Source organism: Cibotium barometz, chromosome 3, assembly GCF_041138505.1.
Source record: "Cibotium barometz isolate CiBa-2024 chromosome 3, ASM4113850v1, whole genome shotgun sequence".
NCBI lineage: Eukaryota > Viridiplantae > Streptophyta > Polypodiopsida > Cyatheales > Cibotiaceae > Cibotium > Cibotium barometz.
Genome location: NC_141048.1, coordinates 59,985,593 through 60,117,387, shown reverse-complemented (window position 1 = coordinate 60,117,387; position 131,795 = coordinate 59,985,593). Strand labels below are relative to the sequence as shown.

The window sequence follows — 131,795 nt, the reverse complement described above, 5'->3', positions numbered from 1 at the left end:
AGCATGCTTTGTGTCATCCCCTGTGTACACACCCTGTGTACACATAAGATGCATGCTTCAGTAGTTACAATTTTGTAAACCATTCCCCATGTGGTGTCATATGATTCGATGCACCAGAATCGACTTACCACTCTTCTCCTGATGATGACTATACAGTGCTTGCCCATAACATGCTCCATAGCAAGTAAATCACCAACACGAGACTGATCATTTGCGGCATAATTACCCTGAGATATCTTGCGCCATTGAATATCTGCTTGCTTCTTGTGACATTCATAAGCATAATGTCCAGCAATGCCATAATAATTACATGAGCCAGGCTTCTAGCCTGCTCATGAACACCATGGCCTCGAGCACTCCCCCTACCTCTGGCATATCTTCCACGAAAGAACTCACGATGGGACTAATTTTGCTGCTGATTTTTAGCACCGGTTGTTGCCAATTTCCACGGCCTAGACCTCGTCCACGGCCTCTTCCACGATTATTGCTCGTGGCCATGGTGATGGTGGACATATAGTGAATCACCTGGTGGGTCTTCTTGATCCATGCTCTCATCATCATTGGATTAGTGAGACTGAGCATGTGGGCCTAACTTTCATGCCATCAACTATATCCCACAACTCTTTGCCGATGAGATAATTCTTTATGCGAAATTTCCACGCCGGGTAATTGTGCTTGCTCAATTTCTCTTCAGTGATAGTGGACACATTCAATTTCTCTCTAGTGATAGCAGACACATTCAATGAAGATTCACTTACCATGTCTCAAAGCACAATATCTGTACCCAAATAAGCAAAGTCTCCCCTCGAAAAATCAATGCAAACGTTGCTCAAAATCAACATACAAAAGATGCCCAAAGATCTCAAATAATCTACACAAATCCTCTATGCATTCAATGTATCATCAACATTTTTAATGGTGTCTGTGGATTTTCCAACACAAGAAAGAGATGCACTTTCCAAAGAGGACAATCACTGCTCAAGCTGCCCAACAAGGCATAAAATGTATAAACTACTTGTTTTTGACTAAGCTACAATCCTGCAAATCGACATCCAAATCTACGTTTTCTTGCTTTTCACTGCCTCTTAAGCATCCAAGGCATCACCTGCATGTCAATCCAGTGCTCTAGTGCCTCCTCAGAAGGCATATACCAAATGCATTCCAAGCATTCAATGATGTGAACAATGCACAATGCCTCTAGTTTTGTCAAGTGAAGTAACATCCACTTCCTCTTTTAGTCACGCTGCCAAAACGGGACATCCTCTTTCTTGCATAGAAATGGATGAGAGTGGTTTGTGGCATGAAGTAGATTTTTCCAGGGCCTCAAATATGCTGTCAGATTTGAAATTGGGCAAGTAATTGATTCAATTGAAGATAGCTCCTTCCACGAATATGAGGTTGTTCTTCCACAAAGGGCTTCCTTCTCGCCTCCTCCTTCGCTACTAGGAAGATCCGTGCGATGTATTCCTTGAAGCTGATCACACTGACTGAGCATGAAGAAAACCTATTTTTTGTCAGAACTCACACACCCACTTAGCCCCTAATGGGCTCTGATACCATGTCAAGATTTGTGACATGTACCATGTATGCATACACACCGACACAACAATGGAGAGGAATAGAGCTTCTTGAGATTTTATTTGATTATTCTTTGTGTGCTAGAACTAACTCTCTTACTTTATTACTACTAAAAATGACTAAGTGTGCCCCGCTTATGGCGGCACTAGCCCACACACACCACATTTGATGTGTAGCGGGGTAGCGATGTGCTACATATCTTGCCTATTCATCACTCTCACATGATCCGCCTATTCGTGCTGACCTGGCGGATCAAGTCTGGCATTCTGAGTGCCATCTATCTCAACATAAATGACTTGGTAAGTAGGCCTTGACCTCATGTCATTGTCATTTACAAAATTGTCCTTTGATAGCTTGTTCTCTTCATGTCCATTAGATGACTAGGAAAGGCTTTCGGTGACCCCTTTCCCAATAGAGAGAAGAGGGGGCTTGTGGCTCTAAGGACAGGCCAAGAGGCTTCCCCCTACTCTTTGTATGTCTTTTTAGGTGGCGTTAAATAAGGAAGAAGCACTTTCCCATAGCTCAGAGACTTCCTCCTTGAGCATACATTAGCATGACAAAGGTACGTGTACTACTAAGGCAAACATCGACGACGAGTATAATGAAGGGAGATGGGAATTGAACTTGCAAAGTTGCAACTTGCAAGCTTGTTGAGGTGTAGGGGAAAAGAAAACTCTAACTAGTGGTTGGTAAGTACTTTTTTTTTCTAACAAGCCCAGTGGTTAGCAAGTACCTTTCCCCCCCCCCCCTAACAAGCCCTTTTCAAGTTTTTTAAAGAGAAAGTAGCTTCCCCCCCCCCCCCCCCCTAACAAGCCTAGTGGTTAGCAAGTACCTTCCCCCCCCCCCTAACAAGCCCTTTTCAAGTTTTTTAAAGAGAAAGTAGCTTTCCCCCCCTCTAACAAGCCCCATTTTAAGTGTTTATTTGGTAAGTACCTTTTTAAAATGTTTTAATAAGCCCTTTTAGGGTAAGTATCTTTTTTTCCCCCCCTCTAAACAAGCCCCATTTTAAGGGTTTATTTGGTAAGTGCGTTTTTTAAATTTTCTAACAAGCCCTTTTAGGGTTTCTCTTTCTAACCCCCCCTCTCTCTAACTCTCTCTATCCCCCCTCTCTTCAACTCTCTCTTTCTCTCTCTAATACTCTCTCTCTCTCTCTCTCTCTCTCTCTCTCTCTCTCTCTCTCTCTCTCCCTAACTCTCTTTCTTTCTCTTTCTAACTCCCTCTCTCTCTAACCCTCTAATACTCTCTAGCTCTCTATCCCCCCTCTCTCTCTAACTCTCACTCTCTCTCTAACTCCCTTTAACTCTCTCTCTCTCTCTCTCTCTCTCTCTCTCTCTCTCTGACACTCATTGTTTCTCTCTAACTCTCTCTTTAACTCACTCTCTATTCCTCTCTCTAGTACATATTCTCTCTCCAACTCAATTTGGAGACAAAGGTAGCGACACACACACACACACACACGTACATGCACGTACATGCACGCACGCACGCACGCACACACATGCACACACATGCATCAAGCAAGTAGAGACAGAGAGAAGCATATAACTCAAAATAGATTGATGAGAATGAGTGAAGTACAAGTGAAGTGACATGATAAGGTCATCATTAACACACACTCATAAGCGTATACACACGCTCAGGGAAAAAAACCTCCTAAGGAGGGAAAAAGTACCCCAACCCATTATTAGCCTACGTCCACACATCACTACCATATACGTGGCTACAAATCCAAGCTTTGAGTAGGCAAAGATGGATCTAAGTGTAATGGAATCTCGTAGCAACCATCAAGGTAACAATTTAATCTCCCCAAAAAATTACCTCTTTAGGTTTAATAGCCTTTTCTTGTATTCCTCATGTTGGTTTTTGCCATGCGCTCTTACAGGTCATAAACAAGACAAGAAGCATGGCTGGGTAGGGTTCATAGATTTATAACAATTTATACATGTTTCTGAGCATTGAATGGCCCACACAAATCTAACTCCCTAGCCTGTTAAGCTATATATGGAGATGGTTCAAATAGGTGCAAACTTCAAGCTCTTTTGGTATCTTAATTGAGAACTCATTTTGCCTATGGCTCCATAACAAGACCCAAAGAGCAAGTTCTTAGATCAGAGAAAGCAAAATGTATGGAGAACTATCACACTATTGAGCATCATACTTAAGGGGAAAAGCAACACAATCCCCCACAACTATGCTCAAGCCTTGATGTATGTTAATGAATCACCCATTGCAAGCTTGTCTCTGAATTGGTGAATATTTTATTGTTACTTTCTTTGAGATTAGGGTAAATTTTTACATTATAATGATTTGTGTGGTATTGAATTTATGGGAGCTTGAGGATTATCATTATTATTATTTTGAGCATTGTCATGGGTTTAGTTCTTTGGAAAATGATAAATATTTAAACACAAATGGCTATCACAAGGGCTTGGAGAAGGGGTCACATAAACAAGTGGATGCTTAAGGCAAGGTAGAGATATGTGCGGTATTGAATTTATGGGAGCGTGAGGAATTTTTTAGCATTCTCATGTGTTTAGTTCTTTGGTAAATGGTAGAGGTATGTGGTACTGAATTTATGGGGTCTTGATGACTTTTTTGGAGCATTGTCATGTGTTTAGTTCTTTGGTAGATGATATAGATCTAAACATGAAATGGCTATCACAAGGGTAGGGAGAGGGGGTCACATAAACAAATGGATGCTCAAGACAAGGTAGAGGAGGAGAGGTAAGTGTGAAAGGGTCATCTTTCTATAATAATTTATTATAGTATTATTGTCCAAAAAGATGTGATACATAGGAGTGAGGCAAAAAATAGGTAGCTAAAGTTTGTGACTCGAGGGAGGCTTGTAAAATTTACTCACAATAGATATTTCAAGGAGAATCTAATTACATAAATCAAACTCATAAATCTATAGTACTATGTTCCTTGGGTCTTGTAAATTTTGGAGAGGAAGTGTGCAAAATCTCCACACACATGAGAGTGTAAATATATATATATATTTACATATACACACATATATTAAATATATATTTACAAGCACATGTGCCAACTCTCCATCCACATGAAAGTGTATGTGTGTGTGTGTGTGTGTGTGTGTACATAAATCAAACTCATAAATCTATAGTACTATGTTCCTTGGGTCTTGTAAATTTTGGAGAGGAAGTGTGCAAAATCTCCACACACATGAGAGTGTAAATATATATATATATTTACATATACACACATATATTAAATATATATTTACAAGCACATGTGCCAACTCTCCATCCACATGAAAGTGTGTGTGTGTGTGTGTGTGTGTGTGTGTGTGTGTGTATCTATTTGCCAAAAATTAAGGAGAAAAGGGATAGAAGTGGATTATTATGGCCAAAGGCTATTGTGAGCTCTCAAGCCTGATACATATATGTATATATATACATACATATATGTATATATATATACAGATATTTATACATATATACATACATACATATATATATATATATATCATACATCTATACACACACACACACACACACACACACACACACACACACACACATATATATATATACATACACACATATATACACACATATATACATATATATATACATATATACATATATATATACATATATGTATGTATGTATGTATACATACACACACACACACACACACACACACACACACACACAAATATACATATAAAAACATATATTAATCATATGTTCATATGCAAATGTGCCAACTCTCCATCCACATGAAAGTGTATGTACACATATACATGATATATTAATTGTGTGTTTACAAAGAAAATGTGTATGCACTTTTGTTACTCTTTAAATATTACAAAGCTCTAAAAGGAATTTAATGTACGGAAATAACACTAGCACATTATAAAGTTTGAGATTACACACAACTGAATTCGATGATTGTACATTTCTAGTTATTTTAATTTAATAAATTGACATGAAGAAAAGAATTGGAACTGCAAGGCTTGGAAGAGTGTGTAGGCATATGAATTGTTCATATGTTGTTGTACATACCGATGTAATTTTATTGATGGGTTGACCTTTATTCTTCCATAACGTAGTGAGTGGCTTTATGCTTGCAAGCTAATCTATGCATTGCTTCAATGTTCTCATACTTATGTGTCTTCTGAACTAGCTTCCACTGTATAGGCTTAGATATTAAAAAACCCGCTCTACCTCTACTCCCAATACTGTCATGGAGATTTTTTATCCAAGATTTTTTCTCTAAAGATAATCATCATGTGTGGACAACTCTTGATATCATGTCTCTTGTCCTCAATCTGTCACCTTAAAGCAATTCTCTTAATAGGTATTATACAGTCCTCTCTCTCACACACATATGGTAGCTACACAAGCATAAGGATAGACTAGAGAAGCAAGAGCAAGACCCAATTTTACAATGTGAGAGTGTGTTTGAATTATGAGAAAAATTGAATTATATTATACAAAGCCTTATGTGTTTACACCACATAAAGTGTGGTTGGTCGAGTGCCTATGGGGGCTCATAAGTGGCCTATTGCTTATACATTGCTATATAGGATACATCTATGAAGTACATCATTAGGAAATGCATCTCCTCTCTCTCACACCTATGGTAGCTACACAAGCATAAGGATAGAGTAGAGAAGCAAGAGTAAGACACAATTTTACACGGGACAGTGTTTGAATTATGAGAAAAGTTGACTTATATCATACAAAGCCTTATGTGTTCACACATAAAGTATGGTTGGTCGAGTGTCTATGGTGGCTCATAAGTGGCCTATTGCTTTTACAATGCTATATTCATATAATATATCTATGAAGTATATTATTAGGAAATTCATCTCCTCTCTTTCACACCTATGGTAGCTACACAAGCATAAGAATAGAGTAGAGAAGAAAGAGTAAGACATAATTTATAACAAGAGATTGTGTTTACATTATGAGAAAAGTTGACTTATATACAAGGTCTTATACATTTACACACACTTAAAGTGTGTGGTCGAGCACCTATGAGAAAGGTTGACTTATAAGGCCTTATGCATTAACACACTTGAATTGTACAATGTCAAGCACATATGGCTCATATGTGGCTTATTGCTTATACGATAATCTCATATAATACATCTATGAAGTACATCATTAGGGAATTTATCATAGCTTACTTCCACATAATTTTAGGGTAAGAATTGCCATAACTCTTTCATTGGACCATTACATGCATCCATCCAAGTTATAGATATAGACAATGTTGTTGATTCATAGCTTGGATCATACATCCTTTTGGTGTGCTTATCGTTTTTCTTTAGTGTAAAGAATATTAGTGGGCAACATTTGTTTAACCCTAAGAAAGGTTCAATATACCCTCTTCTAAATGCCGATTGTGTCCTCACATGATTGAGCGGAAGACTTTTTTGTGGGCATAATAGAGAAGTTGTGTTGTGATTGGTCAAAGACTGGGGGTGAATTCTCAATGTTCATGGCTCCTTTAGAAGGAAAGGGGAAGGGAGGTTAGTAAATGAGAAAATTAAGAATAGGCAGAATAACTAAACTAGGTGGAAAACCTCTGCAAGTGATTGCATTTTTCTTAATTTTTGTGAGCTCACTTAATTTTAGACAAGCATAAGCAAGGTTGCAATGAGGCTAACAATAATCCAAGGCTTGTAGGCAATGGAGGAGAAGAGATGGGGGGCAATCATAAAAATGAGAATGTGAATCTCGGTTCCTAATTTTGATACATCGAAGCAACACTTGAGTAATTTATGAGATTAACTTCTTATTGCATGTTTTCCTTACTGCAAGACTGTTGTCAAATGAGGAGGTGTATTCCATTATTCTTCTTCCTTCTTCTTCCCATGTATTTTATCTATTAAGTGCATTTAAGTGCTCTTTTAAGTAGTAGATGTAAAGTAAAGTGCATAAAAGTGAGTCATTCAAATTGTTGCTATAGCCATAACTATAGGAGAGGCATGGAAGAAATAAGTCGACTTGTGAGGCTAATAAAAAAAACTTCCACATCTTCTTGTGAGAGCAACATTGGCTCATTACATAAAGAGATTATTATTGAGGAGGTCCTATTTCTATCGAGGATGGGGTTGCCAAATATAATATAACTTAGTGGTATCATTAAGAATAGCCTATTGTGCTCACACATTTCAAAGGAATCCAAAGCGATGGGTCATCATACCATGGACAAGGCTACAATAACAGTTATAGAAGCTAGCCAGTTGAAAGAAGAATGACAAGCTAAATAGCTCACCCATTGTTAAGATTGCCTACTACTAGGTAATTGATCATTTAGGAGCTTGGTAGATTGTTGATGATCCCATGTAGAACTTGGTTATTGTCATCTCCTATGATGGACCTTGGTTATTGTCATCTCCTATGATGGGCTCATTGCTAGTTGTGTCTCTTAGGTCCAAATCATTTTGTTCAAGACCTTTACAATTTATATGCAAACTTAGCATAGCTCACAGATTTGGTTATGTTTAAATATAAATTTTATAGTGGCCGTCTCTTTCTTTGTGAAGCCGTCTGTTTCTTTATGTCCAAGTTTTCTAGTCGAAGAAGAAGAAGGTTCCATGGATTCTGTGTTGCATGTCCGATGGTTCTCTTGTTCCCTTTCTTCGTGCTACTTTTCTAATTTGTTTTGCCTTGCCTTGCTTTGCTAGCATCATAGGTTGCCCTCTGTGGTTGTTAATGTCTAAACATAAGAAACGCTTTTCATAGATGCAACTAATGTTTCTGGTTGTCTGTCATCCCTACTAGTATATACTTCACCCTTTTGACATAACTGTGACCAAGGTGGATTGTTCAGCCACCCAAAGAAACACATAATGTTACATGTAGAGGCCTAAACTCGTTTGATCGAGCATATGTTTATATGGACGATTATGTTATAACTCATTTTAGTGTTATTTAGATAAATTATTTGATACATGTATTCAGACAAATTATTTGATATGTATTAATTAAATGCCACTACAAATTATTTGATATGCATTAATTAAATGCCATTCACGTGGCATTTAATTAATACAACCTTAGAAGATGAGCCCCCCCAACCCCCCCTCTTATCCTTCTCTCTCTCCCTCCCTCTACTCGATGAGTGAGCCCTTTGAGGCTTTTTATAGAGAATTGTGGATCTTAAATACAAAGGATATGGGTGAATGCATGCAAATAAAAAGCATATGGGTGAATGTATGCAAATAGAATGATGACTTCTCTATTGCTTACTGTTAAAATTGCTTATAGACAAGCAGCTAGTGTTGACACTTAGCTGACACCACGACCTAAAAATAGTTCGTGACACTCTACTCCTAGAACAAGTATATACATGAAGGAAAAAGACTTCCCCTACTTCACAAAAAACTTGTGGAAAGTCAAGTACCGTGTTTTACAAAGTAAGCATGAATACAAAAATAATGGTCCAATGCCTTGCAAAAGTTAAAACTAGGTGACGCCATGTTAACTAGAGTGGTTAACACAACCCCCTTCCTAAAGGTGACTAAGTCCTCTCATCGCCACTTGGAAGTGTTGAAGATGAATCAGCCCACCCGTTTAGTGTGTGAATCTCTTCTAGAATCCCCTGTCATTGAACATAATAACTTGATGCCCATGAAAGCATTTGATGTGCTCATAGTACGACCACTACTCTCTCAAAATTAGGACCCTCGTTGAGGTTGAAGACAAGGCATTCCTTTTCTTATTGAGATCATGTCCATCTAGTAGCTCTTCTCGATCACTTAGATTGGCTCAATTGAGGCATTGCCCATTTTCGAGTATTTGCAAGGCCTTTTTCCCCAAATCTAAGCTTGTTTCTTCCCAAGACTCATTCCTTGCTCGAGTTCATCTCAATGCAGGCTTGTCTTTTAGTTGTTAAGCACTAAGTTTCCTCACAAAGTGAGCAAGGTTGATTAAATGGACCATGGATTCAGACTTGAACTTGATGGATTGGTCACGTAGTACACGGTGTGAATTCCTAGGTATGCATTAGATTTGATGAAGTCCACATACAAACATAATGACGAGGCCATGTTAACTAGAGTGTTTTTAACACAATCCCCTTCCTAAATGTGACTATGTCCTCGTTTTAACACAACTCGTGACTATGTCGTCGTGCAACCACTTGGATGTGTTGTGGAGAGGATGTCAATGTCATGGTAGAAGCAAATAAAAGGCCAATGGCCTGCTCGTCTCGTGACCAAGAAATCTCTTCCAAAATTTGATATCTTGATAAATTGATGCCCATGGAAGTATTTGATTCCCTCATAGTATAACCACTACTATCTAAAATTAGGACCATCATTAAGGTCAAAGACAAGGCTTGCCTTCTTGGCCCATGCTTCTTTGGGCACTATCTTGAGCATAAGTACTCTGAGCTGAGACGATATGCATGTTACTACTATGGCAGGATCCAAAGCCCTATGTACTAGAGGTCAATGAAGTTTTTTGAGCCGCATTAATTGGTGGCAACTCTTCAAATTAAGGGTACCTATAGGAAGCATTGACCTTCTTGCAATGGATTGGCATGTCCATTGGGTCAATAACTTCCCTTGGTGTGCCTAGATCTCCCAATGCTTGGGACCCTTGAGGTATAGTTTCCACTGTTCCAATTGCAAGCCATGTGGCGCATCCAAATATTCGCATATATATATTTAATTGTCCAACCGATTTGATGGATCATGTGTTCAAACTTGAACCCCATTGATTTGTGTCACACAGTGCGATGTTTTCCTACCCGTGCACATTGAAATTGATCGTATGACAAATTCACTCTTTGGTAGTACACTATACCTTTAAAATTTGTTTACTTCCCTCATAAGATTCTCTCCTTCAAAAAAATAATTTTTGATTACTCAAGTTTTGGCTCCCTTGATCTCAATTTTTCTTGAGAGGGATATCAATCTTTTATTATTATTATTATCAATTTGCAATAATTTCTTATGGAAACATATGTACTAACCAATAAATAAAATAAACCTAGCTTATTTTCAAGTGACATTTCAAATTCTCTAACACAATCACCTCTTCTCCAGAAAAGATCCCAAAGAGAGGGAGAGATAAGCTGTACCGTGAGTGATTTGCTAGGTTTAAGATGGAATGGACAAGTCATACAAAGGGGATGCATCACATGCCACTTGGATTATCCAATTGGAGTTGATGTTGATTCACAAGCTTTGTTGGCATGAATTTCTATAAGGATAAATGATATATTTGTGTATATAAAATCTTAGGATTGGCCTATGCATGTTCGGTTGAAAGTGGCACAATCCATTATGATTAGCATGATATCTTTTTTCTTGCCTTTATTGCCATGGACAGGCAAAGCTTTGCATCAGATACAACAGCCAACTTGAGTTATGCTATGGAAAAGAACAAGAAATAAGCCAAGGCATACGTGGATTTCTTGGGAACATATTACTACTCCGAAGAGGAGTGGAGAGATAGCCCTATTAGATGTCAGATTACATATGGTCACTATGAGATGGCCTTTATTGCAAGATATATGTGTTTCTCAAAAGCCATGGGTGGTAATGGCTAAGGTCCTCACAGAGGAGGTCGCACTTGTGCATGGTAATACCAAGATTGATGGTACACGGTGGGATATAGTGAATGGTTCCCAATAAGTTCGAGTGGTGGCTTCACCTCTCCTTTCTTATTCAATGATCTCATGGAAGGAGGTGTTGACACATACTAAATGGAAGCCTTCAAATCAATGGTTGTAGTTGAACTCTATGGCACGTGAGGTGTTGGCTACTTCACGACTTCTAGAGTGGCCTAACAAACTTGTCGAGCGGCTGAAATTCAAAAGAATGGCTTGATTGGGACTAATGAGAATTCTGGATGCTTTGTTGCTAGATAGAGACCGCTTATTGTCTTTTCAAAAAAACCATCAATATTTTCGAGTTCCATGTGGATATGTATAGTTATGGGAGAAGGTAAGGACAACACTTACACCGTTTGGTGATATTCCAGTTGGAGGATCAATAACCTTGGTTAGATTGGGCATTTAGAAAGCCTCAAGACATTGTCTAGCGTACAATAAATCAGTGATGTTCCTCAATTGGAGGATCAATAACCTTGGTTAGATTGGGCATTTAGAAAGCTCACGACATTGTCCAATGTACAACCAATCAAGTGAACCATATAATGGTGGAAGATAAGCGCTGGATCACTGAAAAGGCTAAGGCTAATAGAGTATGGAACATCAGGAAGAGTAGGATCTGGTGGAAGGAAGTAATCTTACAGGACTGCTCGTCAAAGATTCCATATCAAAGAAAAGTGTTCCTATGGTTCATGCTAGTTGGTAGGCCTACGATTGAGGCCTACCATTGCAAAAGTGACAGATTGCTTTCGATGATTGTGTTTTGTACTACATGGCTTGGAAACATGCTCGCATCTTTTCATTTTATGTCCGGTGATAAAGAAGGTGTGGGATTTTCTTTCTCGTGTTGTTTATGAAAGTTCCTTTGAAAAGTTATCATCCATGGAAGGAGAATTGTTTGTATTACAAAGGGGATGGCAAAATGGCACTTTGTTGAAGCATATGTAGAGACTGCACCTTATAAATAATTCTAGATCGTGTATTTGTCCCAAAAGCTTTACATTGTGATTTGAGATGCTCACCAAAGCATTTTACATTGTCACCTTTTCCCCTATGTTGGTGGCATCTTCCCCACCTTTCTATATGCATTTGAATCCCCAAACGCAAGATTTTTTGAGTTTTTGTTTTATGATGTATTCCATAGCCAGTGAATTCCCATCATGTGAGCTTGCATGTTTTCCCATTGCTAACCAATCCGGTTAACAGGGCCTCCCCTCGTCCTCACTTTTGTGTTGTTACTTTCATATTTGGAATTACTTCGTAAACACAAACCAAACAATATAAAATGGTCTAACCATGAGCTTAATGTAAAATAGGAGAAGCCTCTTTGACTTCATGTATATAGTAGCTTTAGGTTTGAATAGAGTGCCATGAACTATTTTTAAGTCATGGCTTGCCAAATGTGAACACTAGCCACTTGTATGTAAGCGATTTTAAAATTATGCAATACGTTGTGAGTAATCTTGCTCACATGTTAAGAGATCTAATTATGTACTGAGCAAATAGCAGTATCCACACCATGTACGTTTCTCTGTCAAAGTGCATCTTGGAATTTTCTTCCTCACCTTTTTTTTTTGGGTTGTTGTAGTCCTAGTTCTTTGTGCCGAATCTTGTTCTTTGCAATAAAAGAGCAATCAAGCCTAATTATTGCCTAATCAACAAGCATGGACCGTGGTGCGACCATGTGACCTGTTCAGACATGGTGCCCTTGAACCCCTCCCTTTATCAAATCCATCGTGAGTCTAGCTATTGAAGCTTGAGAGAATGTGTGTGTGTGAGGGGGAGAGTGTGTCACGTATCTTGAGAGGCTACAGCTTGCTTGGATCATGTCGTAGCTCAATTCATTAGGGTCCTAAGAGATCGAATCTACCATGAACTTTTTGCAGACCCATTAACTCGATCGAATCCTTAGTCGATTCTACCTCTTTTGCCTGGAAGTTTATTCCAACTCATTCGACCCTGTGTAATGAATTTTACCATCGGACTTGTCCCCCTGTTGATGCCTCACCTTTCCCTTCATGCGCCATCTGCCTTCATCCGTCTCCAGACAGTGTTCACACCCCCCAGGCCCTTGTGTGCCTTCCTCCTCCTCTACCCTTCCGCATCTTTTGTGTTTTTGTCCTCTTTGCTTTCTTCACCTTCCTAAATTATCAGTCAGCCCCGCCCCTGCCTTAGCCCTTCGTCGCCGAACCCTATCCTCTACTTTGGCAGGTGTCTTTAGATTTCGGGCTATTTTTTTTTTTCTCTTAGGCAAGTGTAGCATCTTTTGGTCATCACGCCTCCATGAGGACTCCAGTTGCTCCATCATCCTCGACCAAGGTTGCTGTCCTTTGCCTTTACGTCTCAGAAGCGGACCTCCAATTCCTTGCTTCGACAATTGTCTCCTCGAAAGCCTCTACCATGGTTTGCAAAATTGTGGGTAGCCACCCGGCGCTGGACAGCTCATGGATCTTTTCATGGATCTTTTGCAGGCAAGAGTTATCGCTTGGAAAGATCACTGATATTCATCCATTGGGGTGTGGATAGTGTCTCCGCTTTCCCATGGCGGTTTGCTTTCTTGGTCTCAAGAGGCAATAACTTCCACTCCTCTCAATGATAGGTGGTTTCCAATGGCAGTTTGCTTTCTTGGTCTCAAGAGGCAATAACTTCCACTCCTCTCAATGATAGGTGGGAGAATGATGGAATCCCCACCCATGCCGCTTTAGTTCTAGATCGGATGATTCCATCTCTTTGTATCTGCATAACCTCTCCTCATGTCATATCGCTTTTTTCCCCTAGGGAGCACTCCTATTCTGCAGACAGTTGAACACTCTAGCCTCCCAGGCCAATGTTTTATTTGTCGGCAGATAGGACACCTTGCTAGAGCTTGTCCTTGTTGTCAGTCCAGGAGGGCACCTCCAAAAGACACTTAAATAGCTGAAAGGAACGAGGTTCCACAGTCCACAACCCACAACCCACAACTTTAAGTTATGAAAATAAGCGGAAAGGAGATTTTTCTGCATAGTTCATGGGGGCTCGCTTCAAGAGGCTCAGTAAAGATCAAATTAACGTTCTATCATGGTTGCAGAAAACAATAGTAGTGTTTAATCTTGTCGATCTGCATTCTTTATGAGGCTGGAATGTCACAAACAGATGTCACATAACCACGTGGGACCTTGAGAAGAAGATTTTCCTTCAAAACCTGACAATTGGAAGGCCTGAAGAGCCTCTACCTCCGTACTTAACGCTGGAAAGCTAGCACCTCTCCCAATGCTGAAAAAAGTTGTTAGCCCTCCAGAAGAAGAGTCTGGAAAGAAGGTTTTGGGAGAAAAAACTACTGTAAAAAAATATTCATACTAATACATCATATATTAAATACAAAGGCCAAGAATATGCATACAAGTTTCATCTGCCTGGTAGAGCTAGTGAAAAGAAATGAATGATGCAATGGTGGGACACACACACACATGCATCCCCAACTCAGCGTCATGAGCTAGCTAGCTAGCTGACTCTTTGGATGTCCATCCTCAACTCCAGGAAGAAAGCTTTGCTTTACATGTATTCTTTCTCTGCCTCCTCTTTTCGTATCCTTTCCTCTTCTTGTCTGTTGAATATTGCATTCAACTGGCGTTCAAGCTATACACAACACAGTAAAAATCACAGTAAGATAAAAAGTAAAAATCACAGTATATTAAGCACAAACTTTGGATCTAAAATATATATGCACAAGTTTTATAAATTATTTCAGCTGATCTTTATATTCAACTTCACACCTGAATATTTCTAAACTTGATGGAAACTAGCTCCTTTGTAAGGCTTGTGACCCTGCACAAGCAAACCCACTTGTGTAACACTTCTAATATTCTCTACACAAAAACAATACTAGTCTTTAAACATGACCTCCTGTAGAATTAAGTGCTAAAACAATCCAACTATTCATACTTGCTTTGCAAATCACGAACTTGCTGGTGCTCAAGGTCTAAATCCAAATCCATTGAGAAACCGATCTGCATGACACATTCTCTCAGTCTATTGCATGTGACTAGATGTATGTGACTCACCTTGGTCGATCTGATGAGAAATAAACATCAGGCCCAATTAACAATTTAGGCACCAAAAACAGGAACATACTGCGTTATGTTCTCCTTCGCCGCTTGATTTGTTGTGGCCTAGGAACGGGGACACTGAGTATGCAAACGAGTAACTGGAATGAATATTTGCGAAATTTAAATATACAAAATGCAAGTTTCCATCACAACAAACAAAGTATCACTCAATAAGGTGTGGAATGCACATACCAAAGCTTGAGTGGTAAGGGGTGCAACAAAGTCTTTCAGTGCATCATTTATACTGTGATTCACTTGGACAAGAAGGGTGAGGAATGAAATGTTATATTAACATCTTCAAAAGGCCAAAGTGACCTATGAGACCAAAGTTACAACCATGTGACATCTGATACACTGTCTGGAAAAGAAAAGAAAGAACTGAAGGTAAGTATCTAGCCCTACAATACATCAGTAGGGAGCATCCGGAAGCAGCAACTAGGGAGAATGGGAAGCTAATGCTACTAGTCAAAATGGGGTACATGAGTACATGGATACATGAATACATGAATATGGGGGAGTACAAAAGTGACAGTGAGTACAACAGTATATGGCTAGAGTGGTAATCATCCTAGGAGCTCTAGCATGGGTCTCTGCCGGATGGCCTGGATATCTGCCATAGTGAGATGCCTGGTCGGAGAGAGAGAGAGTCTACTAAAGACCCAATAGGCCTGTGAGACCAAAGCGATACAATAATGTCCATGGCATATCTCATCGTGGTACAGAAAATAAAATAGACCTAAACAAGACTATCTCGCTGGAGTGATACAAAAATGTCCATGGAAATCTCATCAGGGAATAAAAGGAACATGAAACATGAAACATGAAACATGAAACATGAGATGAGCATCAACCCCCAATACATGGTATACCACTCTCTAGAGTCAAATATATCAAGTATGGGGCTAATGAGTATGGCCAACAGGTCTCCCTCAGCTACATCATGTGGAAAGGTAGCTCGATGGCGGTGGAGCATGTTTGGGCTCTGGAGTTGATGAGTGGATTGTGGCTGTTGTCCAAGGGGCCATGGCTGCCAGGCATGCTGGAGTGCGCATGCCTTGTCTGAGGTAACTCCTCTTGGGCAATGTGGGGTCCGCAATAACCCGAGGTGGGTCCATTGGATCCACTGTGTGGGTGTCCTCTTGGGTCCATATGAAGCTGGTAATGGTTGGCTGGCGAGGGAGGGGGTTGGGTGGTTGGGGCCTAAGCTCTCTCAAGAATGTGTCACTATGTCTGTGGAGCTTGACCAGGAAAATCCCTAGGCAGCACTAGTCCAAGAAGCCAATGATCCTAGAAAGTGGGCCGAACCCCTCTTGGAATAGATAGTGAAACCTACCACGGATCTCATAGTATACTGGGCAACGACATATATAATGCTCCTCTGTCTCAACCTCTGTGTGGCATAATCGGCAGACCCTCTCCTCCTTGGGTCTCTGTATGAGCTCCCTGGTTTTGAAGATGCGCTTAGCTCTCCCTATCTCCACTCTGAGGTGGTGGGATGAACTGGCCAATCGCAATCCGCATGGCATGGGACATGAATCCATCCTCAGTGAGCCTGAGGAAGTGATCTTTGTAGAAGTGCATCTTCGGTGGAAGCTCTGAAGGTGTGATCCATGTGTAGTGGGTGTAAAGGCTGAGAAGATCTAACCGGAAAACCTGGTTGGTGTACTCATGAGAGAGCTAGAGATAAGGGGAGTCCAAATTGTACTGAAGGGGTGTGAACCGGTCCATGTGGAGCCCATATCTTGAGAGCCAAGTGGAAACCTGGGCATACCATACTCTAGGGTGGCCCTCGAGTGCTAGCTGTTTCGAGGACTCCAGGGAAGGGTACCTGTGGGGATACATCTCACTGATGATGGAGGCATGTGACTGTTTGTTGGAAGAGTGCATCCACTACCATCGGGGCTGCAACAAACTCTGTGCCTGGGTAATCTCTTGTGGGACTCATGGTTTGCTGTGGATCAAACAGGAGAACATCATGACCGGGGCCTCTCGACTTGCTGCCAATCCTCATCAAATAAATCTAGCCCCCAAAAAGCTGCTCCATACATCAAGGCTGGTGTGACGAGTGTCAAAAAACCAACCCTTGATCCTGGGCTCTGTGAAATGTGCCTGGAAGCACTCCCGCTCAAGTAAGCTCAAGTTTGCATATCCCCGTGTCACTATAGCATATGACCATAGTGAAGCGTCGGCTGCTGAAAGTGACAACAAGGTACCCATAGGATGACACAAATCTACACAGGATCCCCTCTATATGCGAAGCTCGATCTGGATGTGAAGGGGTGGGAGGTATTGAAGACCAGTACCTTGGTTTTACCAAGGTTAACAATGAGTGCAAAAATTCTATAAGACATCCAAATGTCTCTGAAGCCCCTCCGCTGCATCTGAAAGGAAGACGATGTCATTTGCAAAGAGTAGTAGCGGGATCAGTATGCCTTCCAATGTGGAACCAGCCCTGCCTAATCTGTCAATGAAGCTCGAGATCTCATCGATGTAGAGGCCAAAAGAGTGGGTCATAGAGGGCATCCCTGTTTCACCCCAATAGTGCATACCACTTGCTCATGAGGACTTGGGAATCATACCACTCGGTCTTAATGGATCTTGAACGACGTGGCAGCAGGATCGCCAGTTAACTGCCAAGATTCCTAATTCCTTGATTTGAGATCTCTAGACCTGCACTTGAGTTAAGAAGATTTGGACACTACCTCCTTTCACCCTCATGCAGCTGCTGCAACCTCGGAGCTCAGCTTTCTTCAAAGACATGCTGGAGGCTTTCCAAGAGCAAGAGAGGAGACCGCCTCAGCCTTGCCTCCCTTCAACACTTACAAAGCAGAACCTGGATAGCACATGGGTAAGTGCGCACATGGAGGTTTCTTGCACTACTCTAGAGGCGATAAGACCCAAAAAGGAAAAGTAGCACGTCCTCATGGAATCTAGACCTAGATTTGGGACAACGTGACTGGAGATTTATTTGCCACATTTTGACCTCACCACTGCAGGGTGGGGTGCTAGAGTCAAGCCCCCCAACCCTCCAAGGATCACATTGTAGCCTTGCATTTCTACCATCAACTCCCTACGGTGGTTCCACCATTGTCGCGTCGTGATGAAGTGTGCCAGAGTGTCTCATGCCACATGAAGGTCGTTATGTGGCTGGCCCTATACAGTTTCTTGGATACTCACTTCAGTGACCAAGAAATTGAGCGGATGCTTCATGCCCTTTCTCATTGGAAGTGCCCGGGCTTTTGATCTGCCTTTTTCACCGGCATTGGAATCTCATGAACATTGGGCTTCAGGCGACCTTCAATGAGGTCATGGCGATAGGCTCTTTTAGCGAGTGATTAGGAGAGGCCTCATGTGATGGCCTTGTGGTTTGCCAATGGCACCCAATCACCCTTGGCACCACCTATTAAATCCTTTGCAAAGCAATTAGCCACACCTCCCCAACCTCATCCACAGCACACAGTTGGCTTTTGTCGAGGATAGGAGCATCCTGAATAATGTCTTCTCCTTTTTAGAAGCCACAAAAGTCGATTTGGCAGCTCTTCTTATCGATTTTGAAAAGTCGTATAACAAAGTTGACTAGTCCTTGGAGGACACCAATAGGCTTCTTGGCACCATGGACCTAGACTCTACTTGTCTTTTGTACACAACCTAGTTCTCATTAGGGGGCGAGGGGTGAGCAATTCCCCATACACCACTCGGTGTACGAGGGTAGAACACTAAAGCTGTCACCATTTGGTCCATCTCCATTTCTGGAAGCACTTCTATGGGACTGTCACTCCATAGAACGGCCAAATTTGTGCCATGTTCACATGGGGCTAGGCCAGTGTCCCATGTGAAAGGGTCAGTCTTTTGGTGTCACATGGACGGGAGCCAGATTAGTGCCACCCGTGTGTGATCAGTGCTGTGTCACATGGACGGGAACTAGTTTCATGCCACCCATGTGTGACCTGCGTCGTGTTGTATGGACGGGAGCCTATTGGTGCCACCCGTGTATGGCCAGGATGACGTCTTACCTATGGGACTGTCCCTTCATAGAAAGACGAGGATATATCTTTGTATTTTTGTCGCGCCAGTTTTGTGCCCGACAGGATATTCTTGTACAAGTTTCATGAAAGGGAGATTTCGTCCATTATATGTGCACATGCATTTGTGCCTGCATGCATAAATTTGTTTTTGCATGACTTGTTTGCGTGTATTTGCTTGTTATGCCGTGCCAGTACACTGGACGGGGACGACCCCAATTTACCGTGGAGTGCTATTTGCTGACTCGGTGGTGTGGCATGTGAACAGGTGGTAAGTATTTTCAATTTGGACCTTTTAAAAGGTAAAATCTATAAGCTATGGTAAACCTTAATATTTATAAGGTATTGTGTTCACACCCATTTTAAATAGGGGCTAGACATTTGCTTATGAGGGTGCCCAAAGTATTAAGTTGATTTAAGGTTTTATAACCTTTATAAAAAAAAAAGAAGCTTTGCATGGAACCTTTTTGGAAAATTACCCGTGTGTGAGGTTGGTGGTTTTTCTCTCTCTCCTTCATGCTTGGTACTGGCCGGCTGTACCCGCCTCCTAGCTGCTGCTGTAACCGCCTAAGGCTGCTGCTGTACCTGCCCCCTACCTGTCCGTACTGTACTCCCTTTGCAATCTTGCTGTACCCGCCCACCTGTATGTGTTGTACCTGCTCTACAATCGTGTTGTACCAACCACACAGCTCTACTGTACTCACCTACAGCAGCTGAGATGTACTTGCCTACAACTGTTGAGTTGTACCTGCCTTACTACTGCTGAATTGCACCTGCCTGCAAATATGGTACCAAATATGGTACTTGCCTACAGCTCCATGTCACATGTGAATGCTGCTGCTTGATCCCGTCTACTGTACATGATGGCTGCCCCACTTGGACCGGCTGGCTGCCCTGTTTACATCTGCTGATTGCACCCATTTGGAGTACAACAAAAAGGGAAATGATCCTCTTTGCTGCTGAGATTTGAATTAAAACCTATGCCAGGTATTTGTTTCTATATTTTATTTCAAATTCAAATAACAATTAAAGTTAAATGTTGTTATTTCAAGCTTTGTGTAGGTAAGTTTCATCTCCAGCTGCATATACCTTAGAAGGCCATTGGATAGTGGTTTTTCCCATGATTGCCCTGACCACGCTCTCACCTATAGAGGAGCCAATGAAGGTCATGTGGGTATGAGGAAAAACCAGGTACAAAGCTTATCTAGGAGAACCGGGATACGTTCCCTCCGCCGTGTATCACCGTTGCTTGCGTTAGTACGAGCGTGCTTGTTTGTGCATGGTCCCGGAAGACCAGTGAAAGGCAAGTGTACACCCAGTGAAGGTGGGAATGAGCCTGTGATTTGAGGCTATTCCGACCAACACCTCATCGACTTGAACCAGTTTTATTTGGTTGTTTTCACTCCCTGGTGGAGAAATCTGGCCTATCAGGCCTGTGACACTTGTACAAATACAAATACTCCAAGAAATACAAAAAGTATTGAGGGGAGGGGGGGGAGTAACCCTTTCCAGCCCTAGTGCTAGTGTCATTTGTATTTTCAGTATTTCTAGTATTTGTGTTGCTAATGTTGTTTCCATTGTTAAATATCAGTTAGAATTGAGTGTTCTAAATGTGTATATTGTCTTCCAATCTGTAGGCCTCCTGTAGGGAGCGGTCACATTGGTATCAGAGCCCGGTCGTCTCTATTTCTCAAGAGGAGACACGGAGTTTTGAGATCGGAAGCAAGTACGAACACTTGGCCACGACAACCCATTGGAAGTGCCGAATTCGAGGGGCCAATCAAGTGCTTCACGGGATTCCGATGCATTGCATGGAAGGCATAAGCCTCTTGAGAGAGTCTATGACAGTGCAATCATGGGACAGCCATCACGTGGTAAAGAACCCATGCATGAGGAAGAGCCCAATGCATTGAGGGCTAAGTTGGAGCACATGAAGAGGCTCTTGCAGGTAAAAGAGCAAGAGCTGAAATTCTTGCATGAGGACCCCCATGTTCAAAGTGACATAGAAATCAAGAAAGCTGATGCTATGGTGGACATGACTTTTGAGTTTATGGCTCGAGAAGTGGGCAAGAAGCCAAGGGAGTTGGCACTCTCTTATCTTATCCGAAAGGGTGACCTTAAAGAGGGAGAGGATGGACAGCTTATGTTCAAGAATCCACCCCGTTTGTAGCATGGAGACCTAGCCTCTCAAAGGTTGAGATCATATTTGCATAAAGAAGAAGTATCGGTCACCTCTCGCCATGCATCCAGTCCTCATGGCACATGAGAAAACAGATTCATGCATGCTGAAGGCCATTTGGATTCCAAGTATGTACATTATGGGGACAGTGGTCAGCATGCAAGCCAAAAGACCTTGCCTATTGAGTTGTCTTGTGGCGAGACGAGACATCTTTCAGCGAGGTCACATGCAGTGGGGCCACAAGAACCAAAGACCCATGTCACTTTGGCTAGTGAAACACCTAAGATTGCCCATGAAGCTCATGCAGAGAGAGCTTCCCCGTTGGACAAGGACAAGAGAAAGAGGCAAGAACTTGAGTCTCATGCCAAAAAGCTCAAGGAGTTCAAGGCAAGGGATAAGTCAGTGAAGTTTGATGCCTAACATGGGGAGTTTGATGCTTCTAAGGTGCTTGCTTTTGTGGCTCAGTTTGATATTGCATTTTGTGAAGAGGACTTCATTGAGAAGTCCAAGATCCGTCATGCAAGCATGTTTTTGAAGGGGACAGCTGCCCGTTGGTGGATCATTGAAAAGACCACCAAAGACCCCATTTGCACTTGGAAAGAGTTTAAGGATAGATTTTATGCCCAATTCTTGCCACCAAACGCAGAGTATACACTCACCTTAAAGTGGGATAGACTTGATCAAAAGGATAATGAGAGTGTGTAGCAGTATGTGAGCAAATTTTAGGAAGTTTTGCTCGAGGTTACTCCTTTCATGCAACTCTCCGAGGATGAAAAGAAAAGAAAGTTTCGTTCCGAGTTGCAACCAGCCTATCGTTCGGGCATCGAATTGCACTCGAAACACACCTTACAATAGCTTATTGCATCTGCTCTTGCTACGGAGCAATTGGTGCTCAAAATCAAGCAAGATCAAGGTGGTTCCAAGGGCAAAGAGACAAACCTGCAAAAAGATGGACAACCACCTAAAAAAAGAGCTTTCAGGAAGTCCAAAAGGGAGGTAAAGCTGAAAATACCACATCCAAGGATCATGAGCCAAAGAAGAACAAATTTGGCTTGACTCCCGAGCAAAGGAAGCAATATGCAAAGGAGGGGAAATGCTTTTCTTGTGGCAGTAAAGAGCATATGTTTAGACAATGCCCCAACCGCAAACAAAAGCATGAGGACAAGCAACCCAAGGCAAACGTGCATGCAGTTCCCAATGTGCAGGGAAAAACGCAGCATGATGGAAAAGAGAGGATGGTATGCAAAGCATGGGGCCAAATCAAGGATCAGCCCGCTTTATTTATGTTTGATGATTGTGCAATAGATAATTTCATCTCTACCCACATGGCAGCCGCCTTGGGCATTGAGGTTGAGGACATGGGGCCTCAAATTAAAGCAGAAGCTGGCTTTGTTGGTAAAGAGGTGCAGGTTACCCCACTTTTTGGGAAGTTGCGCATACATATTCAGGGTTATCTTGATCATGAGCATTTCTTGGTTGCCCCACTTAATGGATGTGATGTATTGCTTGGCAAGCCATGGCATTATAGGCTTGAGCCCTCCAAAGAGTACAAGACAAACAGAATTTCCTTTATGCATAGAGGCCGAGGAAGGGGATTCTATCCCAATTGTATCTCACATCCAGATTAATAAAGCAATGAAAAAGAGTCTTTCAGCGTACTTGGTTTTTGTTCGTGATAACATTGAACCATAGTTTTTCCATACGGCAAACGCATACGGGTATGGAAGTATGGAAAAAGTACAGTTCACACCCCCAAGAAATTCCATACGTTAGATACCATACGACACCCTAAATTTAAGGAAAAACATGCTACATATTACACAAAAAACCAAAGAAACTTGAAACTGCAAAGATTTTGGGCTTAGAAAAAACATAAATAATGTGTGAGGAAAAACAAAACATAAGTAGAGAGTGGAAGAATAGTAAGTAACCCTACGGCTTAAGCCTCATCAAAGCTCCCCTCATCCTCAGCATGATCAATGGGCTCCTCATCCTCATCTACAAACTCCTCCTCCTCCTCCTCCTCCTCCTCCTCCTCGTCACCATCATCATCAAACTCATAAGCCTCGGTAGCAACTGAGCATGATGCCATGATGTCCCAACATGGCTAGAGGATGGCTGGCCATCTATAGAGGGTGGAGCAATCGAAAGAGGCATCGTCCCCTGCAATAGCCTCTTGCAAATCTTGCAAGGCAATCAAGCGCTCCTCATCTTTTTCTTTGTTAAGCATATCCAATGTGATCTCCATTCTCTCATAGCCTCTTTCTTTGATCTTGGAGATGAGCCTCAAGTTTGTGTGTATGAAAACAAGCTTCTCCGTATGAGAAGGAAGAAGTCTATTTCTTCTCTTAGTATGAATGAGAGAAAATGTGCTCCAATTTCTTTCACATGGGAGACACACGTGCCTTGAGAAAGCACCCTAAGTGCAAGAGCTTGTAATTTTGGTCTACAAGCCCCAAATGTCTCCCACCATTTCACACCCTCTTGCATTCTTTTCTCATCTTTTGCAATGGGACGAGCAAATGTGCCGCTTTCTCGCTTATACTTGTCCAGCTCATCAATGAGATCTCCTTGCAAGGCCAAATCACACTTGGTGTATTTTTCCAACAATGTTATCCATCCATCATGCACCTCTGAGTCACTATCTTGCTCTTTTCCTTTCCATACAGGGTGCAAGATATAGCTCACAGCATGCAATGGTGTGTGCATCATTCCCCATCTACCAATGCATAGATCTTTGATCTCTTTTATCTTATTGGTCAAAATGCCTTGCATGTTTTGCACTTGCTCTACCATATGATCTATAAGCTCATACATGAGGCCCATGGTGGCTCCTTCCCTGTCAGCCAAGCGGAGAATCTTCAAAATGGGAGCACATATCTTGACAATGGTTCTTGCCTCTGCCAAAAAGATGCAGAGAACACAATGTCTAACACCTCAATTGCCTGAGGGGTCTTTGATGCCTTCATTTTTACAAATTTATCATCAATTATCAGCTTGCGCACACCCTGCATACATCTCTCATCCAAGAGAGTAACCAGCATAATAAAAAAGTAGGCAAACTGAGTTGTAGAAGGCTTCACCAAGTCCTTCTTGCTGAGTTTTCTAAACAATGCCAACACTGTGGACTTCCTTGTGACAAATGTGATAACTTGAGTTGCTTGGTTTAGCACTTTTGCAACCCAAGAAATTTTGCCAATGTCCTCAAACAAGAGGTCCAAGCAATGGCATGCACATCTAGTGTAGAAAATGGTCGGCCACTCTTGCTCAACCAATTCCCCAGCCCGAACGCAATTCGATGCATTATCCATGCATACCTGCACAACATTTGCTAGGCCAACCTCAATGATAATTTGCTTTACATGCTGAAAAATAAACTCCCCAGACTTGAACTCCCCAAATGTGTCCACAGATTTCAAAAATACAGTGCCATGAATGGAGCATGCAAGAAAATTTATGATAGGCCTACGCCTAGTGTCTGACCATCCATCAAAAACAATGGTGCATACATATTTTTTCCATTTCTCGCGTACACCCATGATCTCATGATCAATGCATTTGACCTCATCCACTAACTCAGTGGTGCGCAAGCAATGGTAAGATGGAGGCACATAAGAAGGACCAGCATGTCCAATTGCCTTCACCATCTCCAAAAAGTAAGAACTCCTCACTTTCCAATGGGGAATGTCCTCTACATAAAAGAATCTGCGCACTGCAATGGTTGCTTGCTTTCTTGCTTGTACATTCCATGCATTTGCCAACTCCCCCTTCCCTTTAGACATCTTTCTCTTCTTATATGAAGACCCAACATTTGCACTACCGCTAACTTTTGCACTTCCCTGTGTGCCCATTGATGTGGACCCTGCACCCTGAGATACATCTCCACCCATATCATCCACCAAAGCATCCACAAAAGCCTCTCTGCCATGAACACCACTACGACTGTCTGCATGCAACCTCCTGTAAACATCTTTAACCTCTTCTGATACATTTGCGCAAGGCCCCACACCATGGCCAACCAAGCCCAAAATGTGTGCCCGAATGCGTAGCGGACCTCCATCCCATTGATGAGGGCAATACTTGCATTTATAGGTGAATTGCCCTTTCCCAAGGGCCTTTACTTGGAACACATATTGCCACTCCGGACGCTTGGATCGACCCATCTGTAAAAAGGGTGATTTAGACAGAACTTCGTTAGAGGTTGAAGAGGCCGACATTGGGCACAAAATTCACGTTTGAACAAGCTTGACTCTTGAACTTTGAAGTATGAACTTTGAAGAGGGCTCAGAGCCTCAAAGGGAAGGCACACAGTGCACAGTGCACAATGCACACTTGTAACTTGTAAGTTGTAACTTTGCAAGTGTGCACATCCCAATGGCCCAGCAGCACTGCTCGCAGAGTTGCTGCTCGCAGCTCAAGTCTCACGAGAGGGGGAAGGGGGAGCGAACGACCAAGGTAGAAAAAAGGCGCAAGTTGCCAGGCTGTAGTATGTACTATGTAGTATACTGTACATAGTACATACATGATACTACAGTGTATCAGTATGTACTGTGCAGTGTGTACACAATACAATGTACTACATAGTACATAGTGATAGAACTTAGAAGGTTTAAGGGAGTGCAAGCGGCAGATACTATATACTAGAAGTCTAGAGACTAGAAGGGGGCGCAGATAGAAGGCAAAAAATGCATAAACTTGAGAGTCGAGAGTCTCATACAGTCTAGAAGGGGGCGCAAATGTAAGTTATAGGTAACTTACTAAGTTGTGCCCACTGTCGGGTGTACCTGGAGGCTAGGTCACAGGTGACGGGTCCTGACTCCTGAAGACGAGTCGTGAGTCGTGAGTCGTGTCTTGAGACTTGGACGTTGGCCCTTTGGTACAGGCGACAGCAACCGGGTACAGGCCTGAGGCAACAGGTCACAATAGTCCACCGTCGGGTACACCCAACAAAAGCTGCGTAGAAGAAGCGTGAAATCGTTGTCGGCACCGGGCGGACCAAAAACCCAAAAGACCCAACATTTAGGGCACCGTACGGAATATCCAAACGGACGTGTACGGACGCAGACGTGAGCAGGAGTATGGAATGTGAAACGGACGCGTTGGAAAAAAACTATGCATTGAACCAAGTCATGAAAATGTGGATGTTTTAACTCAGTATAGAACTAATTTTCTTCATGCATACAAAGATTGTTTTGCTGATGCATTGCCAGGTGAACTACCTCCTCAAAGGCCCGAGGATCATCGCATAGATCTTGTGCCAGGTAGTTCTCCACCTAACAAACCCGCATATCGTGTGAGTGCCGCACAACAACAAGAGATTATGAAGCAGGTTAATGAGCTTTCGGAGAAAGGTTTGGTTCAGCCAAGTTCCGCACCTTTTTGCTCTCCCGTGCTTCTTGTAAAAAAGAAAGATGGGTTATTCCGCATGTGTGTGGATTATAGAGCTCTAAATAAGCTCACCATCAAGAACAGATTTCCAATCCTGCGCATTGATGACATTTTGGATAAGCTTGATGGTTCGGCTAGTTTCAGCCGTATTGATTTGAAGAGTGGTTATCATCAGATACGAGTGGTGCTAGAGGATGTCCACAAAATTGCATTCAGGACAGCTTTTGGATTGTATGAGTTTTTGGTGATGCCTTTTGGTCTCACCAATGCCCCAGCCACATTCAATCATATGATGGATAGGATATTCCGACCCCATCGAAAATTCACAGGTGTATTCTTTGATGACATCTTGGTTTCTCCAAGAATGAGCAAGAGCATAGGACTCATTTGGCCAGAGTGTTTAAAGAGTTGCGGAAGCATAAACTCTTCATTAATGCCAAGAAAAGTGAGTTCTTTCTTCCAGAGATACACTATTTGGGCCACATTGTATCCAAGGATGGTGTAAGAATGGATCTTGCCAAGATTGAAACCATTCGAAATTGGCTAGAGTTGCAAAATGTACATCAAGTACGTAGCTTTCTGGGGTTATGTTCATATTACAGGTGCTTCATAAGGCATTTTGCTATGATTGCCACGCCTCTACATGATCTCACGAAGAAGAAAGCCACTTTTAAATGGACTCCTAAGGATGCCTTCTTGCAACTCAAGAATGTGTGGACCCATATTGATTGTTCCCAACTTGCAAAAGCCATTCATGGTGGAATGTGATGCATGTGGGAATTGTATAGGGACTGTCCTAAATCAAGAAGGTCATGCAGTTGTGTCGATTGCATGATGCCGAGCTTCATATGGATATTTATGAGAAAGAGCTCTTGGCTGTAATTCATGCCTTAAAGATATGGAAACATTATCTTCTTGGGGTTGAATTTGTAGTCAAGACAGATCATCAAAGCTTGAGATATTTTCCATCTCAAACAAAGCTTTCGGAGATGCGGATGAGAATGGCAAACTTCAGTGGTCTCTCATGGGGACTTATCTGCCATGCGAGATTTGTATCATTTGGATGCTGATTTTTGCTATATATGGACTGATTTGATGGCTGGTCACTCACATGCCTCTTATGTGATCAAAGAGGGTTATCTTATGAAGGATAACTGCTTATGTGTGGTGAAGGATATGCGTCCAAAGGTTATGGAGGAATGCCACGCTCCACCTTATGCTAGTCATAGAGGTATCATGTCTATTACTCGCATGATTGAGCGATATTTCTTTTGGCCAAGCATGCATAGTATGCAGAGCACACAATTCTTGTTTCAACTTTTAGAGGGATCTATTCTTGGAGGAAAAATAAAAGATCACTCAACATTCAACAACTACACTTGTCAATCCCATTGTAGCGCGCTGTCCTTTACGAACGGCCAAATGCCTCCATACAAAATCAATGTTCCCCTCTACTATGTCGATATCAATGTTCCACTCTACTATTGTAATGACCCGATCACTTGCTAGGCCATGTATGTAAAGCCCCCAATATAAGGAGTGGCCATATCCCGTAGTATCTCCATAGTCACACAAGAAACGTTTCGAGGTTTTTGGGGTTTTGTTTCGAAAGGTGTCGTCGCTCAGCTAAGAAACCGCGAGGTTTCGAAAAATCAATGATTTCATAAAGTATAAATACTTAAAGAACTTATAATAGCCATCTAAAAACACAGTGTAATGATGAAAAAATGGTCTCTTCTCACCCATCCGTTTTTTAACTTCTTTTTGTGTATATATATATATACATATATATATATAACCCCCTGTAACCTTGGGCCTTATACTTGGGCTTCTTTTTGAAACTTTGGCAATTACACACGGCTGCATTACAGAGCTTCCCACATCGTGGCCTGATCTGGGACTATGCCCCAGAACAGATGGTATGATGACGAGTGCAGAGCCCTATACTCACAGCTCCGCATGCAGAGAGCCTTGGGAGCCATCACAGAGCAGGAGTCGAGGAGAGAGATGAGGAGATTTACTCGCCGCAAAAGGCGGGCCTTTGCAGAGATACAGGAGCTAGAGATCTTTCATTTCTTCATGAGTAGAGATAGCCCTATCTCATGGCGGCACTTCAGAGAGCCCCGGACACCGACACCTCTATTGCAGACCCACAGACATCGCACACATATGCAGAGGGCCTATACCACGCCCCACAGCAGCCACCTATACCTCAGCCATAGGAGCCTCGACCTACCACAGCTAGCTTCTTTACCCACTCGATGGTACAGGAAGCTATCCGCCGCCTACAGCATGGACAGGCCGCCGACGACCATATGGGGTGAGCATCTCATATATACAGTAGATTCTTTGGCTCCTTTTCTTGCACACCTGTTTAACAGGGCACTAGCAGAGGGTTTGCCTGCTGCGGAGTGGACGATGCACACCATTGTGCTGATTCACAAATAGGGGATATGCTCGATCCGAGCAACTACAAGACGATTATGGTTGGCCACGTGCTGGCCAAACTCTATGGTGCAGTGTTGGAGCAAGAGCTTAGCTTATATGCTGAGCGAGCAGGTTATATGCTTATTTTGGTGAGGCATTATGGCAATTTTGCTTCATTAGATGCCACTAGTGGTTCAATCAAGGACTCTTAAGATTGAAGAAGAGAAGGTAGAAATTGGGAAAGATTTAAAACATTGAAGAAAGAAAAAGGGAAAAGAAGAGAGGAGAAGAAGAGAAAAGGAGAAGAAGAGCAAGGAAGAAGAAGAGGAGAGACGAAGAGAAAGGAAGAAGAAAAGGAGAGAAGAAGAGAATGAAGGAAGCAAGAGTAGAGGTGAAAGAGGTAGCAAAAGATGGAAAAGGGAAGGAGGGAGGTAGGAGAAGAAGAGGGAAGAAAGGTGATGAGGAGGCTATGGAAAAAAACAAAATTAAAAAAATCCCCAAAAAATCAAGGGGGGGGGGGAACAAAACTTGAAATTTGGACGAAACTGTTGTACTAGAGAGGTTTCGAGGTTTTTAAAAACTGTTTCGAAGTTTCGAGATTTTAAGGTTTCGAAACCTAGAAACAAGTTTCTTTGTTACTATGGTATCTCCCAAATTTCCCAAAACCCCTTCACTTTCCACTTTACTATTGTAATGCCATTGCAATGACCAGATCACTTGCGAGGCCATGTATGTAAAGCCCCCATTATAAGGAGTGACCATTCCCCCATATCCCGTAGTATCTCCCAAATTCCCCAAAACCCCTTCATTTGTCCTAATTTTTCTTGGTCTAATTGGCATGATTCGTAAGTCATGATAAACCCTACATTTGGGGATAGAAACTTAACCATTCTATCTTTAGATTTCTAACCCTCCTTTCTTAAGTTCCTATTGTAGGTGACTATTTTCAATTTGTACCAATATGAAAAATCCCCCTTCCCTCCCTCCATCAAAAAGAAAAGAGTAGCTTACTTTGATAGGTGGGAACCTTAACCCTCTATCTCACTAACTACTAAATGGCACTTCACCATTGGTCACATGAGAATATACCAAACACCAATACTTTTTTTTTGTCTCTCATAGTTGTCACAGTACAAAAATATGATACCGTACGATATGAAATTTTGGGATAGCGTATGATAAAATACGCGGGCTGTTGGGGGGGGGGGGGGGTAAAGGGAGAGAATGGAGAAAGGGAAGAAGACGAGGCAAAGGGTGGCAGGAATAAGGCACCCGGTGGGGCTGAGAAGGCTGAGACACACCAATGGGTAACAAGGGAAAGAGGACGGTAATGCATAAGGCTACAGGTTGCATACGAGGAGCTCCAGCTTTTCTGTTACCCAGTATTGAATGAGTCATTTTAATGCTCTTCACATATTTATACTCACTTTATACATTGAGAAGACTTTTTTGAAAACAAGATTGAGTTTAGAGAGACAAGCTTCAAAAAACATATTCACAATCAAGCAAGCCTCAGCAACCAATCAAACAATCCTTTAGGAAAGCAATGGAATGAGTAAAAAACGGGCATCACAATACTTCACACTAACGAGATAACAAAAAGTGATGCAACATTTTGGTTTTCTGAAAAAACCCAACAAATACCACTAACCATTTACCGCTTCACCTGGGCTTGCAATCTTGAGCATAGTAGCAAGAGTATCCTGCAAAAAGAAACCTTTCAGAAAAGAATACATAAAATCCCAACCTTGTTGAAGGGGCATAATGAGACTAAGTTGCACTTCAAACTTACATACTGTTTGGCAGTTTGAAGCAAAAGACTTTTGAGTTGTGGAACCAAAAGTGATGCTGGGACACTTGAAGCATCAAAAACGTTTGGACTTAAAAACAATGAATCCAAAGGAATCTGAAAACATGTGCAAAGAGTGAGTGGATAAAAATATGAAACAGAGGAAGCCTGTTTATTTTGTTATGAACACATGATAGAAGTCTTTTTTTTTAACTGGATTCATGAGAGGTCACTTTAAGTAACACAAGGTGCCAGTATGTACAACAGGGTAAACGGAATGAATGCCTCACCCAATAGTAGTACTATCCTTCTGCATAACCAAGCACAAAGCTGTGATGACGTCCACCTCTTGGGGTCCATTTCCCTGGAGTATGTCTAGGATTTGCAACTAACGGGTGGAAGGTCGTGTATTGGGGGGGGGGGGGGGGGGGGGGGGGGGGGGGGCGGGGGGCGCAAGCAGCATCTGGCTCTCAGAAGGGATCCATTGGGGCCAAATGGCAGTAGATGGAAATGAGTGGCTTAATCCACTAACCATCTCAATATAGCTTATGACTATGAACCTCTCCCATTTCACTCAATATTTCTAAGAGCATGCCTAGCATCCCTTTTCTTTCAACTCACTTCCTGTCATTGGTAGATGGCCTTATGTCTCACAATACTCTCAAAGAGAAAAAATGCTCTCAAAACTCAAACTTGGCACACTTAGTTGCTATTTCACATACTTGCACGAAAATGTAAATCGTTAAGTGGCATTGAATGCATTTCACTTGGTAGAGGCTTTAGCATTTACATCATACATGTTAACTTTAAGGTACCAAAAGAAAGTTTAAAAATAGATGTGAATCAAAAGGTAAATGCAAACATACATGTGCCTTTTGTTCTGCAGACGATGCAGAGTCCCCCACGCTTAGAGACTTTTTAAGCTCCATATTTTGCACGGAACACTTCTGAAACCACTTTCAAAATCTCAAGAACGCAAAACTTAATCTTATGTCTAACTTTTCCAGTTATAAAAGATAAGAGAAGAGCACAGGAGGACAACACAAGCTCTCACACTTCTCCGGTTAAAAAGGACCACAGACAAACAAGAGAAGAGCACAGGGATGCTGATAATTAGAGAAATAATTCTCTCATTCACGATGCCCACAGCTTGAAACTACACAAAATCTTTCTTGATATGTGTATGTGGGAGGCCCGCATAGTACACAGATCTTCTTTCCATTTTAATTTCAGTATTTTTTGTTTCCATTTTCACAGTCTACATATGGAACTTTTGTAACACATGCATGAAGCAACTGTTTGGGGACAAGAATTGGGGGAGTATGTGTGGAGGGAGGGGCAGCGAGAGAGAGAGAAAAGAATGCCCTCCATCTCCAGAGAAAACGACCATCCTTACCACAACATCTATATGCACATGATTGCAGATGGATTGTCTCCCCCAATTCCAGTACAGCCTAGACTCTACGCACTTCAACCTCCCATGACAGAAGATATCATCAGGTTGAATCTACTTGGCCTACATGAATGCCGGACTTGGGTGTAATCATTAGGGTTGGGACGAAACGTGAGTTCTACATGGAGCATTTTTTGAGACTCACCAAGGATGGATTCTTTGAGATCCCGAGGTACATGCGAATCCACATGTCACATGCTATGTGCATTGTGAATGGTCAGCTCAGAGTATCCTCCCAACACTTCCGAGTAGAGACTAGGAGAGCCAATAACAACCCATCAGAGGAGTGGATATGAAGAGTATGCACCATAGGGGAGGTAGAGGACGACCCACTATATGTTCAGCTTTTGCCTCTTCCAGAGGTATTTGGGCCACTCGCATAGGTGAGGCAGTATGAGGACAAGTGACATATTGGGATGTATCTGATAGAGAGCTTAGATGACATAGGCACGGAGTATTGAGAGGACATGTGAAGAGACAAGGCCAGCCCATACAAGACCTTGCCCAAAGATCCATTAGTGATTTATTCACAGCAAAAGCATCCACATCAGCCACCCATGCCGACACCGTTGCATCGACATCAGCTCATGTCACCATTTGGCCACCCAATTGGTCCACCCGTGCTTTCTCATCATGTATGTACATTGGACTAGTGTCCATGGCAGTTGTATATGCCAGGGATTAATGCCACTCATGTGATACTATGGAATTGGCTTTCCGTTGGGACTTGTGCCTCTATGTACATGCCTGGAAATGCCTGGTGGATTGGTGTTCCATTGGGCCTGGTACCTTGTGTACTTGCTTGGAGCGTGTCTATTTTGGTATAGTCTCATGAACGGGGATTGTCCATACCAATGTTGCATTGCATAGCATCTTGCTTGCAATTGAAATCGCATGTTGTTTTCATGCTTACTTGACCAATGTGTAGTTCCGAGTAAGGGGACGCCCGCCCATGAACAGTGCGTGTGAAACTGTCTGCTAACATGGTTATGTGGCATGTGACAGGTGGTAAGTATTGTTCATAAACCTAACCTTAGGAATTAGCACTAATTTATAAGTGAGTGTGTACACTCTTCATTAAGTTTTGGGCAACCAAAAGTCACTTATAAATTATGACCAGCCCGGTGTTTACACACTGATGTCCCGAGAGGGACAAACCCAACACCCACCGCCCAAACCTTATCCCCTTTGTACAAAAAGAGTAACCAACCATGTGTCCGTTCTAGCTTGCACCACAAAGCAACTACCTAACACCTACAGTGGACAACTCACCGCCTCACTCTTCCCTCTCTCTAGAAGTAGGTGCCTCCTTCATGAGGCCTCTTTGGCTGTATTTTCTGCACTTTCTCCTTCCCAACTCCATATCCAAGCTTGCTAGGGTGTTTTCCAAGCTTCCAAGAGTGTTTCTAGGTGCAATACACTCTCCTACACACTCCCAATGACTGAAATTCAGTAAAACAGCTCTCATTTTTGCTGTAATTTCTGGTTTTTTTGCTGAAAACCCTATTTCCAGCCTTCCTTTCTCAAGTTGAATCATAGGAGAAGCTTTCCTAGGGTTCCCTTCATCCTCTTGAAGACTTTTGTCACGAAGAATTGCGACAAAACGAAGATTTCAACACTTCAAGCACTTCCATCGCGAAGACTTCTGTTGTCACCGACTCTACTTGCAATTGGTAAGCTTTTATGCTTAAATATGGAAGCAAGTAGCAGGAGGGAGAAACCGGATTACAAGATCACATACCCTATGTAATGTTCTCTTGTGCTACGTGCTCTCTTGGAGATTGTTGCTACCATTGGTGGAACAATAGAGCGCAAATGGTAGGGAACATGGGTGAGTACTTGAGAGGGTAGTGTGAGTTGCAAGTCTACACCGACAACCACATTGTTTGCAATATTGTATTCATATGCATTGGTATGGAATTGTGGTCAGAAATGCCCATGACGCTATGTACTTGATTCTCCCAAGATCAATATACTTTATTTAAGGGAGGGGCCGCGACCATTCCGGCTCATTGTGTGTCTCTTGTCAATTCAGCAAATTACTTCTTGTATTGAGTATATTGTCCATTAAATCTTGGTGTATTTAAGTGTATTGATTAGCATTGTGTCAACCAAGTTACAGCTTATACCAGCTGTACACGACAGGGTCATATTCACACCCCAGAGGAGTCTTGAGTGAGCAAGCCTGCTCCATCTTACGTGCCAGGCACCCCCCTACTACATGACACGACGAGGGTCATATTCACGTCCCATAGGAGTCTTAAGTGAGCAAGCCTGCTCCATCTTACGTGCCACCCACCCTTGCTTAGGCCCCCAAGGCAACAACATAATCCTCTCTCTCTCTCTCTCATACATACGTCACATGCTATGCGTATCACGATCGGCCAGCTCAAGGTATCCTCCCACCACCTCAAAGTAGAGACTGGCAGATCTAAAGATATCCCACATGAGGAGAGGACATGCAGAGTATGCACCACAGGAGCACTAGAGGATGAGGCCCATTATATGTTCAGTTTCCCGGCTTACTATGAGATACGGGGGAGATTCCACTACCTCTTCTGAGAGGGATTCGGACCACTCACACCGGTGATACAGTTTTAAGGATCAGAGGTGCTTGGGCATGTACTTGATCGACCTCAGACGACACAGGGATGTAGTGTTGAGGCAGCATGCTAAGAGACAGTCCCGACTCCGACAGGACACCTCACAGAGAACCATCACAAATTTCTTTGTGGTACACAAATCCACATCGGAATACATTGTCCACAACAGTTCCTCTACTACGACATCAAAGCCCATCACTCGTACCCACGCTCCAGCTCCACGCCCCAGAGGAGTTCTTAGTGAGAGCTCGATCCATTCTGCAAGCCAGACGTCCCCGACCCAGAGCATCAGGTCCCTCCACCACACAGAGACAGATTCGTGAGGTTCTCCACCGACATGACACTCTCCCATCACAGAGGCCTAACATTCACTCCACCATCAAATCGATTCTGGCTGAGGCGGGTATCGTCATTAGCTAATCACAGCATATCTCACTCTACATAGGATCATCCGTTGATCACATGTCAACTGTCAGATGTTTTCATTTTACTTTTTCTTTCAGTTTTCCATAGCTCAGTATATCCATGGTACCATTGTATTACTTTTGGTCTCATAGACCCTTGGGGTCTTCCCTAGACATTAATATAACTTTATTTCTTTCTTTCTCTCTCTTTTGCTTGCACCAAGCTAAAGAGATCCCAAAAATCGAAGGCCTTGCATTCAGAACTGAACGCCATCATTGACAGGATGGAGAAACACGTGCTCGCAAGCTCGTAGAAGCCAGAGAAACCCCCTAGGCGGATGGGCAAAACATGAGCTGAAAGTTATTAGGGGCATCCTGACGCTATAGCTCTATGCAAGGAACTCAAAGTGGAAGAGACCCCCTATGTGGACACATGGCGTGTGGGATGGGCCACCTCACAGGAGCGCCCTCATATTGAAATTCTCGAACCTTGCTAGCTGACATGCCATCATAGACACACGGACAGCTCTCCAAGGCGAGAAGATATACATAGGGGATGATCTAACCCAAACCCAGGTAGAGCATAGGCGGGCAAACATGCCCAAGGTGCACAAGGCTCGCAAGGCGGGGAAGTGAGCAGTATAAAGGGAAGGGCGAGTCATCATCACAAAGCTGTGGCAACTGTGGGACCATACACTTGGAGCTGGCAGTTTGGAACTACAATGGGACACTATGGTGGTCAGACATTTGGGGACTTAGGGAAGTTTTTACATAGAGGGACATATCTTCTTCATAGAGAACCACAAAAGCCCGGAGAGAGGGCTACCACACATTTTAGGCTAGTAGGGTAGGCGGGTCTGGCGGAGTGGTGGTACTATTCAGGACACATATATAGTCCATGATCACCATAGTCCGCACGGATAGAGAGGCATGCTTTATGTGGGTGAAGTTACAAGTCACACTGGAGAGATGTATACACATTGCTCTATGTAACTTCCACCTAGGAAGTCCTCATATGCTATTCTAGAGGAGGGAGAGTAGTTACCCCCTCCATGCAAACATCATTGACTACTCACGCTTGGGCGAAGTTCTCCTTTTAGGGGACTTCAACGCCAGAACTCGGAGCAAGAAAGCATTTGTATATGACTAGGAGGAGCGGACAATGTAGGAGATAGACTCGGAGGAGATTGGCATTCAGCAAGCATCACACAACACAAGAGACATTATAGCATCAGGGAGAGAGTTCCTCGTCCTGGGAACTACACATGGCTTAGCCATCTTCAACGGGATTTCCCGTTGGCCTTTTTACGCAGCTCTCATAGCTTCCCACATGGTGGAGCCTCGAGTACAGTGGATTAACTAATGGGATCTCCGGCTTTAGCCACATCCATACATACCTTCGCGGCTTCGCCATTCCCACCCGCCCCCTTGCAGCCGACCATGCCTATCTCTCCTTCAGCCTCAGCTTTTATGCACCATCCTAACCACCACCACCGCCCATCTCCCACTACACCCAAATTCACTTCCACCATGATGGGGACTCGACTTACTCCGACCATCTCTACTGACATCTAACATATGTGACCCCAATCTTCCACCAACCGACCTCACCACATATGGGTGGTGGTGCTCCCTTGAGACGAGAACGGGGCGGACCGCAGAGCGAGGGAAGGGCGAGTTCAGGCGTTTGGTCCTCGCACCCCCCTCGGAGACATACGACATTTCTCCCCCTTCGGCGAGTGTCTACCCACCCCTCCGCCGATGGGCTTGGCTTCCCTCTAGCCGCATGGGTCTCACGGGACTCAACGTGCCGAGGGTGGCCGTTGGTGCCTAGTAGGTGATGAGAGGCGGAGAGCCGTGTCCCGGGCCGCCGGTGCCCCGTTGCTAGTGAGTTCCCGTTAGGGACGCGACGAGATCAAGGTAGACGACGGCATTGCCCGTCACGTGTAAGTGTGCGGCTTATACCACTACAAAAGGTCATGGACTCGGTGTGCCAAGACGAGAAACAGTGTCCCGTCCTCCGAGCTTGGCACAAAAACCACTTCTTAAGAATCTCCGAGGATGGTTTCGTTGTGATCTCGAGATAGAGGAGGTGGAGGAGACGTATCACTAGTAGGCATCCTTGTTTCCATACTACTTTATGCTGGTGACATTGTGCTCTCTGCAGATTCTCCAGAGGCTCTCCAAAGGCATCTTGACACATTATAGGACTTTTGTTCACAGCAGGATCTGATAGTAAACCTTGGGAAAACCAAGGTTTTGGTCTTCAACACATCCCCTCTTTTGACATCTCGACTCAGTTTCACCTACATGGGCACATCTACATGGGCAGCCCAATGGAGATTGCACACTCATATGTGTAATTGGAAGTCACTTTTACAGGCCCAGTCTTCCTGATGAGCCATGCTACAGAGGCTAGACTGATGCTAGGGTATGCTTCTCTTAATCTTATGGAGAGACAGTGCTTCCAAGCCCATTTCCAAGAGCGGAGGACCAAGATGTGGCTATTTGACACCTTGGTCACTCCAGCATTGATGTATAGAGAACCCTTTTGGGCACGTGATCTTATAGCGGCCAAATGGCTGAAAATAGAGAGGCCTCAGGGCATGATTCTCTCCCTATGATACACAGCAAACCATCGGTCCCACATGATATTATCCTGGCAGAGTTTGCTGCAACACCCATGGTAGTAGAGGCACTCTTCCAGACAGTCAGATACATTCACAAGATTAGTGCCATGGCCCCCTCAAAACTACGGATGCTCGCCCTATAGTTCTCCCAGCAGCTAGCAGCAGATGGACACAAGTCATGGTATAGCCGAGTATGCACCTGGTTTACGAGGCAGGGACTCAGGATGGATTGCCTCCCCCCACTCCAGTATGACCCGGACTCCCCATTCATCACGCTCTCTCAGGATGACAGAAACCGGGTGATCAGATATGATTTATTGGGACTATACACACAGGATACCTGAATCACAACACATGAGCCACTCTCACACAAATGGCAGTACTATATGGATACTTTCATGAGGTTTACAGAGGATGGTTTCATACTGAGGCCCAGATATCTTGACATATACATGTCACATGCCATGCGGATTGCAGTGGGCCAGATGCCAGTTGCGAGTGTCATCGCACTGCCTAACGATAGAGACAAGGAGAGCCATGCAGATACCTGGTGAGGAGAGGATATGCACTATGTGCCGGCAAGAGGTCGAGTCAGAGGAGCAATTCATATCCATGTGCATTGTATATTATGAGATTCAAAGGGAGGTTCTACCTTCTCTTCAAAGAGGGATTTGGACCCTTATCGAGGATCATGGATTACCTAGATCAACGGTGCCTAGGCCTCTTCCTACTAGAGCTTCAACGCCACAGAGACTCACTGATTAGGGAGTCGAGACCCCATGGGAGACATCCACCCTGGCCCCAGTAGACCATCACTCAGTTCTTCCAACCACAAGAGGACGCCCCACCAACCATGGATTACATACCCACAACGTCATCGAGCCACACATTCTCGAGTGCCCGACCCCCCACCAGACCCCACTCTGGTGTGCCGGGACACGGCACTACAGTGAGCCCGACATCCCGGACTCCCTGCACCTCACTAGCAAGCCCCCTCCCCCTACCGGGGGGTTAGCTCCATAGGTTGTATGATGATGGTGACATTCTCAGCTCATAGTTCTAGTTTTTTGTTTTCTTTTGTACCATGATGAGATTACATGGACACTATTGTATCACTTTTGGTCTCATAGGCCCACTGGATCTTTTGAAGACGATTAATATAACTTTCTTTCTTTCTCCTCCCTCTCTCTCTCTCTTTAAATGGGGGGGGGGGGGGGCGGGGGGGGGGATAGGGGACAGATAGATGGATTCATATAATCTTTTGTTACTTACACTTAATTACCTCTATCAATCTTGTATCCATGGATGTGAAAGCAGAGTAACTTTTTCTCATGACTGAGTCTCCTTTCTGCTTTTCATCATAACTTTCCATACTGGCTGGAAAAAAACATCATATAGCTCAATGATTATACACATACAGTCGTAGAAAACCTCATTGCTGATTTAGGCCAAAAAAATTCACCCTACCTATTGAATATCCAGGTAATCCTAAAGTGCTGCTTGCAGCTTGTTCATGAGACACTAAGCCACATACTACAACGGAGTCATCGTTCTCTGTAGATAAGTTGAGCATCTCCTCAACAGCTTCCTCAGAGGTATCATTATCCAAGTTTCTGTGAAAATTTCCAAGTTTGATCAACAAAAATATAGCTATTGCTAATTTTGTGAGTTGTGTTCCCCTACTGCTTTCTAACCACAACCAGAGATTTCTCCTTTTTCTTTCTAAGTGCAATCCCAGAATTGAAAATTTTATGAATAAAAGACTCACATCACTGTAAAGAAGCCAATCAGAAAACCCTTCTGAATATTTTTGAGGAAAAAACAAATTCTCCTAAAAAGCAGGCTGTCAAACAATCTTGCCTCTGTTCACAAACAGTGGTCCTTTTAGACTCCTCTTTCAATATGCCATCAACCATTTTCTCTTTGATTAGTCAGTAGGTATTATCCTTCTGATCTTCCCAAGAAACTTGCAATACATCTCTGCCCTTTCTGACTGACGCGATCGTGAACACTATGAAGGCTTTATTCAGAAGACAATGCCAGGACAGTGATGCTCTCTATTGAAGGTCTTTGATGTCGAATACAGGACAGTCATGTGAACTAAAGAGACTGCCTACATACTACCATCAATGCTATGTAGATTGTCATGAGAGTCCGCTCACATTGTGTGAATAACAAACATGGACCCTCACAGCATCTGCCACCTATATGTGATATGGGAGACCAGAGCAAGAAGTGCTATATGGGAGAAGTGCCAAATTGTCCGATGAGGATTGGCAGGGAGTTGAGACGCCCTAGGTCATGATGTTCTTCCATATGATCCACAGCAAACCACCAGTCTTTGCTGCAGCCCAGATGGTCCTGGATGCACTCTTCCAAACAGTCACATACCTCCGTCACATTAGTCACATCGATCCCCAAAAGTACCTCAGGCCTGCCCTGAAGTCCTTGAGACAGCTAGCAGTTGAGGGCCACCCTGGAGTATGGTATGCCCGAGTTTCCACTTGGTTCTCAGCATATGGGCTCCACACAAACCGCCTTCCACCCCTTCAGTACAGTTTGGACTCCCCTTTTCTCCAGCTCTCTCATGAGGACACCAACCAGGTTACCCGGTTAGATCTTCTCAACCTCTACACCCACTACACATGGATCACACCTTCAAAGCTCCCACTGAAGATGCACCTTCTACATACATCACTTCCTCATGCTCACTGAGGATGGATTCATCCAGCAGCGGGGCTTCCTAACTGTTCACTTGTCCCCTGCCATGTGGACTGCGATTGGCCAGATACAGGTTTCATCCCACCGCCTCAGTGTGGAGAGCTGAGCACGTCTTCAAAGCTGGGGCACTCATACAGAGACCCCGGGACTAGCGGATCTGCCGATTATGCGCCACAGAGATCGAGACAGAGGAGCATTACATATGTTGTTGCCCAATATACTATGAGATCCGCGGGAGGGTTCATTGTCTGTTCCATGAGGGATTTGACCACTTTCCAAGATCATTGACATCCCGAACCAGCGTCAAGCGTTGCCTAGGGCTCTTCCTGCTCGAGCTTCACAGACACAGGGACACTTTCTTGAGAGAGCTTCAGTCCTAGCTACCCCGACCCCTCCCTCACTAGCCAACCATCACTAGATTGACTAATGACTAACCTTGGCCACCCTTTATAGGCTATTGGCCAGTCATCGGGCGTCCACACTTGGGCGCCCGCCCGTTAGTCTATCCCTAACTCAGCTCGTCAATCTGCCTGCCTAGCTCCAAGCTTCCCCAAACCTCAAAGCTAGTCTTGTGTGCGTCTAGCACACGGTAGATACACACTATGCACATGACATACTCCCCTCCTGAGCTCACTAAAAAGCTAGGGTAATCTCTCTGAAGAGTAGTCAATGTCTCCCATGTAGCGTCCTCCTCAACACGATCCTTCCACTTGATCTTGTATTCCGTGATAAAGCGTATTACGCAATCTTCTTTCACGAAATCCAAGAATCTTTTCAAGTTCGTGTGGAACACATGTCATGTCCTCGACATCTATGATTTCTTGAGGAGTAACTAACTGGTTTGTTCCACCTAGTACTTCCTTAAGTCTACTGACATGAAATACAGGATGAACTTTCACATGAGAAGGCAAATCCAGCTCATATGCAGCTGAACCAATCCGTCGTGTAATACGAAATGGTCGCAGTATCTAGGGGATAATTTCGGAGATCGACCTGTCCGGAAAGTCTCGGAATCTTTCGGAACTAGCAAATACACCATCGTTCCTTCAGAGAACTCTCTGGGTGAACGATGTCTATCAGAATAAAATCTGTCTCGGTCTTGTGCACTTCTAATAGATTCCTTCACAACTTGTAACATTTCTTGCATATCTTGCAAAAAATTACGTGCTGCATCATGCTGAAGTCTTGAGAATCCTATTGTAACAGGTGATCTAGGTTGAAAACCATACATAAGCATGAAAGGACTAAAACCTGTACTCGTATGCTTAGTACTGTTATAACCAAATTCTATCATAGGAAGATAATTCTCCCATGAACCTTGTCTTTTGGATACATATGCCCGAAGCATATCCTCCAAAATCTGATTCACTCTTTCAGTCTGGCCATCAGATTGAGGATGATTTGAGGAACTCAAATTCAAAGTTGTTTCCAACTTCTCAAAAACAAGTTTCCAAAAATCACTCGTAAACTTAGAGGCCCTATCACTAACTATGTCTTGCGGTAACCCGTACAGTCTAAACAATTGCTCGATAAACTGCCGTGCTAATTGCGTAGCTGTAATAGTCTTTCGGGTCGCTAAAAATCTAGCCATTTTTGTCAAGCGATCTACCACAATCCAAATAGAATCCTGGCCTTGATGTGTTCTTGGCAATCCGGTAATAAAATCCATGGAAATACTTTCCCATTTATTACCTGGGATTTGCAAAGGATGTAACAACCCAACCTGTCTAAAGAGTTCAACTTTATTTGCCTGACAAATTTGACACTTGAGAACATAATCTTCTACATACCCTTTCATCTTTGGCCAATAAAAAGTGTGTTTCACTAATGATAGCGTCCTCTGTACCCAAGGGTGTCCAGCAGAAGGAGCGTCGTGACACTCCTTAGACGTAATGTCCGGGATCTGTGGTACACAAATTTTGTCATTACGGAATAGTAAAGCATTCCAAATCATCCACTGGCCTCCTACAGCTTGAATGGTAGGCTGTTCAGTCGTCAAGTCTTGGTCAATCAATGAGCTCCTGTCCTGGATCTTTTGCCAAAATGGACCAAAATAACTATCAATCCTGCAAAGCCCTCTCAATGAATGAAATAAGTCAGTAGAAATCTTGATGAACGACAAAGTATTCACCTCTCTAATTCGACTAAGCGCATCTGCAACACTATTCATGGACCCTTTCCGATAACGGATCTCAAAATCAAAATCTTGCATTAACTCCGCCCAACGAGCATTCCTTCCTCTCAAATCATCCGCATCACACACATACTTGATTGACTGATGATCACAAACTTGGAGCCGTATTAATAATGTCTCCAAACCTTGAGAGCATGAATCACAGCATAAAGCTCCTTCTCAAGGGTTGGCCAACGAGATTGAGTGTCGTCTAGCTTTTTACTTTCAAAAGCAACCGGTCTACCATCTTGAAATAGAGTAGCCCCGATGACATAGTCACTGGCATCAGTTTCAAGAACATAAGGCCGACTAGGATCGGGTAATGCTAAGATAGGTGCTTCCTTGACTTTATCTTTCAAAAGTCTGAAGGCCATATCCAAATCGTTATTCCAAGTGATAGGCTGATTTGACTCACGCCCACGACCTTTCAATAAGTCGGTCATCGGTAGTGTGAGCTGAGAGTACTCCCGCACAAATTTTCGAAGAAAAACAACAAAACCGAGAAAAGAACGAAGTTGTTTCATTATTCGCGGTATAGGCCAGTCCAGAACCTTCTGAACTTGGTGATAGTCAATGCTCAATCCATCTCTAGTGATCTTGTGTCCCAAGTAAATGATTTCTGTCATAAAGAACTCACATTTACTTAATTTAGCATATAGTCGATTCTGTCTTAAAATAGATAAGACAATCGTGAGGTGTCTAACATGATCCTCAAGAGTATGACTATATATCAAAATATCATCCAAGAACACCACCACAAATTTTTCCAAATGTTCACGAAAAAGATCGTTCATCCTTTGCTGGAAAGTGGCTGAAGCATTGAAACTCGTAATGGCCATACCTAGTCCGAAAGGCGGTTCTTTCGACATGCCTTTCATGAATACGTATCTGGTGATAGCGAGTACGTAAATCTATCTTCATGAAATATTTCGCTCCTGTTAACCGGTCAATCAGGTGTCACGTGCACACCAGTCAGGTGTACAGTGACATGGCATCATTATGGCATCATTAGCATCACATATTCATCAGGTATTTTTACCAGCATTTATTCAGGCATTTTTATGCATTTATGGGGCAGCCAACTACCATTTATGGTATTTTATGAGTATTTTATGGGGATATGAACGGGCCGACTGCATTAGTGCTGGCCGACCAGCCCTCTCAGACACATATATATAGGCGCCTCTCCATTCAGCTTTAGGCACCTCATCATAGCAGCATTCAGCCATCAGGAGGCTCATCAGAGTGAAGCGCATCATCCTTTGGATCATCTGGCGTTTCAGCATATCAGCCTCAGCAGCATATTCAGCAAACGCAGCCTCCTCTGGAGCATCATGCGTTTCAGCCACCATCATCAGCATCAGATAAGTTAACGCATCACTCTCAGCAGCATCTTCAGTTAACGCATCATCTCAGCAGCATCATTCAGTAAACGCATCTTCATCAGCATTCGTCCTCAGCAAACGCAGCCCCATTCAGTTCAGTCCAGCCCATCAGTGCTGCGTTTCATCCTCAGGACAGCATTCAGCAGTTCATCCCGCATATGCAGCATATAGGCAGCAAATTCAGCAGTACAGATCCATCTGGATCTCATTGTAACCACATTCATTCATTTAATATAGCTGCACTGCATTGACACAAACTTGTCTATCTCTTGTATATCTGTTTGTCCCTTAAACATCATTAAGTGCAGTTAAGTGTAGACTAAGGTTGTGATTACTACGGTCTTCATCCCTCGCATGTTACATTGGTATCAGAGCGTTACAGGGTAACCAGCCTTAGAGCATGTTCATTCCAGCAGTCATTCAGTCAGTCATCCTTTTTATCGCTTCCGCACAGTTAAACCCAGTTCTGAAAATTTTGCAAGCCACCCTTAGGGATTTTCCCTTAGGTCTGCATCAGTAACCCATCCATCTGCATTCTTGCACAGCATATAGGGTTGCACATGGCTTGCATAGTCATCATCATAGCAGTCATCTTAGCAGTCAGTCCTGCATACATGTTACCCATGAACTCTCAGGGAAGAATGACATCCATCATCAAAGGAGCACATAAGTTTTGGCTTCAACTGGCAGCAGGGGGTTTCTCTTCCACAGAAGACGGAAGTTTGCTCCAACATTCGCCTCAGGAGGTTCAGAGCTTCAGGTACGACGGAGATGGTAGGTGAAAGGTTTCCAGGAACAGGTCAGGGGTGACTCAGGTATTCGCCATTCAGTTCCCGCAGTACATAGAGTCTTGGCTCAAGGATTTCACTCCTGTAGACGGCCTCAGTCCCAGCAGAAGACAGAAGGGGGCAGTGGTTCGGAGGAGAAGGATCGCATACGAGTCGAAGGTTGCCAGGTATCCACCCAGCAACAGTTTAGCAGCGGGGAATGTCACGTGCACACCAGTCAGGTGTACAGTGACATGGCATCATTATGGCATCATTAGCATCACATATTCATCAGGTATTTTTACCAGCATTTATTCAGGCATTTTTATGCATTTATGGGGCAGCCAACTACCATTTATGGTATTTTATGAGTATTTTATGGGGATATGAACGGGCCGACTGCATTAGTGCTGGCCGACCAGCCCTCTCAGACACATATATATAGGCGCCTCTCCATTCAGCTTTAGGCACCTCATCATAGCAGCATTCAGCCATCAGGAGGCTCATCAGAGTGAAGCGCATCATCCTTTGGATCATCTGGCGTTTCAGCATATCAGCCTCAGCAGCATATTCAGCAAACGCAGCCTCCTCTGGAGCATCATGCGTTTCAGCCACCATCATCAGCATCAGATAAGTTAACGCATCACTCTCAGCAGCATCTTCAGTTAACGCATCATCTCAGCAGCATCATTCAGTAAACGCATCTTCATCAGCATTCGTCCTCAGCAAACGCAGCCCCATTCAGTTCAGTCCAGCCCATCAGTGCTGCGTTTCATCCTCAGGACAGCATTCAGCAGTTCATCCCGCATATGCAGCATATAGGCAGCAAATTCAGCAGTACAGATCCATCTGGATCTCATTGTAACCACATTCATTCATTTAATATAGCTGCACTGCATTGACACAAACTTGTCTATCTCTTGTATATCTGTTTGTCCCTTAAACATCATTAAGTGCAGTTAAGTGTAGACTAAGGTTGTGATTACTACGGTCTTCATCCCTCGCATGTTACATCAGGTCATCTCATCTAGGGAGAGAATAACGGTTCTTAATTGTCAGCTTGTTCAATCTCTTGTAATCTATACACATTCTACAGGTGTTGTCCTTCTTTCTCCTAAGCAACACAGGTGCATCCCAAGGTGATTTACTTGGACGAATCTGGCCCATCCTCAAATAATCTTCGAGTTATTTAGCCAACTCATCTTCCTCAGCTTGGCTCATCCTGTAAGGTGGAATACTGACAGGATGGGCACCAAGGATCAAGTCAATACGATAATCTACTACCATTTCAGGTGGTAAACCCGATGGCAGTTCCTTAGGAAATACATCTTGAAACGAATCAAGTATCTTCTGTAATTCTTTGCTTTCAAACACACTTAATTCATTGACATCCATGGAAGGTATGAGAAATGAAGAAAGTGGAATCAATACACAATGGAAAGCGGTATACAAAGAAGAATCCATTATATTTCCAAAATCAACTGTATTTACAAGAGGTCCCTGAGAGGAATGTATACAATCACCTAAATTACTATACTGGGTGTTCCTATGCTGAAAAGAAAAAATATGACTAGACCAATCTATTTGGACTTGAAGAGTCTTAAACCACGCAATCCCTAATAACAAGTCTACATTTTCTAGGTGCATAACATAGCATTCCAGAGTATCTTTGTAGTCCTGAATCTGGATTGGAAGCATCTCCATCTTTCGATCCCATACTTGCCTTCCCGCAGGTAGGCGTAACTCATAAGTATGATCGCTAGGTGTCGTATCAAGACTCAATTTCTGCACAAGTTTGTAGTTAACAAAGTTGTGTGAGCTGCCAGGGTCTAGAAGAATGTGAATTCTATGGCCATTCACTTCTCCATGAACTCGGAGAAGATCATGCAAGCCAAAAACTTTAGAGTTGAACAAACAATCAGAACATGTACTAGGGCAAGAAAGTACAATAACTGACGTACCTGTCAAAGACAACCGGTTAGCTGCCTTTGGCTTGGGTCTTGCGTTGGTCTTTGCACCCTTTTGCTTCGGGCACTCGTTACGCATGTGTCCTTTTTCTTCGTAGATAAAACAACGTCCCTCCTTCTTGAGCTTTAAAGCCTTAAGGAGTCGTTTCTTCTTCGCTGGTGTCGAACTTGAATTCTTCGAAGGTTGGTCCGAAGACTTTCCTTCAACCGTGTCAGCCAACAGGTGCGGAGAACTTTCTTTTGTTCTTGTTCCCCTGCTCGGTAACGGGTTTAGACTTGGAAGAGACCATTGTATGATCATAGATAAGAGCTGAATGAATGGCTTCATCCAATGTTTTGCATTTGTTATTTTTAACTTGTAAACAGTATGCGTCTGATAAACCAGCTACGAAGAACCCCAAAAGAGTAGTGGGATCCATCTTTGTAACTTTCATCTGCAAGTCCCTAAACTTCTGGAGGTAGACCTCATAAGTGAGGTGCTGCGAGGTCATGGTCAAAGCGGTAAACCGGGCAACATCATAATCATCCTCTTTCTTGAGGAATTCCTTCTTGAAGACGTCTTCAAATTGTGCCCAAGTCGTTGGCTTAGGGTTGAGTTCCTTCCACCAAAGCAAAGCTTTGCCTGAGAGGAAACCTGCTACTAACTGGATCTTTTTTCCATCATCATATGGATGAAACTGAAAATGGACCTGCCTTTTATGTAGTTAAGTGTCCACGATCTCCTTAGTACACTGCCTTTGCTCGCCCCCGAACGGTTCCGGAGTAATATTCGGGCCTAAAGCAGAGGCCAAGGTATCCATACCCGAAAGAGTAGAGAGAGTAGTGGTCAAGAGAGAGAGGGAATTCTGCAAAGCTTGCATCTGGGCGGTGATTTATGCCTGACGTTCCGAAGAAGAAGCTTCGAGAGCTACTTTGAACTCTTGGAAATCAGATTTGGACACATAATCGTCAAAAAGATCGGCATCGGTATCTTCCGTAGTCGGCAAGCCTTCGCGTTTGACGAGGGGTTCCAACTCCGATTCTTGGGTCGACATCTTGAAGAGGGCAAGCGGAGAGAAAATTCGATCTTTCACAAGAAAAGTACGAGTGAACTTAAGAGCTTGAGAGCTTGAAAACTTGAGAGATGTGTGGCAAGAAGCCCACTTAAGGGGTTTATATAACCTTCCCCAAAAGCAACTTGAGCTTTTGCTTTTGTGTTTATATATATATATATATATATATATATATATATATATATATATATATATATATATATATATATATATATATTCTGGTTTCTTTTTAAAAAAACACACCTTTAAACCTTAGAGGGGTCTTTAAACTCTTAAAAAAAAGTTTAATCTTTAAAAAAAAAACGAAAGCACTTAAATCAGCGAATGCTTTTTCTGGTTTTTTTTTCTCCCCCCTCCTTGATTTAGCACTGTCGGCTGTATGCTGCCGTCGCCACCTTACTGTTGTCGCCTGCTTTTCTACCAGCGCCACTTCGCTCAGTGGCCTGCACCGGCGTGCGCCAGCCTACGCCTGGGCTTGGCCGCCTGCGTAGGCTTGGCCACCTAGCTGCGTAGGCCTAGGCACCCGCCAGCCTGGCCGCCTGCGTAGGCCTGGGCGCCTGCCTAGTAGGCCTGGCCGCCTGCGTGGGCCTGGCTGCCTACACGCCTCTGCCTACAAGGCCCACGACCAGCACGAACATCCGACCACGCTTAGTCCATTCCTCGCTCTCTCTCTCGCGCGTTCAACCAAAAGCGAACATGCTTTTTTTTTTGTTTTCTCTCACGACTCGTTCATGCGATTGCACAAACATCTTTAGCCTTCTTCTTGCAAAGCAAAACAACCCTACCATCTACCTACATTCTCACCACGGTTTTCTTTGATGAAAAAGCAACATACTATCTGAAAAAAACAGCAGCATGCATAAACAAAACAGCAAGCTTCTTGAACACATACCTTACTTCGACCTCATCTTCTCTACCTACCGACTTGCTCGTTCACGAGGCATGCTTTGATACCACTGTCAAATCCCCACCGGATCTCCTCGTGGAACGCTCCTGGTACGAGACTCGAAACCTGCAAACAAACAAACAACAAGGGGATGCAGGCCTGACGCACCTCCCAACCATGACAGTCGTGGGCAAGCCCACAGTCTTGGCTGTTCCCACCGAGCCACAAGCTGAGCTAACTAGGTTGACGTACCGACCAATCTCCACCTCGCGACATCCCATACCGCCACGAAGCTACCCTCGCGGGCCTCGAGATTGCTGCCGGCCTCGGCTGCGTAAAGCTGGTGCACGTCTGCACTAGATCCAGGCTCCATACCATAGAGCTCTCACAAATCACACGAGACTCTATATGACTAATGACTAACCTTGGCCACCCTTTTATAGGCTCTTGGCCGGTCATCGGGTATCCACACTTGGGTGCCCGCCCGTTAGTCTATTCCTAACTCAGCTCGTCAATCTGCCTGCCTAGCTCCAAGCTTCCCCAAACCTCGAAGCTAGTCTTGTGTGCGTGTAGCACACGGTAGATACACACTGTGCACGTGACACATTGGGTCTTTAGTAGACGCTTAATATTTCTTTCTTGACACACACACGTGCGCGCGCGTACGCACATACACAAAGAAAGAAAGAAAGTTATATTTACATCTTCAAAAGACCTAAGGGTCTAAGAGACAAAAATGATGTGTACATAGTGTCCATGAAATCTCACCATGGATGAAATAAGAAAAAGCAACAATAAACTAAAATTGAAAACTGAAAGTGCAAGGTAAGAGTCTAAGACATGAGACTCTGAGACTCTGAGGTTATACAAGATGAAAAATCTAGATCCTACTATGCCAGGTATAGGATACAATAAGTGATGGGATATGGGAGAGCTGAATAAAAACAGTCAATCAACCATGTATGTCAGGCAAGGGCTTATCCAAGATGTCCATCATGGGTGATACAAGAAGGCTGGAGATGTCGATAGTCCGCTGTGAGGATGAGGCTGCTCAATGGTGGGCAAGAATTCTCCTAAATCCGGCGTTGATGAGTTGGGGGTGGTTGGGGTGCGACAGGTCAGTTTAGAGTCACAACTACCACCTGTCTACAACCCACAAATGAGGTCAGAATACAAATTGGCACGCATGGTTCACAAGAGGATGTCCCCTACCCGTAAAATAGACACAGATCCTGCAGGCATTATGTAACTCGTAGCGCCCGGGGGACTAGGCCCTTTGACACACTTGTTGATACCATCAATGCATATTAAAACATTTAAACATGGCCACAACCTTAACACATATCCATAATCACTTTGCATAAAACATAAAAGCTAGACAAAACATCCACAAATGCTGAAAATGGAGATTGCATATGTAACACCGCATAGAGGCTGGAATGGGCCGAACCCCCTGCCCCTCCCCCCCCTTGGAGTATTTTATTACCCAAGGAGAATAATATCATGTACAAGCTTTGAGGGCCTTACTCTCCCCACGAGAGATGCCGGATTATCCATATACAAATGCCATAACACAGCCCAACACGAAGCTACCAAGCCGGAACATAGGCTGTAGAAATGCCGAACCAACAATATAATCCATATACCTCCGTGTGGGTACTTATTCTTCCCCAAAAACCACGGGTCTTCATGCAATAGAGTTGCTACAGCAAGTACAACTCTCCATTCAGCCGGTACAACAAGTACAATGGTTGGTACAGCCAGTACAGTGGTTGGTACAGCCGGCACAGTGGCTGGTACAGCCAGCATAGTGGCTGGTATAGCAAGTACAATGGCTGGTACAACAAGTATAGCGGCTGGTACAACAAGTACAATGGCTAGTACAGCTAGTATAGTGGCTGGTACAAATAAGTACAACAAGTACAAGGATTGGTACAACCAATACAGTGGCTGGTACAACAGGTACAAGGACTGGTACAACAAGTACAATGGCTAGAAATCATAATAAATGATTAAATACCCTTGTCTTCAGTATTTCTTCACGATCGAAGCCTCCAAAACAGTCCTCAACAGCCGGTATTCTTCATGGGCAACCTTCAAGAGAGAGAGTAGCCATCATTAGGGCAGCCTGTAACAGTGATAGAGGCTAGTGTGCAGCAAGAGAGCCTCTCTTAATGAAGAGGGAGGGCTCCAATTTATAGATTTGGGCCTCCCATGAGCTAAAATGGCAAGAGAAGGCTACAATGACAAGTGGAGAGCCACACAATAGCTAAAGTGAGGAGTGTGAGGCCAGTTGTCTCACTTTGATCCACTTTCTAAAAAGTGTCACGCCACTTGTCTCACTTTGGTCCACTTTCTTGCCCAATCTAAGAGATGGGTCCTTCCATAAGCTTTATCTCTAAAAATATCCCAACTGGTAGACATTCTATCATAGACACTTTGCCAACTCTTGGTATCTACTCAATTCGGGATGTAACAACGCGAACAGAATTTCCATCGAAGTCGGGCCAAAAATAGCAACTCTCCTAAGTTTTAGGAGTGTGGTCCTTTGTATTCCAGGATAATCCCCCATTCCCAAAGCTTGTACTTTCCAAATATTTAGACATCCTCGAGTCCACCATACCCCTTTCATACTGGCAAATGTCCAAGCTGGTGACACATTAAAACATTTCATGCAAAAACAGTTTCAGACATGCAGATATGCCATGCATAAGAATGTGTTGGACAATCTCCCTTTCACTTAGCTTGTAGCTCGCGGTCAATCCGGGCATAGACATTATGTCCCCATGCCAACTGGAATACCATAATCTAGATATGAGCGGGGATCAAAATCCCTAGCCTCTCATATTCAACCTATTGGCCCTTGGTGTAGACATTAGTCCCCTACCATGAGGTGCCATTCCACATGACCCTTGGCATAGACATAGCCCCTTGCCATAGACATAGCCCCTACCATGAGGTGCCATTCCACATGACCCTTGGCATAGACATAGCCCCTTGCCATGAGGTGTCATGTCCGCGCTATGGAGCCAGTCCATAGGTTAGGAAGCCTAGAGAGAAAGAAAGATTTATTAAGCGTCTACTAAAGACCCAACCGGCCTATGAGACCAAAGTGATGCAATAATTTCCATGGCATATCTCATCATGGAATGGAAAATAAAACAAAAACAAAACATAGCTATCTCACATGGATGATACAAAACTGTCCATGGAAACTCATCATGGAATACCAGGAACATGGAACAATGCCCAACTAGTGACATCCCCCCGGCTTCTAAACAATTGACCTCAACTTGAAAGCTTCCAGGTATGCTTCCAAGAGTAGCGGATACTCCGGGAAGTATACCTCCTCCATCCATTTAGAATCCATGGGTGAATAATTCTTGACCTTGAAAAGGTGGCATCTATGAGATTTTCCACATGCAACTTGTGAAACACAATCCGCACTGGTTGTAACGCCTCTTCCAGGTCATCTACTTCATGTGGATCTTCCATAACCGGCTATTTAGACTCCGGTCCCACATATTTGCACAAGAGGCTTGCATGAAATGCATTGTGTATCCTCCGATGATTCGGCAAAGCCAACCGAAAATCCACTTCATTAATTAGGTAAATCCTACTGATGATGAATGGTGCACTGATGTAAAGCCAACGTGTCACATAGCACTCCAGTGCAAGGTGCATGTGACATTCCCTCCTGCTTAGCTTGGTAGCAAGTTCATCGCTTCCAAGTAGTCCGCCAGGAGCTGGAGTACTCGAGGAAGAACTCTTAGACGAGCCATGCTGCTTCATGGGTACCTTGGTCTTGAAACTTCGTGTAGAATTGTCTATCTTTGACCGGATCCATGCTTCCACCTGTGGAGGAGAATCTGTTCAGGCTCAATTACGTCGGCTTCGTCTACTAGGTCTCATCTGTAATATCTTGCAAAGTTGGACCAATGTAGGGCTTCAACCAAGAACATGGAAAACATTATGCATAGTCGAACTATCGAGAAGCTTAAGCTTCATAGAGACATCATTGATCTTTTGAATGATAGAAAAGGGTCCGAAGCTATGAAAGGATAATTTTGGACAATGTTTGCCCACTTGCTTCAGTCTTTGCTTCATAATCCAAAGATATATATATATAGACCTAGATGAATCCAGGAACATGCCCAAATTCACCTTTTAGAAACGTGCATGTTATATACTCATGGTAGTCAATCCACATATCAACTCCATTATGCATAGTATGGACTAGATACCCAATCCCCTTCTTTAAAGTTGACATCTCTTCTTGATTTGTTGGCTTGCCTGGTGTATGCTTCATGTGCTTTGGCGAGGCGCTCTATGACAAACTCAATGATCTCTGAAAATGTTTATGTGGTCTTGTTGGCCTCCAAGGAAGGTGATACCATTCTTGTCAAAAGTGACGAGAAACGACGACTAGCCGTCAGTTTGCGGATGGAATGCCATGGACAAATGCAACTTGGTCCCAAAGTTATCAAACAATGCCCTCCAAAATTTGAAGTAAACTTGGGATCCCGGGCTGATGTTATTGTCCTTGGCAAACCTACAATGGAGTACCAATAGCGGATGAACAGGTGAGTGATGTCTTCAACTGTGGCCGTTTGCTTGCATGGGATCAACATGCAAAATTTACTACATCGATCCACAATGGTGATGCACTATGTGTTCCGAGATCCAAATGCAGCGGGAAGAGGGCCTACAAAGTCCATACTAATATCTTGAAAAGGATCGTCTGAAACTAGCAAAGGTTGAAGTAACCCTGCCTGTTTCGTATAAGGTTCCTTCACTTTCTGGCATATTTGACATGCTTGGACATATTGATAGACATTCTATCTCATCTTTGGCCAATAAAATGATTGCTCAAGTTTATCCAGTGTACTGTTGATACCACGATGCCCTCCAACGAGAGAATCGTGAGCATCATGGAGATGTGCCTATCGCTTTTCCCTGAGAATGCACAGCCGGCTCTTGTAAAATAACCAACCATCATGAATGGTATAGTGACCCGGTCCCAATCTAAATTGAGTCCCGAATGCACAGCCGGCTCTTGTAAAATAACCAACCATCATGAATGGTATAGTGACCCGGTCCCAATCTAAATTGAGTCCCGAATTCCAATGAATCCTCGTATTATGCCTTCATACTGTCAAGATCTTTTCGCTATATTTCAAGCACAATGGACTCCTGCAATTTTTGAATTGTGCCTTTTAGACTCAGAGCATCGACAACAAGGTTATGTGAGCCAAGGATTTATTCAATCATATACCTCCAAATTGTTGGAAGATTTGACTCCATCTGGCTTGTCTGTCACTCCATTAGGCACTAGGCATGGTTTGTAACCATTTTAGTGCCTGGTGATCTATCTTAACGGTGAACTCTCTCCCCTGAAAGAAGTGTTTCCAATGTTTAAGTGTTGTCATCACTCCCATTAACTCCTTGTCATACATAGAATAATTCTTTTTTGCATCATTTAATTTCCAGCTGTAGTAAGCCACTAGGCACCCTTCCTGCTGGAGGATAGCTTCTATGGCTAAATTGTTGGCATCGGTGATTACCTCAAAGGGATCATCCCATGAAGCCAATTTGAGAACCAGAGACTGAGAGGCCACTTTTTCATTGCATGAAATGCCTCGAGTGCTTTGCCTGTGAGACGGACACCTTTTGATGACGCGTCTTTACGCCCTTGAGCAGATTGGTGAGAGATACTACAAGGTCGGAAAATTTATCCATATGGGTAATGTATGCTTGGCAAAGACCCACAAAAGAGCGAACCTCTTGTGCATTCCTGGGAACATCCCATTCGAGAATTGCCCTTACCTTTTCAAGGTCTAGATTAATCCCATCAGAACTGATGACATATCCCAGATAATGGATTTCTTCTACTCCAAATTTGCTCTTTTTTGCATTAATGTAGAACGCATTCTCTCGTAAAAGTTGGAAGACCTTTTCGACATCCTACACATGCTGCTCTGCAATTGCAGGAAAAATGAGTATATCATCTAAAAAGATGAACGTGCACTTTCCTATGAGCTCCACAAATACCTGAGACATCATCTTGTTGAACGTCGCACAGATGCATTGGTGAGACCGAATGGCATCACCATAAACTCGTAATGGCCACATTTAGTCCTAAAGGCTGTTTTGGGAATGTCAACCGTAAAGATCCGAACTTGATGATAGCCACTTTTGAGATCTATCTTGGAAAAGAATTTTGCAGTGTTGAGTCACAAAAGGATATACTCAATCTTGGGCATTGGGAACCTATTCTTCACTATGAGCTTGTTAAGAGCCATGTAGTCCACACAGAATCGTGCGGACTTGTGTTTCTTCTGCACAAACAAGATAGGTGTAGCAAAGGGCAAGGATGACAGCCGGATAAATCTAGTGCGGAGTAGCTCGGAAAGATGGTGCTCCAATTTGCTCTCCAGTGCCTTAGAAAGGCGATAGGGAAACTTACAAGGTGGTTTTAACGACTGGGTGGGAGTTGCGGTGAAAGGTCATCCTTTAGCATGATGTCCTAAAACTATGCTAGCAGACCATCCAACTTTAGCGTTACTTGGGTTGCTGTGACTGAAGAGCAGATTGCTGGCTACGGACATAAATCAATGCACACTCAGCTCCTTTTCTGATAGCTCGTTGGGCTTGGATGTGTGAGATTAGGGGAATACCAGGTATTCTCCTATCCCCGCGAATTAGAACAGGCTCAGGAACACCATCAATAATCGTGAAAGTGTCCTGCCTCCAATTAGGAATGGGTGCATACTCCCTAAACCATTGAATGTCTAGAATCATATCACACCCCAAAAGAGGTGAGACAATGAAGTCTCGCTGAAATGTCACCTTTTGAACCATGAATGAGAATTGGTGAGCCTTACGAGAGATGTGTGTGCGAAGACCGGGTGTGAACCCATCTATGTCCAGATGATGGGGTACAAGAGTACAACTCATCTTTTTAGCCAATTGAGGAGAAATGGCATCCTCAGAGCTGCCCATATCCTAGAGAACGATGAATTGTTGTCCCATTTGTTGTGCCATAAGCACGAACGAGGGCTTTCCCTTGCTCCTCAACCTCGCCCTCCTGCTTATCGTCAAATACCACTGTGGGTACGGCATTTAAGGTGGACAAGAGTTGGATTGCATTTATGGCCGATGCGGGAGGTGTATTTGCAACTGTGGCGGTGGCCACTATAGAGGCAAAGGCTTTGGCGGCTTGCGCAACCTACCACTTGGTACAATCTTTCTTACCATGCCCCACGGTGTGGCAGAAGAAACATCTATTCTCCCCCTTATACCGTGTTTTCTCTTCTCGTTGGAGATATCCACCAATGATGCCCTCCTTGGCCTTTTCCTCATGTGTTTTCTTAGACGCGAAGGTTCTATCCTTCTTGCCTCCTGAAGTGCTCTGGGAATCTTTCATATTATCTTTGCTATTCTGAGCCCCCTTCCCCCCCTGAGATGATGATTGTTGCGTTGTGGATGATTGTGTTGGGGTTTGGAGCTAGTCTAGGGTTGCTTGGGCTTTATCTCCGTTCAACATCATTTCCTGATTCTGAGCAAGAGTGAGAGCCCTGTCATAAGACTCGCTCACAATTACGTATAGTAAACCTAATGTTCGTATCCAGACCTCCAATGAATTGTTTCAATTTATCCTCCTCGGATATACGTAATTGTTGTGCTAACGTGATTACTTTATTAGAGTAAGTTAGCACAAGTTACCCATTTTGGGAGAGTTTGTAAAACCCATCCTCAAGGTTGGTCATGTACTGTGGAGAGAGAAACCTTTTCTTTAGGTCGGACACAAAGGTGTGCCATACATTCTGTGGAGCCCCTGTGTACGTGTAGACTCGACCAATGCTGCTACCAAGTGACTGCTTCGCCTGAAAAGGTAAATCCTACTGATGAATGGTGCACTGATTTAGAGCCAGTGTGTCACATAGCACTCCAATGCAGGGTGCATGTGACACTGATTTCTTGTAACGAAAAGCTTGATGAGGCATTTCTAGCTCTCAAGCTTAAAGTGAAGGAAGCACTTGTATTGGCTTTGCCAGATCCTAGCTGACCATTTGTGGTCGAGACAAATGCTAGTGAATTCGCGATAGACACGGCATCGTGCCAGGATGGTTGTGACCTATGGCATTTCAAAGCAAAGCTTGACAAGACGTAGGTCAAATGGCACACTCAGGACAAAGATTTGTATGCGGTTACACACGCTCTAAAAACTTCACGACATTATCTTTATGGAACCAAGTTTGTTGTGCTAACTAACCACGAGTCAATTAAGTACATTTTTGATAGACCTGAGTTGAGGGGGAGGAAGGCCTAATGGGCTAAGTTGATGCAAGACTTTGATATGGAAATAAATTATCGTAAGGATAGCCTGAACGGAGTGGCATACCTTATGTAGAATTGGAGAGGTGACCCCTTTGAGCTTCACTAATATTACGAGTGATTTTTATGACTCGCTGAGAGGGCTATGTGAGACCGACACATTTTCATCGGTATTAGGTCCATGCAAAGAGCTCCATAGATTTAGACGGAGACTCACAAATCATGCCATCTGTGTATGTGATAGGTGGTCACTTCCTTATCTCGAAAGGATTGTTGTTCCAGAATAAGAACGTTTGGGTACCGGATAATGTTGAGATTGGAAAAACGATCCTGTATTATGTCATGACGCTCCTACGATGAGTCATCCAAGGGTACGCGGACCTATGATATGGTCAATGGACGTTTTACTGGACTAAGATGGAGGCGTACATCCACGACTGTGGTAAAGTGTCATCAATGTCAAGTGAATAACTATAAGGTTGAACCCGCTTAGGATTGGAGGTATGTTACATCCTCTAGAGATCCCACGAGGAAAATGGGTAGTATTTCCATGGACATCATTGTAGGTTTGCCACAAACCAATAGAGGACATGATGCTATCTGGGTGCTAGTAGACAAACTGACAAAGATGGCATGTTTTTTACCTATAAAAGTGACAATGAAGGCAACTGAATTGGCACTACAATTTGTTGAACAGCCTTAAATGCTCCTCAGCGCTGCCCCGACTGGATCTCTTCCTTGATCATGATGCGCCTGCTTCTGCTGCCCTGTCCTCTGGTTCAGCCGACCAGTTCTGTAAGCAGCCGACAGCCTATTTTTGCTTCTAACGCACTGTCAGAACACCCTCTTCATGCCTCTAGGGCTTGCTCTGAGTCCACACTTGTCTTCTTCTGTATCTTGTGCGCAAAATCCTAACTCTATCCGGTTCATACTCTTTATCTGGCCTCCTCTTATGGACCAGCACCTGAGAATGTCCATGGCATTTATCATGCACATGACATCCCCCTCTGCTAAACTTGATGACGGGATTCCAACCTGCTCTTGGATAACTGTCATCATCCCAAATCTTTTCTCGAAGTCCCTCTGTCATCCATCCATCCCTGGCAACCCTTTTCTCTGAAAGCCCGGCCTGGTCTCCAAACCACTCTGTCACTGACTACGATCTATGCATCTGATTCCCTCTAGTCCACAATCCATTCCTGCCCCGACTCTGAACACTGTCTTGGTCTTCATTCTTGAGAAATGACTCTGGCACTCTCACATCACCGTTGGAGGATAAACCTTCCTTGGGACCGTTGCCCGAGAACCTATCTGGCTCACAAGACTGCCATCCCTCTGGCTCTGTGGAACACCACCAACAAACCTCCTGGGAGCTCTTCCCGATTCTGTGTTCCTTGCCTTCGGCTTCGTATCCGTGTACTTTCCTGTACCTTGGACCTGTACACCATCATATGGGACTGAATCAATGTTTAGCTTTGGTGAGCCTAATGCTCTAATACCAATGTAACACACGGAAGCTCTGGGAGTCTTTCAGCCCTAAACACTCCTACAAACATGCTGATGCATAACGCAGATATGAAGAGAGAGCAGAGAGAGAGAGAGAGAGAGAGAGAGAGAGAGAGAGAGAGAGAGATGCTGGAAATTCAGTATTAATATGGTACAAAAAGGTACACTTTTACAGCCCTAGGCTGTCTTCATAAAAAGGGTGATAAACGCCAAAATTCTGGTCCCTACATGGACCCTAAAGATCCAATCCCTAAAGGACTGAATGACTCACTCTATGAGCACACTTTGCATTTTATAGGGTTCTTGGACACTTGGTATAATGGCCGACTGCCAGTCATAAATGCCTTAAATGCTCCTCAGCGCTGGCCCGACTGGATCTCTTCCTTGATCATGATGCGCCTGCTGCAGCCCTGTCCTCTGGTTCAGCCGACCAGTACTGTGAGCAGCCGACATCCTGTTTTTGCTTCTAACGCACTGTCAGGACACCCTCTTCATGCCCTCTAGGCCTTGCTCTGAGTCCACACTTGTCCTCATCTGTATCTTGTGCGCAAAATCCTAACTCTATCTGGTTTATACTCTTTATCTGGCTGCCTCTTCTTGACCAACACCTGAGAATGCCCATGGCATTTATCATGCACATGACATCCCCCTCTGCTAAACTTGCTGACGGGATTCCAACCTGCTCTTGGATAACTGTCATCATCCCAAATCTTTTCCCAAAGTCCCTCTGTCATCCATCCATCCGTGGCAACCCTTTTCTCTGAGAGCCGGGTCTGTCTCCAAACCACTTTGTCACAGACTAAGATCTATGCATCTGAATCCCTCTGATCCACAATCCATTCCTGCCCTGACTCTGAACACTGTCTTGGTCTTCATTCCTGAGAAATGAGTCTGGCACTCTCACATCACCCTTGGGAGATAAACCTCCCTTGGGACCGTTGCCCAAGAACCTATCTGGCTCACAAGACTGCCATCCCTCTGGCTCTGTGGAACACCACCAAAAAACCTCCTGGGAGCTCTTCCCGATTCTGTGTTCCTTGCCTTGGGCATCGTATCCGTGTACTTTCCTGTACCTTGGACCTGTACACCCTCATATGGGACTGAATCAATGTTTAGCTTTGCTGAGCCTAATGCTCTGATACCAATGTAACACACGGAAGCTCTTGGAGTCTTAACACTCCTAGAAACATGCTGATGCAAAACGCAGAGATGAAGAGAGAGTAGAGAGAGAGAGAGATGCTAGAAATTCAATATATTAATATGGTACAAAAAGGTACACTTCTACAGCCCTAGGCTGTCTTCATAAAAAGGGTGATAAACACCAAACTTCTGGTCCCTACTTGGACCCTAAAGATCCAATCCCTAAAGGACTGAATGACTCACTCTATGAGCACACTTTGCCTTTTATAGGGTTCTTGGACACTTCGTATACTGGCCGACTGCTGGTCGGCCAGTCATAGATGCCTTAAATGCTCCTCAGCGCTGCCCCGACTGGATCTCTTCCTTGATCATGATGCGCCTGCTGCTGCCATGTCCTCTGGTTCAGCCCACCAGTTCTGTGAGCAGCCGACAGCCTGTTTTTTCTTCTAACGCACTGTCAGGACACCCTCTTCATGCCCTCTAGGCCTTGCTCTGAGTCCACACTTGTCCTCTTCTGTATCTTGTGCGCAAAATCCTAACTCTATCTGGTTCATACTCCTTATCTGGCTGCCTCTTCTGGACCAGCACCTGAGAATGTCCATGGCATTTATCATGCACATGACATCCCCCTCTGCTAAACTTGATGACGAGATTCCAACCTGCTCTTGGATAACTGTCATCATCCCAAATCTTTTCCCGAAGTCCCTCTGTCATCCATCCATCCTTGGCAACCCTTCTCTCTGAAATCCCGGCTTGGTCTCCAAACCACTCTGTGAAAGACTAAGATCTATCCATCTAATTCCCTCTAATCCACAATCCATTCCTACCCTGACTCTGCACACTGTCTTGGTCTTCATTCCTGAGAAATGACTCTGGCACTCTCACGTCACCCTTGCGAGATAAACCTCCCTTGGGACCGTTGCCCGAGAACCTATCTGGGTCACAAGACTGCCATCCCTCTCGCTCTATGGAACACCACCAACAAACCTCCTGGGAGCTCTTTTCGATTCTGTGTTCCTTGCCTTGGGCTTCGTATCCGTGTACTTTCCTGTACCTTGGACCTATACACCATCATATGGGACTGAATCAATGTTTAGCTTTGCTAAGCCTAATGCTTTGATACCAATGTAACACGCCGAAGCTCTTGGAGTCTTTCAGCCCCAATCACTCCTAGAAACATGCTGATGAAAAACGCAGATATGAAGAGAGAGTAGAGAGAGAGAGATGCTGGAAATTCAGTATATTAATATGGAACAAAAAGGTACACTTCTATAGCCCTAGGGTGTCTTCATAAAAAGGGTGATAAACAGCAAAATTCTGGTCCATACTTTGACCCTAGAGATCCAATCCCTAAAGGACTGAATGACTCACTCTATGAGCACACTTTGCCTTTTATAGGGTTCTTGGTTACTTGGTATACTGACCGACTGGCTGGTCGGCCAGTCACATAAATGCCTTAAATGCTCCTCAGCGCTGGATCTCTTCCTTGATCATGATGCACCTGCTGCTGCCCTATCCTCTGGTTCGCCGACCAATTCTGTGAGCAACAGACAGCCTGTTTTTGCTTCTAACGCACTGTCAGGACACCCTCTTCATGCCCTCTAGGCCTTGCTCTGAGTCCACACTTGTCCTCTTCTGTATCTTGTGCGCAAAATCCTAACTCTATCCGGTTCATACTCTTTATCTGGCCTCCTCTTATGGACCAGCACCTGAGAATGTCCATGGCATTTATCATGCACATGACATCCCCCTCTGCTAAACTTGATGACGGGATTCCAACCTGCTCTTGGATAACTGTCATCATCCCAAATCTTTTCTCGAAGTCCCTCTGTCATCCATCCATCCCTGGCAACCCTTTTCTCTGAAAGCCCGGCCTGGTCTCCAAACCACTCTGTCACTGACTACGATCTATGCATCTGATTCCCTCTAGTCCACAATCCATTCCTGCCTTGACTCTGAACACTGTCTTGGTCTTCATTTCTGAGAACTTAGAAGTAAGTCTGGCACTCTAACATCACCCTTGGAGGATAAACCTCCCTTGGGACCCTTGCCCGAGAACCTATCTGGCTCACAAGACTGCCATCCCTCTGGCTCTGTGGAACACCACCAACAAACCTCCTGGGAGCTCTTCCTGATTCTGTGTTCCTTGCCTTGGGCTTTGTATCCGTGTACTTTCCTGTACCTTCGACCTGTACACCATCATATGGGACTGAATCAATGTTTAGCTTTGCTGAGCCTAATGCTCTGATACCAATGTAACACGCCGAAGCTCTTGGAGTCTTTCAGCCCTAAACACTCCTAGAAACATGCTGATGCAAAACACAGATATAAAGAGAGAGTAGAGAGATAGAGAGATATGCTGGAAATTCAGTATATTAATATGGTACAAAAAGGTACACTTCTATAGCCCTAGGCTGTCTTCATAAAAAGGGTGATAAACACCAAAATTCTGGTCCCTTCTTGGACCCTAAAGATCCAATCCCTAAAGGGCTGAATGACTCACTCTATGAGCACACTTTGCCTTTTATAGGGTTCTTGGACACTTGGTATACTGACCGACTGCTGGTCGGCCAGTCATAAATGCCTTAAATGCTCCTCAGCGCTGCCCCGACTAGATCTCTTCCTTGATCATGATGCACCTGCTACTGCCCTATCCTCTGGTTCGCCGACCAGTTCTGTGAGCAGCCGACAGCCTGTTTTTGCTTCTAACGCACTGTCAGGACACCCTCTTCATGCCCTCTAGACCTTGCTCTGAGTCCACACTTGTCTTCTTCTGTATCTTGTGCGCAAAATCCTAACTCTATCTGGTTCATACTCTTTATCTGTCTGCCTCTTCTGGACCAGCACCTGAGAATGTCCATGGCATTTATCATGCACATGACATCCCCCTCTGCTAAACTTGATGACGAGATTCCAACCTGCTCTTGGATAACTGTCATCATCCCAAATCTTTCCCGAAGTCCCTCTATCATCCATCCATCCCTGGCAACCCTTTTCTCTAAAAGCCCGGCCTGATCTCCAAACCACTCTCTCACAGACTAAGATCTATGCATCTGATTCCCTCTAGTCCACAATCCATTCCTGCCCAGACTCTGAACATTGTCTTGGTCTTCATTCCTGAGAAATGAGTCTGGCACTCTCACATCACCCTTGCGAGATAAACCTCCCTTGGGACCGTTGCCCGAGAACCTATTTGGCTCACAAGATTGCCATCCCTCTAGCTCTATGGAACACCACCAACAAACCTCCTGGGAGCTCTTCCTGATTCTGTGTTCCTTGCCGTGGGCTTCGTATCCGTGTACTTTCCTGTACCTTGGACCTATACACCATCATATGGGATTGAATCAATGTTTAGCTTTGCTGAGCCTAATGCTCTAATACCAATGTAACACGCGGAAGCTTTGGGAGTCTTTCAGCCCTAAACACTACTAGAAACATGCTGATGCAAAATGCAGATATGAAGAAAGAGTAGAGAGAGAGAGAGAGATATGCTAAAAATTCAGTATATTAATATGGAACAAAAAGGTACACTTCTATAGCCCTAGGCTGTCTTCATAAAAAGGGTGAAACAGCAAAATTCTGGTCCCTACTTGGACCCTAAAGATCCAATCCCTAAAGGACTGAATGACTCACTCTATGAGCACACTTTGCCTTTTACAGGGTTCTTGGACACTTCGTATACTGGCCAACTGCTGGTCGGCCAGTCATTAATGCCTTAAATGCTCCTCAGCGCTGCCCCGATTGGATCTCCTCCTTGATCATGATGCGCCTGCTACTGCCCTGTCCTCTGGTTCAGCCCACTAGTTCTGTGAGCAGCCGACAGCCTGTTTTTTCTTCTAACGCACTGTCAGGACACCCTCTTCATGCCCTCTAGGCCTTGCTCTGAGTCCACACTTGTCCTCTTCTGTATCTTGTGCGCAAAATCCTAACTCTATCTGGTTCATACTCCTTATCTGGCTGCCTCTTCTGGACCAGCACCTGAGAATGTCCATGGCATTTATCATGCACATGACATCCCCCTCTGCTAAACTTGATGACTGTGACACACATGGATTGCAATCAAAGTAAATGCCTGACGAAATTCCTTCGTCGAGGCATCTCAATTGGCATCTATCTATCTAGGACTAACCTACAATATTCCTAACCTACAATATTCCTAGATGCACGAAGGAACTATCGATCATAACAACTTTGCCGGAAAAATAAAATTAGAGAAGTGCACAGTATACATAGCACTATTGAAATCATGCTAGTTCACACCACGTAGCCTACACTCACTAGGATCCCCACAAAAGACGTGGGTTCCCACTTTTGCAACACACAGGTCACCAAAGTACATCCCCATCCAAGAGTTCATCTAAACAGACTCAAGGTTACCTTGGCAAGACCAGCCAAAGAAGGCTCTCTAGTCTCCCAAGTCAATGGTCTCTACAATAAATTCTTCTCTACAGGTTAAGGGTTTTTCCCATGAGAACAACACCCATCTACAACTGGACCCACTCAACAATAACTTGTCAGATATCCATACCAGATGGGACACCAAAGCATATCTCCATCTGAACCTCCCAAGAGAGCAACCACTCTTGGGTCCCCTCCCTCAGATCACCCTTGCAATGATCCACAGTTACTCCTTCAGATCAGTCTACCACGAGTCCGGGTAATCAAGGAGAATTCTCGTCCAAGTTCTTGAGCTAAGGCATTACGAGCGCATACAAATCAAGAAGCTATCAAGAAATCTGCTTCTTGCTACATACTCAAACAACTCTCCTTCCACCTATGTCCCTATGTCTGCTCCTTGTGGATTTTCAAAAAAGCAGAGGGAAAAAATATCCAAAAAAAACTTTGTGCTTGAACCCTTTATCTCGACTTCCCCGCGTTCAAACCAAAGCGTGAGTTATGCTCCTCACAATTTTGTCCCTCACCGACTCTTGGTAAAAGTCTCTTGTATGGTTCAGCTTAGTGTAGGAGACGTGTTCTCTATGTTTTTGGCTTAGTCGCTGCTTAGAACATGCCGTGTTTAATAAAAAAAGCTGGGTGCCCCCTTTAACATGCCAAAAAAACACGTGTATTGCTCAAAAAAAACTGGCACCCTCTTTAAACTCCAAAAAGCACCTACTTTTAGCATGCCTCCCCTCTGCTCACACATGGCTGGACATAAGCAGCCTCCCCTCCTCCATCCGACAGCTGTCGAGACAGCAGCCCATCCTCATGTTCACATGTGCTTTTTCTGTACACGCCAAAAGTAGAGGCGCCAGCTTGTGTCCATTTTTCTGCCTCTGCTCACAGCCCTGTCACCCGCGCGAGCCCAGCCTGGGTGTGCCATCTTTTCACCCCCAAGCATCCCTACTTCTTGGCTGCGTGTGTCTGCTGGCCACCCTGATCAGGCCCTCCTCCCCGTCTTATTTCTTGCGCAACACCCAAGGCTTGGCTGTCCTACACGGCCGGATGTGTATGCTTTGCTTTGCATACCTACAGGACAGCTTCACTGCCCTATGAGCAGGCTGCAAAAAACAGCCCTCTAAAAGCTTTACTTACTTATTCTCTTCCACCCCCTATGCTTACATGCCAAAATACATGTAACAGGGCAGGTACATGAGCATAAAACTCAGCCAGACGGTTTTTTCCATGGGGTTTCCTTCTGTATATTCTCTACCCACACAATCTTGAATATTCCCCCACTCTCAGAATCCATGCAACCTAACATGTCAACAGAGCCCTAAAAGGCATAAACCTTTTTCCTGAGATGAAAACTTAGGAATGGCATAGAGAAATACCTTCACCGAGTATGCATCAAATCAACCTTAGCACAAAAGCATAGCGAATACCTAGATCTTGCGAATCCATGACAGCTTACTGACCCGGTCTCTCGTACATCACGATACCTTCCACTATTAGGCCACTCTGATACCAAGTGTTACAACCCATGGAAGCATTGCTTATGCCATAATGCTTGCATAGGCTTTCATTTTGGACATTCGGCCAAGATTGGGCTTATTGTGCCATCATTGGATGGATCTATGCTTCAAACCACCCCCGAGCCACGGGCTAAGGTCTGACCCCCACAAATCCATGCCAGTCCTTCGGCATGCCAATCTATGCTCTACCACACGCATAGCCGGAGTCTTAGCAAACTGACCAATAGTGAGGTTATGACAACAATAACCCATGTTTCACTTATATAGCGCCCGCTGCCACTATAAATAACCATCCTATTATAAATAGCCACTACACATGGATTTATTAATAATAACCTTAGCCAGCCGTATTAGCCTGCTTCCTCCTAATCCCAAGGCTCCCCTAACCCTTCCGAGTTAGGCCACTAATCCTGAGGATGAAAACTAGGTACATAACACTCAGACTTCAGTCTAATGGAAAACAGAGAAGGTGAATCAAATTTTGGAGGATATGCTTCGTGCATTCATCTCCAAGAAACCATCACAATGGGAGAAGTATATCCCGATGGTCGAGCTTGCCTATAATAGTGCTAAGCATGCTCCTACTATTAGAGTCCATTTATGTTGATGTATAGATGCCAACCTAGATCTCTAGCTATAGTTGGACTTAAGGTATTCAAGTTGATGTAGCTAGAGATTTCTTTGCAAATATGCAAGGAATGCTAATCAATGCACAAGAGCCTATTGAGAGTGCACAAGATCATGCACGGTATTTACGCTGATAGGTAGTGTTCATCAAGGGAGTTTATTAAGGGAATGCTAGCTTATTCGATAGCGCTCTGTTCGACTGCATGACCTGTGCGCCTGTTGCCCACATCCTGTATTTGCAGGCCAACTGATATCTTGGCTAGCCGTCGCCCACATGGCAACCATTACAGGTGAGGAGTGTCATAGTGCGAATCAGCAATGCTTAGATATGTACCTACTGGAGCTTTGTCATCATCGGAATTCCCTACTCATACAACGCCCAAGGGATCACAACCGACACGATACTTCTCAGACATCCATTACAAACTTCTTTAGACTGCCTCGGCCTGCAATAGAGGAGGCCACTCAAACTAGGCATGGACAAAAAGATCACACAAGCCATCACAATACCAATGCACGGGATTCTCTGGTCTCATGCACCCACGGAATCACTAGAGAGAGAAAACGTCCCTACCCCCAACAATCCTGACCTTCCACCTGTCAGTTGCAAATTCATGACATACTCCAGAGACACGGACCACCCTTGGATTGATCATTTTGTAAATGCAGGAGTCACATAGCATGTGGGTCATGTTCTTTGGGTAGCTAGTTTTTTTTTACATATGTACTACTTTCAGTCTAATAAACCCTTTCGGTCTTTCGTAGACGTTTAAAAAACCTTTCATTCTTTCTTGCCTTCCTTTCTCTCTTGTATGAGTTTTTTTGTTTCTTTCAACCTTTTCTGTGGCTCAACATTACATGGAGCCCTTATACTACTTATGGTCTCATAAACCCATTGGGTCTTTTGAAGAGTATATTATGAATTTCTCTCTCAACCCCTCATTGGCGATACATAGTGATTCCTTCTAGGGGCCAAATTTGAGTGCAGAGAATTGGAGGAGCATAGAGAAAATGACTTTTCAATGGACGAATCGACATTGCGGGGGAATTCCGTGAGTTTAATGCTATTTTTTCCTATTTATTGTAGTTTAAAATAAGCACATGATGATGCTCTCGCCTTGAGGTGATGAGTTGTGGCATATTCTATCATATGTTCTTATAAGTGAGATAAGTTAGTAGGATATCCACACTGCTCCTGTTTGTGAGCTTAAAGTTCTCCTTGCCATAATCACTCTGTAAAACACTTCCATTTAGCCTAGTAGTCTTACAATAAGTAATCCATCCAAAGGACCCAAAGAGGACATATACTATCATGGTTAGGGCTGTTTAAGATTCAGGTGGACTTCGAAAAGAAAAAGTTGCCTAAGTCGGACGAAAGTACCAAGTGCGATAACTTGGTTCCCTAAGGATTGGCATCTCAGTTTCATGCCAAGTGGTACTTATGAATTGATAAGAGTATTATCCAAATTCAATCATCTGTATAATCTAATCCTCCTCCACCTAAAATCAAATTTAAATATATTGAATTCGCTAAGATATATTGATGGAGAGCCCTAGCAGGAAGAACAACAGCTAAAACTTGCATATAAGAAGAATCAAAGCAAACTAACCAACTCGTGATCATTATTAGTTGTATAAAGCTTAAGCAAGGGAAAATCACACTGATCAACAAGATTCCATTGATAATCAAGCATCAAGTATAACCTTAAATAGCTCCAAGCGACCATTAATGAATCACGCTTTTGGCACACCAGTGTGCATCTCATGTGACAAGTATAGAACATGCAACTCCGTTCAAACCATGTGCCTAGCAACACGCGTGTGCCTCATTAATGACACCTTTTTTTTTGTAAAGGGCTATGTGCTGTTGCTTCATTGTACAAAGAAAGACGTCCTCAAAAAAGGAGGCAAACTTCTTAAAGAGCAGTCACAAAAGTTAAAAGCACTGAAAAAGCAAAGCCAACTGGCCATCATCAATCTGATCCAGCTGGATGGAGTCAAACAAAGACTGACGCAAGGATTGACGAGAGTAGCGATAGCATGCAATCCTTACGGAATGAAAAACCCACTAATTTCTTGCATGCCATATTGTCCACAAAGCCCAATATCTAGTCCAGATTAGAAAGGGTTGTGCATGATCCAATGTAGAAGGCCACATGCCAAAGAGCCAAAAAAATCTAGAGAAGGAATACCCTAGAAAATATGAGCCGAAGAAAATGTGAAATTCGGCAAAGGAAACTTTTGGTCTGCGGTCAAGACCAAAGAAGATGCATCTCACTGTTTCCTTTATGCAACAGCAAGAAGTGCATTTCGGTGCGGCTATGTGTCTTTTTTCAAGAAGCTCTCCAATTGGAAGCACTACCAACAAACTGAAATCGAGATCATTAACGACACCTTCACCTTAAACCATGTGCCTACCAACATATGTCTGTCTCACTAAGAACCCTTGAGAATCAATCTTTGATCACCACCATACAATTTAGCATTGCCATTGACTCCAAATTTCAACACCATTGCTTAGCAATGTGAAAGGCTAGGGCATCTAGAACTTGGCATAACAGTGAGCATACACACTCTTTTTTTGGGGGGTGAAACCACTGTCTCGTTAGAAGAAACAATGTACATTCATAGCTGTCCCAGAGTGGGACAGCTACTACTTAGTTCAGCAACAGTGGGAAAACACTTCTAGTTGCCGAAAGGAAAGGTCTCCGAGTTCATGAGAATCTCGGAGGGATTGTAAAAGGGCTCTCCGGAAGTAAGCAAAGAGCTGAAACGAATCTCCAAAGAAGAGCAGTTGATTTGGTAGATAGTCCACAATGCCCATAATCTAGAAAACGAGCCTGGAGGTGTCTGGACAAGTCATCAAGAAAACCCCGAGAGTGCAAGCAATACCAAAGAAGGTGAAAACAGTGACCATACAAACCCCGAGGCCATGATATGGCCACCCACCCCCATAACCTCGACCTGCACTAGAGGCATAAGTGAATGAGTGGGCTGAGAGAAGAAGAGTCAGAGCTATGGGTTAGGCAGGTTTTTGACAGGACCACTCCACATTGGATCGCACTTTTACACCCAGAACCAACGCCATCATTGAGGAAGGACAAAAATTACATGGTTTCTTCGTAGATTTCCACAGTGCTTTTGAAACAATCCAACGAGCTCATTTCATCAGTAAGCTGATGCAGCTAGAAGTAGAGAAGCTAGTAATCTGGGCCATTATAACACTAATAGGACAGGTCACTCCCAGAGTGCACACCATCAAGGGAGACTGAGAGGAGATAATTAGTACTAATGGGGTGAGATAGAGCTGCCCCCTCCTTTACACTCTTTGGACTCTCCAAGGATGAACTGGCTGATTTTGTTGATTCTTTTAGAGAGCCTTGCTCTATATTGGCAAAGAAGGTGATCTATATACTCTTTATGTAAATAATGTAATACTTATATCACACTCTCCACAGGGGCTACAACATTATATAGATGCCTTACATCAATTAAGAGACCTTAAGATTAACCTCCGTAAAAACAAAGTTATGATTCTATACTAGCCTAGGTTACTTGCACACAAATTCCAGAGCTTGTGAAGACTATATTCGGGTATACAAATAAGGAGAAAATCTACAATGAGACTGGCTGCCACGTCAGACCTTGTGGGTAGTTCTGCATCATTGGCACAACTGCAGCAACAATATTTTCAACCCATTTTCAGCAGGTTAAAACCACCAAGGTCCAAAAGTATTGGAAATTTTTGAAGTAAACGTATCTATATCTCAGTACCACTTAAACATAGTATCAGGCTGTCTGACAGCAAAACAACTGCTTGGCCATAACATCTAACAGAAATTTTTGTGGAACAAGTAGAGGGCTTTACCTTTCACAACTCTTCTCATCAAGAATAGTACCCGAGGGCAAAGGTCCAATTGATGCTTCAAGGGCCTCCAGCCCTTTGTCGTTCAATCCATTCCTACCCTTATCCTCTGCTATGGTGGGGAGCTTCTGGCCTTTGTGTTGGTCTTCAACATACTTTGTCTGTCTAACGATTTCATGCCAGCCCGGACTTTCCAACTCCAGATCTCCATCGAAGACACCAAATCGTCCACTACAAGAACAAATCCTACTTTATAAAATATCCCACACTGATCCCCTAATTAAACAACATATGCCACAAAAATGAACAAATAACGCTGTTGTGAAAGGAAACATTAAAGGCCTACATTTGCTTTGGCTCCTTCTTCTCGGACGACCATGACCTTCGCCTGTCAATAGAACAAAATAGCCCTCACATCATTGCCTACCTTTGATAGCTGTTACTATGAGCATCATTACCCTCTACAACACTCTTAGAACAGTTATCAGTTTTCAAACCATCAATTACCCAATCTGGTGTGTGTTCAAGGTCAGCGGCTGTCTGATGTTTTTGGTCTGTGCAACAAAATAATAGACATGAAATAGTACGTGCAACTAGCGTTCAAATCTTCACATAAGATGTTGCATGTTATATTTCCAAGGATTCTGAGCCAAAAATGCAGTAAGAAGCGGATTGCAAAAACTTAATTTTCTTGTCAGTACATACTGAAGGAGACAAAACTTGGGAGGTGATTTTGCTTGAATCTTCACTCTCCTTTCCAAAACTTGCTCTTGCCACAGCATCCTCATCTCCTGTACTTGAAATATCATCCTCTTCCTGAATCTACACAAAAAGAAACAACCTAATCTGGAAATATAGCTTACACAAAATAAACCTTATGCATCTTAGGTGTGTGGAAAAAGTGATTGAGCATGCATATTTTATCTCAAAAATCTGTCAGAAACACAGATCAATCGCGTTCTCTAAAAGACAGTAAAATCTGGATTTTTTCAATTGGGTGACTTATAGCTTGCCATTAAATATAATAATGATGGGGACCAGACAAAACTACTACATGAGGACATACATGATACCACTGAGTGTGGCAATGTATCTCTCCACCACAAAAAAAAAGACTATTTCATTACATTCAAAAAGATATTGCAGATTTACCATTGCAGCTTGATCCTTCAAACTTTCAACATCAAAATTCCAGGAGCTCACACCACGCTTGTATTCATCCTGAAGAAGTGGGACAAATTTACAATTTTGTAAGCCTTCATGGTCCTTTAATTAGTCTTCAGACTTCAAAATGGTTCACAAGAACTCAAATTCACCAAAAAAAAGGGATTTAGCATTCTTCTTTACTTCACCCATCAAATAAATCCTGTGATGTTTAAAGCAAAGTCTGTAATTTCATGGGCCATGTGGACAGATTAAGTAGCCAAATTAAGCAACATTCTCCATGCACAAAATAAAAGCCTCCTCTATTCATTGCTCCTGCACTCAATCGCCCTTGTCCTCACACCCTCGTGTATATCACCTTCTAAATGTGTATTAGTCTTGCCCTTAAATCTATAATGGCAGAAAAGGTGGGGATGTCATTGAGGCTGGGGTAAGCATGCCTTACAAGCAATATCTAATAAGATTAGGACACTGTAATCTACAGGTAGCACTAGCTTTTTGGCAACAGAATTGAGAAAACTGATTGTTATTCATCTTGAACGTGACACTATGCCAGGGTTTTGAAATTCCTTCACATTAGAAATGGTAGAAGGTACCCCTTTGTACACCATCTCAATTGCCAAACATCCTAACAGCACTCCATATAGAATGGACATGGCAAGTAAAACAACTCAAAGGATTCGTAAACATCTTATAAAAATTACTTTTCCTATAGACAAGGATTTGCTCTTAGAGAACTATGCAACATAGAGGCTCCTAGGCTCATGATAAAACAACACTTGGTATATTTATCTAAGTCCGCGTGAAATTCAACAATCTAATTTTAGCTTGGTTATGGCATTTGTACTTCGAGGAACTGGATGGCCAAGACAGATGATGGCTTTTCCATGTAAAAGCTAAACACATGAAAACTCTCCTCTTTCCAACAATAAAGTGAGAAGGCATACAAACAACATAAATAAAACTCTTTCCAGTTAAACAAACAAGTCACTATACTAGTGATGATGACAGTTCCAACGTAAGGAAAAAGCCAAAATGATAGACTTGCCCGTGATCTCTCTTCTTCCTCCAAGAATGCAGGTTTTTTTGAAGCAAGCAATGCTGCATCCTTATCCTGATACGCATTTGAAAAGAACAATCGGCTTTTAAGGACCTTCAATATCATTTTGGGGGAAAAAAAACTGATGATTCATCAAAAGTCTGCAAAAAAAATATCTTACTATGAGTATCTTCTCACGCTCCCAAAGAGGGCCAAGCCCGTTCAGAAGTTTCTGCACTACAGAGCTATTATATTTAGTGTTTCTAAAAAACGGATGTTTGAGAAGCTTTTCAGTTGTTGGTCTCTTGCTTGGATCCTTGTTAAGGCATAACTTGACCATTTCCCTGAAGGCCTACACTTTACAAACCAATATACTATTATATGAACAGCATTTAAAAAAGACATCACACATGGATATATACTTCCATACAAAATACCTTCGAAAAACGCTTGTCTCTTTCATGATCAAGACCAGGAGCTGCATTCTGAATGGTCATGAGTAACACCTGGATATCAGGAAACACATAAGTCAGTTTATCAATGTAAACAAAAACACATAAGTCAGTTTATCAATGTAAACAAAAACTAATGATAATATGTGCAGTTTGTTATCTTTGATTAAGATCAAAAGAAAAGTTGTCATCTAACCTTCATGGGAGGGTACTTTGAGAACGGTGCATGACCATGAGCCAGTTCCAGAGCTGTTATTCCAAATGACCATATGTCAGCTCTGCACAGAAGTTAGGCAGTATTCAGAGTAAAAGACATCTAAATTTGTGTAATGGTGTTAAAAACTCCCCCCCCCCCCCCCCCAAACAAAGAAGTCATGAAGTCTAACAGGCTAACAATATACACCTGAAATCATAGCCATGCGTCTGCTCCATTACCTCTGGTGCCATCCTACAAAATTAATAACCGTTCGTTTAAAAAAACATGAGGATGTGTTGATACAATAACTGTAGTTAACTTAGCACTTGACATATAGATCCAATCTTCATTCTCTGCATAATCAAACAGAAACAATATGAGTTCTTCAGGAAAAAAAATTTACCAGCAAGGTGTGCCAGTAAATGTGTTTCTGGATCGCTGTCCATCCCCCCTACTGAACATGCAGGCTGATGTTCCAAAATCGCCCAATTTTACAGCACCATTTGCATCTATAAGTATGTTTCCAGCCTGCCACATCAAAGTCACATGAACAACTTGCTTTACCTAAAAGAACTTTTTCTGCACTTGCACTCACAGCGATGATTTTTGGAAACCAAAAAAGAACAGTGTGACGTGGTACCTAGTTTATCTTTCAGTTATTAGTAGCAAGCCCATGGATATGGGAGATGAAATGCCTTTACATAACCAAGTGGACTTCTCCCTTTCACAATACAATGTATTAAAAGCATTTGGCCGGTTCATTGATCACAGGACAAGATTCAGGAAGACCACATTGAGTAAATGCACAGTAGATGATCCTAAAATTATTTCTCTACCTGTAAGCTCAAGTTTGAACTCCAAACTTCACTTTTTGACGTAAACTCTAACAACTCCACTAAATGCTTCAAATAATAGCCCAAGATCAAAACCAAAGGAATTAAATACTTGGGATAAGTCACTATCATTACGATGAGAACCAATACCTGGATGAACTCTTACACTGCCCATACCGACTGATGCCCAATTGACATCCTAGCTTTCCATCAAACTCGAATGGCAATATGAGTACAAGGATGGAAAGTCTTGAATCCAAACATGCCATGGAACTCTTTTGCTTTGAATCAAAAATATATGTTGGTAAACTTGCATATATGACTAGCACCAAAAATAGAATCTTGTTGCTCATAGGCAACTTCATAATCAAAAATAGTCTTGAATGCATGTGACACAAACTGTCTATAAGAAATTACAACTTGTGCATAAACACAAATAGCAAGACCTTCATAGAACAAGAACTTAGAAAGAAGAGATGGAGAATGATTTCAAATTACTGATCTTAAAACTTGATGGCAACTGGATTCCACCCGTGCACTCTTGTGATGGCTTAGATGGTGATCCAAAAAGACACTGATATAGAGAATCGTATGTACTGTCAATGAACAGTGCACAAAGACACTGATATAGAGAATTGTATGAACTGTCAATGAACAGTGTTCGAAGCAGTGAACGTAGATCTCAAAACTGATAATCTGAATATGATGAAAGCTGCCGAACCTGTTTGTATGTAATAGTCGAATAAACCTATGTTCCCCACCCTACATTAAGTCAAACCGGACCCAACTGACCACATCACCCAACTAGGATAATCAAAAGTCTGTGGGTTTTGGTGCAGCTTCTAGACCCATCCGAGATCATCTCACGCCTGTTCGGGCCCACAACCTATGGATAATGTGTGTTGGGAAGAACTCCTTCTACCCTTGGTGCGGTCCAATATGCGTATATCAACCTGCACTTACATGTAACATACTTGGCAAGCTGCCGAGCCTACCTAAACCGTTTCTTAACCATCCTGCAACATATGGCCTCATCCCAACACCCGAATCAGGTTCTGCCAGGTGTTCGTGTTGCTCTACAGCACAATGGCTTCTCGCTCATACAGGGGGCCTTACAATGTAGAGCTAGCCGGTACCTGCACAGTCAATCATGATGAGGGTGGAGCATTGATATCCAACATGTCCTCAAAGTGCTCATCTAAATCTTCAAGTTATCCAGCTGCGTAACAACTTTACTAAAGTCTTGACAAATACGTAGGGCAAGCTAAAATGATTCCTTGTCCAAGCATGATACAAACACTAATATTACCACTGTGTACCTAAGAATATATCACCTACTTCCTTTTGAAAGTTCCCTTGGCAAAAAGTACCCTTAAGTGAAAAAATGAGGGTGGGACTCACCATATGCATTAGTGAGGTGTCCCAAGCGAAAAGACATCTTATCAAGCATGGTTTGCATTTGCATTCCAAAATCCTTTTGACAACTTTTCCTTGCATGCAGTAGATTCAACCTAGAAAGTAAATCTTCGACTAGAGGCTGCCTTTTTGCTTTTCATCCCTTCTACACAAAAATTTCTCAAGCCCAGCCCATTACATGAGTCTTGCTCGTAAGAAGATACAACGTACAGTGTATGCAAGAGAACTCCACAAAAAGTAGGATCGTTCACCGCGCAAAAAAAATAAAACTTAAATTGCACAATAACAGAGATATAGAAGAATATTGTATTACTGATATGATACAATAGATCACAAAGCCGCACACTCAAATACTCTGTCTCTTCACAGGCTGCCCTAGGTATAAGCCTAGTCTCAAATTACATGCCAGCCACTATGACCAATTGGATCCGTAACAAATCCCCAGCTTCCACATCCTTTAGGCCCTGTTTTCTTTTACTATGTCAAGACACATAGTCCAAGAGTAAATTCTACAGGCTCAATGTAGGGACCATGTTCTCACTCTTAAATGTAGCCTATTTAGCATTATGTAGGGACCATGTTCTCACTCTTAAATGTAGCCTATTTAGCATTATGCCAAATCTTTAAATCATGTGGTCTCTTGACTAACCATCCTAAGTGAATACGGTGATCTCAACCATGGCTACTCCTCATAATGGAAGCTGTACAAACACCAGCTAGTCGATGCTACCTAGACAATATAGTGGAAATATGCACATCCTTTCCGGACTGCAACAAAACCATCCACTGCATGTGGGAGACTTTTTGGAGGCTTCCGGAGACTAAAAACCAACCATCCTTCGAGGGACGGAAGTCGAACGGAAAGGAGTGGTCCTCCGGAGTCTAGAAACCAACCACACAAGTGGAAAAAAAAAATCTGGTTTTCTGGCTGAATCTTCACACTTGAAGTAGAAGGCTCTAATATCAATGTAACATGCAGAAGCTTGATGAATAGAATCGGTACTTCAATGGACGGAATTCAGTAATCTTTCGTGATGAAGATAACGCATGTGCAGAAATAGAGAGAGAAAGAAAGAAAGAAAGAAAGATATATTAAGTTTTAACGTCTACGAGAGGCCAAAGTCGGCGGCCTATGAGACAAAAAATAATAGAACTGTGTTCTTCCGGTCATCGGAAGAAAAGAAACAAAAGAAAAAGTGTGTGTGTGTGTGTGTGTGTGTGTGTGAGAGAGAGAGAGAGAGAGAGAGACTCGGACACAGTATTGGGTCCCGAATACCCTATGTAGGGCCCCCACCACGGATGGTGTATTTGTTAGAATGATGCAAATCTGTAAATCTTCTGACTCTTACCCTTCCACCTTCATCTTGGCTTTAGAGTTCCCCTTGGTTGTTCTAGCCCTTGGAATTCTGCAGCTCCGTGTGAATTGTAAGATAAACAAATGAGATTCTTGCCCATGCTTTAATAGACCTCAGGATGCTGGTCGGTGGTTGCTAGTTAGCAGTCGGCCTGTTTATATGTTGCTCCACGACTTGTTTATCAGCCTTTTAATAGGCGCTTTTCACACCTATAAACTGGCCGCCTTTCTATTTGTTGATTGGCCGCCTCTGGCTAGGCTGTCCAGCCTGCGCATGGCTGGGCTGGCTGCTGGGCACCCTGGCCGCCTACTGCCTTGGCTGCCCATGGGCTAGCCAACTGGCTGGCCTGGCCATCGGGGCTGGCTGACTGGCTGCCCGGGCCATCTAGGCCTGGTCGACAGCCAGTCCTTGCCCCCTAGGGGCTGGCCAGGTGGCCCCCTTGACTCTTATAGGCTCACCATCAAGCCTATGCCCTAATAGGGCTAGCCTATCATGCTAAGGGACTTTCTAGGCAAAATCTAGCTAGCCCAAAGTGTAGGGTTCCCCCGACATTGATGCAATTCCTACATGCAACTACATGTTGTTCCTCAGATGCTTAGGAACGGGATACAAGCGGATCACCAGAAACACCTGTCATCATTCCTGAGGGTGACTCACAGTATGGACTAGCACTGTTTCATGTGTGGGACTTGCACACTTGACCAAGACCATGTACGGGACCTGTACACCTGACTTTGGACGCTTAGAGTGAAACCCTGGCTAACTCGTCCAACTACATATTGTTCCTCAAATACTTGGTAACAGGCTACAAGCCAATCACAAAAAACACCTATCATCATTCCAAAGGTGATTATGGACTAGCATTGCTTCATGTGCAGGACTTGCACACCTAACGAAGACCATGTACGGGACTTGTACACCTTACCTTGGACGCTTAGAGTGAAACCTTGGTTGACTCGTCCCAGACTAGGGCTCACAAGGGACCAAGTTTTCACTCCAAGTCTTGCACCTGCTGTAAGATATGTCCACGTGGCATCCAAGTGCGAGATGCACGTGACACAGGTACTCCTTTAGAGGATGGCATGATGGAGAGGAAAAACCGAACGGTGATTGAGATGGCTCGGATAACGTTGGAACATCGGAGTCTTCCTCCAGAGCTTTGGGCGGAGACAGTTGCTACTGCTATTTACATTCTCAATCGGTTCCCTACTACTACTGTTCCAGGACGGACCCCCTTTCAAGCCGACCTAGGAAGAAAACCCTCGGTTTCACACTTTCACGTTTTTGGGTCAGATGCATTTGTACATGTACCTGATGGTGATAGGGGGAAGCTAGACACTGAGTCCAAGCATCATATTTTGGTTGGTTACAGCTCAGAATCCAAAGGTTATCTGCTGTACAGTCCTACAACTTCGAAGATCATCGTTGGAAGAGATGCGGTGGTTCATGAGACTTCGTCTTCCATTGTGGAGGGGATTTCTGTCGGAATACGCAGCGGAAATAAGACAAACTGCTGAGAGCACAACGTAGCAAGACACCAACATGAAGATGAGCAAACGCAAGAGATCCACCAGACTGGAAAACGCTGAACTGTGTGTGGAAGAGAAAACACAGAAGAGAAACTAAAGTTGTGTGAACTCTACACTATATACAAGATCCGGTGCACAATACCCAATATAAAGTGTGGGGGGGCAAGGGCCCCTCAATGCTGGTCGGCCAGCCTAAATGCAGCCAACAGCACTTTGGATGTCCACGACTGCTAAAAATAGCAAGTCGGCCAGCATCATCCAATCGGCTTGGACAGGTAGAGTCGGCCAGCACAAAATCTGCCCTACGACTAGAAAAATAAGGAAAAACATGGAAAAAATGATAGGAGCTCTTGGGCGGGCACACCCACAACAAAGGCCCTCTGTGAGCACTATGGTACAAACACGAGATGATTGCTAACACCCCTCTCAACTCCTGGATGTGGAACCAACCCCAGTGAGCTGGAGTGCCGCCGGAGCATAGCCTGAGGTAGAGACTTCGTGAAGAGGTCTACTGCATTGTCCTCCATCGAACAAAACTCTAGCAAGATGTCATCAACAAAAAACTTCTCACGGACAAAGTGACTCTAGATGACTTTGGGTTCCTCCTGTGGAAACCCAATCTCGCCAGGTAACCTCTACAACCGCACCATCTCGCAAGCAGCACCACAAGCAGCCCGATACTCTGCCTCTGTAGACGACAAGGCAATAGTTGGCTACCTCTTGCTACTCCATGAAACAGCTCCTGAGCCGAGGATAAAACTGTAGCCTGATGTAAATCTCCTTGTGTCTGCATCTCCCCCCCAATCTGAGTCACTCCAACCATGGAGTCTGACTTCATCCGTCGTTTCCCTTCAAGGATCACAGCAGAGTCCAAGATCCTTCGTATGCTGCAGAAACCGCAAGATCCATAATCCTGCGTCCCAATGAGTCTTCAAAGGCATTTGCAGAGAAATGAGCTCAACAGCCCCACTGGGAAGCTCAAGTTCAATTTGGTATTCAGCAACCAAATCAATGAACCAAACCACTTCCAAAACAAAGAGGCATCAACCTGCTCATAAGGATCATCAACTGTAACGTTGGTATGCCAAGTCCTGGGACCCTGCAGAAGACCATACAAGGCCTTCCGGAACCTGTAAACCACCCCCTCTGACCCCGGAACCTCAAAGCTTGGAGGCTTTTCAACATCCTCCTCCACCTGCAAGTCACCATCTGCCACTTGCTTGGCTTTCCTACAAGTCTCCTAGGAAAGAGCTTCCTCAACTGCAAGAGGCTCTTCGTCCCGAGACTGATACGAGACAACAGAGCATAGTTCACCTGTAAAGGCTCCTCTGACTGACGAACGCAAGAACTGGAATGTTCCCGCCTACTACTGCCAATATCCGTCAAGCCATCCACCATTTGGTCTCAAAAAGCCTGCTGCAGCATATCCACATTCAAGTGGTCATGACGAAACTGTCACACATCACCCAACTGAGAACTTGTAAGAGAGAGTGCTAAGAGTTTGTAAATCCCATTCTCCACTCCGCCTTCCCATACAACCTGGCATGTCGCTTTGTACCAAAGAGCAACAAAATGCTCCTCAAACTCCACCCGTACACCAGTCTTGCAAACCTCAAGTACTGACAACAGATGAAAACCAAGAGATGGGACAAAAAGAACCTAGGAGGAATGCTTCCCCCCTTTGCCATCGGGAATAATCTCTAACCTAGACTAGTCACCAATCAGGATGTGACCTGCGTGCCTCCGAAGATCCTATAATAACTCTCGCGAAGGAGTCATGTGCTTGGAAGCACCACTATCAAGAATCCAATCCCGAGTGTCCGTAGAGCAGTGAGTCCAACAGCTTTCCTGCTCAAAGAAGATGAAACACCGGTGTCCATAATCTCCAAGTGAACAAAAGCTGGGGTCTTGTAATATGCGGAAACTTCGGAGAAGGATCGGTACTTCAAAACTCAGAAATCAGCACTCTTTTTGCGACGGAATTAACGCACAAACTGAAAGGAGATGTGCAGAAAATAGAGAGAGAAGGGGGAGATGGAGAGGACACAGTATTGGGTCCCAATTACCCTCTGTAGGGCCCCCACCACGGATGGTGTATTTGCTTTATTAGAATGATGTAAAACTGAAAACAAATACAGAAACTTGACCTTTTCTTGGCTGGAAAATCCTGCCCTTGACCTTCAATCTTTCACCCCTTTGCGTTAGCAATTTCTTGGCTGTCCTGGCCCTTGTTTGCTTGAGCACTTGGTGAATTATGAGATGCCTTCATTGTTTCTTGGCTAAATACTCCCCTTATCATCCAGTCGGCCAGCTTTATAAAAGCCTCACGACTAGGTCTTTTTTAATAAAATGCTTTCACATTATGCAAGCTGCTGGCCACTCTGCGCATGCCTGCTGGGACAGTGCCAGGCTGCTGGGCCGCCCTGTGCATGGGTGTGGGACTGCCCCCTACACCTGGCCGACCTGCTGGGTAGGGCTTTTAGCCCTGTCGGCTACCTGTCCAGAAGCACTAGGGCTGGCCGACAGCCCTTCCAGCCCATGCCATAGCTGGTGGGCACAGCCTGGGCCCTCCTGGCCCCTTGGGGGTGGTTCTACATCTCCCCCATGCCCACACTAAGAGTGCAAATCTTCGCACTGGGGTAGCCCTATGGGCTGGCCCCATCTCTACATGCAAACCTACATGCCCACAGAGGTCTGGCATCCAGTTGCAAACTAGATACACAGAACATCTGACATCATTCCAGAGGGAGACTCACAGCGCGGACTGGCACTGTTTCATGTGCAGGACAGTGCACACCTGACCTTGGACTCATGTGCAAGACAATGCACACCTGACCTCGGACGACTGAGATGGATCCTTGGCTGACTCGTCCCGGACTGGGCTCACATGGGACCAGTTCACCATCCCAGATCCTGCACCTTCTGTACAGAAATGTCTACGTGGCATCCAAGTGCGGGATGCACGTGACATCCCCTTCTGCTTAACTTGACGGAAGCTGCATAGCCTCCAAATAATCCGTCAATAATGCCGGATAGTCTTCGAAAAATTCTTTGTCGAGCCATACCACTTCATGAGTTCCTCGGTCCTGAAACTTCGTGAGGAACTGTCGTAGTCTTCGGCCTGATCCAAGCTTGAAACGGTGCAGAAGGATCTGTTCTGGAACCATTACTTCTGCTTCATCAATAATGTCTGGTTCCGCTTCGTCTTTGACCTCTGAAGGGGGTGGCCCTGCATATGGCTTTAACCAACTGACATGAAATACATCGTGCATAGTCCAACTCGGAGGTAGCTTTAACTGCATAGACACCTCATTAATCTTTTTCCGGATAGGAAATGGTCCGAAGCTCCTGAAAGACAACTTTGGGCATCGCTTGCCCACATACTTCAATCTTTGCTTCATAGTCCGAAGATACACCCAATCCCCTTCCGAAAACTTCATGTCCCTTCGGTCTTTATTGGCCTGTCGAGTGTAGGCCTCTTGCGCTTTAGCCAATCTGTCTTTAACGGACTCGAGGATCTCCTGGTAAGACTCCGTCACTCTGTTCGCCTCCGGTACTGAAGACAAAGTCCTGGTTAACAACGACTGGAAAGGCCTTCCAAACGCTGCCTCATATGGAGTCCTGCCAATAGCTGAAGAAAAAGAGTCATTCAAAACAGCTTGAACTAAAGGCAAAAACGATTCCCACTTACCTTGCTGATCGTGGACATAACACTTCAGCACATCAAAGGCCAACTGGTTGTATATCTCTGTCTGGCCATCTGTCTGTGGGTGGAATGCACTGGAAAAATTCAACTTAGTACCAAAATTATCAAACAATGCCCTCCAAAAATGACTGGTAAACTTGGCATCTCGGTCTGACACTATGGTCCTAGGAATCCCGCCAATCGGGTACCAATGCCGAATGAATAGCAGGGCAACATCCTCGGCGGTCACATTGGCCCTGCAAGGAATAAGCATAACAAATTTGCTGAACCTATCAACAATAGTTAAACACTGCGTATTACGCTTACTCGGACTGGGAGGCAGATTTGTGACAAAGTCCATCGAAATGTCCTGGAAAGGACCCTCATGAATTGGCAAAGGCTGTAACAACCCTATCTTCTTTCCACGAGGAGCTTTCACCTTTTGACAAATGTCACAGCGCTGTACATATGTAAACACATCACGCCTCATCTTTGGCCAATAGTATTGCCGTTCTAATTTCTCCAGAGTCGAATTCATGCCCCTATTACCACCTGTAATGGCGTCATGGGCATCATGGAGAAGAGCTGCCCGGAATGATTTCATGACACATAAGCCAACCATCGCGTATCAGAAAATGGCATGGTCCTGTGGCATCCAATGCCTGTTCCCACTGTGTACCGAATTCCTCGAAATCCGCGTACGTGTGCTTCATGTCTTCTAGTCCTGTACCAACAAGGTCAAGTCTAGTGGTCAGAATCGCAGATACTTGTCCCTTCCTGCTCAAAGCATCGGCCACTGGATTGGCCTTTCCTGGAAGGTACTCAATCATACCGCCGAACTGCTGGAATATCTGACTCCAGCGGTGTTGTCGATCACTCCACTGTGCACTTGGCATCGTCTGAATCCAGCGCAATGCCTGATGGTCAATGCCAACCTCAAAGTCACGGCCATACAGGAAATGTTTCCAATGTTTCAAGGCCTGTATAACTGCTAGGAGTTCACGATCATAGACTGAGTAGTTCTTCTCGGCGGCGGGCAGTAACTTACGAGACATGTAAGCTACTGGATGACCATTCTGTTGCAATACACCTCCAATTGCGATGTTACTCGCATCGGTGATCACTTGAAATGGTTCGTCCCACGAGGCAAGGGCTAAACAAGGCGCTTCTGACAAAGCCACCTTGAGGTTCTGGAATGCCTCCAACGCTCGTGGAGTCATTTGAATCTTTTGCCTTCTTGTTTTCACTCCCTTTAGCAGATCGGTGAGGTCTGCCGAGAGATCAAAAAACTTGTCAATGTGGGTGGAATATGCCTGGCATATACCCACAAATGATCTAATGTCATAAGCGGTCTGAGGTACTTCCCAGTTAACAATCTCGGCCACTTTAGCCGGATCAAGTCGAATGCCTTTGGCACTAATTATATATCCCAAGTAGTGTACCTGGAACAGATAAAATTCTGACTTCTTTTCATTGACATAGAGCTCGTTGCTTTCCAGCAACTTAAGGACTTTCTCCACATCAATGTCATGCTGCTCAACTGTAGCTGAAAATATGAGTATGTCGTCCAAAAATATGAACACACTCTCTCCAATCAACTCCCGGAAAATACGCATCATCATGCGGTTAAATGTAGCTGGGGCGTTCGTCAATCCAAATGGCATGACCACAAATTCATAGTGGGCCCGTTCTGTACGGAAGGCTGTCTTGGGGATGTCCCCCTCAACAATCCGTACCTGGTGGTACCCACTCTTTAAATCCAGTTTTGAGAACACCTTTGCTCCATTCAACCTCTCGAGAATATAGTCAATTCGAGGCATCGAGAATCTGCTCTTGATAGTCAGCTTGTTGAGTGCACGATAATCGACACACAACCGAGAAGACCCATCTTTCTTCTTGACAAACAAGATCGCTGGGGCGGATGAAGCCAGCTTGCAACAATTCTTGGAGTTGGCGGTCCAACTCTGATTCCATTGCCTTAGAAAGGCGATACGGAAACTTGCTCGGGGGTTCCGAGCCTGGGAGGAGGTCAATCTTGTGATCCTCCGGTCTGGACGGGGGGAGCTCGGGAGGGAGACTGTCCCGAAAAAAATTTCCTGGAACTTTTCATGGAGAACCGAGTACTTCTCGGAAGCACTGGCCACCGTCTGGGCTGTCTGGATGTAAATCATCGCACACTGTGCGCCTTTCCTGACTGCTCGCTTAGCCTGCAAGTGAGTTATGAGCGGAAAGTTTGGAATACCTGGCTCACACTTAATGGTCACCGGGGTGTTTGACACATTCCGATCGATCTGGAACGTGTGCTTGTCCCACTTGACATCAGGAAGAAACTTGTGAAACCACTGGATACCCAAAATTATGTCTGCTCCTACAAGAGGGGCAACCATAAAGTCACGCACAAATTCTATGCCCTGAATCACTAACTTAGCACCTAGAGCTTCATACTTGACGCTCGTTGTCATACCTGTGCTAAAACCCTCAACCTGTTTGTCCACCGGAGTCAGCTCGAAACGGGCACGCCTAGCGGCCTGTTCCGTGTGACCACATCCTCCGTGCTGCCGTTGTCAAACAAGACAACGACTCTCTGGCCACCTATGTAGCCAAAGGACTTGAGCAATTCGTTGCGCTCATACTCCTGGTCATGGGCGCCCTTCTGCTTATCTTCGAGCTCCCGGCTAATAATTGCTCCAACTGAAGCACCGGGGATTGAAGAACTAGGGGTAGCCACTGGGGTCTGTGTGGGAGCTGTGCTCACCACGGAAGCTGTGGAGGCGGCGGCGGCCTTTGGAGACTTCTTCGGACAATCCCGAGAAGTATGTCCTTTTGTGTGACAAAAGAAACATCTACCCTCCTTCTTGTACTGGGAAAGCTCCTCAACACTCAACTTGCCACCTGTCTTGCCTGCCTCCGCTTTCTGGTCTGGAGTAAGCTTAGACGCATTGTTCGAGTTCTTGGAGCCAGAGGCTCCCGGGCTCTGTCCTGAAGAAGACCCCGTCTGGTTCTGGCTTTTGCCCCCCAAGGTGTTAGCCTTGGGAGAAGCCGGCTGGGAAGTCTTGGGCTTGCCACCATTGTGTTTCATTTCTGCACTCTGCGCAAGCGAGAGTGCGTCCTCAAAGGTGGCTGGCCTAAACATACGCACCTCCCATTGGATTTGCGTGTCCAGGCCATACAAAAACTGCCCTTTCTTGTCCGTATCAGATAAGCCTAATTGCAGACACAAGGTCGAAATTTTATTGGCAAACTGAAGGACTGGTTGCGCGTTCTGACGCGCTCCCCTGAACTCGTCTTCGAGTCGCTCAAGGTAGTGGGGCGGTAGAAACCGCTACTTAAGGTCGCGGACGAACTCGTCCCACACATAAGCTGCCATACCTACTCTGGTGTGGGCATGAGTCCACTGAGTCCACCAAGGAATGGCCTCACCTTCCAAGTACCAACTAGCTAAGATCACTTTGTCAGTATCTGTTTTCCTAACTGCAGCAAAATAAGCTTCAAATTGATGTAACCATGAATAAAGAGTAGTGGGATCGAGTTTACCATTTTACTTACTGAAATTCATTTCTTCGGGAAAATGATTCGAGGGCGCCGCCGGTGTCAATCTGGCGTCCAAAGCTCTGAGGTAACGCTCGTGTTCCACTCGTCGCATGGCGTCGTCTTCTCGTTGTCGAATCTCCAATGCACGCATCTGCATCTCAAGCAAGGAGCTTGGTTGCGGCTGTGACCCCGCGAGAGGGTCCCTGTGACGAGGATCTGGTATCTGGGATACGGAAGGAGAGGGAGGAGGAGATGGAAAACGCGACGCTGGAGAGCGAGAATGCTCCTCCAGAGCCAAAATCCGCGCCTTCTGCTCATCCAACTTGGTTGTCTGGTCTGCGATTGCTCGCATCATCTGCTGGAACATGTCTGTGACACTCAAGCCGGGTGCCCTCGCTGGGCTACCTGGTGCACTCTGGTCCCATGGTTCTGGTTCGCTCTCGTCGCCAAAGCTCGCCATAGCGGGAAAATGCAATTCCTTTCCGGAACGCAATCTGACCATTCACTATCTGTGTGGGAGACTTCCGGAGGCTTTCGGAGGCTAAAAACCAACCGTCCTTCGAGGGACAGGAGTCACTCCGAAAGGGGTAGTCCACCGGCGTCTAAAAACCAACCACACGAGCGAAAAAATTTTCTGGTTTTCTTTGCTGAATCTTTGTCCTTGAAGTAGGCTCTGATACCACTGTAATATGCGGAAACTTCAGAGAAGGATCGGTACTTCAAAACTCAGAAATCAGCACTCTTTTCGCGACGGAATTAACACACAAACTGAAAGGAGATGTGCAGAAAATAGAGAGAGAAGGGGGAGATGGAGAGGACACAGTATTGGGTCCCAATTACCCTCTGTAGGGCCCCCACCACGGATGGTGTATTTGCTTTATTAGAATGATGTAAAACTAAAAACAAATACAGAAACTTGACCTTTTCTTGGCTGGAAAATCCTGCCCTTGACCTTCAGTCTTTCACCCCTTTGTGTTAGCAATTTCTTGGCTGTCCTGGCCCTTGTTTGCTTGAGCACTTGGTGAATTATGAGATGCCTTCATTGTTTCTTGGCTAGAGTATTTATACTCCCCTTATCATCCAGTCGGCCAGCTTTATAAAAGCCTCACGACTAGGTCTTTTTTAATAAAATGCTTTCACATTATGCAAGCTGCTGGCCACTCTGCGCATGCCTGCTGGGACAGTGCCAGGCTGCTGGGCCGCCCTGTGCATGGGTGTGGGTTTCATGTGCAGGACAGTGCACACCTGGCCTTGGACTCATGTGCAAGACAATGCACACCTGACCTCGGACGACTGAGATGGATCCCTGGCTGACTCGTCCCGGACTGGGCTCACATGGGACCCGTTCACCATCCCAGGTCCTGCACCTTCTGTACAGAAATGTCTACGCGGCATCCAAGTGCGGGATGCACGTGACAGGTCTTCACGGTTACTGCTGAGGGATCATCACCCTTCTCGATGAGCCGCTTAGGACATCTTCTCCAATAATGGCCTTTCTTGCCACAATTGTTACAGGTTCTCTTTGCCTTCAAGGCATCACGATCCATGTCAGGCTCCTGCTCAGAAGACTTCTCTTGTGAAGACTTCCCTTTGCCCTTACTACGGCCTTGCGACCGCTGGCCAATCAAGGCCTCAGAACCTCCGCCTTGTGGAGGGTTCGAAAAATGCTCTTCCTAGTCCAAGACCATAGGCACAAGCTCCTCCCATGTAATGGTGTTGAGCCTGCCACTAGTGATCAAAGAGGAGTAAAATGCTGAGTACTGAGAGGTCAAATGAGATAGCAAAGTAATGGCCATGTCTTCTGAAGATATCTCCTTCCCAGCCTGAAGAACCTCCTACTCAAGAGCTTGCAACTTATTGATGTGCTCCCGCATCGTCGATGACTTTGCAGGATCCATCACCCGCATCTGTACTTCCAAGGAGATCCTCTTCATGGGTGATACCCTGTTGTACAGAGAAACCAAATGCTGCCAAATCCCTCTGGCCAGCGTCATATGCTTTATATGGTTGATCACCTATGGTGTGCAATTTAGAAAGATGAAAGAACGCACACGAGCATTGACACGATCCCACAACTGTGCCTGAGCCTCCCGTTCTTTCCGAGTAGAGGGTAACAACTCCCTGTCCTCCAACTCCAGCCGTGGAACACCAACAAAAATGAAATCAGCCAAGTCATAAGACTCCATCATTACCTTCCATATGCCGTAGTTGGTCCCGTCCAACTGTCGATCCACGGGGAACGTGGGGAGAGTAGGGATCTTCATGTGCTTCTCAGCCATCTCAAGCAAGTCTGCCATCTCGAGGGGGTTACTTTGGTCTTGTGAAGGGAGGGTGGGTGAGAAAAAAGATGAAGAAGAGGCTGCAACTAATATGCAAGGTGGCTATCCAACGGTGATGGCCGCCTTCTACCCAATCTCCAAGTCCCGAATAGCCCAGGAGATCTCCAATCAGTACCAAAAAACCAGCAATCCCGCAAGCTCTTCAAGTCTTGATACCATGTCGGAATACACAGCGGATATGAGACAAACTGCTGAGAGCACAACGTAGCAAGACACCAACATGAAGATGAGCAAACGCAAGAGATCCACCAGCCTGGAAAACGTTGAACTATGTGTGGAAGAGAAAACAGAAGAGAGAGTGAAGCTGTGTGACCTCTGCGCTATATACAAGATCCGATACACAATACCCAATATAAAGTGTGGGGGGGCAATGGGTGATATTTATATCACCCCTCAGTGCTGATCGGCCAGCCTAAAACCAACTGACAGCACCCTGGATGTCCACGACTGTTAAAAATAGCAAATCGGCCTAGTCAGGTAGAGTCAGCCAGCACAAAATCTACCCCACAACTAGAAAAATAAGGAAAAACGTGGGAAAAAATGATAGGAGCTCCTGGGCGGGCACACCCACAACAAAGGCCCTCTGTGAGCACTATGGTACAAACAGGAGATGAATGCTAACAGTTTCTTTATCTTCACAGGCTGATTTACCTTAGCCTCTCCTTGGTTCCCCGCTCGATCCTCCTGTTCCTCTTCCTCGACTTGACCCAGCACGTCCTCAAGCACCTCGGACAGAGGAATCATCCGACATTAATCAGGAGGAGGAGAATCAATGGATGCTCCACAGCAGGCTACACCTCAGAAGTAGGGTTCAACTTCCGAGGGGGGATCTCGTATTCCCAATTGGTTGTACCAGACATTGCGCGACTCGAGGGTAACACAGTTGCCTTCACCTACAGCAAGGGTCCCCGTCAATCACAGTGGTTGCATACCACGACATCATCTCAGGAGAACTAATGCAGCAATTATGCATTGATGTCACGCATCCAGAAGGACTCAAACGCTACTCATATTGGGGAGGCGCTTTCCAAACCGACTTGGAAGCGGAGCTTGGCTCTATTGAACGGAATCAGACTTGGGAGTTGGTTCCTAGACCGACAAAGCGGAAGGTGATTGGTGTCAAATGGGTCTATAAGACCGAGTACAAATCAGATGGGACTCTGGATAAGCACAAGGCCAGGCTTATGGCCAAAGGCTATTCTTAGAAAGCTGCCATGGATTTTGATGATACTTTTGCACCGACTGCTCGGATAGCGACCATACGGACAGTTCTTGCTCTCGCTACACACACTCATTGGCCCATCTTTCAGGTGGATGTCAAGTCAGCATTCCTCAACAGGGAGCTAAAGGAGGAAGTTTACCTGGAACAGCCCCCGGGATTTTAGGTACCTAGCTCCAAAGTATGGTCTACAGGCTGAAAAAGGTCTTGTATGGTTTGAAACAAGCCCCCAGGGCTTGGTATGAGAAGATATGATGCATTCTTTCAACAGAAGGGTTTCAAGCGGTCGGCCGCTAATCCAATTTCTACATTTTTCCCAAGAAAGGGTTGTTTATTCTTATCATTCACTATGTAGATGACTTGATCATCATAGACAGCCATACAGCACACATTGCTCAAACAAAGGTTGCCCTCGGTAAGGAATTTGAGATGACAGATCTTGGGTTGCTTCACTTCTTTCTTGGATAGGAGATTTTTCAACGCTCAGATGGCATATTCATTTCTCAGCAACGGTATGTTAGAGCTACCAAAGGCTTTCAGGATGACAGATTGTAAGACCATCACTTCTCCCATGGATCCCGACATCAAACTCTCCTCTTCTAGATCCAATCCTTTCATTAAGTTTTGGACGACCAAAACCCACTTATAAATTATGACCAATCCGATGTTCACACAGACTGGTGTCCCGAGGTGGACAAATGTCCACCGCCCAGACCTTATCCCCTTTGTACAAAGGAAGTAACCAGCCATGTGTCCTTACTAGCTTGCTCCACAAAGCACTTGCCTGCCACCTAGAGTGGACAACTCACCACCTCACTCTTCCCTCTCTCTCTAGAAGAAGGCGCCTCCTTCGTGAGGGCTTTTGGGCTGTATTTTCTGCACTTTCTCCTTCCCAACACCATATCCAAGCTTGCTAGGGTATTTCCCAAGCTTCCAAGAGTGTTTCCGGGTGCTATTCACTCTCCTACACACTCCCAATGATTGAAATTCCGTAAAACAACTCTCATTTTTGCTGTAATTTATTGTCTTTTTTACTGAAAACCCTAATTTCAGCCTTCCTTTCTCAAGTTGAACCATAGGGAAAGCTTTCCCAGGGTTCCCTTCATCCTCTTGAAGACTTTTGTCACGAAGAATTGCGACAAATCGAAGATTTCAACACTCCAAGCACTTCTATCGTGAAGACTTCCGCTGTCATCGACTCTACTTGCAATTGGTAAGCTTTAATGCTTAAATATGGAAGCAAGTAGCAAGAGGGAGGAACCGGATTACAAGAGCACATACCCTATGTAGTGTTCTCTTGTCCTACGTGCTCTCTTGCAGATTGTTGCTACCATGTGTTGGTGGAACAATAGAGAGCAGATGGTAGGAAACATGGACACTTGAGAGGGTGGTGTGAGTTGCAAGTCTACACCGACAACCACTTGTTTGCAATAATGTATTCATATGCATTGGTATGGAAATCTGGTCAGAAATGTCCATGACACTATGTACTTTATTTGAGGGAGGGGCCGGCCGTTCTGGCTCATTGTGTATCTCTTCTCAATTCAGCAAATTACTTCTTGTATTGAGCATGTGTCCATCAAATCTTAGTGTATTTAAGTGTATTGATTAGCATTGTGTTCAACCAAGTTACAGCTGCTCTCTTCCTCACTTTTCATCCTCATTTCTTGATCATTTGGTGAGCACCTCCAGCCCTCTACCTATGGAGTCCACTCCTCGCCTATGGAATGGTTGTATCCATCTCTTTGTTTTAGTGCATCAATGTTTTGTTGTTTTCTCTCATCTCTCTCTTGGAGCTTTAGCGTTTTTGTTATTCGTCTACATCTTTCCGCTGCCCTCTGACATATGAGACTATGCAAAGTCGTCAGAAACAGGAAGATGAAGAACGACACAAAGGAAACAAGAACAATTCAAAAAGGAACAAAAACACTAAGCCCAGTACGAACAAATCATGGCCGAGTATAGACAACAACTCATAGAAGAGACCCATCGGATCTTTGGTATGTATCATGAAGCTATGAATCAGCAAGATCATTGTATATATAGCATGTTTTGGCAATATACAATAGATTAGGTCTCTCTCTCCTTCTCTTCAGTGTCTTTGCTAAACATAGGATTAGTGTTAATCTTCTTAGCATTAATCAAGAACATGCTTCCATGATGCATATTACAGAAACTACCCTCTATAAGCCTCATGAAAGTATCTATGTAGTACTTCCGTTTGTGTGAGAGTGGCTCATGTGTTGTGATCCACGTATCGTGTATGTATAGTCCCAATAAATCACATCTCATCACCCAGTTTCTATCATCCTGAGATAGCCTGATGAATCAGGAGTCCGGGTCATACTCGAGTTGGTGGGGGGGGGGGGCATCCTGAGTCCCTGCCTCGCGAACCAAGTGCATACTCAGCTATACCATGACTCGTGCCCATCTGCTGCTAGTTGCTGGGAGGACTATAGGGCCAGCCTCGGGAGTCTAAAGGGGGTCATACTGTGAATGTATGTGACTATCTGGAAGAGTGTTTCTACTACCATGGACGCTACAGCAAACTTTGCCAAGATAATACCATGTGGGACTGATGGTTTGTTGCGTATCATATGGGAGAGCATCATGACCTGAGGCCTCTCTATCTTCAGCCATTTGGCCGAGAGAGAGAGAGAGAGAGAGAGAGAGAGAGAGAGAGACGAATGCAATTTGTGCATGCCATACACATTAGATACTCATTACAAATGTTAGTCTGAATCTCTATCTTCCAGTTTTGCCTCTCAATTTTTGCCCAACTACTTTCCAACCTTCGTCTCCAAAACCCCTAGCACCTTTTCCATCTCAAACACTCGCTCTATTCCCCCGCGCCCCCCACCCCAAAAACCCCCCAACCTTCTTTTTCGCCTTCTCCTTCTCTCTTCCCCCTACCGCTCCTTGATCACATAGCCTTTCCCCCTTCTCCTCAACACCAAAACCCTCTCTAATTCTCCCCCTGCAACCCATCCTTCTCCCCTTATGTTTCTAGACTAACTAAATCTTGTAATCTGAAACAAATAGTCATACAGCCACTCCAAAGCAACAAGCTGGTTGCTACACTTTATCAGCTTCTTCAATCTATGTTTAATGCACTCTGCATAAGGCTAATGAGAACATCTTACCATAGGCCCTAACAAAGGTTCATAGTGCACACCAATTGAGTCGTTCCACATCTCCAGCCATTCAAGTGAGACCACACCCCCCCCCCCCAAAAAAAAAAAAAAAAAGAGCAGCTCAAAATGCTAGTCCAACAAGCTACCTTGACATCTCGGTGAATCTGCTGCTGCTGATGCAAATAATCAAGCCCCTTCAATGTCTCCTTCAGGATTGTCGTGATTACAGATTCCTCAAGCCCGTCTGGATAGGATATTTTCATAATGTGCAAACAAGATCCGCCATCCATGTAAGGCATAACAACCCATAGAAAATGATCAACATTGAATGAACAATAAGCTTTCATGACATTCGGATGATCAATCAAACTCATCAATTGAGCCTCTTTACTGACAGATTCCTGTGCAACAAGCCAAGCCAGCATTGTCAAGCTCACGGGAAGCCAGACTTCTAAAAGAATTGATGATAAAAAATAGAGCTTCATGCATACACATTTTTTATATGAAAGAAGACAAAACATTGAACCATTTTTTATTGTTCCTTATGAAAGAAAGACAAAACATTGAACGATTTTGGTGAACAGCCAAGAAAGAAAATCAAACAAGGTAAGAAACAATAATCATGTCTGTGTGCAGTTATTCCTGTATGAAAATTGATGTTGAGATACTAACCCTCACTTCTCTTTGTACCTAAGAACACAACAAGTGGGTCATGCCCTATGTAAGGACGTGTATGCCATGCTGTTCCACTAAACCCTCCCTAAATATTCAAAATAACTTACCACTTTCATGACAATCGCAGCTGTTTTTATTTTAGAGCACCAGATTCAACGAGAGAAACCATCAACTGCTCTCAATCTGATGAGTCATGAGTAGGTGGGTTAATATCAAATAGTCAATGGGAGAAGGCAACAATTATCCTAACCTGGTCATTTCATGAATCATGAATGCATATGTGAGGGTGTGTTTTTCTTTTGTATGAAAATGTAAGTTTTGAGTGATCAGAATTTGTCAGTCGTGGGTCGGAGGGGAGCGAAACTTTTAGTTGTCCAATCAGCCTGCAAAATTTTTTCAGGAACTGCCTATCACCATTGCCATTTAGATTTTTATTTTTTTATTTTTTTTTTCGACAGGCCTTAGGCCCAAGATCCTCCCAATAGTTACCGATTTTTTCACCACCCACACGCCCACAGGCGCCCCCGCCCGTAGGCGCTTAATTATCCGCCCGTAGGCGACGCCGCCAAGGAAGCACCAATGGGGGTTTTGAACCCAGGCAAACACCTTCCACTTGAGCTATCACCTCATTGGCATCACCATTTAGAGTTTGCCAAGGTGTTGGGTCACAATCTCTTCTGCCCACCTGTTGACGTTACAACAGAACGCTGATGTGTCTTTCAAAGAGCTCTTCCTCTTGTCAAAACACTTCCTTGTCCATCACTATAATGTGCAGTAATGGCCTGTTACCCTTTCTCATTGCAATCACAAACTCATCCTTTCCCAAAAAAGGGCAGGCTAATGTCATTCTTCAATTGTTTTGACTGCTGTATAAGCTGGCCCAGGAGTGTCTACATCAACATGGGTACAAAGGTAAGATACTACACATGCAAGCTGCTTAATGGGCAAGTTATCATTCAAACTTTAAAGGGTGCAGTAGATATGTCAACTTGCACATTTTGGTGAGAAATTTCAACACATAGTAATCAAAACATTTTAGTGATGGATTATGACACGACTTACCGTAAACCAAGGAAATTATAACAAGATTAAAACCATTCATGGGCAAGTATACTTATCATATGTTCGGACCTTCGTCTGAATCCTTCGATGGTCATGCACAATCAAAGAAGAAGACGACCTCGAGATAGCAAGCAAAACCCAAAATAAGAAAATACTAGCATGGCATAAGAATATGATCCAACCCTCTACTAATAACTCAAGCGCCCATGTGTGAACATGCTCATCCACACCGAATATTTTCCCCAATCATTCATTTCCATGTGCATACACACCATTGTGCTCTCTAGCCTACTCAGCTTTACCCACAAACTCAGCCTTCCTTCGACAGTTGTCTTGCATTCACATTTACAACTTGCAAGTGATGGCATGTATTCTCATGCCGCCATGTTAATGCTTTCCTTCGGACTTCTCGTCCTCAAGCACTTTACCTCTCGGTCTTGATCCTTTATCCTTGCCCAAAGCATTATATTATTGGCCTTGACCCGCTTGACCCTTCCCAAATTGTTAGCCAACTAGCTAAAATCCTAACATTCTTTATCACCAACCTCGACATTTCCAGTATGAAAGGGGTAGACAGTGGACTCTAGGACGCCTAAATATTTGGAAAGTACAAGCTTTGGGAATGGGGGATTAGCGCCTAAAGCTTGGTCTAGGCACTCTAGATGGTTCCTTGGACACAAAAATGAGCATTCAAGCTCAAGTGTCAAGTGGAAAGCATGTATGGCGAGCTCCCGAGGATTTGGGAGAGATGTAGTATTGAAACATGGTTCTACATGGTGCTCACATACATTTCTAATAAGTTGGAATACAAAGGATCACATTCATAAAATGTAGGAGGATTACTATTTTTGGACAACCCCCAATGGAAAATCCATTCACATCTTTACATCCGTAAGCTAAGCAAATGGAGGGACTTGCTGAAGCACCTTTGACAGTATGTCTACGAGTTAAGATATTTTTAGAGCTGAAGTTTATGGGTGGGAACCATCTCTTGAATTGACACGTGGCACGACAGTGGATCAAAGTGAGACAAGTTGCCTCACACTTGTCACCTCAGCTCTCCACTTGTCATTATAGCTTTTACTTTCCATTCTAGCTCATGAGAACCCCAAATCTATACATTGGAGCCCTCTCTCTTCATTTGAGCACGCTCTATTGCTGCAAACTAGCCTCTACCATGTTGGCAACTTTTTTCTATTCTTGATGGTACTCTACTCCAAGGTTATGGCTCTCTACCACCGCTACAGGTTGCCGTAATGATGGCTGCTCTCTTTCTCTCCCTCTCTCGTAGGCTGCCCATGAAGTATACCTACTGTTGGGGACTGTTTTGAAAGACTACCATCGCAAAGAAATATTGAAGGCAAGGGTCTTTAATCATTGTGTTGTGATTTTCAGCCATTGGTCATTTGTCTTCTTCATCAGTTATATATGGACAGCCATTGGACACTTGGAATTGCCAGTGGGCATAAAATTGAGTCATTGGGCAGTTGGTATTGCCATGGGGTATTGTATCTCAGCCATTGGCTTATGGACAGCTTTGTGGACTTATGATTCAACCATATGGGTTTATGGACAGTTTTATGGACTTATGATTTAGCCATATGGGTTCATGGATAGCTTTACCGCTTTATGATTCACCCATATGGGTACATGAACAAGTTTATGGGTAAGGACAAATTTATGGGCTTGTGATTCAGCCATATGGGTTTTTGGACAGCTATGTGGGCTATTGGATAAGGTATGTTGGCCAGTATCCACACAGAATATACATATTCTTGGCATTATCATGGGACTTTTTGATGACAGCCCGTGTATATGAATTATTCATAGTTGTATGTGGATAAATCTGGAGCGTGTGTATTGGGAATATTCACATTCACGGTAGTGAAAATGTGTAATGGGTGTGGTGAATAAAAAGGTGCTAGGTGGTTGTGTAAACTAGCACTTGTTTGTATGTAAACTAGGGCCTAAATAAAGTGGTTCTAGTATGTGTGAACAACCGCTAGTGTGTAGGTTCATTTATGTGTGGCCCCTTAGAAGGGTCTTATGTAAGCAATGATGTGTAAAGGTGACACCTCTTGGAGACACTTCGCACATGTTGACATGTGGCATATGTGGTAGCCCTATGCCCACACGTTGTAAAAAAGACCTCTCCTATAAAAAGGACTATTTATCATAATGAAAAATATGTTTTCCATGGCTCTTGTGTGCTCCCCTTAATCTCCTTACTAATCCTTGTTAACGTGCTGATTATCTTGCTATGGTGTTTCCACCACCTCCGAAATTTTATCAACATCCGCCACTAGTTCTAAGACGTTGGCCCTGCATATTCGGATGCATCCCTTGGTTGACCTCAATTTGTGGTTCCCTTGTTGTCCTTGGCATGTCCTTGGAATCCCCTTCAAGTGCGGTGCTCTTATCAAGTTCTCTTGCTTGTGCCACCACTACTTTGTTAGCAAACCCTACATGGATGGACTAACACAACCTGTGAGCCATGGTTGTCTACAAACCCTAACACACGTATACTTATGCAAAAACTACCTCCATATGGGATTAAAAAAGGTACACCGAAATTGTTGGTGTTTCCACCACCTCCGATATTTGCCCAACGTCCACTGATTCTGAGACTGGTGTTGGCTTTGTATATGTGGATATTTGCATCCCTTGGATGACCTCAATTTGTGCTTCCCTTGTTGTCCTTGGAATCCCCTTCAAATGCGGTGCTCTTATCAACTTCTCTTGCTTGTGCCACCACCGCTGCTTCATTAACAATGACCTAGCTAACCTTGCATGGACTAACACAACCTGTGATAGACTTGGCTACAAAAACCCTAACACAATGACCTATGTGCTTGTCTACAAACCCAATGCATGTATACTTATGCAAAAACTACCTAAGAATGACCTAATGCAAGACATCTAATACCATTGTTAACATGCTAATTGGCTAACTATGGGAAGCATGATTGCTGATTAGCACTCAGCTTCAAATATTAGTGCTAATCACATCTCACAATAATGACACAGTAGAAGAAGGTTAGGTAAAGGGTCATTGTGCATGTGATTAGTGTTAATCTCTATAGCTAAGCATTAATCATCATTAATCACCCTTCCACATTCTTAAGCATGTTACATTGATACCAATGTAACCTGACTACTATGTGGAAGTATAATTAATGACGATTAACGTTAAGCAAAAGAAATTAACCCTAATCAACTTTGCGATAACACAATGTAAGACCTGATTTGACCTAAATGCCAAAACATGCTTGTGTGCAATGAATTTCTCAAATCCAAATCGAATCCCAGACTGACATGCTATGCAAACAATGATTACTTGGTGATGTTATACATGAACTATTTACTTCTACTAACACATGACATAAGCGCTCATGGAAGAGACTATTTGCTGATGAAATGTCTTATCTCATGCCTGGGGGAACTGTGGCTGCAAACGCATACCAAAAGATCTATGAATAAGCATGAATCTTCCTATAAATAGGCATTGAATAGGCTGGTCATATGCTCATCGGGACAGCCCTTTTTGACCAAACAATATCATTAAAAATGTCAGTAGATTTGGACCGGTGCATGTCTTGAGTACTTCTAGGCACCAGTTGGGCTGCAAAAACTGCTCCAAACTGCCCATACCCAACCTTTAGGCGGCTGCAAGTAAGATGCATAACCATGTGGCACCAGATTGCGTCTGCACGTGACATGCTGGTTATTAGAAGTTTACATTTGAATTTTGAGCCTCTTGAATAGAAGATGTCATATGCTTCGGAGAAGCATGCTTATTACATGTTGCAATTAATGGTAATAAACACTAATCAAGATCAACAGATTGAAAACGCACAAAGAAGGGAAGAAATTTACCTAGTCTACTATATATCAAGTACATGAATGAATATTTACAATGATGACCTAGATCTAGACTGAATCTAGACTCCTAAGTGATGAGCGGCATTGTACTTGCTGCTCCAAAGCTAAAACGTGTTGTAACAAGACTAGGACTACCACCTGCTGATCCAAGGCTTTGCTTTGTTGCACGAGCATTTGGCACTATAGGTCTATGGCTGGATGCTGGGATCTAACCCTAGCCTTCCTATTTAAAAGCTCAGAATCATGGCAAATGGTAGGTAATGATGTGATGATGGAAACTCACCAAGTTGCAGTTACAGGCCTCCAAATCCATGCGTTTGATGGCAACCAACTGGTCCAAGGGCTTACAGATGGCCCGATAAACTACTGCACAAGCGCCACGCCCAATCTCTTCAAGTAGATCATACTCTGCAGCCTGTGTCGGAAAAACTCTCTTCTCAGCCATGGCTACCGTAACTTCGAGAAGCTTCTCAAGTGCGGCACCTTCAGTTCATCACCATGGAACAAATTGAAGCCTTTTTCTCTCTGTGTCGTTTGCTCAAAAGCTTTACTGAAGAAACTCTGCAGAAACCTCGATTATAAGAGTAATCGTCCTGTTTCGGCTCCTCATTTCTGTGATGTTACCAAAATTAATTTCCTGCCCTAATCAGCCCTCCTCTTTGTTAGTTTTCCTTGAGAGCACAGAGCTTCGAAACCCTAACAGAGCTACAGAGAGCTCTGAAACCCTAAGAAATGTTCAGCTTTACTTTCCTGTTTGTAGGCCAGACAGAGGGACTGTGTCCGATTGATAATTATTATCAATTATTTAAATAAATCCACAACATGCCAAATAAAATTCGTGTTGTTGCAAAGCAAAAATAATTGGAAAACAAAAGGATATTACTAACGGCCTATAAAAAAAATTTAATTTTTAATGTAAATGCAAATATTTATTATTAAAATCAAGCGACCATTTCTCTCAGTATATTAGATAATTTGTTGCGTAAGTTAAGAAAGGTGTTATTACATAATCAAACAAGTATTGTCTCATCCTAGATACATAGGACATTGTCATAGACCATATGTATGAATATAAATAAAAAATGTCATCTTTGTAAGAGCATTCACTTCTTCAAACTTAGTTCTATAAAGTAATTTATTGTAATTCACATCACAAAAGATCGAACTTTGACATATAGGATTAATGATAATGGGGACGTTAAGCTAGGCCTCTTATGTGTAGTCATGAAATGTAAAGAAATGAAAATCAAGCTTGTTCTGCACTTGTCCCATTAACTCCCACCATTTTCTTATTGTATAACGCAATGGCGGACACTTCCTTGTTTTGCACGATGGCAGACACTTGCTTGTTTTGCACTTGTCCCCTTGAGTCCCACCATTTTCCTAGTGTATTTTCCTCTTGACGCTTGCTTCAATAAATGGAGCCTAGTTGATCTAACTTCTTATCTTACTGTGGTATTCAAATGTGCATGGAAAGCATGCACTTCATTGATCATGATGACTTCTAGCTCATGAGCCACTTGATTTATCATTCATCACTTTTTACCCTAAAATTATGGTATGGGGAAAGTAATATTACTCAATCCTTCTTTAGCTATACTTGCATTGTCTAGGGGAGAGACTTCTTTTTGCCATAGCACTCTTGGCCACTTTACATCTAGTGATGTCCAAGGCTTCACAAAAACGGCATTTCAATGTATTTTTATCGAAGTATATCAAGCCCTTACAAAAAAGGGTTCAAATTTACTAGTTTTTAGTTAAAATACTGGCAAAATATGCAAATTTAGCCTAGAAAACCAGTTAGTTAAAAAGCATGTCCTTATTTTGATCGATTTTTTAAAATGCTTTTATCGAGCCCTATTGATGTCCCTTTCAAAAGAGTGGCTTGACTTACTTTATCTTTATCGAGCCCTATTGATGTCCCTTTCAAACGAGTGGCTTGACTTTATCTTTATATTGTTCTACCAAAGCCACATGTACGGCTGAATTGATGTCCCTTTCAATGAGTCGCTTGACTTTATCTTATATGTTGTTCTACCGGCCACACATGTGCATTCAAGTGAGTGTCTATTCTTCGAGCAATCACTCTCCACATTGTTTGTTTTTTCCACGAAAGGGTGTGGAATATCACTAGAATTTTTATTATTTTATTATGGGTGCTTTAAATGCAATCATGGACTTGTTTCTCCATTGATATAATGATAAGTCTTCGCCTCTTAGGCTAGTTCATGGGTATGTTCTTGTACATTATAGCAAACCCTCTTTTGTTTTGTATGTTGAGTAAGTATCACTTGATAGCACGTGGCATCACATTGTATAGTAGTTTTAAGTGCTTTTTCTTTGCCCACGTATGATATCTCACAAAAAATATTTCTTCAAAATGCAACAAAAAAGGTAGATCGAGAGACTACATGTTGAAATAATTTCTTTTACTTTCAAAATGGGCTTTCTCTTTCTTGTTGGTGTTCAATAAGATAAAAGAGAATGGAGTGCCATAAAAGCAATCTCATAGTTGGGTTTGATTCCATGTTGAAATAATTTCTTTTACTTTCAAAGTGGGCTTTCTCTTTCTTGTTGTTGGTATTCAATAAAGATAAACCATGGTAAGTGATCCACCCTAGTATGTAAGATAAAATAGAATGCAGTGCCTTAAAAGCACTCTCATAGTTGGGTTTGATTTTATCACTTGGAAATAACATCAAGGTCTAGTGCTCAAAACAACCTAGTTTGAAGTGCATTTAGCTCAACTGAAATTTAGAAATCCTAGTTGAAATTTGGCATTGATTTTATCTTCAAGAATAGAAATCGTTCATCTTAGTTACAGTGTCAATGTTATTGTATTTTTTAGTACTAGATCCTTGTTTAAAAAAAATATGTATTACATTTATATTTAATTGATTGGGAAAAATATTACCTTTATATTTAATTCGTTTGGCAAATATATTTTTTTCGAGCACGCGCTACTTAAAAATTTCATAATAAAAGGATCTTAGCAACAAATCAATCCTTCATTCAATGGTTAGAGCATATCCTAGTTAAGATTATTATGAACGTTATTGCCCAAAAATCCTCATTTACATATAGATTCAATAATCAAGACTCAATGTGGTAATGTAGAATGTGAGGGGCATCATGTATGGGTTAAAAAAAGCAACTTGCTCAACCTATTTAAATACGCCACAACTTAACCATTCGCACCTCACCATCCCCTTGCATCATACCTTGCTCCTCTAGCCATCCCCTCCCCAATCTCTCTATTCTCACAATCCCCTTCTTCCCATAATCGTCACCTCCTCCTCTCACTCACCTTCTCGTATTGTATATACATACATACATACATACATACATACATACATACATACATACATATATATATATATATATATATATATATATATATATATATATAAGTATGTGTGTGTGTGTGTGTGTGTATTTTCAGTCTTCTACATTCACAGTAGTCAGAAAAATCCAAGAACCTTATCCAACTTGACTAGTAAAAATGTTAAACATGATTATATAACAACATATTTGTATACAATAATCATGTTACAAGTAAGTGGAGCCAGTGACTCCATTATTTGAAAACATTTGGTATAGAGTATAAACCCAAAGATATTTTGAGAGAATAGATCTTGTTACCTACATCCATCCAAACAGACAAAACCAATCGTTAACCCGTATGTGTATTACAGGTGTCATAGGATCTACTACATGTTATAGATGTCACTCAAAATAATCCTAGTCTTATTCTCTAATAGGGTCCATCACTCTATAGCATGTTGTGCTATGTGTAAGCAAGGAAATAGTACTATCCTAAGGTCAAACCCTTTGAAAATAGACCCTTAGTTTATGTGTAATGATGGCCAAGGTAAAAGTAAGCCATTATAATTTTACACTCTTATATCAAGACAAGAAAATATATATCCATTATCACTAGTGATAGTCCCACATAAGAAGTCAACCATAAGACTAGTCATTACTTGGGTTTGCAATATAACTCATGCTCACAAACCTTAATCAAGGTTTGATAATTTAATTAAACAACCAGGAGACATTCTTCTAATGAGCCTTGACCAATCAGATAAATAGGGCCTATGTATTCATAACACCAATGCAAGTTTAATCATTGTAACTTGAAATTGTATGTTTACAACAGCAAACATGATATTTGCCCGAGGTCAAACCAATATACAAAGATTTAATGCCTTCTTAAAACTCATACCCCTATTAGAAACCAGAGCATACGAAAACAAAACAACCGAGTAATTTATTCCTATAGAACATATGCATACGAAAATAAAATAACCAAGTAATTTAGCTAATGTTTTATTCCTATAGAACATATGCAAGAGTCAAACCAATGGTCGCCTCTGCAATCTTATTGTGACCAAGATATCTACAAGAATTCAAAGAACATAGATGTATTGTGTCTCTTTTAACCTTTGTTCGTGGACATTCCGCCAAGCACACATGGAAACGATATAATGTACAACCATATATCATAAGCCTATGTTGATCATGTGGGCATGATCTCGAGGGCAGAGATCGCAGTGAACACAGTGAGCACTGATACTTCTATGCCTATCTTCCTTCCTACGGATCATGTGGATACATTAGTTGATCGTGGGAGCATTTTTGAGGATAGTGTGCATTCGACTAGTGATACATCTAGTACAGCACATGAGTTTAGTGATACTTCACATCTAGATTCTCGGGATACTTATGGGCATAGGCCTGAGTTCCTTATGCTAGATACGATAGGATGTTCTTCTAGGGCTTTTGCATGTGGAGATGTTCTCAATACAGGCTATTCCTAGCCTTCATAGTATGCCTGACACTTGGGTATAGTCTATGTGTTTGAGTAGTCACGTATAGTGCATAAGGATAGTGTTGATTTTATCATGAGCTCTCATAGAAGTCATATGATTATTCGTATAAATCTAGAGAGTTTTATATTTGACTTCGATATTTCTTAGATCCATTATTGATAAAGATAGACCCCACATATGAGCACTACTTCAATGACCTTAGAGATTATGAGGTTAGGGATTTTATTGATGATGACTCCATTCATGTCTCACGTGTGGATAAATTGTCAGCCCTCAGTGAGATGATGATGTTTATGATGATCCTATTGATCATATTCTTACCTTGGAGGATCATGCACATATAGAGGGATTTGCACATAAGGATGTGATGCATAGTTTAGGTCATGTATATATATACATGAATATAGTGGGTCGTGCCTTGGATGTTTTTGAGTTGTGCTGGCATCGATTCTCATATGACTTTGCATGATGCTGACTATGAGCTATATGCATTTGGTTCCTGTGATTGTTGACATGATCCTATGTTTTGTGGCACCACGCATTTACTTTTGGGTGCATCGTCTGCCATTTACAGTGTCTGGTTTTTTATTATGTGGCTTTACATTTAGATGCATCTATGGCACATCCTAGTCTTGGCCTACATGATGGTTCTTTTGTGGCCATAAGTTTTAAGTACATCGTGTGGATGTCTTCAGTGTGCCGGACTCACATTACGACTATGAGGATGAGCTAGTTTTTGGTCTTTCCTTCAACACAAGAGGATTTAGGGCTAGCCTCATCATCGACGTTAGTCTTCTATATTTAGGGCTAGGCCTACATGATGGTTCTTTTGTGGCCATGAGTTTTAAGTTCATCGTGTGGATGTCTTCAGTGCCGGACTCACATTACGACTATGAGGATGAGCTAGTTTTTGGTCTTCCCTTCAACACAATAGGATTTAGGGCTAGCCTCATCATCGATGTTCTATATTTACCATTTGATCCAGGTGATTGGAGGGCCATTCTTTTGGACTTTGGATAGTTTAGATTTCCCTTTGATCTAGGCAATTGTATGATTAGCTTCATCATTGACAAGAGTTTGTTATCCTTTCCATTTGACTGTAGGGCTCATACTACTCCTTGACTTTGCTTTTGACCCAAAGGATGTATTGTTAGCTTCATCTTCGGCTTTGCACTAAATTCCTTTCCATTTCATCCAAGAGGGGTCATATGCTTTGATGACGACACTTACATTCAGTTTTGAATGTGATTTTTGGCTTTTATATATAGCCTTTGTATGTGTCTTTTGCGAATGACCACCCTTTGATTTCAAGGACGAATCATTGTAGGAGGGGATGGTTTGCAACAATGAGGTAATTATATATGCACATGCATATATATGGGTATGGGCTTAGGCACATAGACCTTGGGTCCCTTGAGCATAAATTTGGGGTATGGGCATATTAATTAGTAGTGTGAAATGGGTAGGCACTATATAAGTGACCTTGGTATAGGCTACTGAACCTTTTTGATATGATAGACATCTTCCCAAGCTTTCATGGTTGATTCATGGCAATCTTTCCATATTTAGGTACTACTCCCTGGGATGAGTGGAACATGTGTGTACTCGATGCTAATAATGAGTGCAATCCCCTAGGTCCCTTCATTATATCTTCAACATTAGCTTATTCTTCACATAAGATTGATAAAAGTTTTGGCATGATTTCATGCATCCCATTGTAAGGGAACCACATCTCTACTTCCTTTTATTACATTTTGTTTTCGTCATTTGAATCTAATATGGTGCAAAGGTAGGCTTGGAAAGTAGAGAAGCGATAAGACGTTAGAGCCTTCCTTGCCACGAGTGCCACAGTAAAGTGGTAAGGAAGAGGATTAGGTATCCTCATGTAAGGAGGCATTGAAAAAGATGCATGGCATTGACATTTCCACTTGAAGTCATTGGTTACACATGATATGGACAAGGAATAATGACGATGGCTGCCAAATGTATGAGCTATGTTTGTGGTCAAGGTACATGACATGAGGTTGCATGTGTGATGCCTTGGGAGACAATGTGGATGCTCATTTGTTGCCAAAGCACACTTGAGATGATGATGGATGTGAAGGGTTGTTGATCTATGTATTTTGGTGGATTTATGTGCAAATTTCAGTCAAAAGTGAGTTTTTACAGAAAGTACTAAACCCTAATTCAGTCCAAAACCCTAAGGGTTAAGTGGGAGGTGTTTACGTAGCTTGATATGCAAGAGATACATTTCAAGCTATATTATTTTGATAAAGCTATGCAAGAGATACATTTCAAGCTATATTATCTTGATAGAGCTATCCAAGAGATACATTTCAAGCTATATTCCATTCCCATTTGATCCTCCAATTAGCAAAAGTCCACTACATGGGGAAACATGATTCAATCAAAACAGCTTGTGTCTGAACCAAAAATGTGAGCTAGAAAATCCAATCGTTCATTCATATGAGAAGAAATTTTCTAGCTTGAATTCCATTATACCTACGCTAGAGTTGGTCATGAATTTTTTGGCTTGAATTCCATTATACCTTGGTTTGAAGGTATGTGCCATCAAAGCTCCTGGCTTTGGGGAAAATAAAAAAGCAATTGGTGAAGCGTGTGTGTGTTTGGGGTAAGGTCTTGTGACCGAGTCTTACTTCCAGCTCTCATTCGTAAAGGACACTGCTTAGTGCAAATAAAAATCTCACATTACAAAAAAAAATATAAAAAGCTAATATGCACTACTAGCAATGTACTCGTAAAAAGTTCACAATACTATAAATTACTATCATCCTTCAGCACTTTGTAGGCATTACTATCATCCTTCACTTGGACCTCTCCAACAACCCATTCTACAATGGTTCCTTATCCAAATTAAATGTAGCTTTGCTTTCTTTAAATCATTTGAGACAACAAATGCACTCTCAATCAAAAGAGGCCAAAAGTCATAAGCTTCTTTCTTGTGCATTCAAAGGTCTTATAGTGTACATGCTTTGTGAGTAGTATTAGTCAACCGCCTATCTTTGTCAAGAAATTGTTTCAAACTGCATTAAGTGCTCATAAGTTCTTTTGAATATCAATCTTTGTAAGAGAAAACCTTATTAACCTATAATCTTCTTCATTAAACTGCAAACAAGTTTAAAAACACTCTTACTATTATAAGTTTGCACAAGTCTTCAATGAATCTTGATCTCAGCACTACGACTTGAATTCTGCACACTTATCTTGTGTGCTTTGCTGAAAGATTTTACAAAGCTCATCAGTGATGCTTCAGAAGGACAAATTAATTTGCAAGAGACCTTCCCACTCCTAAAGCCTTGTTGTAGGTTAGGAGATCTTGTGGTGTATGGAGCACATTGGCTTACACCAGTGGACTGGGTTCAATTCCCAATAGGGATGTACACTACAATAGCTTTTAAAGTATTTATATTCTATCGTCTCTTCAATATTTTGTAACTTTTCATCAAAGCTTAGTAAGATTTATCCTTAATCACTCTTGATTAATAAATTATCCAAATTGCTTCTAATTTATCAAGTTTCATCAAACCAACAAACTGTTGGCATAAACTTGCACACTGTAAGATTCACTAATCTAGCTTTCTTGCATAAACTTTCACAATATCCATTGTTTTCTTGAACTCTGTAACAATTTCTATTAAAGAAACCAAAATCTTACAAGAAATAACTAAGATTAGTAAAAGGTTAATTAAGAATTCACTCATTATCACCAAGATTTGACTTTTGTATTGTCTTTGCATTTAAATCTACATTAAGAAACTTGTAAATAATACTCTATACAGTAACTTTGCATAGATCTGTTACACAACTATTGTTACCATATTATAGTAGTGATGTGTGTGAACACACTTAGGACCGCCGGGGCACTTTTTCCCTCACTAGGAGGTTTTTTCCCCCGTGCATTGTATATACGCCCATTATCTTCTAGGGCTTGTAATCTTTCATTTTTGGCACTCATAATACACTACTGTGTTGTGCTCAAGCTTCCTCATCTTCTTGAAGTTGTGTGTGCATTCCTGCAACCCTAATTCCAACAATTGGTATCAGAGCAGGCTTCCTCCTCCCGGGCAGCATCACCGGCACCTGCCGCTTCATCTCCTCCGATTGCGACGAGGTTTCACGAGCGTCTGCAGGTTAGTATATGCCGTGGGTGAGCCCGCAGGGCTAGGTCGTTTCAGAATTCTGATCTGAAGTCATTTCGCCCTCCGTTTTTGCATTCCAAGTACTGCGCAGGCAAAATCGTCCTACTGTGCAGATTTTCTGTCAAGATTAAAATCTGCAGGACAGGTGCCCATTCGTCTGTTTTGGGCTGTGCTACATAGCACAGGTCGATTTTATACAGGTTTACCTCTTACAGACAGCATTTACATCTAGTAGTACAGTCATTGGCCATGGCTGACAACAATGATGTATTCCGCATGTTGGCTGCTGAGGATAAGTTGGATGGCACTAACTATCCATTGTGGGCATATATGATGCGACATGTATTGGTAGCAAAGGGGTTATGGAACATTGTGCAGGGTATTGATGCACGTCCTATTGTGGCTGGGAATGCTGCAAACACATCAGAAACAGGTACTGTTGATGATGGTGCAGGCACAAGTGCTGTAGCAGCTGTTCGAGAACCACCACTTTCAGCAGAGCAGATTCGTTGGGATGGTAGAGATGCGCAGGCTCATGCCTTGATTGCGCTGTCTGTCAAACGTACCATTATCCCACATATTCGCTCCTGCAGGACTTCTAAGGATGCTTGGGATGTACTTGCCACATTGTATCAGGCAAGAAATGAGGCTCGTGTTGCTTATCTCCGAAAACAGTTGGAGAGTGAGCATATGAACGAAGGTGATTCTATGGATAGCTTTTTGACAAAGATCAAGGATTTCAAAGAGCAGCTCATTTCTGCAGATGAAATCCTGTCAGACAGTTCACTTGTGCAGACTGTTTTGAATGGTCTACCAGATTCTTATCAGGGTTTTGCTTCCACTCTTCGCTTGATGATGAAAGGCAATCCCAATGCCTTATCATTTGAGGAGTTAGTTTCTGTTTTGCTGCAAGAAGACCAGTCAAGGCAAAACAGGAATATTATGCGTGTCGCAGATCAAGCTTTCGTTGCTAGTCAGAGAAGCGGGAAAGGTAAAGCTGGCTTTTCTTCTAGTAAGCAGAAATCTGCAAATGCTGCGCAACCAAAGAAGGAAGACAAAGATGAGAAGAAGGGTGACAAACAGAAGACATTTTGCAAGTACTGTAAGGGAAATGATCATGTCATCAAAGCGTGTCCTAAGCTGGCTGCGAAAGAGGCTAAGAAGAAAGAGGCTGGTATGGCTGTTGCAGATGCCTCTCCTTCTAACAATGAATCTGCTAATGTTGTGCTAGATACAGAATGGGCATTCAATGCGCAGTGCAGTTATGACCCATCTTTGCATGACACATGTATGTCTGCAGTAGATTCAGATGTATGGTACTTTGACAGTGGTGCCACTAAGCATATCACCTCGCAGCGCAGTTTATTCACTTTCCTTGAGTCTGCTCCCACAGGGAATACTGTCACTTGTGCCAATAACTCCTCTTATCCCGTTAAAGGAGTTGGACAGATTGTGCTGAATGTTGCAAATGGCAACACCTTTACACTTTCTGATGCATTGTATGTGCCAGGGATCAAAAAGAATCTGCTGTCAGTCTCCGCATTTGCCAAAACAGGTTTGGTTGTAAAATTTGTGGATGACAGATGTACTGTTCATGATCTCTCTTGTGGTGACATCATTGTAGCATCTGGTTCACTATGTCGAGGGCTGTATAAGCTCAATATGGATGGCAAATGTGTAGAGGATTCAGCATGTGCTATTATGGATACGCAGGCTATTTCAAATGCAAAACTGTGGCATGCACGTTTTGGTCATCTGAATTTTGCAAGTTTGCTGCGCCTGCAGAAATCTGAAATGGTGTCTTCTTTGCCTAAGCTTGAGGCACCTGTCAAGCATGTTTGTGAGGGCTGCATATTGGGTAAAATGCAGCGTGCTTCCTTTCCCAAAGATGGATCAGTGAGAGCTGAACGCAGATTGCAGCTTGTTCACAGTGATGTTTGTGGTCCCATGCAAACTCCATCATTTGGAAACTACCTTTACTTCGTGACTTTCATTGATGATTTTACCAGGCATGCATGGGTATATCCTTTGAAGGCAAAGTCCGAAGTGTTTTTGTGCTTCAAACAGTTTTTGGTTATGGCTGAAAATGTGTCAGAAAGTAAGATGGGCACCCTCCGTTCAGATCGAGGGGGGGAGTATATGTCTTCAGAATTTAATGCATTTCTGGCTGAGCGTGGGATAAAACACCAATGTACAGTGCCGTATACACCACAGCAAAATGGTGTGGCTGAGAGAAAAAACAGGTCTCTCATGGAAATGGCAAGATGTATGGTTAAGAGTCAAAGTCTACCACATGGTTTTTGGCTTGAGGCTGTCATGTGTGCCACTTATGTACTAAACAGGTGTCCCACCAAAGCATTACAGGTTGTCACTCCATATGAGGCTTGGCATAGCCGCAAGCCATCTGTTGGCCATTTACGTGTTTTTGGTTGCTTGGCATATGCATTAGTGCCTGTGCAACATCGCAGAAAATTGGATGACAAAGCTGTCAAATGTATTTTTGTTGGATATAGTGCTGAGAGCAAAGGCTATCGTTTGTATCATCCACAGACAAAGCGCATTTTGGTTAGCCGTGATGTTGTATTTGTGGAAGATGCAGTTCAGCCCTTGGTTTCATGTACTAAGGAGACAGATATCAGCTCACGTGATGTCTATGATACATTGTTGCCTCTTTTCAGTGGTGCACAGTCAAGTGCAATACCTCATGAGGCAGTTTTTCAGCCTATGCAGGTTTTAAATGATGGCACAGATCAGCCTATGTCTGATGCAGATGTGCATGATGCACTTGAGGATGAGAGACAAGAGATTGAGGGCTCTAGAAACATGCCTAGATGGCTGGTGCAGACTTTGCGTGACAGCAAGTTGGATGCCCCTTTGTCTAGTCGCACTCGTTCTGGCTCTCATGGTGCCTCTTATGCGTCAGATTGTTATGCATTGGCTGTTTCTAGTATGTGCGATGAAAGTGAGCCTGTTTCATTTGATGAGGCACAAAGTTCAGAAAATTGGATGGCTGCTATGCAAGCAGAATACGATGCTATTATGAAGAATAGTACATGGTCTTTATGTGACTTGCCCCCTGGCAAGAAGGCCATTGGCACTAAGTGGGTATACAAATTGAAGCGTAAGCCTGATGGCACAGTGGATCGCCATAAGGCTAGGCTTGTTGCAAAAGGTTATGCTCAAGAGAAGGGCATTGATTTTGATGAAACTTTTGCTCCCACATGTCGTATGACCACTATTCGTAGCATCTGTGCATTAGCAGCTCATAATGGTTGGAATGTACATCAGCTGGACATAAAGACTGCGTTCTTAAATGGAGATTTGCATGAGGAGGTGTATGTATCGCAGCCTCGTGGTTTTGTTCAAAGAGGGCAGGAAAACAAAGTGTGCAAGTTAAAAAAGGCTTTATATGGTTTAAAGCAAGCTCCACGAGCTTGGTATGAAAAAATACATGCATATTTGACTGCACATGGGTTTCAGAATAGTCCAACAGAAAGCACTTTGTATGTTAAATGTGTGGATGATGTACATCTAATCATTGCTCTCTATGTCGATGACATGCTGCTCACAGGACCAAATGAGAGTCATATTGCTGATTTTAAGGCTGATTTGAATGCCTCTTTTGAGATGTCAGATTTGGGGCATTTGTATCATTATTTGGGGATACAATTTAAGCAGTGTGATGGAGGTATTGCTTTGTGTCAGACAAAGTATATTGAAACATTGTTGCGGAGATTTGGCCTTGAAGACTGCAAGCCTATTGCTACTCCAATGGAGACAGGTTTGAAGTTGAGTCTTCATGATGCTGGAGATCACTTTGATGTCACACTCTATCAGACAGCTGTTGGTTGCCTCATTTATGTATGCATTACGAGGCCAGACATTCAATTTGCAGTCTCACAGGTGAGCAGATTTATGCATAGCCCAGGCATTAAGCATTGGCAGGCAGTGAAGCGTATCTTTCGCTATTTGAGTGGTACTTGGCATCTTGGGTTGTTTTATCCCAAGGGGGGATCATTGCCGCCAGATTTACATGTTTTTTCAGATTCTGACTGGGCTGGTTGTTATGACACACGCGTGTCCACGAGTGGTTTTTGCTTCATGCTTGGAAGCTCATGCATATCATGGTTGAGCAAGAAGCAGCCTACTGTGGCCACTTCTAGTTGTGAAGCTGAGTACAGGGCAGCTTTCACAGCTACGGTTGAGTGTGTGTGGCTCAGACGCCTTATGGCTGATTTGGGTGTTGGGCAGCCATCTGCCACCACCATCTTCACTGACAGTCAGAGCGCATTGGCAGTTGCGCGGAACCCAATGTTCCATGCTCGTACGAAGCACATTGAGGTGCACTACCATTATGTCAGGGAGAGACTCTCTGCAGGAGAGATCAGTTTGGCTTATGTGCCAACACAGGATAACCTTGCAGACCTTTTCACAAAGGCTCTGCCTCGTGAGAAGTTCGAAGCTTTTCGCAAAGCTTTGGGCTTACTCCCTTTTGTGGATTCGTCCACATAGCTAGACACTTCCCTATACATGAGTGCTAGCTCTTGTTCACCGCATCACTCCAGGGGGGATTTGTTACCATATTATAGTAGTGATGTGTGTGAACACACTTAGGACCGCCGGGGCACTTTTTCCCTCACTAGGAGGTTTTTTCCCCCGTGCATTGTATATACGCCCATTATCTTCTAGGGCTTGTAATCTTTCATTTTTGGCACTCATAATACACTACTGTGTTGTGCTCAAGCTTCCTCATCTTCTTGAAGTTGTGTGTGCATTCCTGCAACCCTAATTCCAACAACTATGAACTGCACCATTCTACACAATATTTTGCAAAACAAAACTGCACTCTGTACTTAATTTACTCAAATATGCATCAGAATTGTAAACTACATTGAAATCTTATAGAATCTCCAATCTGTACCAATTCTTGAGATAAGAACTACATAAGAACTACATAAAATCTGCACAACAATCTTCAATATCCTCCAAAAATGTCAAGATTCCCCAAAACTAGGCAAATATAAAAGGAAACTAAGGCTTATGAAATAGATTTGATGATAAGAAGCACTAATCAAGGAGATTAAATAAGAAAATTAAAAAAATCACGATGAAAATGGCTGAAAACCTTAATTTAAAAATCAAGAAAATCAAGATTCTCTTAAATCTTTACAAGAATTAGGGTTTTTGAAATCTGTGATTAGCATATACTAGAAAATAACTACCATTAATCCCATTGCTTATCCACTCAAAACTGAATCAAAAGAAAATTTGAAAACTGTGTAAAAGCACTGATCTAAAATACATTAATTACTAATCACTTCTTAATCAAAACATCAAGATCTAAGCAAAGAGCTCCGATACCAATACAATGTGAAGGGACCTAGGGGATTGCACTCATTAGCATGGAGTACACACATGTCCCACTCACCACCATGAATCAGCCATGAAAGCTTTTGAATACGCTCCAAGAAAACAAGATGCCTATCATATCAAAATGATGATAAAAGGTGATAAAAAGGTTTGAAGCTGGCTAGGTCACGACCAAACACAGGTGAGCGCACGCTTCTCTCTCTCTCGACCACATGCCTACACACAAATGAAAAGATGAGGGCATGTTTCTAGGAAGCAATCTGCCGCTTTCACAATTGGTCCCCCAATGGTAGGAACACCTTCCCTTGATATGGAATCTTAGACCACCAGCCCTGTAAGATTACTTCCTTCCACCAGGCCCTACTTTTCCTCATGTTCCATACCCTATTAGCCTTCTCAGTGATCCAGCGCTTATCTTCCACCATTGTATGATACACTTGATTTGTTGTACGTTAGACAATGTCCTGAGGCTTTCTAAATGCCCAATCTGACCAAAGTTGATGATCCTCCAACTGAGGAATATCACCAAATGGTGTAGGGCTTGCCCTCACCTTCTCCTATAACTATATATTTCCACGTGGAACCCGAAAATATTGATGGATTTTCCAAAAAGATAATAAGCGGCCTCTACGTGGCAACAAAGCATCCGTAATTCTCACTAGTCCCAATCAAACCATTCTATTTAATTTTGGCTGCTTAACAAGTTTGTTAGGCCACTCCAGAAGTTATGAAGCAGCCAACTCCTCACTTGCAATAGAATTCAACTGCAACCCCACTAATTTGAAGGCTTCCATTTAGTGTGCTCTAACACCTCCTTCCATGAGATCATCAAATGATAAAGTATGTTGATGAGTTAAAGATCCCTCTCACTTCTATTTTTCAAGAGGTGTGGAATACATGTATCATGCCTGCAAGTTGGAAGATTGGGATTGTACATTTATTGCCTAAAGTTCCATCCCTAGTTAATGTATATCAATGGAGACCAATCACATTGATGGGGGGCCATGTATAAGATATTTGCAAAGGTCTTGGCCAACAAGTTGCAACTATTTCATCATACTTTGGCCAACAGGTTGTAACTATTTCATCCTACTTTGATTCACCCAAAGCAATATGGATTTATTAAAGGTCAAAATATTTTGCATAATATATTGAATGTACAAATTGGAATTGATTATGCAAGGGCTTCAAGGCAAGAAGTGGTTATGAGATGGATATTGAAAAGGCTTATGATCACGTTAGTTGGTCTTTTCGTGAAAAGCTCATTGGGGAGCCCATCCCATCTTGGACTTCTTTCTTTATGCAAATGCTTCAACATATCTTCCACCTCATCTGCGTAGAAATATCTCTTTCTAATTCATTTGTAGAAACGTCTAAGACCTGGTGATGAACCAAGTGAAACAAAGACTCTCTAGCTGTAATGACATCAGGAGATATGACCTCCTGGTCAAACCCAACAAAAATATTGAACATACAACACTCCCAAGTTGACACCCCAACAGAGATTACATGGCCTCAAAAGTTTTGTAACACCTGTAACATAAACTGATGGAAAACAATATGCTCCAAGAAAGTCTGGTTAACCTTAAGAGAGGAGCCTTTCCCAATAATGGCCTATAAGCATCAACAAAATGGCTATGCATCTCCAATACCGATAGGGAAATGATCTAACAAAAATGATTGTATTCCACCTACATGGACAATATCTATGGCAGAAACAAATTATACTGGCAAATATTTATTCAATCTAAACGAGCTCTTTTACCCATGTACTGTTGAGAGGCATATGTAAATCCTCTCTCATGCAGGTGTAGCCATGACCACATATCTTGTTTCAAAACTTGATTGGCAAACACATTCTAGTTGAGCCTCTCCGGCCCATCCATAATAGAGTGAGGTGTAGAAGCATGATTTTGCAATTCACATACATTAAAATCGCTCAACACAAAGCCAGGCTTAGCGCTACACAAACACAATAAATCGTCCCATAATTGATGTTGTTATGCAACACCATTCGGGGCATACATCCCCACAAGCCATAATGTTTCATCCATAAACTCCACTTCCACCTGCACCTAGACCTCCTAGATAACCAATGATGGCTTAATCTAAGATTTCACTGTAATCATGACCCCTGAGCGTGTAGTGGGGTGCCCACTATAAAACACATGAAATTCCTTGTAATCATACACTTATCTTGCCATGGAATGTTGTTTATGCCCCACAGCACAAAACATATCCCATTGACCTTGAAACACAGTACGCCACATGCGATAATTCTAAGATGGTGAACACATACCTTTTACATTCCAAAGAGCAATCTTTATAATCCATCAAAACAAAAAGCCAATCAATGAGAGGTACCACCATCGGCCTCTCTTTCCTTAAAAATATTGTACATGATCCTCTATGCCTTCTCTCTCCATTTGTTCCCATACTCTTTGCAGCAAAAAATCCACTCGTTGGCTTCTCTCATGTATGGCATTATACAAGGCTGTAGGTGTTCACACTCCCTTAAAGTGTCTCCATTGTTAGTGCCCATACATGGTTTGGCTCATAAATGGCCTTATACAAGGCCATCGGTAATCACACCACTTTGAGGGTTTGGCTCATACATGGCCTTATACAAGCCCATAGGTGTTCACACTCATACATGGCCTTATACAAGCCCATAGGTGTTCACACTCACTTAAAGTGTGTCAGCCATGAGTGCCCATAAATAATTTGGCTCATAAATGGCCTCATACAATTACAATGGTAGTTTGCATAATGGTTTAGCCCATAAATGGTTTGTTGTCTCATAAATGGCCTAATATAATTACGATGAAAGTTCTCATAATATATTCTTGAACTTTGTTGCTTGTTGGGAATCTCATTCAAGCTCATTTGCCACAAGCTCTCGAAGCAGAACCACCAGGAAGACAACACCTTACCATCATGGTTGCTCATCCATTAGTTGTTGTGGACATGGTAGGCTATCTCCTTGTTTCTCTTAGTGTTGGTGTCTCCAGCTTTACTAGTTGGTGCTGGAAACCATGTTGACCATAGTGGTAAACAATCTCTTTTTCATCATCCACATCCACTCCCTCCAACTAGTTCAATCCTTTTACACATATTGGTATGACTGTATCTACTATAACACTTCTCTTGTTGATGAGACGATAATATGATTCGTGGTGGCCTAGTTGTGCTTGATCTAGGCTTGCCATATTCATGGCCATCCTAATAACATTAGATAAGATCAATAAATTTTTTCCATTTTCAGCACAATGAAAATTGTCAAACTATTGGGAAGCCACATCCTGTTATCCATATATGTAAGCCTCAGTCGAAGCTGAGAGGCTTTACTCTCCTTTAGCCTATCATCTTAATTAAAATGGGGCTAGAACTTGGGCTTTATAATTCATATCTCACTATGGGCGGCATTAGAGAAAATCTTCATACCTAAACCACCATCCAAGACCAATCATTTTATGGTTCTTCCTTGTAGCTTAACTGTTACTTCTGGAACCATCACATCTTAATCCTTGGTTGTGTGGAACCTTGAAAGCCATTGTATCTTGGATATCATCACTCTTTTCTTTCCTATAAAGATTGGTTTTTGCAATCTTGTCTGAATCTACCACTCATCGAATTACCAGTAAGTGGGAATCAACATAGAACAACTGATCTTATGTCATATTTCAATTTCATTTCCTTCAAGTCTCCCAAAAATCATATTGAGGAGATTTCTACTTTCCAATTTTATTGGATTCCTCTTTTTACTTTTCTTCTAGCATCTAATCATTTTTATGGCACTGTCATACCTACTTATGCTTTTGTTTCCTACCTTTCTTTGGTATCTGTTGGATCCAAGTTGTTCTTTATGTTAAGTTGGTCCTTTTTGATTCCCAAATCGCTATTGAGTCAATGCTACTTGTCAATCCATGAACATGGGAAGATTAACATATTGATTAATGTATTATAATCCATAAATAGAGAGCATGCATAAACACATAAATACAAAAGACTAGGAGATAAACTATGAAAGGTAATAGCACCAATGATTACATCTTATAGAGAATTGAAAGAAGCGGCATTATGTTGAAATATGGTGCTCGCCATGTCATTTATGGGGGAATATGTATGTGGGAAATAAGGTAGAATAAGATTAGGATGCTATGAAATTAGAATGGATGCAAGCTAAGGTTATTAGGAAATGTGAAAGGCACATGGAAGGTGCAAGGGTGCACAAGACATGTGAGCATTTATGAACACATGGATGGCACAAGTGTGCATAGAACATGCGAATGAGAGCTCTATCAGAGCTACAAATGGATGTAACATGCTCATTCTCATAATGCAAAAATGGATGGCACAAGTGTGCATAGAACATGCAAATGAGATGCAAAAATGTGATATGTTAATTAGCCTTAACTCATATCTTAATCTTGATTCTATTAGTGTTGATATCATGCTCTAGTGATGTCTTCCTTCATCTTTTATCCACCTTAGCTCTCTCTTGTTTCAACCCTTAGGGATAATTGGGTTAAGTCTTGGGGATAATCATTCATCACATCATCAACAAAGAGCATGCCAAAGAAGCCTGGATGAGCTAGAGAAGATATTTGGAGCTAGGGTAAAAAATTTAGAAATAAATTCAAAAATACAATTTTATGGGCTTGATATGGAGTTCAAAGACTCATTTGTGGAGCATGTAGGTAAGATGAAGAGCATTATGATGCAACTTGCAAATCACTAGTGGATGAGAAAGATGCAATTTCCATCTTAATCAAAAGCATGCCTCAAGAGTTTTCTTCGTTGGTAACAACTCTAGCTAATCTTCCAAACCTTACTCTTGAAGGTGTTGAATCCTCTTTGTTTGAAGAAGATAAGAAACTAAAAGATACACAACAAAGCTCAACAAACAGCCAAGGAGATTGCATTCTTTAACAAATCCAATGTTGAATGTAACTATTGTGGAAGGATGAGGCATGTAATGGCCTAATTCCATCATCGAAACAAGCGCAAGCTTATATGTGATACGTGTGGCAAGGTAGGCCACCTTGAGAAGAATTGTTGGTCACAAAGGAGAAGCAACAAAGCAACTTGATGGTGGAAGCAACTCATGAGGATGCTCCATAATAAGAACACCTTTTTTTAGGTGTAATGATGTATGAGATGATGTTTTATGTCATATCTTATGTTGATGTTTATGTCAACCTTGGGATTGGGAAACCCTTGTCAAGATGTACCCATATGTGTGTGTGGATGTGATGCTGTCTATGTTCATGTCCATGATGTCATGTCATGTTGATGTAATCACCTCTAGCCCCACCAATGATGTATGTGTGTGTCTGCATTAAGCGGGGGAAATGTCATGTCTATATATGTCACATTACCTTCTTGGTATGAGATCCATTTGGGCATGTTGAAATATGGTGCTTGTCATGTCATGTATGGGGGAACATATATGTGGGAATAAGCTAGAAGAAGATTAGGATGCTATGAAATTGGAATAGATGCAAGCTAAGGTTATTAGGGGATGTGAATGGATGAATGTAAAAACTGGTCAATGGTCAAAAAGTAGGCACATGGAAGGTGCAAGGCTGCACAAGGCATATGAGCATTTATGAACACATGGATGACACAAGTGTGCATAGAACATGTGAATGAGAGCTCTATGAGAGCTACAAAAGGATGTAACAAGCTCATTCTCATAATGCAAAAACGTGATGTGTTGATTAGCCTTGACTTATATCTTAATCAATTCTATTAGTGTTGATATCATGCTCTAATGATGTCTTCCTTCATCTTTTATCCACTTATCTCTCTCTTGCAACCCTCACACACTCCATAGCCATCTCAAATCATGAGTTTTCTCAACTCATTACACATACTATCGATAATCAGTTAGTTCTATGAATCCTGAAATATCTATGGTAATATATGATAATGTAGCATTAAGGAACACTTGGGTTAACAAATATATGACTGTTATAGTGTGAGAATAAGGACCTCCATGGTGTTTGACTTCTAGGGGACTTTGATTGAGATCAGTGTCATACAAGAGCTGACTTAACTCACCTTTGGAGTTTCAAATAACATGTTAAAGTCTACCAACAACCTAGATGGAGTTTTCTTAACCAAGTTAGGCATTAAAAAATCATACCTTCCAAGGGTATTGGCTTCCAAGTTATCTAAGAAAGCACCATACCAAATACACATACCTTCCAAGGGTATTCACTTCAAAGTTATCTAAGAAAGAACCATACCAAATACATTAGTTAGGCATAAAAAATTCATACCTTTCAAGGGTATTAGCTTCTAAGTTATCTAAGAAAGCACCATACAATGCACCACATTCAATGACCTCTTATTATGATAAAGAGAGTGGAATATGTTCCACTTGCTTTCTTGGCCATAATCCTTTTGATCTAAAATAAGGTGCCCTAACATCATTATATTTACTTTATATGTGAGGAGATCCATCAAGAATTCCCTCATGCATGGCACTAACCAAGAGTTTTCTATGTCATCAAGCAAGGATTTAGCCATCACACCTATATACTACAACACCCACAAATACAAGGTAACCACACTCTCTAATGTCACAATTTTCCAACTTAATAAAATGGAGAGAACAAAGGACCCACCACAATATTACTCAAGGGTTGCCAATCCTAGACACCACTCTATGCCCTTGCAATTCTTCACCAATATCCACCACTTTGATCTCCTCTCTTGTTGTAACCAATTAGATCTCACTACTATGATTATCTCTACCATTACATCCTCAAGTGTTGGAACCCCATGCAACACTCTCTTTCAATGACAAAATTGTGTGGCTCAAACATATACTGTAATCCCTAGTCAAATCAAGGAGGATAAGGAACCAAGGAGGATCCCATAGAGATTCATGAAGGTCCCTTTGCATTAATTAAAGGCATATAGAACCATCATTAGTTGTAAAATTCTTGGTCTAATCATGTGATAATAGCTACAACAAATTGGTAAATAAGTGCTACATTTTACATGTCTCTTAGAGGAAACAAAGTGGATTTGTGTACTAGAAAGCCAAGGAAGCTAATAATCAAATAAGTGCTACATTTTACATGTCTCTTAGAGGAAATAAAGTGATTTGTGTACTAGAAAGACAAGGAAGATTATAATCAAAGTGTAAGCTATGAAAATAAAACAAATAAGTCAACGTAATGTTCCACCAAAAGTAATGGGAAGATGACACGGTTAAGTTCACAAGAAACTTTTAGATTTGTATGGAAAAGTAGACAAAGATGGTCATATGGATACACAAATTGACATTTAAAAAGAGGAGAAAGAAAAATAAAAGTTCTTGGTCAGTTAATTAAGAAAAAGTAGGGGATGATACTATCCCTAAAAGGTATGAAAATACCATCACAGGCCTAAAAGTAATGGCAGCAGGTCTGTCAATTTCCTCCTTTACAATTGCTGCATATTTTGGATTCATCTGGTAAGGTTTCTGCCTGGTAGGTCTTGATCCTTCCATGATTGGGATTGTGTATTGTATCACTTCAGGCATGGTATGCCCTTCATCTCTTTGTAGTTCCAGGCAAAACAATCTTTAAATTATTTAAGGAGAGCAATAAGTTCCCTTTTCTTAGTTGGAGTGAAGTCCTTAGCTATATAGACAAGTTTGGTTTCCTCCCCTGGCTCTGCAATATCAATTTCCACTGGACCATCGTATGATGTGGACAAACCATCTTCCTTAACTCTTTTGGTTGTCACTTGGACCACTTTTCATTCGTCAATTGTGTATGTCTTAAAATGGTCTGGTGCACTGATAGTGGGTATGGTTTATCTTCATCCTCTCTTTTTGTTTGAGCCTAAGCCATCACCTTCTTGGCCTCGCTCTTGGCTTTCGCTGGAGCCTTGTTTCGTTTTTGGCACCCCGCCTTTATAAGCTTAGGCGTTTCCAACTCTTAAGGGATGACCTCCTCCTTATGTTTCCCTTCTAAGGATATCTTGCTCAACTCCTCACCCTAATTCTTAAAAAAATCATCGTGCACCTTAGTAGCTTCGAGATATCTCAGCCACTAGGGCATCCGTGGGTTTACTTCATAGCAGGGCATTTTGTTGGGCGATATACCTTTTTTGCTTCCGCCATCTTCTAAGGTGTTGGGCACTGGTGTGGCCTTGTGAATCATTTCCCTTCTTTGCTAGAGGCTTTCTCCTTCGACTCCTTTTCACTTGGTTGGGCACTGGTGTGGCCTTGTGAATCATTTCCCTTCTTTGCTAGAGGCTTTCTCCTTTGACTCCTTTTCACTTGGTTGTACATTGACCATAGAGACAGAGGTGGTAGGAACATTCCCAGATTCAACATATTGGGTTCCTTGGTGCTGCATAACATCTATGGTGGCCAGCACATGCATCTAGTTTTCATTGAAATGTGGAGGAGGAAAGCAATGCATACATTTCAGCTTCTTCTTCCTCCTTTGAAAATTCTATCGTCTCGCTGGTTGGCATGCTTGTATGGATGTGGTTCACTCAGTGGTTGGCCGAGTCATTACCAACAAATAGTTGCCCTTCCATTGGGTGTGCTTTTCACGTTTGCAGATCTATATTTAGGATTTGTGAGTCCCTTCAAACATACATGTGGTCTAATGCCCAATTATCCACCAATTTGGATTCCCTCATGAAGGGTCTCCCCAAGATTATGTCATATGAGTGAGGTTGAAGCTAAAAGTCCATTACCACACATGTATGACGGTAACAAAATGTAAAGAGGTTAAGTTATACATTCTTCAAAATCCCCATAGGTCTTGAAGATGTTTCGTCTGCCATTTTAACGGATAAGATCCACTCTTTCTAGATTTGGTTTTCCTCAATTCTCCCCACATCGTTTTGTGATGATGCTGACTCCCACTCCTCCATCTAGGATAGCCAATGCTTGGTACCCATTATGATGAATTGGGATTGTAGCATTAGTGTTGTCACTTTCATAATACTGACCCAATTGATGAACCGGTATCTTGACGTATCTAGGCATTCTTTCCCTTGCGTGTTTTCAGTTTCTTTTTGGTAAAGGTGATTGGGTCTCCTTTGCAGTGGTTGTTGGGTTTAATCCTCCCTCTACCCATTCTTTTATGTCTACCCAAAATGTTGGTGAACTGCGTAGCAATTTTCCCAGTGGCATTTGGACATGAGTGGACAATATAGCTGCAAGACTGCCTATGTATCTTGGCTCTCTAGCAAGTGAGGGCTCCTTCCATGTGTGTGTCTCATATTCACTCCTAGGGAATGAATGAATGGACACATCTTGCTCAGCCTCCTCAAACATTCTCGACATAAGGTCTACTTGAGATCCTCCTTTAGATTCTTCTGGAATTGGAGTAGGCACATCCAATTCTCTTTCCCTTATCGGCTCGTTTCTTGGATACATTATATCCCTGGCCCTTAATTTGGCTTCATGAAGTCATTGGCACTCTTCCACTAGGTCCTTAGCTTCTTCAAGCTTTCTTATCTCTTCTTTAGCATTTGGATATTCACTAATCCCCTTCGGGGTTTCTAGTTTCTCTCTTTGTGCCTCTTGGGCAAGCTCGTCTGATTTTGGCATTTAATCGCTCTCTTCTTTGATTGGGTGGATTCGGTGTCAATAGTATCTTCTTTAGATCCATCCTAGATTGTGACCCTGGTGTCATCTTTACTACCCACTTTTTTCACTCTCCTTCTCCTACCAGTTCTAGAAGTGGTGGCACCTGCTGGGTTCTTCCCTTTGTCCCCTTGTTGGGCTTGGGCTCGTGTCAGGACATTTAGTGGTGGCTGCACATTTATGGTCCTGATAGTGGTCTAGTTAGAAGTGGAAGTAGAACCACTTATGCAATATGGGAAGTCTTTGATCAAAAGTTCAATCCCACACATAGTACAAGTACTGGCATGTCATTAGTTTGTGCTCCCATTGGCTGAGTTTGATGCACATGAGCCACATTCTTGTTATTAGGATAGTCTGCTATTCCATGAGGTCCACCGCAACCAAAACATTGTAGTGGCCCCCTTCTCATATTTGAGTTTATGTCTTTACCTTTCCACTCTACTTTGGTTTGGAACACTGGTACTGGCATGTCATTTTGTAAGATAAAATTTTGGCATAATCTCCACGGCTTCCTCAAAGTATTGACTATTGATTTCTACCTCACACATCATTTCACCCTCATCCGATGGCTCCTCAATTAACACTTGGTGGATTTTAGCCTGTGGTGGTTGCGGCAAAGGCGATGCGCCCTGTACCCAAAACATCCCTCTTGATAAATAGGATGGGTTCGTTTGACTTGCAGCCACCACAGTGAATTGCACTAGTGGTGTTTGCAACGCCAGTGGTGCTTTGGGTGCCGATAATTATGCTACGATTTTTGGAATTTCGGATACCTGCACATGGTAGTGTCATGGTTCCCTAATTTTACACAATGAGCACAATAGAGTAATGGCCTTACTCTTAATTGAGGGCATTCAGTAGTGGTGTGATTCATTTTGCACATAGAACACCATACGAGATCTCTTCAAGGGTAGAGATGAGCATGCCCTTGACCTGATTCTTCTCTTCCATCCTTAATCTTCAACTTGTCCAGTATGGCATTACTACTGAGTTCATCCACAGTCATGTTCCCAACTTGCTTGCTTCGAGTTCTTGTGTCTTGACTTGAGACTCGCGAAGTTGTTGCTCTGCTGAAGCTGCCGTGACATCTTCAAGTTGTGGCAATTCCAGCATGTTGTCTTTATATTCGATTACCAACTTACAGCATGCATCCAAAGTAGCCTGTCGGGATAATACTAGATAATCATGCATTTTGTGATCTCGAACTCCTCTCCAGAAAGCAGGGCAATAACTGATCATCATCAGTTAGCCTCTCCCATAGTTTACATCATCTTGAATTCAAGTGCTTGAGTCGGGATACATAGGCTTGCATAGACTCATTCTCTTTTTTTTGCTTAATATTATGCAGCTATGCCACAGGGCTCCACCACCTGTCACCACTTCGGGCAAAGCTTGGCATGAACACATCATTGAGCTCAGTGAAATTGATCTTATCTTCTGGATTTAGGGTCTAAAACCATTGATGAGCCTTTCCTTCTAGGGTCACTGTGAGAAGCATGAATCATGGTTACCTCACTCACTGGCCCACAGGTTTTGCATGTGGACTCAAAGATCTCAACATGTTGGATCGGGTCCTCATCCTCTAGGAACTTTTGTATGAGCTTTGGAATGATGTGTGGCTTCATTTGGGATGGTATGGATTCTAGAGTAGTGCCTAGTTCCCTAACCATTCCTCGGCCCATTTTTGCAACCATATTCAGCAAATCTGCCCTTGTGGTCGCATTAAGATCTTCATTTGGATCCACCATTGGTCTTTGAGGAGCTACTCCTCCCCTACCTAGACCTCGTCCCCTTCTTGCATTGGCTCTTCTATGCATTTTGGGTCTATGGGTAGGTCCAACCACCTCATTTTGGCTTGGCTCATTATTAGCACAGTATCCGCCCGTCTTTGCTAGAACGTGGGATAATTGATCATTTTCTCTGTGTCTCTCTTTGTGTACAGACGGTCCTCAACTTCAACACTTTCCCTAGGTAGGTTGTCCCCTTCATTTTGGGTATCAAATCCCTCCTCCACTCTTGGCTCTTTATTAATGGGTTCTAAATTTGGGATGGCTCCCTCATCCCTGCCTATTTCCATACTATCGGTGGCATTCCTAAACATTTCTGGTTCCTTGCCAAGTGACTGAAATGGATTTACCTTTTCAATTTCCTTTTGTTCATCCCTTGTTTGTCGAGTATTGAGCTCTTGTTTCCTTAAGCTCAATGCTCTTGTTGTCACTCTACTTCAGCCCTCTTCAAGTATAATTCTATTTCCTCTGAGGTTGGAAGAAGACTTGACCGATCCTGGCCACACTTTCCATGTCCATCCTCATCCTGGGAGTTCCAGTGTTAGACAGCCTAGAACTCAAAGGCTGGGTTGGTACTTCTGGTCTTACACCTTGTCCAGCACTGGTTGACGGGCTTGCACACCTGCAAGTTGTGCTTCATCTTCTGTGTTGGTTTGGAGACCAAAAAATCCCCTCGCTATGTCAAAGATACCACTGGATCTTGTAGGGGAAGATGGTTTTTCTTCCTCTCCAATCCCAGGGAATCATAGCCCTTCTTCCATGGACTCTTCACTACTTGTATCAATGGTGGTTAGAATTCTCTAAGCCGAAACACTCAATTGAGTGCTCGCAGAATGGCCTAAACCAACACTCTTTTGATAAGAAGATCTTGGGTGGTTTGATGCACTATCGTCGAGAGTAAGGTCATCTCCGATGAGTTTGCCATACCTCAAGTGCATGTGAATATGATTTGATAGGCTAAATCACTACCCCAAATGAATTTTTGTAGGGTTCTGTTGATCTGAATTTTTAGGCCATGAGACTGTAGTTCACGTCGTGAACTATTTTTTACACTTTCACGCATTGAACAGTTACTTCGAATTTTAGGTCCGTGTGCCTTGATCTGAGTTGGTTGGTCTCAACTTGCAAATTTTAAAACATGTTGCTAACTTGAATAAATCTAATTGTCCTTGGTTCATGAACTATATTCGTTTTACTGATAGTTCACGCCGTGAAACCATAGAAAATTGATCACGTCGTGAAGTAGTAAGCAATAGTTCACGTCATGAAGTGTTGAATAGTTTACGCCGTGAAAAGGCAGGTGTTTCACGTCATGAGACCAAAAATGATTCATGCCGTGAAAAGGTGGACAATTCACGTTGTGAAGTATTCTCTGCTAATTCACGGGATAAGATTCTGTAGGATCCGTTGTGTCACAGGTGTCAGGATAAGGTACCCTATTTTTAGCAAGGTAATCCTGTAAATTGTGGCCCTGATTATGGAAGTGGTTCACACCGTGAGATAGCAGGGAATGGTTCATGTCATGAACCATTTTCTTGCACTTCCACATGTTGACTCCCACATCGACAGAGTGAAGATTGGGTGTTAATGTGTAGAGGTAGAGGGGGAGTCTCTATACTAGTTATCTCCCTTGGGCTGATTACCTTCATCAAGGCAAAACTTAATGAGTCCTTCAAGAGTGGAGTTGGATATATTCCTCAATGTGGTCACCAATGTAGGATACACATGCTTGATGGCCTTAAGTAGCATAGCTATGGCATCTCCATCATCAAATGGTGCCTTAACGGAAGCAATTTGGGTCATGAAATGCCCCAATGTCCTGCCCTTTCTTATGTTCAAGGCTAAAAAACTCTATCTTTAATGAGATTTTAGAGTTCTTACCTTTAGCTCCATAGAGCTTCTCCAGCTCATCCCACTTGGCTTTTGCAAATCGAAAGCTAGCACACATGATGGATAATTTCCTCATCAAGATGGAGCATGATGATAGATTGTGCTCCCTTATCATCTTCTACATCCTTGGCATTTGTGAGGTCAATTTTCCTTGTAGCTGGGATACATGGCCAAAAACCCTTAGACATCATCTTGTATTTGACCAAGACGTGCCACGTATGGAAGACCTCACCATTGAACTTCTTGATTTTCACCTTGGTATCATCTTTATCTCCTTACAATAGGGTGGCTATGAGGATACACCTTAAAATAGACCAAGTATGGTGAAGATGTGAGAAGTACAGCAAGGCTTAATGGGAATGAGTAAGAAATACACTGATTTCTGATGAAAAATCAACAAACCCAACCTCCTTGGCTTATGGGTTGAAGATAATGGCTTATAGGCATATCATTACTTCTTCTTAACAAGTTTTTCAAGATCTGAAACGAGAGAACAAAAGAAAGAAGCCTTGAGAAGTTGCGCTTATGGCATCTCTAACACTAACGAATTCTCCAAGCTAGGTAGGTTTAGATCTTGTTTTTCATGATCCACCTAATCACCTTATTAGTGCCTAAACTTAACTAGCCAGCGTGACTAGTTCTTAGGGTTGTGCCCATCTATGAGATTTGGGTCATTCATGACCTACTGGATCACTAACCTCTCAACTAAGGTGACAAGCGGTTGCACCCTTAACGTCAAGCGGTTTAGAGTAGAAATAGAAAACGGCCACCAACCATTGTGATAAGGAGTTGAAAGTAATGAGTGAGAGGATCAAACCCGCTCTAATACCATGTGACAATGGTGATCTAGAGGCCTGCTCTTGCTCATGTGGAGGAGAAGAAGATAAGACGCTTAACTACACTAAACCACTAAAAATGACATGGTTCTTAATCACACACATAATTAAAGAGAAAGACTCAACCTATACAAGAAGATAATCTTGCTTATTAAGTTGCTCAAAATACAACTAGGCTCTCCCTCGTTACATGAGAATGAACCACAATATGCCTTTATATAGGCATAGTCACATAGGGTTAGGGTTTGCATCCCTTCACACACACACCCACCTTATCTACACCCTTGTTCACACGCCAAGCTAATCATCTTACATTAGTTACATCCCTTGTGCATTATGCATTTATTTGAGTCTCTTTTATAGCCTATTTTTATTAATTTAACAACACATTTAACATATTTAATGTGTTATTTTGAGTAATTTTAGCACCTAGGATATTAGAACAACATTTTTAGTTATTAATTCTGTGGGTTGTTTACTCAAATCATTGTAGATTACTTGATTTAGACCATTCATTGTTAATTTTTTGGTTCTTTGCATTAGGAGAGTGATTAGGATATGGTAGAAAGCTTTAAAGGCCTCTAATCCACTCAATTTTTTCTCAAGGGATTAGATTTAATGCAAATTGAGTGGATTAGAGTGTTTAGAACCTAACGTGTGTTGTGTTTCAAACCCAAAATTTGGTTGCACAATAGAGATTAGGGTGCAAAGTTGGCTAATCTTGCACTGATTTTGTAATCAAATTTTCCCTCTTGTTTGGGCACACAATTTAGGGGGCTGATTAGCACTTACACTTATGGATTACTTTCACAAATAGCTTAGATTTTCATAAATTAATCACTTATTTGTGATTAATTGGATCCTCTATTTTAAGCTAAAAAAGAGAAAAATTTAACATGAGTATTAATTTAACTTGATTAGACTAATCTTTAATGAGTTGTCTAATTTTTACATATTCATACCAGTCTCGATTCCTCCATGCTATCGTATGCATCAACAATTTACTCTTGCAACAACAATAATCTTCCCCCATGTAGAAGGCAAGTAGAAGGCAAGCATTAGTATCAAGTTTGACCTGCAACAATCGATATGCATAATATTGTCTTTAAGTAACACATTTTTATCTTTGAATCTTGTGCCATGGCACACAGTAGGAAATTCAACATATGGGATATCTACATGCTAACCATCCTCCCCTCATGGAAACAAAAGAATAGATAGGAGTGGCATGTATGATCAATGCAATTTAGATATTCTTCTCACAAACCCATTGTTTGCAGGCAAAAGTTTAGATGTCTTGATAGTATCCAACATTGATATCATCTCCTTGCCCTACATGATAAAAGTAACCTTATTAGCTATGGGCACACCAAGTATTCTCTAGAGGTAGAGTACCTCTTGTAAATTATCATCTTTAAATCTACATGCAGATTACTTCTCAATACTTCCCCCACATCTCACAATGCATGGGCCTCATGCTTCATCCTCTACAACAATCCCAAAGTAGCTTCTTCACATGGTGGCTATAAGCCAAATGTAGAATCCTCAAGTAAGGATGTGGAGAAAGAAGGTGATAAGCCTAAAAAGAAGGGCAAGTGTCACTATTGCAGGAAACCAGGGCACTACATACATGAGTGCAAGAAAAGGCGAGAGAAGGAGAAAAAGAAAGAATCGAGCATGGCTATGGCTGATGCATCTGTACCAAGTGCAGAGAAGAAGGAATCTGCAAGTTTTGCTCAAGATGATTGGGCATGGAATGTACATTGTAGTTATGACCCTTCTGTTCATGATGTATGTATGTCAATGGCAGAATCAGATGCTTGGTACTTTGAGAGTGGTGCTAATAAGCACATCACTAACAAAAAAAAATTGTTATCATCTATGGAATCTATCCCAAGTGTAGGAACCAAAAAAATTTGTTATCATCTATGGAATCTATCCCAAGTGCGGTGTTGCATGTGCAATAGAGCTTGATTCTTTGCTATAGAATTACAAACAACAACATCAACACACCCTCTTTGCTGCTGCTGCAAGGAATGAAAAAATTTGTTTGAAAGTTCGGTGGAGAATTTGTTCCAAAGTTGTCCAGAGGATATAAGCTCACAAAAAACCAGTATAATGACAAACAGTTGATCAATTGGAATCCTGTTTTCTAAAATGCATCTTCAGTTGGAATCCTGTTTTCTAAAATGCATCTTCTTGAAGACACATACACCACTTCTCATCACTCTGTAGCATTCCTTTGGCTTCACATGCAACCTTGCGGGGCAGGGTTTCTCACTCGGGGTCTCGTCCACGAATGTCCGGGCACGAGACTAGGCTGGTGGTCACTTCGAAAACCGAAACCGAGAAAATTTCCCATGCCCGGAAAGCGGGGACGATTTCACCATTTTGAATTTTCTTAACGAATTTTTCTAACGAGATCAATTCTAAACTATCCTTCACCTGAATAAACCAGATAGAAGGAAACTATCACTGATATAATTTGATCATTTGAGTAATTTCAACGCTTTTTTTCTAATCAAGATCAGGCACAGCCATTGATCCACTCAATTGAGAAATTTATCAGGGAATTAACTAGATACTCGAATCCTAGCGTAATCCTAAGATTTTTCAGTTTGATTATTAAAACTCCACTGATTCCAACCCATCCGGCCCATGGGTTAGCCACCACTCTACTTTTAACTTTAGCTTTAGAAAACAGATACGCACACACTCCTCTTTAAAACTTTAATATATAAAAATAATCCATTGACAAAACAGATATGATCACAGATTTCCTAATTCAAAATTTTCATTCAATCCCTTGTTTCACAAAAATAATACCACTCTGGACTCTCCGTTTTGGGACCAGCTGGTCATCAGCAAAACGAGATCCAGTAACAGATTACAATAATCACTTCGTCAACATACATATATATATCTTCCTCGACATACATATGGGTGTCCTAAGCATCGCGAGCCCGTGCATCGCCTAGTCAGAACCCTCCAAGATCCTCCTTAGGTGTCCTGGTACTTCACTCAGGGACCGCTTCGTCGGCCCTCGCTTATCGTACCGAAAGCACACCATTTTTCACCATACCCAGGCTGGTCAAGACCTGGGCAGGTTTTTGCCGTGTGAGCTGTCCCTCGAGCACTCCCCGCGAGCTGTTGCAACCGAACTTCCCTTAGATAAACATATAGCCAAATGCTCCCTCCAGCATTATGACGTAAGACAGTCCTTTAAGATAAACAGGGTTTCTATGCAAGTTTTCATTTTTTATTTTGTTTGAAAACTATGAATAATCTTAAATTCATATCTCAATACTTCTAAATCCAGGTCTGAATTCCAAACAGAATTCCTCAAATTCTGTTAACTTGATCCTCAGATCAAAATCAAAAGTCTTAACTTAGTTTCAGATTCGATGGGAGATTTGAGTACATTTTTCCTGAACTGAGCACATCGTCATTGACGAAGGAATTAGGTCTTGGTGGTCAATAGTCTGAATCAGAGTTTGGGTCTCGAAAGGTTCTTCCTAAACTATCTTTCTCGAAAGGTACTATTTCAATTTCTCTTTTTCTAAATTTCATTCAACGAATATTTGCTTACAGATTTCTAAAACATGAATTTCTTATGAGGAATAAAATAATCATTTATCTCGATCTCCGACTTTGATAATTTAATTGAATTTTCTCATTACCATCTTAGTGAATATGAAACGGTAGCATTTCTTCTCACAGATTATCTACTTATTCATTTTTTTAATTTTTGTGAAAATTAAATAGAGGATTATGAGAATCCTTATTTAAATATAATCATTCTATATGCATCTATTTATGCATAAAATCTATTTATGCATCTATTTATGCATAAAATCTAATTCTGATGAAAGTCACACTTTTATCATCATAAAAATCATTTATGATGAAAATCACTCTTTTAATATATTAAAAAATATCTTTTATGCATATGTTTATGCATAAAAATCATTTATGATGAAAATCACACTTTTAATATAAAAAATATCTTTTATGCACCCATTTATGCATAAAAATCATTTATGATAAAAATCACACTTTTAATATAAAAAATATCTTTTATGCATATGTTTATGCATAAAAATCATTTATGATAAAAATCACACTTTTAATATAAAAATATCTTTTATGCATATGTTTATGCATAAAAATCATTTATGATAAAAATCACACTTTTAATATATAAAAAAAATATCTTTTATGCATATGTTTATGCATAAAAATCATTTATGATAAAATTAACACTTTTATAATAATAAAAATATTCTTTTATGCATACTTTTATGCATAGAAATCAATAATAATAAAAGTAACACTTTTATAATAAAAAATATTCTTTTATGCATACTTTTATGCATAGAATTCAATGATGATAAAAGTAACACTTTTATAATAAAAAAATATTCTTTTATGCATACTTTTATGCATAAAAATCAATGATGATAAAAGTAACACTTTTATAATAAAAAAATATTCTTTCATGCATACTTTTATGCATAGAAATCAATAATGATAAAAGTAACACTTTTATAATAAAAAAATATTCTTTTATGCATACTTTTATGCATACAAATTAATAATGATAAAAGTAACACTTTTATAATAAAAAAATATTCTTTTATGAATACTTTTATGCATAGAAATCAATAATGATAAAAGTAACACTTTTATAATTAAAAAAAATATTCTTTTATGCATACTTTTATGCATAGAAATCAATAAATACTTTTATAATAAAAAATATATTATTTTATGCATACTTTTATGCATAAAAATCAATAATGATAAAAGTAACACTTTTATAATAAAAAATATTCTTTTATGCATAAAAATCAATATGATGAAAGTAACTCTTTTATAATAAAAAATATACTTTTATGCATTATTTTATGCATAAAAATCCATAATGAAGAAAGTAACACTTTCATAATAATAAAATTTATCAATATGTATATTTCTATACATAGAATTTAATTCTATTGAAAATCATTCTTTTATAAAAATTAATCAATATGCATCTTTCTATGCATGAATGAAAATGACACTTTTAGAATACTCTAACAATGGGGATTACTCTTTTTGATTAATAAAAGATAAAATTTATTTCATAAATTTTCAAAAAATTTTGCCATAACCTCCTTTGTATGGCTGACCATTTTTTAATTTTTAACTCTCTAAATTTAATTAGAAGATTACCAAGAGTATTTAAATCATTCTAATATAAATATTTTCTACTTATTTAATAGAAACATTATGAAAACTTGATTTTATCCAATAATCAA

The 131,795-nt window shown here is 42.6% G+C and overlaps 1 protein-coding gene and 1 pseudogene across 8 annotated transcripts; both read right to left on the bottom strand.

The window, feature by feature from the left end:
• Positions 1–14,201: 14,201 nt before the first annotated feature.
• Positions 14,202–98,885, bottom strand: LOC147640337 (serine/threonine-protein kinase BLUS1-like). Of its 8 annotated transcripts, none has more exons than XR_015262826.1 (22): positions 98,294–98,868; positions 92,538–92,792; positions 73,754–73,878; positions 73,558–73,602; positions 73,351–73,432; positions 73,140–73,208; positions 72,884–73,054; positions 72,712–72,777; positions 71,652–71,720; positions 71,205–71,321; positions 71,007–71,053; positions 70,846–70,887; positions 70,503–70,730; positions 39,626–39,771; positions 39,441–39,535; positions 31,935–32,015; positions 31,072–31,185; positions 30,938–30,982; positions 15,289–15,341; positions 15,100–15,164; positions 14,931–14,982; positions 14,202–14,793 (listed from the first exon to the last, which is right to left on the bottom strand). XR_015262826.1 is itself a non-coding variant. In XM_086779405.1 (22 exons), exons 1-22 carry the CDS (start codon positions 98,453–98,455, stop codon positions 14,710–14,712), a joined length of 2,220 nt encoding a protein of 739 aa, XP_086635531.1. In that variant the 5' UTR covers positions 98,456–98,885; the 3' UTR covers positions 14,202–14,709. The 8 variants fall into 8 exon arrangements, 3 of the variants coding, with proteins under 3 accessions (XP_086635531.1, XP_086635539.1, XP_086635547.1); XR_015262829.1 differs by having other exon boundaries at positions 30,931–30,982; positions 31,076–31,185; XR_015262825.1 differs by having other exon boundaries at positions 31,076–31,185.
• On the bottom strand, positions 23,270–25,827 carry LOC147640338 (uncharacterized; annotated as a pseudogene).
• Positions 98,886–131,795: the final 32,910 nt, after the last annotated feature.

Coding starts and splice junctions, on each gene's coding strand:
- LOC147640337 (XM_086779405.1), bottom strand. CDS start 98,455: ATGGCTGAGAAGAGAGTTTTTCCGACACAGGCTGCAGAGTATGATCTA. Junction 92,793..98,293: donor AGGCCTGTAACTGCAACTTG/GTGAGTTTCCAT, acceptor CTTGTTGCACAG/GAATCTGTCAGTAAAGAGGC. Junction 32,016..39,440: donor TGGATACAAGATTGATAGAG/GTAATTAAGTGT, acceptor AAGTGGTTTCAG/AAGTGTTCCGTGCAAAATAT.